This window comes from Enhydra lutris, unplaced genomic scaffold, assembly GCF_002288905.1.
Source record: "Enhydra lutris kenyoni isolate GAN:26980312 unplaced genomic scaffold, ASM228890v2 scaffoldscaffold6, whole genome shotgun sequence".
NCBI lineage: Eukaryota > Metazoa > Chordata > Mammalia > Carnivora > Mustelidae > Enhydra > Enhydra lutris.
In genome coordinates, this window is record NW_019154090.1 from 11384193 (window position 1) to 11525006 (window position 140814).

The 140814-nt window shown below is 46.0% G+C and overlaps 1 protein-coding gene across 1 annotated transcript; it reads left to right on the forward strand.

Annotated features, from left to right (window-relative positions):
• Positions 1-38902: 38902 nt before the first annotated feature.
• On the forward strand, positions 38903-112338 carry LOC111141506 (beta-1,4-galactosyltransferase 5). The gene is made up of 9 exons (XM_022494110.1): positions 38903-39017; positions 94970-95104; positions 104678-104791; positions 105698-105822; positions 106795-106911; positions 107522-107709; positions 108412-108534; positions 110702-110803; positions 111719-112338. Exons 1-9 carry the CDS (start codon positions 38903-38905, stop codon positions 111864-111866), a joined length of 1167 nt encoding a protein of 388 aa, XP_022349818.1. The 3' UTR covers positions 111867-112338.
• The last annotated feature ends 28476 nt before the right edge of the window (positions 112339-140814 follow it).

Here is a 140814-nt window from a genome sequence, read left to right on the forward strand (position 1 = left end):
AGAGAGAGGGAGTGGGGAGAGGCAGAGGGAGAGAGAGAATCTTAAGCAGGCTCCACACCCAACACGGAGACTGATGTGGGCCTCCATCTCACAACCTGGAGATCATGACCTGAGCATAAACCAAGAGATCATGACCTAACCAGAAACCAAGAGTTGGACACTTAGCCAACTGAGCCACCCAGGTGCTCTAATTCTGCATGTATTTTAAAGGTGGTACCAAAAAGACAGGTTGGGCTGGATATGGGGGGTGAGGAGGAGTCCAGGATGGTGCACAGATTTTTGGTCTGGGCAAATAGGATGGAAGAGAAATGAACTAAGATGGGGCCGGTCGGGTGAGGCAAATGTCAGGTAGGGCAAATCTGGATTTGGGATATGTTCCTTTGGAGATAGCTGCTAGGTATCTAAGTGGAGACGTGGAAGAGGTAGATGGAAACCTGTTACTGAAGTTCAAGACAGAGGTGTTGGCTGAAGACATACATCTGGGATGTCAGTGTTGAGATGCTATTTCAAGCCAGGAGTCTGGCTGGGAGAAGCTGTCTGCGGACTGAGCTGTGGGGCACATCCAACATGATCAAGGTCAGAGAGACGAGGAGAAGCAGCAAAGGAACATGAGCAGGAGCAACCATCACTAAAATTATACTGGCCCATCGGTCTGAAAATAAAAGCTGACCTTGGAATAGATTGTATCCAGATGGGATGCACTCCAAGATACACCTTTACAAGAAAACAAGACAAATGTATATATTTCTATGACCAGAAAATATATGTTTTTTAAAAAATTTTGTTTATTTATTTATTTGCTTGAGATAGAGAGCATGTACGAGTGGGGAGAAGGGCAGAGGCACAAGCTGACTTCCCACTGAACATGGAGCCCAATGCAGAGCTTGATCCCAGGACCCTGAGATCATAATCCGAGCTGAAGGCAGATGCTTAATGACTGAGCCACCCGTGTGCCCTCAAAAAAAAAAAAAAAAAAAATATATATATATATATATATATATATATATACATAGACCATCACAGACTGATTCAGGCAAAAATTAACAGTGAAAGCTTTGGGGCACCTGGGTGGCTCAGTGGGTTAAAGCCTCTGCCTTCAGCTCAGGTCATGATCTTGGGGTCCTGGGATGGAGCCCGGCATCAGGCTCCCCGCTCAGTGGGGTGTCTGCTTTTCCCTCTACCCCTCCTCTGGTTCACGCTAGTGCTCTCAATCTCTCGCTTTCTCTCGCTCTCTCTCTAATAAATGAATAAAATCTATGTTTTCTTAAAGTTAATGTCATAAAAGACAAAGAAGCTGAGGAATCATTCCCGATTAAGGAAAACTAGAGACATAATAACTAAGTGCAAAACATGGCCTTGAGCTGGATCCTGTCCTAGAGAGAAACAGTGATTAAAGGACATTATTGCAACAGTTGACACAGTTGGAATATGCGTGGTAGTTTACAGTGTTGTATCAAGGTAAATTTCCTGAATATGGTAACCATGCTTAGTTATATAAAATAATATCCTTTTCTTAGGAAGTGTATGCTGAAATTTAAAGGGTAAATGGTACATGGTGTATATAATCTATTCTCAAATGGTTCAGAAAAATAATTATGTTTTTTAAAGATTTTATTTGAGAGAGAGATAGAACGAGTGGGGGAGAGGAGCAGAGGGAGAGGAATAAACAGACTCCGTGCCTAGCACAGAGCCTGTTGTGGGGCTCAACCCCACCACCCTGAGAACACAACTTGTGCTGAAATCAATAATCAGATGCTTAACTGACTGAGCCACCCAGGTGCCCCCAGAAAAATAAACATTAATAATGAATACATATATTCACATGAAAGAGAGGGTGATAAAAACAAACATGGCAAAATATTTTGAAAATTGGTGAATCTGGATAATAGGGATACTGCAATTCTTAGAATTATTCTTGAACATTTCTACAAATTTGAAACTATTTTGGGACCCACAGCTGTGGTGTGTCTGGAGGAGGGGTAGGTGGCGAAAAGAACAAGAAAGAAGAGAGATTGACTTTTCACCTTTTGTACTTTTTACAGGTATGATCTAGCCCAATAAATAAGTACAAAGTGAAAAATAACGGAAGTTCATGTATTAGGCACATATTCTAGGTGTTGCGTGAAGTCACTTACACACGTGAGAGGATTCTCCTTTATTCCTTTTAATCACACCCATTGCATGGAGGAGGAAACTGAGGCTCAGAGAAGGGAGGTGATAGGACCAGAAACAGAACTTAACGCAGGTCAGTCTCATTTCAGAGGCCTTAAAATCATTTGGGCAGGATCTTTGCCCTCAAGGAGAGGAGATTTCTCAAAACTTTCTTCATTGTTTAAGAAATAAAAAAGCATGACTTTGGTTCTGTGGGTGTGCATTGTCTGCTATGAATATTATTAACTTGCGGTGTAGCTATTTGCCCAATTAGTCATTCAGCAGACATTTATTGAAAATCTTTAGTGGGTCCAACGGCAGGTTTACCATGATTTACCAGTCTTGGTAGGTACTAGGAGTTCTAGAGTGTTCTGGAGTCAGCAAAGGGCAGCTAGGGTACTATCGGGAGGCATTTCTATATAAATTGCTCAAAGAGATCTCAGGAAAAAGGGTCCCAACTCACCAAACATCCAATAATGTGAGATGAGCCATTTTTTTCTTTGTCAATAAACACTTTTGTACCTATTTAATATTTACAGCTTTGTATTTTTTTTCTAAAATTGCATCAACTTCAGAACCCATAACCATCAAGAGTCAGAGAGGGAGCTCCGTGAAGCTCTGCTGGGGGAAGTAGAGGCATCGTGGACGGATGGTTCCTGAGCCAGTCACCCAGGGAGACCCAGGGCCCGTCTCTTCCTCTTTCTTCACGGTTTGACTGATGATTGATATTATTATTATCTGTTTTCTTGCTGTCTCCAAAGTGACATGGGGAACGAGATCGCTCAGCAGCACACGTGTGATCATAGTAGATCATGTAACGACTGCTCATGGTGGGCTAGACATCCCTCCACACACTTCACCAATGGAACAGTCCCACGGGGGACATAGGACTGTTATTGTGATCTGCATAAAACAGAGGTTTGGGGGGGTAGTAAAGAATGGAAAGGTTTAGCACTTTGCCGAGGTCACAGAGCAAGCGAGTGGAGGAAGCAGGAGTCAAACCTGGGCAGTAGGTCCACGGTTCCTCAATACCATGGGCATCTATGGCTTGCACCTGCTCAGAATCCTGGTTAACTTTTGGGGACCCACTTGTCCCCACTTCTGACCACACGATTTGGTGGGAGCTGACCATACTTCTTTGACTCTAGGGTGGCTCATGTCACCCAGTCCTGAACCATCAGAGCAACAAATTGTTCTGGCCACAGTGAGTAGTGTAAGGGTGATCCAGGCCAGGTCAATGAGAACCCTCCTCCAAGCCTTTATTGATACTATGCAGAACTCCCCAGAGTGGTGGGGGTGTTTAAGAGTGAGGCAGCTTGGAGTGGCCAAGGTCATCTTTGTCACCTGCTTGAAAAGACAACACAGGCAAATCTGAGCTTGACAAAACCCATTGACATCTCTGAAGCTCCTGGATCCAGCCATGCCTGAAACATCCGTGAGCTTTTCCATTCTTCTTCCCTCCCTTTTGTTGTCTCAGGCTAGTTAAGCACAGAGTAGCAGATATTCAGGCCATTCTCTTACTTTTTTTTTTTTCTTTTGACTTGTGACTTTAACAGCTTTATGGAGATACAATTCACATACGATATAATTTACCCATTTCAAGTGTACGATTCAATGGTTTTTCACATATTCACAGCCGTGCAGCCATCACCCTAAGAAGAATATTTTCATCATTCTGAAGAGAAACCACGTACCCATGATCAGTCACTCCCTGTTTCCCTTCCACCCCTGACCCCATCCCAGTCCCTGGCACTCACTAATTTACTTTCTGTCTCTATAGATTTGCCCATCCTGAACATTTCATATCCATGGGATCATAGAATATGTGTTTCTTTGGGGCTTTCCTTCACTTTGCCTGTGTTTGGGATCCATCTTGTGTCACAGTTTCATTCCTTTTCGTGGCAGAATAAGACCCCATTGTACAAATAGAACACTTTTTTTTTTTTTTAACCCATTCATCAGTTGCTGAACATTTGGGTTGTTTCTACTTTGGGCTATAATCAATAATGTCACTATAAATCTACTTGGGCGTGTTTTTGTGTGGACACGCGTTTTCCATTCTTGGGGTTATTCCCGAGAGTGGAATTGCTAGGTGCTATGGTCGGTAATGCTATGTTTAACCTTTGGAGGAAATGCCAGACTGTTTTCCAAAGAGGCTGCACCATGTCCCCTTCCCACACAGCAACAGACTCTTGCCATGTGACTCACTTTTGCTGTGTGACTCTGGTAAGTTGTGTCAATTCTCTGGGCTTTGGTTTCCCCATTTTTGAAACAGGGATGCTCTGTAGCGAGGATGAAAAAGATGTGAGGTTTGGAGCAAGTCTCCTCAATCCTGGGCCTCGGTTCCTCACCCCAGTGTGACACGCGGAGAGCCAACGCATTTCCCTCCTGGGGTTCTTCTCAGGAGGAAAGGAGACTCATCTGCTAGGGACAGGACACAATCAATAAAAGGTGGTCGTAGACCTGGTTATAATGGGATTCCCCTCTTTCCAATTGAACAAAACTGGCCTGAACATCTGTGGACTATATGCCCAGCTTGTCTCATAAGTATTAATGCTCCCTTGATTCTCAAGTTGGAATTCCTTTGCCTTGTGAAACTCTGGAAGAGTTCTTGTCCAATCTGTGACCATCAGCTGACATTCAGGAACCCACAGAGTGGATCAGTAGGGTGACATGGTCTGCTGATGAATGACACATTTGCTGAGATACAGAAACTGTGCCAGGCTTGAAGCCAGAGAGTGTGAAAACCCCATGACTGAGTCATGATCTTGGGACAGGGATGCCGGTGGGGAGGTGGGGGGAGGGGCTTGGGGCGGGGCCTGGCTAAAATTGCAATTCCCTAAAGGCCTCCGGCCTTTCTCCCTGACCTCATCACTTCCGCTCCCTCCCCACACAGTACCCATGGGTCAGACTAAATCATTCACATTTTCCCGAACAAGCAATGTTCTCCAGACCTTTGGACATTCCGTTCCCTCTGCCAGGTGTACCCTTTCTGCCCCTTTTCTCCCTGTCACCTGGCATAATCCAGCTCATTCCTGATTTTTCAGCTTAGAGGTCAATGTCTCCAGGGAGCTTTCTATAGCAGGGGATCTTTTATCTTGCTTGTACAGCATTGGTTTTTGCTGGATCAGAAAACAGCCTCTCTTTAATTTCCTGTTGGGGAACCACTCCCTCCCCCACGCTTATCCATGGGGTTCAAGGAGGAGTCCCTGGTTCTATGAGTGAGCCTGGCCCATGAGCATAGCCTCCACCACCCACAGTGATTGGTTTGTCGCTGGCCGTCTTCGCCAACAGGTTCAGGAAGCCTGTCTGAAAGTAAATTCCAAACAGAGAAAAGCAGAGCACAGAGATGGAGAGAGAGAACGAGAGAGAGGAAAGAGAAGAGACGGAGAGATGTATATGTATTTTTTTTTCCAAAGACTTTATTTATTTATTTATTTGACAGAGAGATCACAAGTAGGCAGAGAGGCAGGCAGAGAGAGAGGAGGAAGCAGGCTCGCTGCTGAGCAGAGAGCCCGATGCGGGGCTTGATCCCAGGACCCCAAGATCACGACCCGAGCCGAAGGCAGAGGCCTAACCCACTGAGCCACCCAGGTGCCCCGAGAGATGTATATTTTCACATCATTTGAGCCCCTGGATCCAGTCACACGTGAAGGCAGTCTTATGTCATGATTTCTCATAAACCAATGAATCCCTCCCCCAATTTGTTTCGCTACTTAGTGGGTATTCTGTCACTCAAGACCTACATACACCTGACTAGTACTCCCTGGCCCCCCATAACCCCTGGGATGGAGTAGGTACACTTTCGTCTTTTCAAAACAGCCTGTCTCTCCATTTTCATTGCACTTAATAGATTGTGTCATCACGATCTCTTTGCTTGTAGCTCCTAGGACGCTCGAGGAGCAGGTGTCCCACATTACAGCTGTGTGGCTTGCACCTGGTCACACCTGGCAGGTAAGAGCATCTCAGTAAAATTGATTTTAATTCCTTTTTTAAAAATTGCAAACAGTTCATGATGGCATACATTCAAACACACACAAAACAATTCAAAACTTTTCTATGGACCTGCATGGATACATACCAAAGAAGTCTAGAAAGACACCACCCGTGAGTCCCAGTGTGAGTTACCTTTCATCAAGGAGACCGTGCTCATGTATCACTCATTATTAAAAATTAATTAAAAACAAAGCTGAACAAAGGAGCATGTACTGTTTGTAAAACTGAGTGCATACAATTCAAAAGAGTTACCTTGTCCCCCCAATAATATGTGTTGGATAAAGGAATAAAAGGCATAACTAGGGGCGCCTGGGTGGCTCAGTGGGTTAGGCCGCTGCCTTCGGCTCAGGTCATGATCTCAGGGTCCTGGGATCGAGTCCCGCATCGGGTTCTCTGCTCAGCGGGGAACCTGCTTCCCTCTCTCTCTCTCTCTCTCTGCCTGCCTCTCCATCTACTTGTTATCTCTCTCTGTCAAATAAATAAATAAATAAATAATAAAAACTTAAAAAAAAAAAAAAGGCATAACTATACAGAGTTGGTGAATAAATGATTGAATAGGAAAACAGCTCTGTCCAGACAGACTTCAGCTCAAGATGAACCCCCTCTTGCCCCCAGCCCAGTGGACCAGCTGGTTTCCCCGAAAGACTGGGCCTGAGGCCAATGTTTTATTTCTTTCTGGGATGGGCCCCTGTCTGGGAGTCCTTTTTCCCTGGAGCCTCGGAGAATGACTCACTGGGTTTTGCGTGGACAAGGAGTCTGCTAGTGACTAGAGGGTCACCTTCTGTTCCTTAAGCAGGTAGATTTTGAGTAGATGCTCTAGGGGATGGGTTGTCAAGGAAAGGGGGGCTCCTGTGTGTCTGCGTGGCCAGTGGCTGCTTGCTGTTCCCCAGGAAACAGTCTCCAGCAGACTCTCCGTCCCCAGTTGTAACAGTGGAGAGTCTGCTGGCCCAGACTGTGGGCTCAAGGTTCAATCTTGCCAATTAACTTGCTGTGGGGCCTTTCCCAGCTATAAAATGAGGGAGGTACGTGGCAGACACTGCTGGGTACCTACCTAATAACCATCCATTCCTTCTTTCTTGCTTATAGAACCTTAGTTTGAGGGTGGGGAGCACTGGATGGCCATGTGTTTAAGGGGAAGGCTGGGCCTGTCTTCAGCCCTAATTTTCTGTGTCTGGGTGCACACACCCATAAATCTTACACAGCCTAAGTGAATCACAATAACGCTATAACATCTACTTGCCAGTAATGGGTTTAGGCACATGATGACATTCTTCTCACTTCTATTCGGCTTTGGGCTTAATCTCACTTAAACTTTTTGGCCTCGGTTTCTCCTTTAAAATGGGAATCATTCTTACGTGCCAATGTTTGCTGTGGCCCTTAAAAATAACCCAGCTAAAAGACGCCAGGTACAGGAGAAGTTAGAGTAACAGTTCTTAGACACACTGTTGGCTTCCTTCTCTGTTTGAGGACACCTTGGATTTTTTTCCATAGGTACACAATGAGTGACAGTTATTAACACAGTCTGCCCGTCCAGCTAATTCCATCTGCAAAATGTATGAATTATTACAGTATAAGTAGATTTTGTTTGATAAGCAAAGTAATTTAAAAACATTGGGGGTATGTATGAGGTGAAAGCTGTAAGGACAAAAGACAGGAGCCGTGGAATGTGGAGAGCTGCTGGTGTCTGGAAATTGTTGCTATCTGGAAAGCCACCTTGTGGGGAATACACAGCTGCTGGCTCCATCCCGAAAGGTTCAGGCACGATGGGGCTGGGATGGAGCTGGGACCTCTGTTAACGAGGATTTAATCAGTTGGAGAGTTTGGGACTCTTTTTGAGTTTGGGACTGCTTTTGTGTTGTTTTTTTTAATTAAAGAAGATTTGTTTATTAATATATTATTTTAGAGGTGGGAGAGGGTCAGAGGGAGAGGGATAAAGAGAATCTCAAGCAGACTCCCAGTAGAGCACAGAGCCTGACATGGGGCTTGATCTCATGATCCTGAGCTCATGACCTGAGCTGAAATCCAGAGCCGGAAGCTTAGCTGACTGAGCCATCCAGGCACTTTGTCAATCACTTGGTTTTGACATTAACACTAATCCCTGACTTTGCCCTTTACCATTTAAACAAGTCCTCCTGTTTCCATACCCTGGTTTCCTTATCTGTAAGATGATGGTGATATTATCAGCCTTGGTGGCTTATAGGACAGATTAACAATGGTTCTCAACTGGGGTGATTTTGGACCCCAAGGGACATGCTGCAATGTCTGGAAACATTGTTGGTTGTCACAGTTGGGGGAGGGTGCTACTGACACCTGGTGGGTAACAGGCCAGGGACATTGCCAAACATCCTTCAGTGTGCAGGATGACCCCCCATGACAGAGAATTATCCAGCCCTAAGTATTAATAGGACCAAGGCCAAGAAACTCAGGGGAAATGTATTAATGTGCCATGAGGTTGGAGGCCAAGGAGACCATTCTATTGTTTTATCATAAACACAGTTGCCCATACATAAAGGCCTTTTCCAGTGCAGGGAGATAGAGTTAAGTTTGTGTGTGGAGAAGGTTGGAGAGCCAAAGAGAGCGCCATTGTTCTGTGTTGCAGGGTGAAGGGGGTGGGTTAGTGGCAGTGGTGCCAGAGTCTGTGTGTGACTCACTGGGAGAAGCCAGCGGGCTGGCAGGGGCTGCGGTATGTGTGTGATGAGCTTGAGTCCCTGTGTAAATGGTATCCACAGCTCCATGCCAATGGACAGAAGTTGCTTATTGCTATGCTTTATATAATACTAAGGAAACATCAGTGGTCTACCTCAGTGGTCCCAAACCAGGGGTCGTTTTATCTCCTAGGGGATATCTGGCAGTGCCAAAAACATTTGTGATTGTCACAACAGTGGGGGCCGCTGCTGGCATCAAGTGTGTAAGGGCCAAAGGATGCTGCTGAACATTCTACAGTGCAAAGGACAGGACCCACCCAATATGATTTGGCCTCAAATGTCAATAGTGTAGATGTTGAGAAACCCCAGTTTATACTAGGATACTGTTGCCATTGGGGTCTAAAACCACCCCCCAAGCTGTCAGGGGCTGATGGGGGACAGGTTTGGGGGATGGAAGTGATACCTTATGTTCAGACAGGTTAAGCAGTCCCTGAGATCATTTGGGAGCTAGAAGGGGGCCCTAAAGGTATTTCCCAGTGTTTCTTGAGACCACACGACATGACATGCCTTCCGCCCTCTGCTGACCACAAGGGCATATTAGAGGGAGTTCATCTCAGCTCTGAAGAAATGTCCAGTTAGCCAAATGACAGACACTAAGGATTCTGAGGGGTACAGAGTCCTGATTTTGATTCTGTGAGACCAGCAAGTGCCTTCTCTGTTCAGGTCCTTCATTTCTAGCTCCACAAGTCCTGGAATCCCAGGGCTAAGATGATCCAGAAACAAGGTGGTAGGGCATGCGGGATTCTGGAAGCAGGACAGAGGTTTTGGCATCACTGGGGTTACCAGTGGAGGACGGAGGAGGTCCAACAATGAGAACAGAGAGTAGGCAGAAGGCTTGGCTACCTTTTAGTCAAACAGGAAGTGATGAAGGGAAAGAGAAGCTTGTTTGGAGGAGGAGAGAGCACAGAGGTTACACTTCTCCAACTGGAGTTAGGGTCTCAAGTGACATGGGGATGGCGGCATTGACCAGAACCCTCTTGTCCCAAATGGGGATGGTCGGTCACCCTGCTCCAACTGCCCATTTCCAATCTCCTGACCTGGCCATTGTCAGAACCTTCCATGAACGCTGGCCTAGACGTCATCTCTTTGAGGACTTTCTTAGGTCTCCAGGGATCGGTTTGTTCTTGCACGCTTAAAATTATGGGCAATTAACGCTCCCGGGAGTAGCTGTCAGACAAGGACTAACAGGAGTTGGTAGTTAAGCCCCTCAGTGCCCTCGATTCTACAATGGGAAAGCTCCAAGATGCATGTTCTACACTGGCTCCCAGAGTTCCCTGATGGGATTAAGCTCCAATTGCCCACAGTGGTAACTTGTTCAAAAACATCTTGACCTCCTACCTTTCCCTATCCATTCCCTCAAGCCCCTAAGGGTGCTACCTGGGATCATCTTCCAAAGAATGTACTTGCACTTGAAATCCTTGTCCTGGGGTCTCCTTGTAGGGAAGCCCAAGCTAAGGGATGCAACGATCTTCCCTGTTCCCAGGTCTCCATCCCTATATGCTGGAAGTGAGACTGACCCCACCCGGCAACTCCAGAGTTGCAACTGCCCATTCACGTCACCATATGTCTTTGGCTACCGCGATTGGTTCACGGATCACTACGTGACCCCCACCCCAGGCCAATGGCAGCTTCTTCCTGGACTTCTGGTGAAACAATTGAGAACAAGAACATCTTTTGACTGTTCAATTACTGGCTTGGGGGTTGGTGTTCTCTGCCAATGAAGCCACCTCAGAGGACAGTGGTGCCAAGATGAGGAAGAGAAGTCAGATCCCGGTGGCCATCTGTACATCCCTGGTTCCAGCGCGGTGTAGACATAATTTTACATGTCATTTATTAGCGTGGGATGTCCTGAGCGCTCCTGTTGCCCCACAGACAGACCAATTTCCCGTTGCTACAGAGGCTTGCTCTCCCTATCTGGCCCCTCAAGTGACAAGGTATGCAGTCCCTGGGTTTGGCTGGGAAATAGTTCTTCCTGACTGTTCTGAGTTGCTTTAGCAACACTGTGGAGCAAGGGGTGTTACCAAAGCTTATGGTGGAATAACCTGATTGAGAAACTAACACTTTTCATTTCCTCCACTCCGGAGTCACTGGGAAAGAATGAAAGGTATTTCCCCTCCTCTTTGCCAAGAAGGTAGCTGGGCTTTGTCATCAAAAGGTCTGGATTTCTTTTACCCCTTGCTAGGATAACAGACCATCCTTCCCCAAGGTCCTAGAGGCTCCAATGGGGGTGGGCAGGACCACCTACGTTAGGGGACTTGGAGGAGCTGGTTCCAAAGTAGAGTTTCAGGCCCCAGCCCTAGGGGGACTCAGTCTTTGGGGACCAGACCAGGGAATTGACCTTTCAAACACACTTCTCCGAAGGTTGAGAAACTCGGGATTCTTTTACTTGTAAGTGATAGAAAACCCATTTGAAACTGGCTTTCCGCAAAAGAGGCAATGTATGGGCTTAAGGACCTGAAAAAGGACGGGCTGAAGCAGCCCGAGAGCTCTGGCTTTAGGGTTGTCTGGATCCATGAAATCAAATGGGGTCGCCCGACAGTCTCTTGCCATCTCTTGCCTTGGTGTCTTGCCATCTTGACATCTCTTGCCACCTCCAGTGACTTGGCTCCATCCTCAGACTCTACCTGACAAGATAGCAACCAGGAGCTCCAGGCCTGCATTCTGCCAGGTACAAGTCTGGTAGGGAAAAGGGGGTCATTTCCTGAAAACTCTGCTGTAGTTCCGGTACCCACTCTGATTGGACTAACTTAGGTCATGGCCTGTCTCTGAACCCATCACTGTCACACCAGGAAGGCAATGTTCTGATTGTCTAGGCTTGGTCACATGCCTGCTGAGGTAGAGATAGCCTCTCCCGAACTACAGGGACTGGACCTGTGGAGGGGACGTTCCCCAGAGAAAGACTGAGTGCTGTGGGCATACATGGGAGAATGAATGCTGGACAGGCAAGACAATGGTGTCCAATGTAGAGTCCCCGGTATAGGCCGTGTATCTCGAGGGCTCTGGGCTTCTTGGCACTCTTGTGGGTCTAAGTTATTCTTTGGTTCAGACCATGAGAGGAGAACCAAGACACCCACTCAGGAAACAACCAAAACCATGAAGTAGACTCTGTTGATGGCTTCATTCCCCTTCTTCCTTGCTATCAGAGCCTAATTTTGTTGGGGTGAGGAGCAACATGTAAGGCCCAGAGAATGAATATTTTAAAAGATTTTATTTATTTATTTGAAAGAGAGTGAGGTCACGAGCAGGGCCAAAGGGTAGAGGGAGAAGCAGACTTCCCACTGAGCAGGAAACCCAATGTGGGACTTGACCCCAGGATCCCAGGATCATGAACTAAGCCGAAGGCAGATGCTTAACCGACTGAGCCACCCAAGCGCCCCCAGAGAATGAATTTTGACTGGTCTAAGCCAACCATGGCAATCCTGTCTCCTTTTGTCCTAGTCTTGGGGTAAGCATGGGACCCAATTCTGGCCAATGAGGCAGCAAGGGTAGTTTGTGGAGGGTTTCCAGGCAGGATTCTCCTCCCTGTTAAGAGAGAGAGTTTTCTCCCCCAATCCCTTTTCTTTCTTATATACATTTTTCCATCCTTTGGACATTGTTGTGCTAGGATGTGACCTTTGGAGCTACAGCACTTACTCTGAGGCTATAAGGGAAAGGCAAAAGGGATCCTCAAGAAGGGGACCCATTGCCCTAACACTGAGAGGTTGAAATAGCCAAACCTGAAACATCTTATTCATTGATTTGTTGTTACCTGAGATAACAAAGATTGACCTTTAAGGCTGTCTTGATGGAGTGTCCAGTTACCTGCTGTCCAAAGTGCCCTAACTGGTCTCACTCTAGACTATAAAAATGGAAGGCCAGGGAAGGCAGAACAAAAAAGGCTACCACTTCTCTGAGATTATTCTGGTTCTAAAGCCAATCACACTTCTCTCATTTGGCTCTTTATTCCATTATGAAGCTCTTGTTGCTGATAAGCATTAATAATTCATCAGGACCCGACTATTCTGGACTGAATTTTGTCAACTCCCTCATAAGTCTAAAAGTTGCCTGAAGCCCTGTGCAAGTATTTACCACGGAGAGGGGAAGACTGGGCTGACCTAGGAGCTTGGCCTCTAACATTTTAATTTTTGTTTTGAATCTTTTAATTTGTGAATACTATTAAAGCTACAGAAGAGTTAGATGAATAAAAATGGGACAAAGAGCACCTCTATACCCTTCACCTCAATGTACCTATTGTTAACATTTTACTTTCTGTTTTTTATCATTTGTGTTCACTCTCTCTGTCTCTCGTGCTCTCTCTCTGTTGACACACGTTTTTGAACCGTTTGAGCATAAGTGAGGTATATCATGGTCCCTTACCATTAAGTACTTTTAGTGTATATTTGCTAAGAATGGAAAATTCCTTACAGGACCCCAGTAGTTATCAATCTTGGTACTTTTTTAAAAAAGGTTACATTCTTCACAGGGGAACGGTGCGTTCTTCCTGAAGCTGTGCCCCTCCAGGACTGTCCTAGTGTGTCCAGCATCTGGCCTGGCTATGCCCAAGGAAGTCATATGTGAGGTGACAAATCCATTTCTGCCCAGGGCTAGCATTGAGTTTGACAGAAAGGTTAGAAGAACAATGGAAAGATGAGGCTCAATTCAGAAATTGAGTTTCATTAAAACACACACACACACACACACACACACAAACAGGGGTGCCTGGGTGGCTCAGTGGTTAAGCCTCGGCCTTCAGCTCAGGTCATGGTCTCAGGGTCCTGGAATGGAGTCCAACATCGAGCTCTCTGCTCAGCGGGGAGCCTGCTTCCCCCTCTCTCTCTGCCTACCTCTCTGCCTGCTTATGATCCCTCTTTCTCTCTGTCAAATAAATAAATAAAGCTTAAAAAAAATCTTTTTCCCAGAGAATACTTTTATTATAGTAAAATTGGAAATTGCACCTTTGCAAAAAGAAGACAAAAATCAAATCATAATTCTTCCACCATCGATGAAAGACAATAACTGCCATTTGTAGAATGATAATCATGTACCAGGCACTGTGATGCACCATTCGTATTCATAACCTCATTTAAATCCCAGCTCTGCTGCGTTAATGAGTTACTTAGTCCCTCTATGCCTCAGTTTTCTCATCTGCCTTATGGGGAGATGCAATGGCATTGATCATGTGGGGTCGTTCTGTGGATTCAACGAAGTTAATCCATGGGAAGTGTCTGCAACATTGCCTCACTCGAATAAATGCTCAATAAATAAATATTAGTTATTATTTTCCTTACAAGCCCCCATTCCTTTATCTAGAATTCTGAAAATTTTTTGCAAAAGCTGCGAAAACCAACAGTTTCCCCAAAGTCTGGCACCAAAACTCATTTGGGAGCAAACCCTGACCTGCTCTGAGGTTATTTATAATCTTGTCAAGCCTTCTTCATGTGAATCTGCAGTCATGGGTTACAAATCAATGTGTTTGATTATGGGATGTTATAAAATATATGGCATGTAAACCACATTACTTTTCTAAAACCCAGAAATTACTATATTTTGAAACACTGGTCATCCTCGTGACAACTCTGTGAGATCGGTGCTATTAATATCTTCATTTTATTGATGAGGAAATTGAGGGTCCAAGGCATTATTTGCCCAGGGCCCGCAGCGAGGAGGTAGAAGCGTGAGGTTTTGGACCCAGGAAGACTGATTCCAGAGCTTCTGTTGGTTTTTTTGTTTTGTTTTGTTTTGGTTTTGTTTTTTTTTTAGGCAGTTTCCTTTACGGTAGGATTTTCCAGAGGCTTTCATCGGCTAACATGCTCTGTAAATCTCCAGTAAAGGACTCTAGAATGCAGCATTCTCCAAACTCATGGACTTTGAATGTCAAAGTCATTTTTTCAAGGCAATCCTCCCAGTACTAACACTGAGAATCTGGGAGGCCTCCAGGAGGAGATAAGGAACCCTGGGCAAATCAGGAGCATGAAGGGGCCAAACTAAATACACCCAGGCAGGCAGGGGAGTCCTTGTTACTCCCTTCCAGTCATCAGTTAGACTTTGTATGACCTTGAAAAAAAGAAATCCCACCTCCTGACTTCTAAAACAGATGGCAAAACCATCTCTGAGGTCCCTTCGCTTGTCAGCAACATTTTCTCTACTGTCTTCAAAGAGGAAGCAGGCTGATGCATTTGAAACAGTCATTCAAAAGAATGTCAAGGGGCTGTGGCTGGTGTTAGTTTCCTGGAAATCCTCTGGAACATCAGGCTGGGCCCACTAAGCTGCACAGTGGCGGGAAGTTCAGGCCGGAAAAATTCTGAATGTTTCTGGAACTTTGCGTGCTGGGTCCCAGATCACCTTCCGACCCCTGAGTAACTGAACTTGTCAACATTTCTTCTTTTGCCATCCTAACGGTTTCCCAGAGACTATTTCAGCAAGGGCCAGCCTTGTCAGATTAATTTTATTTATTTCATGCACATAAAAGAGATGTAAAACTCAATTGTTCCACTGACTTTTGAAGTTTTACTTTCTAGTTTTTGAAATGGGAAAAGCTGACTCAAGGTCAACAAAATTCGAGCAGAATAAAAATATCCAGAAAAAGTGAGTCTCCCTCTCATTGGCTTCTCACTGCCTCGCTGCCTCCCCTCCTTGTCCCAGGGGGCGTCCACCGATCCCACATCCCCTCCGGGTAAACCTCAGATGCACATAAGCATATATGTTGTATCTTTTGAGATCTTTTTGACTCTAAGTACAAAACAACAGCCAACCTACAAATGAATGCCTTACTTGTAAGATGTCTGGGTGTCGAACAGTTTCAGAGTTGGTTCATTTAGGAGAGCCATGATATCATCAAAGACCCAGATTCCTTCCCTCCGTCTTCCAGCCTCCTTAGCAGTATGACCTTTGTCTCTGTACCTTTGAGTCTATGTTAGGTGAGTCAGTATGGAGGCCATAGGAGGGTTCTGGAAGCCACTGCTATGCCAGGACAGCAGGCTGTGCCTTCACTGTGCTTGGAAGAGATGGACAGCTTCGTGATTACACCCACTAAGCCCCAACTGAACAGAGTCCCCAATTTAGCTTATCTTTAGCTGATCCCCCACGTCCCCATGGCTCCCTGATACCACCTGATGCCAAGGCAGGGATGCGGGGGAGTTGTTGAGACAGCAGACTTGTTGATTGCAGTTACAATACTTTACTTTTGCAGGTATAATGGAATCGTGTGGTCCTGTAGCCACATTGCAACACTGCCCAAATGAGGCACCCTGAACTCTTGTCTCCTTCACTTCATGGTACGTACACCTCTGGGCTTACAGGAAAGCCAGGCAGGACTGGATGTAACAAGTGAGTCAAAGAGAAATCAAGAGTGATTCTAATGAGCTTTTGGCTTTGAGCAAACACGGGCTTAGTAAGCGAGAAATAGATTTGGGGGGTTCAGAAATCAAAAGTTCGATTTTGACCACGTTAAATTTGAGATTTCTATTAGACATCAACAGGTAACAGATGGACACTTGAAACAGGTGTTTATTACCTCCAGACTTTTTGATAAGTAAATAGTACATTTTTGGTTTTGTTTTGGTTTTGGTGCTTATAGCCAAAAACATTCTTAATAGATATAATATATGCATATACATATATATGCATGTATATATATACATATGTACATATATATATATATACTATATAGGTATATAGGTATCTATCTTATCTAAAATTTACCTGGAAGGTGGGGTGCCTGGGTGGCTCAGTCAGTTAACCAAGTCTGGCTCTTGATTTTGGCTCAGGTCTTGACCTCAGGGTCATGAGATCAAGCCCTATGTCAGGTAGTGGGGAGTCTGCTTAGGAGTCTCTCCTCCTCTCTCCCTGCTCCTCTCCCTACTCACTCTCTAAAAATAAATAAATAAATCTTTAAAAAAGATAAATAAGGGGCGCCTGGTTGGCTCAGTGGGTTAAAGCCTCTGCCTTCGGCTCGGGTCAGGGTCCTGGGGTGCAGGGATCGAGCCCTGCATCGGGCTCTCTGCTTAGCAGGAAGCCTGCTTCCTCCTCTCTCTCTGCCTGCTTCTCTGCCTACTTGTGATCTCCGTCTGTCAAATAAATAAATAAAATCTTAAAAAAAAAGATAAATAAAATTTACCTGGAAGGTGATATATGAACCTAGTAATAGTGAGTGCATTCTGGGGGTGGAGGTACTGGGATCAGTGGGATGGGGGAGGGAGAGAGAATAATTCTGCTTGTAGGAGGAAACGGAGGCTCAAAGGTAACTTGCCTAAAGCTACACAATCTGTGAGTGACAGAGCTGCCATTTGAAACAGAGGTTGGGGGGGTGCCTGGATGGCTCAGTCATTAAGCGTCTGCCTTCGGCTCAGATCATGGTCCTGGGATCCTGGGATTAAGCCCTGCATGGGGCTCCCTCCTCGGCAGAAAGCCTGCTTCTCCCTCTCCCTCTGTTCTCTCTCTCTCTCTCTCTCAAATAAATAAAATCTTGGAAGGAAGGGAGGGAGGGAGAGAGGCAGGAAGGAAGGAAGGAAGGAAGGAAGGAAGGAAGGTTGGCCGGGCCCCAGAGTCCAAGCTTCTTCTATTCTGACAGACTCACTCCTAATGAGCCCCTCCAGGATAAAGCCTGGTCTTCTCACCGTCCTCTCCCTGGGCTGGCTTCTCTGTGTGTCTCCCTGTGGCATCTCCTATAGCTGAACATCTATAACTGCCTGAAAGGATTCCTGTCTGTGGCTGGGAAAGACTGCGTGCACTCTTCCCCCCTCTGTTATGGAAACCACAAATCCTGTGGCTACAGCTGCAAGTAAAAATCATCCTGGAAGGCCCCCACCCTACACACCTGCCCCCAGTGGGTGACTGTCTCTTTCCTTTCTTTACCTAAGAATTAGAGCTGCTTGGGATTCTGGCTGAAGAGGCCTGGGTTCTAATCTCTGTTCTACCACTGCTGATGGAGCTGTGTGTCCTTGGGCAAGTTACTTACTTTCTCTGTGTCTCACTTGCCTCATCTGCAAAAGTGATATTAAAGATCTCACAGAATTATTGTAAGGGTTCAATGAGTCAACATTGTACAGGTGTATATTGCTTGTTTCTCTGTCTGCCTGGCTCACCATTAGTCTACCTGCATTTGTCTTGCTTCACATACTCCCTCCCCCTACAGGGCCTTAGCACATGCTCTCCCCTCTATCTAGAATGCTGGTTCCCTTCTCTCTTTGTCTAATTAATGACTGTTGGTCCTTCAGACCCTCCGACCTTTGACTATAACCTTTGTGAAGGCAACATCATTTTTGCTCTCCCTGGTGGGCCCAACACCCAGCCCGAACACATCTGGCACACGGTGGGCATTCAGTAAATATTTGTTCAGGAAGTGAGTGAACATGGACAAATGAGTTAAGTGATCAGTTAAAGTTAAGTCATCCAACAAGTGTTCTGCAATGAGGATCCTAAGTACCTATTTCATTGTATCATTGTGAGGATTAAAAATGTTATGCAGTTAAGATATCTAAAGGGAAGCCTGGTAGTACCACGGAATAAGGATTACTATTAGTGCTCCTTTGTATTATTATGATGATCGATATTTCCTGCAGGTGTTTCGCGGCTTCCTGGTGGGAGACAGCTCTGCTGTCTGCTCTGGCTGGATGCTCCTCCAGGCCCAGCAGAGCCCTGCCCGACAGCTGGGTCCCCTTGCTCCTGAAAGCCGCCTCAGCCTTTCCCCGGAGGCAAGGCTTGGTCCTGTCCTGAGGAAACAAATTCCTGGCTTCTGGCAGTTTCTGCGATTTGGCTTCAGTCTCTTTGTAACTTACCTCATTCAGGTACAGAGTACTGGGGACACATTATGTGGGGTCTGGCCAGCCCATCGCAACCCCTGGTTTTGCAACAGGTGTGGACACCCTAGGAAGCCGTGCTTACGACTACACAATCCTGCCCTCCAGCCAGAGCTGACTGGATGAAGCTGGGGACCTGATTAAATGAGTCAACCGCATCCTCTCTCCTGAGATTGTGGGATTATGATCCAGTGATTTTTGTCAGCTGTTGTTTAAGGAAAAGGTTGCACGCTTAGGTGCTGTGAGGCAGCCATATTTGGTCGTGGGCTTGGGGAAGAAGAGCGAGAGAGAAGAACAGCAGAGATGAAGGAACCTGTGGGCTGAGTGATAAAGGGACACAGAATATGGATGCCATAATTCCAGGTGACTTTTCAGATGCTAGTTCCAGAAATGTCTGAAGCCAGTGCACTTCCTGCCCTTGTGTTTGCCATGATAACAGCGGTTCTCACAGGAAGACAGATGGGTGGGCTAGCAGACACCTACTGTCTTCGCTTTTCAGGCATCCTGGCTTCGGCATTCAGGGCCTGACCACTGGGCTGGAGCCTTCCCCGTGAGCTGTCTCCGTGCCTGAGACTCGCCCTGGGAATTCCCAAGCCTGTGGCCCATCTGCCCGGTTACGGCAAAGGCCGGTCCCGCGTGATAGACTGCAGTGTCTCCTCAGATGGCCTCACAGGGCACCTTGCCAGGCCCTTTTTTCCTCTGGAGCCTGGCCTAGCTCACACAGGCCGCTCTGTGAGGCTGTGGGCAGGAGGCCTCTCTTGCCAGAAGTGTTCAGTTACCCCAGTGACATTCAATTGTTCCAAGAGAAGAGGCCTGTATTTGGCAGCTCCTAGACCTGGATTCCAGGAAGCTCTGCCTGACTCCTTTCCTGTTTGTTTCCAATCAACCAGTCGGCCAGTATCACTTTCTACCAGGTTGCGTAAGTCCGCATGCTGCTCTCACTGTCTCTCCTGCTGTTGTCATACCACTCTGAGCTCACACCAGCCTGGGGGGAAGACACAGGGCATATCAGCAGGAGTTCGGTGCTGCCCAGATAGACCCAAAGAGGAGCTTGGCCCTGCCAAGTTTCCAGTTTCCAGGGATGTGTGACATACCCTAGAACAAGGATCCCAAGGTCTCAGCCCAGAAATGAGAGCCCTAGGCTGGCATTTCAGCCCTATAGGAAGGACCTAGGGCCGTGTCTGTCTCCATCCTCTGCAGAGTAGTTTGGCAAGAGCTAGGAAAGCTGAAATTGGACGTGCAACTCTGGAAGAAACTGCTTGAGAACTCAAATCCTGGCTCTGTCACTTACCAGCTATGTGACTTTGCGCAAATGACTCAACCTCTCTGTGCTCAGTTTCTGCATCTGCACTCTAGGGATGATAACAAAACCTCCCTTATCGGACTGTAGTAAGATGTAAGTCATTCAACACATGCAAAGGCCTCGGTACAATGTCTGGCACATAATAAAGTCTGAACGAGCCCAAGAGATTATTATTATAATTATAACAATAACTATTAATATTAATATTCATGAGAGAAAGGTCATATTTATGCCCAAGGAGATATGGATAGGAATATTCATTGCAGCACGATTTTTAATAATGACAGATTGAAAACCACCTGAGTATCTCCCAGTAGGGAATGGCTAAACCAATTATGGTACATCCTCACATCCCCACTATGGGTTTCTGTGCAGCAGTTGAGAAGAATGGGGCAGGGCTGTATGGCCTGATATGAAAGGACTTCCAAAATATAGTGTTCAGCCAAAAAAAGCAAGAAGCAGAAGGATACAAAGAGCATGAAAACTCATGTAAAACACAAAAATGCAAAGCAGTCTATCAGTAACATACATATGTAAATGCCCAGGAAAAAAAAAAAAAAACCATCCAGAACAGTACTGTCTGCTACAGTTGTCACCAGCCATATGTAGCTATTTACATTTAAATGTAAATTCGTTAAAATTAAATAAAACTTAAAATTCAGCTCCCCGGTGGTGTTAGCCACACTTCAGGTGCTCAGTGACCACATGTAGCCAGTGGCTGGCAGCTGGTATATTGGACTATCTCCAGATACATAGATGTAGACTGTCTCCATCACTGTAGTACATTCTGTTGAATGGTGCTGGTCTGGATGGTTTAAAAAAAAAAAAAAAAAAGCCAAATTGAGGGAAAACTCCTGCCTAAAATAAGTAACTTGGAATAAACAACAATAACAACAAGAGCCAAATTGATAATAATAATTCCTTTGCCATGGATGGAGGAAGGCTGGCAGAATATTATTTATTCCTTTTTTTTTTTTAAGATTTTATTTATTTATTTGACAGAGAAAGATACAGCTGAGAGAGGGAACACAAGCAGGGGGAGTGGGAGAGGGAGAAGCAGGCTCACTGCTGAGCAGGGAGCCCGATGCGGGGCTCGATCCCAGGACCCCAGGATCATGACCTGAGCCAAATGAAGGCAGACGCTTAATGACTGAACCACCCAGGTGCCCACTCATTTATTCTTTTCACAGGTGTTTATTGGGTGCTTGCTCTGTGCCAGGCACTCTCCTCACACTGGCACCTGGGCTGTGACTACAACAGACCCAACTCCCTGCCGTTTTGGAGTTGTTGTTCCAGTGGGTAGTACGTTTAGGGGAAATGGGGGCTTTGGTGGAAAACAGAGCAGAGGGTATGGATGAAGAATGCTGGCAGATGGCCCACGGTAATCATTAAAGACATTTTTTACACCTATCTGCATTTTTTTAAAAAAATGAGGAGTCTGCCTTATTTGTGTAATTAAACACTTACAAAAGGAAACAAAATTACCTCAGCCCTGCAGAGAGGAAACCTGGATTCCCGCCCCGGTTCTGTTCCTAACTCCCGCACTCCGTGCCTCGCAGCTTGGCCATTCCAGTCCTCCGTTTCTTTCCCTTGATGCACATTCGGCAAGGGCTCTGAGGCCCCACCAGCCCTCCATCCTGTAACTGAATGCCTCCCCCACCTTTGTGCACCTGTCCCAGATGCCCGTGGCCCACTGGATGGAGATATTTGGAAGTGTTAACAGGTAAAGACTCTGCAGGAAACTGTTGCGAGAATCACAACGAACTGGGGTGCCTGAGTGGCTCAGCCGGGTAAGCATCCAACACTTGCCTTTGGCTCACGTGATGATCTCGGGGTCTTGAGATCAAGCCCCACCTAGGGCTCTGAGCTCAGTGGGGAGTCTGCTTAAGATTCTTTCCCTCTCCTTCTCCCTCTGTCACTCCCCTCTGCTCGCCTGCTCTTTCTAAATAAATAAATAAGTGAAATCTTAAAAAGAAAAGAAAAGAATCATAAAAACTATGGATGGGAGAGGGGAGACTGGGGAGGGGGGAGGGGAGAGGAGAAGACCTGTAGCCAGCTTGAACCTCCATCAATCTCCCCTGAGGGTTGTCTCTGGGCACCCAGGTTAAATCAACACAGAGTTTCTGAGAAGTTCTTATTAGAGTTGTGCAGACAGACACTTTGTAATAATAGCTAATATTTACCGAGCACTGACCATGCTCTTGGCATCCTTCATGTGGATTAACTCATTTAATCCTCACAACTTTGTGGAGGTCAGTATAATTTATCAACCCCATTTGATGGGGGAAAAAAAAAAACCTGAGGTTCCAACAAACTAAATAATACTGGGTTATTAGGTGGGGAGGCTGGGCTTCAACCCAGGGGCCAGCCTCTACAGCCCTTGGTCTTAATCACTGTGCTTCTCACCTGCTTATAGATAACTAGAATATAAAACTGAAGAAATAAAGGCTTTTGCTTGTTTAAAGCAGTTCGTGCATGGGTTCTGGGTGCACAGACCAAGGGGGCATTGATTCTGATTGAGGCTGTTGGGTCTTCTTTCTTCTGCTCTCATCAGCCCCTCTCTAGAACGCAAAGGAATCCTAAGTCAGACTATGTCCCTCAGCTCAAAATGCTCATGGCTCCCATCTCATTTGGAGTAAAAGCCTTACTATGATTGATCAGGCCTTCTGTGATGGCATCCCCCCCTCCCTGCATTACCTCTGATCGCCTTCCTCCAGCTCTCCCCCAACTCCTCTCCTCCCTGCTGCCCCAACTCACCACCTTGGTCCCTCCCCTGGGCTCTGAAGCTTGCTGGTGGAGGTCAAGTCGGAGCTGAGCCTGGCAGGTGTGTAGGTGTGTGTGAGCCTAAGAGAGTGGGAAGGGCAGGGGAGGGTTTCAGGGAAACTGTGTGTTTGTGAGGGGGGTGGGAGATAGAGAGAGAGAAAGGCAGAGAGCAGGGAGAGAGAGAGAGAGTCAATGAAAGAGAGAGAGAAAGGAAATGGTTCATTCAAGCAACATAAAAGCAAACCACCAGTGAGATCCATGCTCCTGAAAAGAAACTGAGAGAAAGATAGAATCCAACTCCTGCAGAGCCTGGCAAACACAGGACATTTGAGTTTTCTCTTGAGGGCCATGGGGAGCTGTGGAAGTTTTGAGCAAAGGAAGGACATTTTTGGATTTGCTTTTCTCCAGCCCATTCAGTGTTTCCGGGGGTACCTTGCTAGCCTTGGCTTGCCATGTTTGGCTACAGGTGATCTTTAGTCTCATTTCCATCACTAACTCGCTCAATAATTTTTTTAAATTATGTCTTTTTCTGGGGCGCCTGGGTGGCTCAGTGGGTTAAGCCTCTGCCTTCGGCTCAGGTCATGATCTCAGGGTCCTGGGATCAAGCACCACTTTGGGCTCTCTGCTCGGCGGAAAGCCTGCTTCCTCCTTTCTCTCTCTGCCTGTACTTGTGATCTCTGTCAAATAAATAAATAAAATCTTTTAAAAAAAATTATGTCTTCTTCTGTCTTGGGGTATGTATGTGTAGTGTGCTCTTAAAATCTTTTTTTTTTTTTTTAAGATTTTATATTTATGTAATCTCTACACCTAATACGGGGCTCGAACTCACAACCCTGAGATCAAGCGTCGCATGCTCCCCTGACTGAGCCAGCCAGGTGCCCCAAGATCCTGTTTTTTAAGAGCAGTTTTGGGTTTACAGCGAAACTGAATGGGAGGTACAGAGACTTCCCATATGCGCCCTGCCCCCTCATACATAGCCTCTCCCATCATCAACATCACTCACCAGAACGGCACATTTTTGGGCAAGGAGCAATCTATGCTGACACATCATAGTCACCCAGCGTCCCCAGTTTACCTTAGAGTTGTACCTTCCCTCTTGGTGTTGGATAGTCTAGGGGTCTGGACAAAACTATGATGGCGTATATCCATCCTTAACATACAGAGTCATTCCTCCTCCCTAAAAAGCCTCTGTGCCTACCTCTTCACCTCCCCCACTCCTCGCCCCTAGCAGCCTCTAATCTTTATGTTGTCTCCATAGTTTTGCCTTTTCTGGAATGTCATATAAGTGGAATCATACAGCACATGGGCCTTTTCAGATTGGCTTTGTTCACTTAGTAATCTGCACTTGAGGTTTCCACTCTGGGGCCATTAGGACTCATGTTGCTGTGAACATCTGTGTACAGGTTTTCATGTGGACAGATACTTCCAGTCCTTTGGGGTATATACGTGCAAGTGAAATTTCTGGGTCATTTGGTAATTTGATGTTTAGTCATCAGAGGAACTGGGCTGCTTGAGTGGCTCAGCCAGTTAAGTGTCTGCCTTTGGCTCACGTCATGATCTCAGGGTCGTGGGATGGAGTCTTGTGTTGGGCCCCTTGCTCAGCGGGGAGCCTGCTTCTTTTTTTCCTGCTCCCCCTGCTTCTGCTCTCTCCCTCTCTCTCTATCAAATAAATAAATAAAAATCTTAAAAAAATTTTTTTTAAATAAACACACACACACACAGGCACACACACACAAAACCATCAGAGGCACTGCCACGCTCCTTTCCAAAGTAGCTACGCCGTTTTATGTCTCCACCGGCCACCTGCGAGGGTTCCAATTTCTGGATACCTTTTTATACCTTTTGGCTTTTTGTGACACACAACTGTGCGAGCATTTAGGTAGAAGGAGATGAAGAAAGGTGAGCACAGTGTGACAAGATGGGGTTGGAGGGGAAGGCAGAACCAGCACAGCTTCTAGGCCTCAGTCAAGTGTTGCGTTTTATTGTGATTTCAGGGGGCAGCTCTGGGAGGCTTTAAAAAAATAATTTTTTTAAGATTTTATTTATTTATTTATTTGACACAGAGAGAGAGAGAGAGAGAGAGAGAGCACATACAAGCAGGGAGAACAGCAGAAGGAGAGGAAGAAGCAGACTTTCTGCTGAGCGGGGAGCCCAATGTGGGGATTCGATCCTGGGACCCAGGGATCATGACCTGAGCTGACGGCAGGCAATTAACCGTTTGAGCCTCCCAGGTGCCCCTATGGGAGCCTTTTAAGCAGAGAAGAAACATGAACTTATTTACGTGTGTGTGTGTGTGTGTGTGTGTGTGTGTGTGTGTATAAGTGTGTAATATGTGTTTTCATTGTTTTTTGCATTTAATCCCTAAATGGGTAATGATTCCTATGTTTCCCTCCCCCTGCAAGAAGTAGCTTCTGTTTTACTTTCTTTTTTTTTTTTTTAAGATTTTATGTATTTATTTGACAGACAGAGATCACAAGTAGGCAGAGAGGCAGGCAGAGAGGGAGAAAGGAGGAAGCACACTCACTGCTGAGCAGAGAGCCCAATGTGGGACTTGATCCCAGTACCCTGAGATCATGACCCGAGCCGAAGGCAGAGGCTTTAACCCCCTGAGCCACCCAGGCGCCCCCTGTTTTAATTTCTTATGTGTTCATTTGAAGTTTCTTCTGGCATACATACGTAAATACGAACATATATTTTTGTTTTCCTACCGTTTTTTATACAAGGTGGGTACTATCAGGCTCGTTTTTTCACACGGCACTCAGTGTATCCTAAAGACTTCTCCGTTCCAATCTATAGAGAACACATCATTTTTTAAAAAAATATTTTTATTTATTTATTTGACAGAGAGCACATGTAGGTAGAGAGGCAGGCAGAGAGAGAGGGGGGAAAGCATGCTCCCCGCTGAGCAGAGAGCCTGATGAGGGGCTCAATCCCAGGACCCTGAGATCTTGACCGGAACCGAAGGCAGAGGCTTTAACCCACTGAGCCCCCCTGGCGCCCAACACTGTCATTCTTTTTCCTACTCTGCATAGTATTCTGTGATTTGATGGGTGACGTTTTATGCTACCAGTCTCCTCCTAATGGACAATGGGGTTGTTTTCCTTTGTTGTTGTTGTTTGTTTTGTTTTGTTATTACAACCCATGCTTTCCATAAATAATTGCATATAAATGTCATCTTACACTCATGCAGGACAAACTCGTGGAAATGGAATTGCTGCGTCAAAAAGGCCTATGCAAGTATTATTTTGATAGATTCTGCCAATTGCCCTTCAGAGCGGTTGGCCTAGTTTATAGGACACCGGTACCGGGAATCCTGAAGGTGCCCTATGGCCTCAAACTCTTATCAGGCTTCTGGAACTTTGCGTGAGAGATGGACCGCGGTGGTTTACATTTGCATTTCTTAGAATGAGAGCAGAGGAGCGGTTTTCCCGTCTGTTTAACAGCCATTTGAGTTTCCTTCTTTATGAACTGTCTGTTTGTTTCCTTTGTTCTGTTTTTTTCTATTAGGCTGTTGTCCATTTTTCTTATCTAAGAGCTCTTCTTATACAAAGGAGAATAGCTCTTTGTGGTATGAGCTGCAAGGATTTCTCCGTGGTTCGTCATGTGTGTTTTGACTTTGCATACAGTGGCTTTTTTCCTCTTACCCTGTTTTCGCCATAAAGGTTTTGTTTTGTTTTTTTTAACGTAGTCAAATTTACTAATGTTTTGTTTTATGGCTTCTGGATATTTTTTTTTTTTTAAGATTTTATTTATTTCATTTGAGAGAGCGTGAGAGAGAGAGAGAGAGCACAGGGAAGGGCAGAGGAAGAGGGGGAGGGAAAGACTCAGCAGACTTCTCACTGAGCACAGAGCGGAGGCGGGGCTCCATCCCGCCACTCTGAGACCAGGACCTGAACGGAAATCAAGACTCAGATGCCTAACCGACCCAGCCACCCAGGCACCCTTATAACTTCTGGACTTCTAATCATAGTTAGAAAGCCCTCTTTCCTATTTTCTTGTCATATTTTATAGTTCCATTGTTTATATGTTTTACAGTTCAGCCAAATGTTATCCTACTTCGTGTCTCCTTCTGTAGCTTGCTGTTTTCTCACCTTGATACATAGAGAAGCTTTAGTTCATTCATTGTCACCGCTGCATAGTATGTCATCCTGTGACCAGTAAAACCGTATTTCTTTTTTTTTTTTTTTGCTGTTCTGATTCTTTTTTTTTTTAACCGTATTTCATTAGCTTATTCCTCTAATAACAGAATTTAGTTTGCCTACAAATACGTTCACAGTTAGACTCAGTGCTGCAGTGAATACCCTGAATATATCTCCTTATTCTCACTTGCCGGAGTTTCTTTGGAGCACATACGTACAAGTAGAATTTCTGTCAATCTTTGGATGTAAAGCAGTATCTGATTCTGGATTTAATTTGCATTTCCCTGATTAATCTGGAGATGGAACATCTTTTCATATGTTTGTCATGCTCACAGAAATGCCTTTCAAATCCTTCCATCCTTTTTCATTGGGATGATTATCTTTTCTTTCTTATCAATCTATATGTGTTCTTTATAAATTCTGGGTTTAATTCCTTTGTTATAGTGGTTGCGAGTATCTTCTCCCAGCTTGTCACTCGATTTTCCCCTTTCTGAGGTCTCTTGCCATAGAGGAAATATTTCAATTTTGATGTACTCCTATATTAATCTTTTCCTTTACAGTCTGTACTTTTTGGGCCTGGTTGAGGAAATCGCTTTCTTTCCAAAGTCTATGTGTTCCTTTCATTGTTTTTAAAGTTTTTGAAGAGAAAACATTTTTTTTTTTAATAATCTAAAATGATGCCACAGGAGACTGAGATGCTTTTATGTTTGTTGAAATGGGGTATGGGTTAAGAAAACCGAGAAACAGAGCTATAACCTCTGCCCATCCTGTGGCCTCTAGCTCGGGACAATATTTCATTTGCTGTCCTGTGAGTTGATTGATGAGGGCCGGGCTCTGGGGTGTTAAGACCTTAGACTCAGATTTTCCCTCACTGTCTTTGATCAACACTCCTCTTTCCTTTCTTCGGCTCTGGGGCTTAGGTGTGGCCATAGCTCCTTGCTTTGGCCCTCATTACTCTGCTCCAAGTATTGCTGCTAGCTCAAAGCCCTCCCCCGAGACTCAGAGGATGTGTAGGGGGAGGAAGGTGGAGAAACAGAAACAGCTGTTTTTCCTTCCTGAGACCATGACAATATCTGATTCTTCCAGACACTTGCTACAATGCAATGTCCTTGGCTAATTGGCTTTCCCTGTTGCTGTCATGGCCCTTCCTTTCCCCTAATCAGTGGTGACATTTGGAGCCCTGTCCATTTCTTGGGAGATTCCCAGCTTTGGAATGTCAGTGTTCTGGTCAGGAGCCAGGCTGGACAGGGGCAGCAGGTGGCTTGGAGATAGGAGTCCTCTGACCTTCCCGCAGGAACTTTCCAGCACCTTCCCCATCTGGGGCCACTTTGGGATCTTGCTGGGCTTCTGGCATGACTTTTTAAGGCCCACCCATATCCTATTAAGGATAACAAAATGCACTCTCATGACCCATTAGATACAACTAGATGTAATCATGTGAATTCAGAAGCAGTTGACTAGTTGGCCTAATATTATATTTTGTAGACATTTTAATTAAGCTGATTAATTTCAATTTTTGCAGCTTCCTTTTTATATTCTGGAGTCAATATTGTTTTTAGGTCTAAAACATTGTTATGTTCACTTGAAATATGTGGAGCCTCTGGCCTCGGGTGACCATTGGTAAAACTGCCCAGTGCCCAGCTTTCCTTCATAAGGCCGGGTTTGCCAAGCCCACTACAGCCCACAAAATCCCCAAGCTTTTGCCAAGCACCCTCCTGTGTATTAAATCATGAACTGCTTCCAGATCATTTTATATGTAACACTGGAGGATACTCACAGAGATTCTGTGTCCTCTTCGTCGAATCAAGGAATATTTCCTGGACCCCCTTCATCTGTGTAATATCTTGGAATGCGTTCTGAACCTTCTCCTACATACCAAATCGTGAGTTATCTGCAGAATCCCATCTTGTACACAGTCATGGCCTCTATGCACTGCCTGCTCCCCTCCTCATGTGGAATTGAGAAATATTTACAGAATTCCCTCCTATCTGTAGCAACACTAACTTCGTACAGATTCCTATGTTTAGGACCATGGAATCTTTATAGAGCACACCTGTTCTAGGTAGAGTCTGGGGAGCAGATACTCTCCTCCATGTAGAATCATTCATTGTTTGCAGAACCCTCTCCAGGATCACCAACAGGTTGCAAAGCGCATCGGGAAATCAAGGAAGATCTACCTAGCCTTATTCTATCTATAGAATTACATAATATTTGTAGTCTCCTCCTAGGTGTAAAAATCCTAAAACGTTTACAGAGCATTCCCTGTATCTGGAATTTTAGGGTGTTTGGGTAACTTTTCTTTCCTGTATATAGAATTCTGAACTGTCTTTGAGGAACACCCTCATGTATACAGAGTCACGGAATGTTGGCAGAGCTTCTTCTTGTGGCTTGAATCGGATATGATTTATAGAACACCTGCCTCTACAAAATCACTGAGTGTTTGCAGAGCCTCTTTGCTTATCATTATGGAAAGTCTTTAGAGCTTCTTTGTCTGTATAGACATAAGGAATTTTAGCTGAACCCCTTCTTCTGTGTCAAATCATGGAATGTTGACTGAGCACACTACTGTGTAGAATCATAGAATGTTCCTAAGCACACTCCTTGCTATACAATTTCAGATGTTTTACATCCCCACTTACACATTGGAAAGAAGGAAGAGATACAAAGGATCACGATCACATCATGGAGGGTCTTAAAGGTCAAATGAAGATTAGGCTTTGTTCTATAAGCTATAGGGAGCCACCAAAGTTTTTGATTAGTAGAGTGACATGATGAAAATTATGTTCTCGGGGCACATGGGTGGCTCAGTCAGTTAAGCGTCTGCCTTCAGCTCAGGTCATGATCTTGGAGTCCTGGGATTGAACCCCACATCAGCAGGGAGCCTGCTTCTCCCTCTCTCACTGCCTGCCATCCCCTCTGCTTGTATTCTCTCTCTCTCTGTGTCAAAGAAAGAAAGAAAGGAAGAAAGAAAGAAAGAAAGAAAGAAAGAAAGAAAGAAGAAAGAAAAGAAAATTATGTTCTCTAACCTTAACATAGTGAAGGAAGTACATGAAATCAACTAAAGAGTAGTGGCTTAAGAATAATTTTTAAGGGGCACCTGGATGGCTCAGTCATTAGGCATCTGTCTTGGGCTCAGGTCGTGATCCCAAGATCCAGGGATGGAGCCCTTCAGTGGGCTCCCTGCTCAGCGGGAAGCCTGCTTCCCCCTCATCCACTCCCCCTACATGTGTGCTGTGTTTGTCAGATAAATAGATAAAATCTTTAAAAAAAAAAAAAAAAAGAGGAATAATTTTTTAAACTAGAGGTGCCTGGGTGGCTGCCTTTGGCTTGGGTCATGATCTCAGGGCCTGGGATGGAGCCCCACATCCAGATCCCTGCTCAGCGGGGTGTCCGCTCGCCCTCTGCCCCTCCCCTACCTTATGCGCATGGCCCTTTCTCTTCTCTCCCTCTCTCAAATAAACAAATGATAGTCTTTAAAACAAAGCAAAAATTAAGGTACTGATTGATTTTACTAACTGCAATTATCTGTAGTAAATACTCTGATAAAAATAAAGACTCATTCTCTACTGCAGGGATTAGCAAACTACAACCCAGAGGCCAAATCTGGCCCGTTACCTGTCTTTGAAAATGAACTTTAATTGGAATACAGCCACATGAGCTGTTGTACAATCGCAGAGTTAAGTGGTTGTGACAGAGCCTGCAAAACCAAAAACATCTGGCCCTTTACAAAAGAAGTTTGTTTTTCTGTGCCTTAGTGGGAGGAGAAACACCCTGACTTTTTTTTTTTTTTAATATTTGGATTTTTGAGGTTTTTAAAAATTTTCTCACAGCCAACTCAGTTGATTTCAAAAGTTTTCATTTACTGTTTCTTTAAAGGTTCTACTTGTGGCCAGGCTTTAATTGGGGCAGGGGGGGGGGGGGGGGGGGGGGGCAAAGGTAGAAAGGAGACAGCCCTTCCTTGCCCTCAAAGAAATGTATAATCTAGCCAGAGCTGTCACATAATTTATAAGATGCCAGCTGTGTGACCTTGGACCTTTTTAGATTTCAGTTTCCTCATCGGCAGTTGAGGACGATGATAGTACCTGCCTAGAGATGTTTTTGTAAGGGTTGAGTGAGTTACTGTGCATTAAGTGCTTAGAACAGTGCCTGACATTGAGTAAGTACTATTTAAGTGCTTCCTCAAATACGTGCACGCCCTTGAACAGACGTCCTTGTGTGTACCTACATGTAAAACAGTGTGACTAGTGCTGTGATAGAGCTGTGTAGAGTCACTCTACACAGGAGAGCTGTTCACTTGTGATATGTGTATGTCTGTATTTATGTTATACTTCAGTTCTAAACAAAACACAACAGGGGTGCCAGGTGCTCAGTGAGTTAAGTATCCGACTCTTGATTTTGGCTCAGATCATGATCTCAGGGTCATGCACTAATGTGGAGCCTGTTTAAGAATCTCTCCCTTCTCCCACTACCCTTCTCCCCTGCTCATGCATTCTCTCTCTAAAACAAAACAAAACAAAACAAAACAAAACAGGAAAATCTCAGTAAGTACAAAACCTGGGGGGTAAAATGATGGCCACCAGGGCTAACTGGATTCAGGATTCAAATTATGTCATCAGGATTCAATTTCTTGTTGTTTGCATCAGTCTCTTTCCATATGCCAGCTTCATTGCCAGGCTCCACATGTTGATAAAATGGCTGCCATTGCTCCAGCCTCACAACCTTTCATATTTAAGTCTAGCATGAAAGAGAAAGTTGATTTCTCTTTTAAATATATGGGAGTTGAATCTCATTGGCTCTGACCAGTCTGTCCAACCCCCAACTGATCACTATTACCAGAGGAATACAATGTTCTGACTGACCTAGCTGGCTCATTATCATAACAAGTCTGAAGGTGGAAATGGAGTCAGCAACCCCAGAGAACCACAAGCAAAAGAAGGTTGTTCTTTTGTGGACAAAAGCTGTTGTGGAAGGTGAATGAACATTAAGTAGCTAAAAACGTTTAACAAATGCCTGGTACCTAGCCCTCGTCCTCATCATTTCTGGTAGCATTTATAAAAATGCCTGGCACATAGTTTGGTACTTGATAAACATTTGCTGAATGAGAAAATTACTTTTTGGCACACCTGGGTGGCTCAGTATGTTGAACATTTGAGTCTTCATCTTGGCTCAGGTCTTGTTCTCAGGGTTGTAAGTTCAAGCCCCTCACTGGGCTCCATACTGGGCATGGAGCCTACTTCAAAACAAAACAAAACAAAACAAACAAAACAAAGCAAAACAAAACAAAAAAAGAAAATTAGTTCTATCAGCTAATACTTCCCAGGAGCAACCCTTATGCCTTAGGCCTTCCTGTCCAGGACAGAAAAGACAGTGGCAGAATTTTTAAAAGGGGTATAAATCAGTCTTTGATGGCAAAGACATAGCCCTCTCTAGAATCAACATTCTTGGAAGACTTTTGCTGACTCTTTTATACCAGTTCCTCATATCTTTCTCTCTATAGAGGAGTTTCACGGCAGAAGAACAGAGCCTTGGAAAAGTCGGATCATAGCAACTGTGGGTGAGGCAGGAAGTCACAGGAACCCTCATTCACTGCTGCGGGGAGTGTAAATTGGTACACCCATTTTGAAAACCAATTTGGAAATAGTTTAGCAGAAGATGTGCAAACCCTATTGCTCAGCAAATCCAGTCTCATATGTACATGCTCTGGAGAAACTCTTGTGCACATGCACAGGATATGTATAGAAGGGTAATATCACTGTAGAACAAACCACTCTAAGCTTAGTGTGTAAACAAGAACTATTTTATTATGCTCATGGATGTGGAAAGGGCACAGTGGGGACAGCATATCTGGGGCTTTAGCTGGGAAGACGGGTCTAGGGTGACTTCACAGCTAGGGCCTGGAATATCTAAAGAGTCGTTCTCTCTCATGTCTTGGGATTGATGCTGACTATTGATCAGAGCACCCATCTGTGGCCACGTCTTTTTATTGGCTTGTAAGTGATTCATAATCCCACCCAGATTCAAAGAAAGGGGAATTAAAGAAAGTTCTAGAAGCACATGGAGATGGGAAATATTGCTGAGACCATCTTTGGAAAACACACCCCACCACAGAGGCCCGTAGCAGCAGTGTTTGCATTAGGCCACAGGCCTTTATCCAAATCCCACGGGGCCAGATGCGCTTTGAAATTGTGAAGGTCACAGAATTTTGAAAGGTTATACAGTACATATACTGAATATTTATATAACACCCCTTGAGAGGGATAGGTCAGTCTGTAAACAAAAAAATCTACGTATTTCCTCAGTGAAACGTATGAATATTCACAGTGAGATAAAGATTATAGATAGCTTTCTGTCTATTGAGGTCGAGTTTCACCACTGAAGATGTTTAGGCTGGGTCAGGTCTGGCTGCCGGATAAATTATGAAAAGCCTTTTAGGTCTTAGTTTTTTTTGGATTTTGTATTTTAGCAAAGGACTGATGGGCCCGTAATAGTAAAAAAGGAAACAACCTGAACAGATATCATCATGGAGGAAGACTTGAAAAGTGTGGCCTTGTTATGCAGTGAAACGCCACCTACTAGGGCAAATGAGTAAAGTCAAGCTACCTGCTTCACTGTGGTTATAGCTCAAAAATAATGTTGAGAGAATGCATGTTGCAGAGAAGTATATTCATGATCAGTTAGGGTAAGCCACAATAAGCCACAGTAGTAAACAGCCCCTGTATCTCAGAGGCTTAAAACAAAGCTCTATGTCTTGATCATGATGCGTTTGGGGGTGTTTCCTCCTCACCCTGGAACTCAGCTGGTGGGGCATCAGCTCTGCAGAACATTGGTGGTTACTGTGGCAGAGGGAAAAGAGTGGCAAAGGAAGTACTGCCTGGCTGAAGCTTACCAGGGTGAGCCCCCCAAGTCAACGCCCAGTCAACGGGCATTCCTGGTGCAGGAAGCATTCAGTGCCAGGGTTCTCGGATACAGAGAGCAGTTACCCACGTGTCAATGATCTTTATCTGCTCATGCCTCTGGGAGTTTGAACTGAGATAGTCATTGCTCTACGATGTTATCGTACTACTAGTGATTAGTGTCGGTGGATTGAGCAATGGCTTCCTCAGGGCGGATTCCTGGAACCTCCAGTAGAGTCAGAGAGGGTAGGAAGGGCATGGATTCACTTGTGACCTTACTTTATGCTGTGGGTCCTTTTCTTTATGTGTTTGATTTGGGCAAGCCTGTTTACTGGGTGCTGACAAGCACACATGAGACCCAACTTGTGCTCTCTGGGGTTTCTCCAGAGACCTCCCTTTCTTTAGGTTACTCCCCTCCTCCAGAACCTTCAAGGGCTCCCTATGGCCCACAGGAAAGAGTGTGAGAACAGCAACAGTGACTGAGTACCTGCGGTGTGCCAGACGCTTTACAGATACTATCGTAAATCTTCCTCATAGAAACCTCTGGAGGAAGGAATGTGGAAATGGAGGCTCAGAGAGGTGGAATGACTTGTCCAGATCGCAGGGTGAGAACAAGGAAGGGGCAGGACTGGCTGGTCTCCAGATCTTTCTGACTCAGGGCCCCCTGCTGAGCCACAGGGGTCAAGTCACCTCCAGCCTCACCCCTTTTCTTTCCCTTGTCCTGGGGCTGACAGGCTGCTCCAACCAGGTGCAACTCCTCTCACTGCTCCTTGAGCCAGCCTGCCTCAACTCTCCTTCAAAGACCATCTGGAATCTCACGGAACGCCTCCCCCTGACTGTTGGCATGAGTCCTGTCCCTACCACCTTGTACCACAGTTACCCACTCTCCTGTCGGTCCTGCCACTTGGACTCCAAGAACCTCCTCTTGGGCCCCTGTGGACCCACCAAGGCCAACATGCTCAGAGCACACCTGTGATTTCTTCATTCCTCCAGCAATTATTGAGCACCTATTAGGTGCCTGGCACTAGGTGCTAGATGCAAGGATATAGCACAAAAGGAAACAAAATCCCTCACATCATGGAGCTTATATTCTGATACAGGACACAGAAAACAAATAAATAAACAGATACATGTATAATATCATGTCAGGGATGAAAAGTACTATGAAGATTAAAAAAAAAAAAAAAAAAAGCTAAGTAAGGGGAGAGAGAGTTCCAGCATGGAAAGGTATTTTGGAAGAAAGGTCTCTTAGGGGGGTACCACCTGAGCAGAGACCAGAATGCAGTGAACTTGTTTGACCGATGGCTGAATGGTAGAGGAGGGATGAACGAATGGACACATGTTTGAGCAAGCTGGAAACCTAACATGAGATGAAAAGGTAGAAAAAAAATCCCAATCTTTTTCAGTACCGTGTTATTTCTGATAGGACAGGAGTGGACATTGGTCATCAGTACCTAGTCCAGATGTAGGAAGGCTTCTCTGTCTCTTTTTATAGGGGAACAGCAGAATTCCATGCCCGCCTAGGCTAGGTTGGAGGCCAACGGTGAGGACATTTGCTTTGAGTCGGCTGCATCTCCACAACCCCCCTTCCTAACTGGAGCCCATTTTGGGAACTCCAGGGGGGCCAGACCCTCTTTTTCCTTGTGGGGTCAGAAGTGTAGAAGTCCCTGAAATATTTCCAGACCCCACCCCCCAGCCCCCATGCGCCAAAGAAGGCGATCCTAGGAGTGCCATTTTATAGATGGGGAAAGACGGAGTGCCAGATTCCAACAGAGCCATTCAGAGTCAGGTCAGCCTGCTCTCAAGGACGGAAGTACCTCTTCCCTTGGTTTCCAGAGCACTCAGTCTCCCAGCTTTGCCTCCTGCCTCTCCACCTGCTTGGCAGAGTCACACTTTCCTACTACTGTGCCGTTCAAAGAGGGACTTCCTCAAACCTTGGGGGCAGCTCTCCCTCTCTTCCTCAGAACCATGTCCCACAGATGGTATCAAGGTGTGCTTTTCCTTTGCATTTTCAGGAGATTGAAGCAGCTTTTCATTGGCTTATTGGCCATTTAGATACCTTTTATGAAATGCCTGGTCAAGTCTTTTTTTTTTTTTTTAACTTATTTGGTTGTCAGTCTTGTCTCTGTAAGTCGGTGGGTTTTTAAAAAAAACTCTGTATGCGTTCTTATAAGCTATGTATTTCTATTTCTTTTTACAGTGCTGCCTGTCATTTTCCTTACTGGTGCCTTTTGATGATGAGAAATTCTTATTTTAAACAGCCCTTTTTATCAAAATTTCCCCTCTGTTTGGTGTTTGTTCCTCTGACAAATCTCTGCCCACCCCAAAGACATGAAGATATTCTTCATCTAAAAGCTTTTTTGTGATCTTTTACATTCAGATTTACAATCCATCTTGAATTGATTTTGTGGATAGTATAAGGTAGGAGTGAACAGTCTCTTTTTTTTCCCCCCACGTGGAAATCTAATTGATCCAGCGCTGGTTCAGTTAAACAAAACATTGCATGGTGGTGTACAGCTGTTCATTGTATCATTTGTTCGACTTCTCCATAGGTTAAAAAAATGTTTTAAATAAAATGTTGGGAGAAATTATTTAAAAAAGGTACAGATGCTGTTGTAGGTAAGTAAATACTATGGAAATAAGTCCAAATGCAATGGATAAGTCTTAATCTGATATTGTTGAGAAAAACAGCTATAAAAGACATCCTTTAGGCAATTGGGGAAATTTGGGAATGCACTGGCTATTATGGCATATTATAGTGTGATCATTCATTCTCGTAGGTGTGATATTATTATTGTGGTTATGTAGGAGAACGTAATTTTTCTTAGGATTTTTGCTGAAGGATTTCTGCATGAAATACCACCAGCAAGGCAGCAACTTACTTTTAAATAATTTGGGGGTGGGGTGGGATCTGGACTTAGGAATATAGAGAGATAGATCTGGAAAAATGATAACACTTGTTGAATCCAGGTGGAGAGTGTACAGGTGCTCCTTGTACTGTTCTTTCAACTTTTCTGTATGTTTGAAAATGATTACTACAGACATGGCGGGGTGGGGGGTGGTGCCATGGTGTGGGTCCAACAAGAAGTAGTTGCTGGTCAGATTATTCCAGCTACTTCGACACTTCTGATGGAGGGCCTCAGCTCAGCTATCTCATTTACTCTAAATCATATGCCTGCGGCTGTGGGCAGCACTGGGTCCATTTTACAACCAATGAGTAGGATCTGAGGGGTAAGTGACTTAGCCTAAGGTCACACAGCCAGCTGAGACCAAGCAAAGATTTGAACCCCAATTTGAGTCAAAATTCTCTGCTTTTATTTTTTGTTGTTTATGCTTCTTCTGGCCCATCCCACTTCCTAAGGGTGTTGGTCAGGTGAGAGCCACGTGCATTTACCATGTGCTTGACTCTGTGTGTATTATGCAAATCCTCACAATGACCCCATGCAGTTATTACTAATAATAACCCCCACCTTACTGAGAGGCACAGAGAGGTTAAATAACTTGCCTAAAGTCACTCAGCTAAGAATGGAAGAGCTAGGAGTCGGGGTACCTAGACGGCTTGGTTCTAGAGCCCTTGCTTGAAGGGCCAAATACCGTAAAAAGTAGAAATCACTTAGGAATAGAAAGCAGGATTATTGTTGGTTCTCAAAGAATGCTGCAAAGTCCTCTCTCCTCCTGACAGCTTCTGCCATTCCAAGACAGCCTCTCCAGGTTTGAGATGTGCCTACACAGGGAATACTTTCCTCCCCATTCAGCTGGGAGCTTCCTGAAGCTGGGGCTAGTTTTTCTGGCCCTGTGAGTTTGTAGTGACTGCCTACTGTCTCTGGACGTCTTCTGGCCTGGGGCTGATCTTAAAGCATTGTTTTGGTTGTGCTCGCACACTATTCTATGGAGTAGGATGCCAATTTACCTGCAGGATGAGAATTAGGAGCCCCAGGGAATGCTGGACTAAATTACCACCTAGTGGTCGCAGGTCGGGCGGCCTTGGGAGACAGCTCAGTTTGGATGTGAGCCCTTATTGCTTCTCCGTCTAGAACAGGAATAAGAAGAGCACACATTTTAGGGCTGCTGGGGCAGTTTAATGAGATAACTGAAGACCCGCGTCTTTCAACCCAAGCCTTCACGTTGATAACTGTTATCATTACACTCCTTATGGTTCTGCGGGATGTGGACCTTGCCTTGCCTAGAGATCTAATCTCATTCGCGCCCGCTCTACTTTGCCTCACTAGATTTTATCTGTGCTGGCCTTGGATAAGCTGGGGACAGAGGAAGCTCTTTAACCTCAGGGCCTTTGTGCCTGCCCTTCTCCCTTTTACGTCTCATCTCAGGTCACCTGCTCATCGAGGCCTTCCTTGACCACGCTAGCCTGCCTCCAAGATATTCTCCTGTTTTATTGTGTTCATATCATTTATCAGTTCCCGATACTATGAATTGATTTGTCTCCTTTTCTCCTCCCATTTGAGTGTAAGTTCACGAGGACAGATTTTGTCTGTTTTGTTCTTTGTAGCATCCCCAGCACCAAGAACAGTGTCTGGTCTATGTCTGGCCTTCAATAAATGGTGAAATGAATGAATGAATGAATGAATGAATGAATGAATGAGTGAAGGTGTATGCACAGCCCCTATGCCTACAATCTCCGCTCCACTGTCGCAGCAGGCGACCAGCCGCGTCCGACATTGCAGACGGCCCCTTGGCTTTGAGGCTGGGGGCGCCCACGAGCGGAGCCGACCGGCATTTGAGCGACGCTCCCCGAAAGCCTGGGCGGTGGCTGCGCCAGAAGAGGGGCTGTCGCCATTTAGCGACGTTCCCTGAGGGCCGCCGCTCCGCCGCGGGAGCCGGACCGGGGGGTCGGGCCGGCAGCGCGCGCGCGCCGGTCTTTTGCGACGGTGCCCGGTGGCGCTGGTCCCGCCCCCGCCCCGCCTCCCGCGCCGTCCGCCCCGCCCCGTCTCTGCCGCCGCGTTCGCTCCGGGCCGCTCAGGCCCCCCGCCCGCTTCATGTGGCCCGGCCCGCGGCGGCCGGCGGCAGGGAGCGGTGAGGCGGCGGCTGGGAGCGGCGGCCGAAGAGGCCTGGGTGGTGGTGGCCAAGGCCCAGGCAGCGGCGGCGGCCCAGGAGGCGGCGGACGGGGAGCGGCGGGAGCAGGCCCGGCCCGGTTCGCCAGCGGCTGCCCGGCTGCAGCATGCGCGTCCGCCGGGGGCTGCTGCGGCTGCCGCGCCGCTCGCTGCTCGCCGCGCTCTTCTTCTTCTCGCTCTCGTCCTCGCTGCTCTACTTCGTCTATGTGGCGCCCGGCATAGGTAGGAAAGGGGCCTGGAGTCCTGGGTGGGGGCTGCCACTCCGGCCTCGGGGGGGGATCCTGGGAACCCCCCCGCCCCACCCTGACGGAACTCCGGCCGGAGCCTGGCCCTCAGAATACTGCGGGGATCCCGGCCCGGCCCTCGGGAGACCCCACGCCCGACCCTCGGGGGACGCCCGGACACTCCCGCTCTCTGCACCCCGACCGGCCCTGGAACCCACACTCGTCCCCCGCTAGCCTCCCACGCACCCCCGGTCCTCCTAACCCCATTCCCTGGCGAACCCGACGGTACCTCCACCCCCGCCCCCCGGGCCGGGACGCCCCCTTTCCCGCCCTTGCCTCGCTCGAGCCCCCCTTCCCGCTGCTAGGCTCGAGAACTCCCGTTCCTCCTCTCCCGGGGTCTCCCGACGCCCCGGTTCCCGGCATTCCGCGGACCCCTGAACCCCCTCGGCCCGCCTGCTAATCCTCGCCGAGCCCAGGGGCTCGGGTCTCGAGGTGCCCCACCTCCCCGGTTCCCATCCATCCTTCCCCTCTCTCCTCCCGGTTGAGTTCACCGTTTCCTGCTCCTCCTCCCTATCCTTTCTTCCCTCCACTTTCCTGTTACATCCACCTCCAGGTCCTCCTCCCCAGCATACACATTCCTCTCTTCTTGGCGGCCCCTTTCCTCACTGGGTGACACCCCCCCACCTTATGGAGGTCCACCCCCATTCAGTCTAACCCTTGAGCGACCCAGGCCGTCTCCCCTGCTCTGTCTCCTCCCCTCTCCCCCAAGGGCACACCCTTGTTGTTACCTCCGCCCCTGTACCTCTTTTCCTTCCCCAAATTCTCTGCACCTCCCCCCACCCCCCACCCCCGTTCCGGTCCTCGGTCACAGTTTCCTCCTTGAACGAAGACTTGGGAAAAGGTTTGTCTGGATGTTTCCACGCTTTTGCTGCTGCCCTCCCCTAGTCTCAAGGTAGAAGGTGGCCCTTTAGTATCCTACGGCTCCTGCTCAGGGACCGAGAGGACATGTAAATTGGCCCTAGAGGAGAATTTGTGATAAGAGCCTTGGGGAAATGGTGCCAGGTGGGAGGGAGGAGCATGGAGAAAAAATGGAATGGGAACTCATTCTTCTCGAAGGCATGTCCTTTAAAGGCAAGGCAGTCTCTGGGGAAACTGAACACTGCCCACAGATTTTGTAAGACCACCGAGCAGACATTTAGGACATGAAGAAAGAGATTGGAAGGAAATACAGCATGAGGGTTAAGGTCAGAGGACACTGAGGTCAGACTTGGATTCAAATCCCTGTCCTTTATGACCTTGGGCAAGTTAACAGGCCTCAGCTTTTCTCCTCTGTAAAATGGGAGTATTAATCTTAACCTCATAGGGTTTTAAGGAAGTAAATAAATTCCCTTTTAAAGCACTTACAGTGCATAGGGAGTGTTCGTGTATGTGTGTGTGTGTGTGTGTGTGTTTTAAAGCAGTTATATGTAACTTTTCAGAAAGACGGGAGTAGATAGAAGGTTTAAAGAAGGTATTTGTCTGACATGGTGTCACCACTGGCTCTGGAGAAAACTTCAGTTCAGGGTGAGGAATGACCAGAAGATGCTGTTGGAGCTGGGGCAAGGAGAGTGAATTCTGCTCTAAAAGGTCTGGGTCGTTTGGATGTTAGGAAAGGGTTGATGGTTTAACTATAGGGGAATGCCCTTTAGGATTGTAGTAATGCCCAGTGCCATTCTCTGTTGACCTGTCAACACTGAACTAGCTGAATAGAGAAATTTCCAGATAGAGCAGGAGATTCTCTCCTGATTTTTTTTTTTTTTTTTTAGAGCATATATTCACCTAATGGCGAATATTGGTGATCTGTACTGTAAACTAGATCTGGGAAGGTAGAAAAGCCAACATCAGATTGTCCTAACAGTTCATGAAGTATCTAAGGAAAAAGCATCCCTCTGGGAGAGTACAGTGTGTGGTCTGATGGATCAGATGAGGAGATAGGAATTTTGGCAGAACCAGAACAGGTGCATAATTAGTGGAACTAATTGAGAAAAGAGGTCATTAACATATTGGATCTCAGACTCAATAACAGTGGGTGTGAAATGATAGATTTGGACCTCGATGCAGTCATTCTTGGAGCCATAACCACTTCCAGCGATGGGGGTTATTTCTGTTGTTTGTACATAAATCAGTCATATCTACATGCAGAATAATCCCACTGGGATGGTGGTCACTCTTTAGATTAGAGAGGTTAGAAGCCAGATTCTCCAGCAGAAAGGGAACTTACCAATTTACTTAAAATTCCTCAAGGATAGATTTTTAGGTCAGTGGAACCCCAGTGTAAAGTAATGGGCACCTACTGTGCTTAGATTCTTGTATCACTGATAAGTGAAAAAGTTGCAAAGTACTTAAATTTTCACTAGTTTCTACTTAAATGGAAGTCTTCCAAAGGGCAGATCTACTTAAGATTCAGATTTTGTTAGTGGGAAAGGCGAGCCATAAAAAAGATGTGGAATGGCTTTAGGGCTCCTGCAAGCACAGTTACATTCAGTGGTTTGGTGGTTTGTTTTTTTTGTTTTTTTTTTTAAATCTTGGCTTTCTTGCTAATAGGCTTAATTTTTCAAATGACCAGCTTTGGACAGTGGGGTGGCAAATCTTTCCAAAGGTTAAGGCAATCTAGAGAAATACAAGATTTTATGTGCCTTGGGTTGTGAAGACCTTAATTTGAGACAATTATTAAAATAAGCTTAGAAAATAATATTAGGTTGAACCATATGAAATTTCCATTTTTGCAGGTCAAAAATGGTTTGTATAGTGGCAGCGTGATAGTAGTTCAACCTAATTCATTTCCAGAGAACGACAATTCTGACTTCTGGCATAATGGAAAGTGTTAGACTTACATTTCCTTCTGGGGTTAATTTTTTCCAGTCCTGCTTCTGATTTACTTTATATACCTTTTGACCGTGTTTTTTGCTCAAGGGTCTAAAGAGAAATAGTCCAAAGAGCGTGTTACAGTTGTATTCAGAAATAGGTAGACTTGAATTGAATTTGAGATAAGAGAAAAATCATGTCAGTTATAAATGTGTTTTTTTTTTAAAGATTTTATTTATTATTTATTTGACAGACAGAGATCACAAGTAGGCAGAGAGGCAGGCAGAGAGAGGAGGAAGCACACTCCCTGCTGAGCAGAGACCCCCCCCCCATGTGGGTCTCGATCCCAGGACCCTGGGATCATGACCTGAGCCAAAGGCAGAGGCTTTAACCCACTGAGCCACCCAGGCGCCCAGTTATAAATGTTTTAAAGTTGTTCATATATGATACAATCCAGTCCCAATGTCAGCCTACCCATTAACTTAGTATTTTTCGGATCTAATGCCAGCTTTTAATATTGGTGACCTATAGTCTGAGAGCAAAGGGAAATTTTCCTGGATTTGAGGGTCACCTGAAATGGGGCTAATGGTGCCATTTGACTTAGGAAATTGGATGTGAGGAGTGTTAACTAAATCTGACTGTAGTGTGTTTGTAACAGAGTGCTCTCAATTAACTTTAATATCCCTATCCAAATCCAGTTAGGGATTTCAAAGTACGGCTTCACTGGACATTACATTTTTGTTATGAATTCAGAAGTAGTGTCTTACATCAGTAGTTTGAAAGTAGGAACAAAAAGGATGGGACAGACATGTGGTGGGGGGTGCCTGGGTGGCTCCGTCAGTTAAGCACCTGACTCTCGATCTCAGTTCAGGAATTGATCTCAGGGTGGTGAATGCAAGCCCCGGATTGGGCTCTGTGCCCACTTTAAAGAAGAAAAAGAAAAAGAAGGAAAGAAAGAGAGATGGAGATGGTGGATAAGAGGAAGCCGAGGTGGTGATGAAGATGCGTTCACGCCTCCTCTCTTGCTCTCTCCCAGCCACAGCCTGATTGATTCTCATTTCCTGAGTCACTGTTTGACCTGTCCTGGTGAAATACCCTATGCATGTCAGAGTTCTGAAGAAAACTTTGAACATACTTATATGATGCTTTAACTTAAAAAAAAAAGAGAGAGAAAAAGAGATCTAACAGCTCAGAGTGTACCCATATTCCCATCTGACCAGGTCTTTTAGAAGATAAGTGAACTATTTATAGATATACATATGAAGTGCTGATTGGAAAACATATAATAAGTTTATGGTGCCCTCAGCTGGGAAGGCTGTAGAGAGGTTATTGACCTTCGCGAGTTGGTAAAACAGTTAACCAGTTTCGGGAGAGGTGCCTATTCCTGGTTAGAGGTACTGTACTAGTCTATTGATGAAATTTCATTGATTGAAGTTATGCTACTTAAACTGATTTTCCTTTGCCCTTTGATTATTGAGGAAAGGAAATAGGGAATGATTTTTCCCTTTTGGTCTGCTTAGTTCCAAGAAAAGTTTGATTTATGGCTGGCTTTTGTAGGGCAGGAACCAGTAATTCTAATTCTACCTGATTTGGCCAAATGACCTTGAGCAGGTCACTTGATTCTCCTATCTTACACTTGGGAAAAGCCCAAAACTGTTTGAAAAACTAGAAGTGCATCTTAGCCAAACTTTTTTTTGAAAGACTTATTTGAGATGGCGGGAGAGAGAGGGAGAGAGCATGTGAGTGCACAAGGTGTGGGGGAGGGGATGGAGGGAGAGGAGGAAGCTGGCACTCTGCCGAGCAGGGAGCCTGACATGGGGCTCAGTCCCAGAGCAGATGTTTAACTGACTGAGCCACCTAGGCACCCCTTAACCAAACTTTTATTTTTACTTATTTATTTATTTATTTTTTTAAAAAGATTTTATTTATTTATTTGAGAGAGGGAGAGAGAGAGCGCATGAGAGGAGAGAGGTCAGCGAGAGAAGCAGACTCCCCGCAGAGCAGGGAGCCCTATGTAGGACTCGGATCCCGGAACTCCAGGATCATGACCTGAGTGGAAGACAGTCGCTCAACCATCTGAGCCACACAGGCGCCCCTTAACCAGACTTTTAATGAGATGTTTTTATTTATTTATTTATTTATTTTTAAGATTTTTATTTATTTATTTGACAGAGAGAGATCACAAGTAGGCAGAGAGGCAGGCAGAGAGAGAGGAAGGGAAGCAGGCTCCGTGCTGAGCAGAGAGCCAGATGCGGGGCTCGATCCCAGGACCCTGGGACCATGACCTGAGCTGAAGGCAGAGGCTTAATCCACTGAGCCACCCAGGCGCCCCATGAGATGTTTTTATGTACAGAAAGTTGATAATTCATTCACATTCTGTATAAATATTAGACCTAAGATTTTAGATAAGATACATGTTTTATGCGGTGCCTGGGTGGCTCAGTGCTTTAAGCCACTGTCTTGGGCTTAAGTCATGATCTCAGGGTCCTGGGATCGAGCCCCCGCATTGGGCTCTCTGCTCAGCCGGTGGGAGCCTGCTTCCCCCTCTCTCTCTGCCTGCCTCTCTGCCTACTTGTGATCTCTCTCTCTCTGTCAAATAAATAAAATCTTTAAAAAAAGATACATGTTTTATGTAAACAAATGCAACCTTTTTTTTTAATTTATTTACTTGAGAAAGACAGAGACCGCTAGCAAGCGGGGAGGAGAGGGAGAAGCAGGCTCCCCACTGAGCAGGGAGCCCCATGCAGGGCTCAGTCCCAGAACCCTGGGACCATGACCCTGACTGAAGGAACCAGCTGAGCTACCTGGGTGACCTCGAATGCAACTTTCTCTAATAACCACAGGAAAATTTCAGATTCCCCACAGTTTAGTATGAGAACGGCCTTTTTTCTTTTTTCTTCTCACATGAAAATGTCCTCTAAATGCTAGTGCACATAGTTCTTGAGCTTTTGTGGAAGGATATACATGTGGTGGAATGTGTTATTGTAAAAAAGTAAAAAACCTCGTCCTGTTAAAGAACCCCACCTCCCACATGCCCATGAGCACTCACTCTCTCAAATATTTTCTGAGTTGTGTCATTCTAGAAGGAAACCATATTTAGGGAACAGGTTGAAGTTTTAAAACCTAACAGCACACTTTTGACCAGTACTTTGGTGATGTTTTACGGCTTCCTTGCAGAATTTTGCTACATTGGAAACAAGGTCTGGGTTTGGAGTCGAAATTTCTTTAACAGTGAAAGTATGCTAATCTTGGTCAGTCTTTAGAAGCAGTATCAGTTACAGTTCCAGACTGTCAGTGGTGTAGCCAGTAGATGATTCTGCTCTAATTCTGACATTTCTCCCCGCCCCCAACAGCTTGGCAGGCCAGTGGGAGCAGCATATATTAAATTACCAGGAAGAAGGGTCTCTGTGTTGCTATGATTCTTTAGAACTCTTCAGGAGAGAAGAAATTCCAAAGTTGTAAAAGCCAAAATGCTCTTGACTTGCCCAGTTTTGCAGCTTTTTTGATCATGGAAGATCTGTCGGACACATCTAACCATGTAAAGCAAGCAGAACTTGCAGAAGCAAGAAATAAGGGATGTGATGCTGCTGAGACCTGTCAAAGAAATAGAGAAAACTGGGGGTTAACACTGGCCAAGATAAAGGATAATCAGAAGCAAACAGATTGGGTGTGGCTTGGAAGAGGTTAATGGAGAGGTTTGGAGAGGAGAGGCAGGCCAGCATACGACTAGCATAAGGCCCTTATTCTTTAGGTTTCTAATAACACTAGCTGAGTAAGTGTGTGCCTGCCTTTGCACAATAGGCGCATTTTTGTGGAAAATTGTGAGAAAATGAATGTGAGATCTATGGGTCAATAATTAGTATTTGAATGTCTGCCTATTATGTTACCAGCTATGGGAGGGAAATGCATGAAAAAATTCTAGACTTCTGACTGCTTCTTTCGTTTTATAGATGATCACATAAGCCCACGTGGAGTCATTAACTCACCCAAAATTGAGAATGATAAGATATCCCTGAGGCATACAAAAAAATATGGTTGAAAAGACAAAATTAATCACGAGAAACAACTAGGGAAAAACAGGAGATAGTTTGTAGTTACTTGCTAAATTATATGACACTCGTTCTTAATGAGATGGGAGTTCAGGCAGGCATTCATTCCTTTCTTCAACCCGTCGTTCTTTTGAGTGTCTCCTCTTGTCTGATACGCTTTTGTGTATGGAGCAGTCTAGAAATGAATAAAGCAGAATGTTTCTGCAATCATGGTGGCTTTTACATCAGCTAGAGGGTTTTGCCCTTATAGTGCTTTTATTCTAATGGGAGGTGCAGCCAGTGCAGAGGACAGTTTCGGATAGTGGTGGGAGTGACTGAGTGTGTTTTAGATTGAGTGGTTAGGGAAAGCCTTGTTGAAAAGGTGATACTTGCCTTGACTGTCGCTAACACGTCTTGGGGTGGTGGGCAAGGTAGGGGTGGGGGGTACCCCGCACATGTAAAAGATGGACAAGGATGAGTTTGAGTGAAAGTTGACTGGATTTTTTCAATGATGGGAAGAGTGGTAAAAGATGAATTTGGAAAGGTGGGAGGGCTCAGGTCATGTAGGACTCTGGAGCCATGGGAAGGACTTGTAGGAGAGGGGTGAACATTAGCTTTGAAATCAGCCATACCTAGGTTTAAATCAACCCACTGAATGGGCAGATTTTTAAAAAAAATATTTTACTTCTTTTTAAGTAGGCTCTACACCCAGAGTGGGGCTAGAACTCACCACGCTGAGATTAAGAATCACCTGCTCTACTGCCTACCGCCAGGTCCCTCAGGCAAATTATTTTCAGTTTTCTTACCTACCGGGTAGAAGATACTATCTTTCACAAGGGCTGTTGTGAGAAATGAGTATACATGTAAAGGGGTTTACGCAGAGCTTGAAGCCCCACATTACAGTGATTATTTGTAATCCTCTCTGGCCTCATGCTAGTGCGACACAGAGCTGGAAGGACCCGGGCTCCAGTCCGGCTTTACCAATAACTAGATGGGAAGTGTTACCTCAGTTTTTTCTCCTCTGTAAATGGAGGACATGGGTGACAGTACAGATTCTAGGGTCTCTTTCAGATCTGAGGTTACATGAGTCTAAGCAAGTGTGGGTTGAACCTTCAAGTAGAAGAAGGTGTGACAACTTAGGTCAAGTTAAAGCACCCCATTTTTAAAAAAAATGCAGGTTCCCCCTCACTTGGTTTCCCATCTTTGATGAAGTGCTGAGCCGTGGCTTCTGTGGCACTGTTGGAGTGATGAGGTGTTTGCGTGAGTCTGCACACGGCCCGGTTTCACCCTTCAGGGTGATGGAAAAGTTTACACCCTACAGTCTCTTGTTTTTGGACACTTTCCCTAAAAAGAATTTTTGCACTGAAGCCTATATGTTTGAAATCACTATGACAAAAATTTGCATTGTCTTGGTCAAGGGAAAAACTAAAAAGAATTTTATGGCAATATCTTCAGGATGTTAAGACCATTTTCCCCCTTTTTTCTTTCCTTTCCTTTCTTCTTTTTTTTTTTCCCCCTTTCTTTTTTTTTTTTTTTTCTTTGTCCTTGGGGAAATCCTTTTAAGTTTTAATCTGCTAAATCTGTCCTTTCCCTAGTTTCACACATTTGCTTTTAAGCATGAGAGAGAGCCCTGGGACTCATTAGCTCCTGGCCCATCCTCCCTCTCCTAGGTAATTGATGTTAAGTGAAAATGAATATTACATTTTGACCCAGTAAATTCTTTTTTATATTGTGGCTTCATACAAAGAACACTCATGCCTCCCACTGATCCCCTGAATGCAGCGTTTTCCCAGGCACAGGAGTCCCACCGAATCTTTTAGAGTCCTGTCCCCCCTCCTTTTGTTAGTTTGAGTAAGCCGTTACTAGGCTCAGGTGTTGTTCCTCCTCCTTCCTAGGTTACAGATACCAGGTATTCTCTGCCGCGACTAGAAGGGAAGCTGGTCATTGTTTCTGAGTTGCCTTAGTTACTGTCATCAATTATGAACAGTTCTCAGAGGTGATTCCTGGCCTAATTATGGTGATGAAAATGCTGTGGGGTGTCAGATACAGGCAGGCGTGGATTGTAGGGAAGCTCAGTGTTGTGTTTTAAAACTTAAATTAATCTAGGCTGTGCTAGTGAGCATGACTGTTTATTATTTTTATTAAAGAGCTGTAAAACACATAGATATAAAGAGGGAACTGTGTTCTTCACCCTCCACATGGTCCTAAAGTATGATTAATAGACATTTAAACCTTTAGCTCAGTTCTCATTGTTGAACACCTGTGCGCTCAGAAAGATGGGAAAATAGGAATTTTTTTTTCCCTGGTAAAACTGCTCATTATCCCATTTTGAGGAGTTCTCCTTCTAGGCACCGTGTCTAAATTGTACTCAGGCTTGTGATGTTTATATTTTCTTTTCTCTCTTTTTAATATTTTATATATTTATCTGAGAGTGAAAGCGTGTGCGGGAGGAAGGGCAGAAGGGGAGGAAGAGCGAGAATCCGAAGCTGAGTCCCCGCAGAGCATCAGGCCTTATGCAGGGGCTTGATCCCACCACCCCGAGATCATGACCTGAGCCTAAACCAACTAGCCCAACTACAACTAAGCCCAACCAGCTGAGCCACCCAGACACCACTATGTTTTCTGATTGGTAGACCATTGTCCTCTGAAGCCAGAAAATAGTATTTTCCTAATTGCTGAGATGTGGTCACATTTGTGTATTTAAAAAAAAAAAAAAAATCCTTTATTCCAGGTTAGAAAATGACAAATTGGCAACTTAAGGAAGTTAAACCATGTGGACCAAAGATGGTAGTAGACTGGCGTTAGGATTTTTCATGTACTTTAAATAAAAGCATTTAATCTTTTAACTTAAGAAACACTCACTTTATCCGTATCCTCATAACCTATAGAGAGAGTAGTGATAGGAAAGTTTTCTGGGTTGTGATTGTGATTGTGATTTTTTCTTGTGCCAGGATAGTGCCTAGCACATTGTACGCACTTAAAATATTTAATGAAATGAATGAGGATGGCTGTCGTCGGGTCAGCCAGCCTCTTCATTGCTGGGATTGTATTTACTCTGGGGGAAGGATCACTGCTTCTGTTAATCCTGATTTTTTTTTTTTAAGATTTTATTTATTTATTTGACAGAGAGATCACAAGTAGGCAGAGAGGCAGTCAGAGAGAGAGAGGAGGAAGCAGGCTCCCTGCTGAGCAGAGAGCCCGATGCGGGCCTCGATCCCAGGACCCTGGGACCATGACCTGAGCTGAAGGCAGAGGCTTTAACCCACTGAGCCACCCAGGCGCCCATGTTAATCCTGATTTTGAAGTGACTTTGATTTCGTTTTGCCCCATGCTACTTTGGACTTGTTTTCCTTGCTGTTTCTTTGGGGTGAATACATACAATATGATGTTTGTTATGTATTTTGGTAATTTAAATGTGTAATTCTGTGGCTTTAATTATATTCATAGTGTTATGCGACCATCGCTGATGTTCCGCAAAATTTCATCACCCCAAGCAGAAACTCTGTTCCCACTAAGCAATAATTCCTCATTCCCCTTTCCTCAGCCCCTGTTACCATCTGATCTAATTTCTGTCAATATGAATTTGCCTTTTTCTAGGTGCTTCACATAAGTGGAATCATCATACAGTCCTTTTGTATCTAGCTTATTTCACTTTGCATCATGTTTTCAATTCTCATCCATGTGAAAGCATGTATCAGAACTTTGTTCTTTTTATGGCTGTGTAATACTCCCGTGTATGTGTCTGCCACCACACTTTGTTTATTCATCTGTTGATGAGCACGTGAATGGTTTCCACCTTTTGGGTATGTGAGTAAGTTCTGCTCTGAACTTTGGTGTTCAGATGTCTATTTGAGTCCCTGTTTTTAATTCTTTCGGGTATATATTTAAGATTGCAATTGCTAGGTAATGTAATTCTAGTTAATTTTTTTGGGGAACTGCCCAACTTTTCTACAGGGATTGCACACCATTTTACATTCCCAGCAGCAGAGGATGAGGGTTCCAGTTTCCCACATCCTGGGCACACTTGTTATTTTCCTTTTTTTTTTTTTTTTTTTTTTTGGTTTTGTGTCTTTGTTTTGTTTTTGTTTTTAAGGCATAGGCATCTTAGTAGGTGTGAAGTGATTGCTCATTGTGGTTTTGCTTTGCATTTTCTTAATGACGGATGATCAGCATCTTTTCATGTGTTTATTGGCCATTTGTGTATCTTATTTGGAGAAATGTCTGTTCTGGTCCTTTGCCCATTTTTAAAATTGGATTGTCTGTTGTTGAATTGTGAGAAGCTCTCTATATTTTCTGAATATTAAACCGTTACCACATGTATGGTTTGCAGATAACTCCTCCCATTCTGTGGGTTGTCTCTTCAGTCTCTCGACAGTGTCCTTTGATGTGCAAAAATTTTTAATTTTAATGAGGTTCAATTTATCTCTCTTTTTCTTTTGTTTGTACTTTTAAAAATGTACTAGTCTCTAAGTATCACTTAACTTTTGCTCCCTACAGCTTGCCTATTACTTCTTCTGCCTGTGAAGGTCTTACAGGCACTTCTAAATGATTTAAGTTACCAAAAGGCATTTCCTGCACAAGCTACTACTGATCTGATTTATTGAGGAAGCAGGCGTCAAGGGTTTGGGGTTTATCTTGCTCTTAACCTCTTTAAGTTTGATGCTGGTTGCTTGATTTCTCTTTGTCTTTAAAATGGTCACTCTTCAGGGCGCCTGGGGTGGCTCAGTCAGTTAAGTTGGGTTTCAGCTCAGGTCATGATCTCAGGACTGTGAGGGCTCTCTCTCAGGGCTCTCTCTGCCTGCCTCTCTGCCTACTTGTGATCTCTGACTGTTAGATAAATAAACAAAATCTTAAAAAAATAAAAAAAAATAAACATACCCTGTAGAAGAGAAATTTGGAAAATATTATAGATTGGTGAACATAGTTAGTGAAACAGTGGACTCATCATACAGAAATGAAAGGGGCTGCTGACTTTTAAGATAGGGAAAAGTAAGTTTTTCTTGGCTTTTTTTAAAACCCAAATCTCCATTAACCAGCCAGCACCTTTGTATTTTGTTATTTAGGAATGATGACATGGAGGTATGACTTTCTATTTGGTATCAAGCATGGGGTTTTGTTTGCTTGTTTCCTGTCTTCTGATTCGGTGAAAATCAGTTAATTCCTTATTCACCAGAATAAGGATGGGCATTCTGTTTCGCCATGCCTCCCAGTCATCGGCACAGGCACAGGGTGGCAGGTGGAGGTGAGGAACGGGCTGCGGGGACAGGCCCTGCATGACTGGGAGGTGTGTGATGCAAACCACAGGATTTCCCCCCCCCCCCGCCCCCAACCCTGTTTCCTTCATAAACATTATCAGAAAATAAACAGAGTGCTAAAGAATGAGGAGTATGGAAGAATCTAATTTGTAAAACCTGCTGAACTCCTATAACTCAAGGTAAAATACAGCAATTTTTATATTTTTGTCCTGGGTACCAGCTGAATTGCAAATATATTTACCTAAATGTGAATGATAATGGTAGCGATTAAAGACAGGTGGGTACTCAGAAAGGTTTATGCTGTGAGGCCTGTAATGAAAGAAAAAAATATATAAACTTGGTTTTTCATTTGCCTGATTTGGCTATTAGAGCTAACTTCATTAGCTTAATCTTTATGATGTACTACATCGCTACAGTGTGCTGGGGTTGGGGGTTCAGTGAGGAATGAAGCAGACACCATAGCTGTGTTACATTTTAAGTATTCAGCTAGGGAGTACAGCTTCCCCATAGTAAGAAATACTCAGTTTTGAGTGGTTTTCTACTCCTAGATGGGTGTGTTTAATTGAAGGTCGGTTCAGTCCAGTTCAACTACTGTTCAGTTGGTGTTAACATTCCTTAATTGCTAGACATACTAGTCAGTATGATTTAACTATAGGTATTTAAGACAGCAAAAAAGCTTTTAAGAAATTCTTTTTTCTTTTTAAGGTTTTATTTATTTACTTATTTATTTACTTATTTGACAGACAGAAAGTAGGCAGAGAGGCAGGCAGAGAGAGCAGGGGAAGCAGGCTTCCCACTCTGCAGAGAGCCTGATTCGGGGCTTGATCCCAGGACCCTGGGATCTTGACCTGAGCTGAATTCAGAGGCTTTAACCCACTGAGCCACCCAGGCATCCCGCTTTTAAGAAATTCTTGAAAACACATTTAATTTCCTACCCTATTGGCTCATTGGTTGTGCCAGTTTTTGGTGGTGGTCGTATTTACAAGGAATGTGTCTGCTGTTTATCTCCTGAGTGACCTGAAGTTTCTTTATAACACTAGTGCGCTCTGGACCAGTGGAGGACGCATGAATTTACATGCCAAGGCCTCTTCCCTTCTTCCTTGAAGAGTGTAGGTTTTAGAATACAAGTCTGGCACTGAGTAGGTGCTCAGGAGGGATTTGTCAGACATGATGAATTTGTCTCCTACCCCTCAGTGACTTTCATTACTCTTGGGATAGAGTTCAGACTCCTTGTTGTAACTTATAAGGCCTTTCATGATCTAGCTTCAGCCTACCTCTCCAGCTTCATTTATGCCACTCCTCTCCTATCCCTCCAGCATGGATGAGGTAGCTCTTTTCCTTTATCTTTTCAGTGGCCAACTCGTGTACTCCTGCCCATCCTCAGACTTCTAAGTCAGTGTTCAATGAGCAGGACTTATCTTTCTCGATCATTGTTGTATTCCTGTCTAGAACACTGTTTTGGCACACAGTAGGTGTTTAATCAGTGTTTATTTGTTAAGTCAGGGAAGTGAAGTAGAGGTGGACAGATCTGAGGTGCTGAAAAGTACAGTTAGCCAGTTCTCTGATTGTTCGGGTATGTTAACCAGGGCTGTGCTAACCGCTGAGATTTCAGGGTGAGGAACTAAAAGGATCAAATAAAAACACAATGATTTGTAGATATGTTCATTATAATTGAAAATGTGATTCATAGCGTACTTTAATTATGCCCCAGTGCAGTCAGATGTTTGGTGATGTGGAGGCCTGGTTTGTGGGCAGATGACAAGTAGAAGTTTCAAGTTTTGCCGGTTTTGTATTCAGCAAGGATTTGAACCCTTCCAAGTGCTTTGTGTCCTGCATACTGTGTGTATGGTAATGCTTTGCAATTGGAAGTCACAGATAAATTTATCAATGGTTTATCTTGTACCTAAACTTGACATTTAGATGAAAAAAAGGATAAACATAGGAAAACAGTGAGTCCAAATTTAGGATGAGGCAGCTAAAGTAATTTTCTTACATTGCTTGGGACATTGTTTCTAATTTTTAATGAGAAAGATATTTAGGTTAATGGCTTTGGTATTTTCAAATTTATAAAAGTATACCTTTATGCTGTGAATATGCTTGCCAATCTTTAATTTGAGAGGTAGTTTTTGCCTAGAACACGAGAAATTATTTTATATTTTATTTCATCCAGGGAGAGATGAAGATAAAACACTTTTCTGAAATTGGAAGTCCATGTGAATGGCTTGGAAAGTAAGACCATTGTTCATAATTAGTCTCTTGTGCTTCATGCTGCTGGATGGAAGATGGAAATGACCTTGCCTTGGTCACTAAGATTATATTTTCAATAAAAGCTTGAGCTGATTAGTGCTAGACCAACACCCATCAGTTTCTCTGGAAGGCACAACTAGAACCCTCCGTTGTGCTCTGTGTGTGTGTGTGTGAGAGAGAGAGAGAGAGAGAGAGGAAAGCAAATGTATATGAGAGGGGAAGTGAAATGTTTTGCTTTTGGTTTAATTGCCTATTTCATCATTGACTTGATTTGTCTGTCTTTTTCATTCTGGTTTTAAATATTGAGAAATATTAAGATTTGTGTGAGTTAGAAAATTTGGATTTATTTGAACTCTATTGAGAATTAACCTTAGGTAAGAGAGCTGCTTTTTTGGTTGGCTTTATGTTTGAGATAACTTTTTTCCTTAATTATTTTATTTTACTGCAGAAAATTTCAAACCTATGCAAAAGCAGAGTGAATAGTGAATACGAACAAAGGTAATTTTTTGATGTGGCCTTTGTATTTATGAAAGATATAAAGGTAAAAGGGCCCAAAGATTCCCCCTTCTAAAACAAAACAAAACAAAACAAAACATAAGGATAGGCTTACACTAATTAGTAACTGGATTTTTAAAGTTTTTAGGTAATTTGATAATTTGATTTCATTTTTGTTCAGAAAATAAGCAGTATATAAATGCAAGATTATTGCAACCATAAAGGAGAGAAATTATCACATGTTTGCAAGTCTTGATACTAGTTAGGTATTCACCAGTCCCCGTCCCCTCTCCCTTCCCCAGCCCCTTGATCACAGTGCTCAGTTGGAGGAGGGACAGGAAGGGAAAGTGGGAAATTTCCTGCTGGGATTACCAGCTCCCCTGAACGGGTGCATAGTAGACCAGAGCTGAAGCAGTTGATTGCAGCGAAGTTTCTGGAGGATTTAATTTTTTCTGTTACCCTGTTCTTCATTTGAAACCTCAGAATTCAGTGCAAGAACAAAGGTCAGCATGTTTGCAAAGGATAAGTCTTTCCATGCTGTGGTGTTACCTGGAAGGTTCTGCTGAGTTTGAGGAGCAGGTGCTGGGGCTAAGGATGCTGAAGCCTCAGGGGCCCTTGGGAGCAGACCATTACTGCTAATGTGTCTACACAGGTGGTAACGTGTGTTCTTTTGGTTTCCATGACCTTTTTTTCTGAGACTGTATTGCTAATTTCTATAGCTGTTTATGTCAGCCTTGACCAAAGCCAAGTACAAAGTTAGCAAAGGAAAGTGGAAAAAATACCTCTTTTAGGACTCGTTTTGGCATAGATTTTGTGGTGTGTGTTTAGTAACATCTCCCGAGATCCACAAATTAAACATTACCACCACTGATTTGATTTTAGTATTATTTGGTTAATTTAAGAGTTCTAAAATTAAAATAGTTAAACAGCATAGATTGAGGCTATAGTTTTAAATTGTATTGTATGTGTGAAAAATTGACTCTCTTCATTGTGCTATCCAAACAAACTTACCAGTAGATTATTTATGTAAGTTGGTGTCACCAGAAACATTCCGGAATGAATCATGTTTAATTATAATCTCACAAATGTTACCACCCTTGTTCTGTTGAACAATATTGTTAAACTATTAAATCAGCTTCAACAATGATAAAATTACAATTATTTATTCATAATCATGTTTTCCTCAAGTGTTTTCATTTCTTGGTTTCCTTCTGATCTTTATACACACTCAGATACTTGAAAATTTTGCACCTTAGGAATTGTTAGTCTGAGAGAGTTGATTTTGGAAGAGTGGTAGCGAGTTTTGTGCTGGATAACCTGTCGGAGTTTCTCTGCTGTAACATCTTTTCCTGGTTGGTTCTGTGTTTCCCTTACTATAACTAACCATAATGTCTTGCTAGAAGATTATTTCTGGCACGGGAATTCTTGAAAGCTATAAAGAAAACATACTTGTTCTGTTTACTGATATGCGAAAAACCTGATAGGAAATTGTAGTCCCTTTGGTGTCAAGTTGGTTTAATCTCATTTCTAAAGATGATTAGTAAAATTAAGTGGAAGAATTTAAAATTTCATGAAATCCTATACCAGTGTGACTAATTTAATGCGAAAGTATAATATTTGATCTAGTTCCTCCTTTGATTGGATTCAGCAAAGTAGAAATAAACACTTTCTCAGAAATCTTGTTGTACTTCGTGATTGTTTTTCTCTAGTCTGGTATTTTTTCTCTAGTTTGTCAGAAATAACTAAACTTTGACAGAGGAGTTTCTCAAAGGTAAGTCAGAGCAGATAAAACAAAGAGGGTCAGTTGGGCTGCTCTGGTCACTGCTGTTATTTCCCTGGTGTTTTCAAATGTAGCTGTGCGATACAGTGTGCCTTCTAAATCTGTAATTAAAGGAATTAAATACGTAGTTTATTTGTGGGCCCTCTCTAGGCTTTCTGGGCTTTTCTAGACTGTTGGAAGATCCCATCTGGAACTATGAGACAGGATGAAAATTCAGGATATTCCTTTGCTTCTGAGTTGCTGGAAATTTAGGTTGCAACTAAATGTTGTATTTTCTTTTTCCACCTCTTTCCTATAGCTAATACATACAGAATAGGGATATCATTGATAGCACGCAGGTTATTCTTTGTAAAGGTGGTTATACTAAATACAGTTAGTTTTGCTATAACATGACTAGAGCATTCCTAAAAATCCACATGCTCCACACAATTGTTGAACAAAAGCCATAGAGCTTATGGGAAAAATGAGTTTAGGTACACGACACTTAAGAACTTTATTAGTGACTCGTTTTTAAAAAAGAGACCTAATGAAAAAGGAAACTAATTAAAACAGAGCACAGGTTTACACCTATTAAATGGTTGAGAAATACCATAAAATAGAACAGCTGACTTTGAAAAGACCAGAAGTTTGCTCATGGATGTGGGCATCAGGCCAACCAATCCGTGAGTTATTACCTGGTGGTGGAAGGATTATCTGATGCAGAATCAAATGTCACGTTGGACGTGTATAGGACACCTGCTTGGTGAAGTCAGGTAGCTGGTAGATATTTGGGGTGTGTAAGTGCGTGTATGTCTGTTCAGCTGGGGATAGTTAGCTGGGTGTTCCTTATGGGTGAGATTACACATAAGCAAATGTGAAGTTTTTAGTTTTGCTCATTGTTGTCAAATATATCAGTTACCGTGGAACAAATGTGCACTCTCAAAATAAGCATCCTAGGGGAACTGTCTTTAAAGACAAAATGTGATGTAATTTGGATAAATGTGTGAGACTATTTAAAAATGATTTTTAAAAAAAGATTTTATTTATTTATTTGACAGAGATCACAAGTTGGCAGAGAGAGAGGCAGGCGGGGGGGGGGGGTGCGGGTGGGGAGCAGGCTCCCTGCTGAGCACAGCGCCAGATGCGGTGCTCAGTCCCAAGAAACTGAGATCATGACCTGAGCTGAAGGCAGAGGCTTAACCCACTGAGCCATCCAGGGGCCTGTAAAAATGATTTTTTTTTTTTAAAGTTTGAAATCAGGATTCTTGGGTGGCTCAGTTGTTAAGCATCTGCCTTTGGCTCAGCTCATGGATCCCAGGGTCCTGGGATCAAGCCCAGCATCGGGCTCCCTACTCTGCAGGGAACCTGCTTCTCCCTCTCCCACTCCCCCTGCTGTGTTCCCTCTCTCCCTGTGTCTCTCTCTGTCAAATAAAATCTTAAAAAGTTTGAAATCACAAACTGAACAGAAAAGGTGCAATTACAGTACATCAACTTTTTCTTGAACCATTTGGTGACGTGATTTCCTATCACCCCCAAATACTAGACTGTTTTTTTTTTTTTTTTTTCCAACAAACAAGGATATTCCAGCAAAGGACCATCCAACCATTGAAGTTAAGAAATTGACATTGATACGTTACGGTCTTCTAATCATTCAACCCCCATCAGAGTGCTGCCAGTTGCCCCAGTAATGTCTTCTATATCAAAAATAATTTGGGTCAGCATCACTGTTTTACTTTCTGCCATAACAACATGTTCTAGGCACTTTGTGCCTTCCTTACCCAAACCTGGAATCAGTTATTTCTCCAAAGAACTCTTGAGTCTTTCTAGCGGAGAATGGATATTTAGAAACCAAGATCCAGGTGTTGGGGGCACTCATTGCTGTTGGAGTGTTAAGGCTTCTTGCCTCTATGTATAAAGCTATGGGATACATATATGTATGTGTACATACATACGCACATTGACATCTATATATTTACATGCATGTGAATGGAAAATTGTGGAGTTCACATTAGTACCTGCAATTTAAATCCAGCGCTTCAGGGTTCATGCTAGTTTTCTCCCTTTCCATATTTATAACTTGGTTCTCTGATGGTGGAATCCTAGCTCCCATTTTCCTTAATATATTCCCTTAGTTGATCAATCCTTTGTATGTACCATGCTGCTTCATCCCCAATCCCTGTTTATATATCCTTTTCACCTGGAACAGTTCAGTTCCCTTTCCTGGGCTTTCCTCCCTCTTCACCCCCCCCCCCCCCCCCCCCTCCGCCCTTAAGCTCCCATACCCTGCACCAGCCCATCTGCCAGCATGGGTGTCCTCTGCACCCCACTTGGGCTCTGACACACTGGACCAGGCTGCCCCATCTCCCGCGGTAGACACTCCTCTCACCCCTGCTCGGCCTGTGGCACCCCACCCTGGCATTCCCCTCTTCCCTGGTGGGTGCCCTCCTCACCCTTCCAGGCTCTGACACTGCAGGGAGGACAGCCTGTTCCTGCTGTGCTCAGGCCTCCCTCTGTGGCCCTTTGTGTCTTCTCTTGACCCCTCAGCACAGACACCTCCCTAGGTGTGGCCCCATCTAATGGCTTTAGGACTGAATTGTTTTAGAAAAGAGGAAAGAGCCCAAATAAAACTTTATGATAAGTAAATTCACATTTTGGGGGGAAGAATTGCCTGGGCCACGTCACCTAGTTTTGCATTCTGAAAATATAGTCCCCATACCTTTCTGAAATTCTTTTTAGGTTATTTTCTATGTCTCTCAATACACAGGATATTCTTGATTACTTCCTGTAAGGCTGTACATCTTTAGCTAACCAGAGTGGGTGACAAAGTGAAACATTTAACCCACATAATCCTTATGAGTCTTTTTCCCCCTTCTTCGATCTTTCCTGTGGCATAGATAGGGGCTGTAATTTCTGAGAAAGCCTCCTTCCCAGAAGTGACTGTCTTGGTCAGTAGATGGCATTTCTGTCTCTCCCCTTCTAGCTCGGTGCCATCGTCCTGTGACCCAGCATGGCAGTGGCAGCAGACACGGTTTCCATTAGCTCAGTCTTTTCTGTAGGTGTTTTGCATGTATTATCCTATTAAAACACGCTACCTCTGTGAGACTTCGGTCTTTTACGGATGAGGAAACCAAGGCTGGGAGGGGTTAAATAATTTGTTCAAGGTCACATAACTTGTAGGAGGTTTGGAGATGTAATTTTAATCCAAGCTACTCCCCCCGCCCCCCCGAGAGCCTATCCTCTTGACTATGTCTATGCTGCCTCTGTATGATTAGGATACATTTGATGATACTGAGTTTTTTAGTTACAGTTTTTGTTTCCTTTTGATTTAGGAAAAGGAAACATAAGCTGTAGCGTTGGGAGAAGAATAGATGCTGTTAGCTGTCTGGAAACAGGGCCACTTAGGCATTCCTGGAATGGGCCCACAGAAGTGGTCGGCGGAGAGGCTGAATAAGCCCGTTTCTCCCTGTGATCTGAGCACAATTCCACTCTTCATACAGAAAGGGCACTTTGAAGTACAAGGATCAAAACTTCTGCCTGGAAGCTAATGTGAATCCGGAGGTCTTCCGTGAACTACATTTAAGCTGTCTGATGTTCCGCAAGGAAGAGCACTTTTGAGTTGACTCAGTTTATCAGCCCATCTCAGTCTTGTTTTTTCTCAGAATGGAATGATGTGGCTAATTGCTGTGTTGAAAGTGGGTACCCGTCATGTGGTTTTGAGTTATTTTCGAGGTGCAGAGATGAATTGTTTTGTGCCTCTGCCCCCCTTCACGACACCTCTCCCTCGTGACTAGTGTCCGGCTTCTGCGAGGTGGCAGAGGGGCACTAGGGAGCTTCCCCCAGGCGACTCCTAATGCCAAAAGCATCTTCATGCAGAGCTGCAGGCCTGCCCTGGAGTGGAGCTGGCACCGTGACCTCATTCGCGCGGCTCTCTGACCATGGAGCTGAGCTAATCGTATCTGAGAAGAAGTGTACTGTCAGCCAGGCTTTTGGAAAGTGGCTGAGAAAAGCAAGCTTGTTTCTTAATGATGTATAACCGTGAGAATAGTAAGGATATTTGTACTCAGGCCCTAGACTCCTCAAAACAGGTGTAGCAAGCTAGCTAGCTTGCTTTCTCTCTCTCTTCACTCTTCCAGTCTGTCTGTCACTCATCTGCCTTACAGACCTTTAGAAACACCCAAGTTAGACGTGTACCGTGTTTGCCTTTTTGTTCAGGACAGAGGAAGTGTGCCTGCCCATAGGAGGGAAAATACTGCATTGGGCTATGGAGCCGCACCTTCTGAGCTCATGTCCCAGCTCTCCAGTTTGTTGATTTTGTGACTTGGGGCAAATTACTGAACCATTCCGTTCCTGCTTCAGCTTTCTCATAGGGTGATAAAGTTCCTACTTCCTAGTGAAGTGCTTAGCGAGCCTCCTGGCAACGGTAAGCATGCTCAGTGAATGCTAGCTGCCCCTGTGACTGATACTCTGCCCTCTGGGAGATTATAATCTTGGATGTGTTTTCAGGACCTGGTTACATATACAGAATAGAACAGGCTCGAAAAATTACAGCATAAAAGAGTGGGAGAGGATATTCAAGAGTACTGGAACAACCTCTGTATTTTACAGGTGGGGAAATGGAATTTTAGAGATGGTGAAGGATTTACTCAGTCTTCGGGGCGGTGCCAAGACCAGAGCTTACGCTCAGTCTAGTTGTTAAACCAAGGGTTTTCATAAACTTCCCTTTGGATGATGATGATGATATGATGATACCAGGATTTTTTGTGGGTGGTGGTGAGGCAGAGAGAGGCTTGTGTATAAATAGAAAAAGCACACTCAACATACCTATTGTTTTTATAATGCAGACTACAGTGAATAAGTTAAAAAAAAAAAACTTGGCAGATGGGAATATACTGAAGGTAGTGAGAAAGCATGATTGTGGGGGCATAGGTTTAAAACAGTTCAAGTACAGTCTCCTGTCCTTACAGACGTGGGCTAAGTGGGAAAACCAGGTTATATGCATCTTTTGGGTGAGCAGCAAGGATAAAACAGGTACAAAGGGCATTGTAGCTCCATAATCATAGTGGGATAAGGATCATTACAAGTCAGTCACTGCTGGGGTTTTGGTTTTTTCCCCCAGTAGTTAATATTTATTTTGGATTATAAAAGTAATACATTAAAAGTATAAAATTTGGAAAATAACCAATAATGACCAATAAGCCAAGCATAAAGAAAATAAAGGCAGCATATAATCTCATAACCCAAAGATCATTTACTGTTAACATTTTGCTTTTTTTGTTTGTTTGTATTTTAGTATGTGTGTAATTTTTCAGAAACATAATTAAGCCCATTTTGTATGTGTGGTTTTATATATTAACTTAAAATGTACAGTCTAGAGCCAGTGTCAGGTTTTCAGTCCTCTGTGAAAGTGTGGACTTGATCATAGGCCATAGAAGCACATTCTTTGGAATGTGTTTTATATAGTACAAATGTCTAAATCAGGCTGATAGTGCTGTTCCTTTGTTTTTATCAGGATGACTCATATTTCCCTGTCTGTAGGCCATCTCAGAAATTAAAATAATAAATTAATCCTCGAGGAAGTTTTGCCTGACTCAACAAGTGGTGTTTTGATCACTTACAGCTCTTATCTGTTGTTAAATAATATTCTAGGAGCACAGCTCAGGCAGTCTGCTAATCTAACGTTAAATTAACCAGTTGCCCGATAAAGTGAGGTAACTATAGTTCACAGCAGACAGAACAATCCATTCTTGCCAAGAAAGATTCGGTTTGGTCATACGCAGAAAGGAAATGCAAGTATTCAAGGAATTTAAATTATGGATAAAATGGAAATCCATGGCTGAGGATTCGTCCTTCCCTAGAGTATTTTATGCTTCCATGAATTAATAAAAATAGAACTTCAGCAAACAAGAATAGTTGTTAAATATAGGATTCATATGTTGGGCATACCAATCAGTGTGCCTTCTGTGGGGCTGAATATTACGACATTAAAAGGTACTGGTAGCAAATTAACTGTTAGATTAATATCACTTAAAGGGGAATTTAAAGGAATTGTAGGAATTTAAAGGTGTCACTTTTTCCTAACTTCACATATATAAATTTAACTTCAGGAATGTGCTTTCATTTGATATATTATAATTAAAATGATCTCTTTAAACATTGCTTTTCTAAGATTGATTCCTCACACCATAGACTCGAATATTATTCAAAATGCGTTTCTGAAAAAGAGTGGGTTGGAAATGACACTTGTTCTGGGAGGGAGAGATGAGTGTTGGGATTGACCAGAAAGAGGCTGAGGAAACGTTAATATGGTAATGTTTCACGTCTTGATAGGGATTTGGGTCATGCAGGTGTGTAGTCATCAAAACTCAGCAAACGCATACTTTCATTTTATGAAACTTTATATCCGAAGGGAAAAATTATGCAAATATTGAACTCTTACTAATGATACGCTGAAGTATTTAGAGAGCAGTTTACTGATCTCTACAATTTACTTGGAAATGCATGAAAAAAATGAGATGAATGGGTGGATGGCTAGATGGATTATTTGTGATAAGAAAGTTAAGACTAGAATCAAGATTGTGAGTATATGGGTTTTCACTGCGAATTTCCTTTTTTTTTTTAAGATTTTATTTATTTGACACAGATCACAAGTAGGCAGAGAGGCAGGCCGGGCAGGGCTGGGGGTGGGGGGGAGATGGGGGGATAGGCAGGCTCCCTGCTGAGCAGAGAGCCAGATGCGGGACTCAATCCCAGGACCCTGAGACCCTGACCTGAGTCAAAGGCAGAGGCTTAACCCACTGAGCCACTCAGGTCCCCCTTCACTGCAAAATTCTTCCAACTTTGCTGTATGTTTGCAGTTTTTCATAATTTTAACTTTCAATTGATAGAGAACTAAGAATTGTTGGATTCTTGATCTTTACTATGTTAAGACTCTCGGGGCACGTGGGTGACGCAGTCAGTTAAGCATCCAACTCTTGGTTTCAGCTCGGATCTGCTCTCAGGGTCATGAGATCAAGCCCCATGTTGGGCTTCATGCTCAGCAGCTCAGAGCAGAGTCTGCTTGAGTTTCTCTCTCCCTTTGTCTCTGCCCCTGCCCCAAACTCTGCGTATATGCCTCCTCTCTCTCTCTCAAATAAATAAATCTTTTTTAAAAAGAGAAGAATCTCTCAGTGTCTTTCTCGCTGAGTCCTAGGATTATTGTTCTGATTATTTTACTTTTCCAGAAATGACCAAGTAACATAAACCCTGTATAATGGTCAGAGAGGTAGCACCTGTGTTCATTTCCACATACGATATCCAGTGGACACACAAACACTCTTTGCCAAGACACTTTCTAAGGCTGATACTCATCAGCCTTAGAAATAGAAATCTGTATTTTTCTGTTCTTCTCTCCGGACTTCAATGTGGATATTTTTTATTGCCCTGACATCAAGTTCCACTAATTCTCCTTTTTTGCTGTATCTAATCCAGTGTTAAACCCATCAATTAACTTCTTAATTTCAGTTACTGTATTTCTTGGTTCTACAGTGTTTACTTGGTACTTTTCTATAGTTTCCACTTTTATGATGAAATTCTCCATTTTTTCCTCATCTTTACTCTTTTTTTTTAATCAGTAAACACAGATTTTAAAAGGCACACTTTCATAGAGTTTCACAGTGCATCTTAGGAATGAAGCAAATTTTGACTCACTAGTACACAGTGACATTAATGTATTATAGTATGAATGCATTAATTAATGTACTAATTGTATTAAATATATTAATACATTAATGTATCACTGTGGGTCTTTTCCTGTTGTCTGGTTCTTCTTTTTGATATTCAGTCCTTTGGACCAGTCTCTTGGCATACTTGGCAATTTTGACTGAAAACTGAATGTTGTGTAAAAAAAGAAAAAATTACCGCGATCCTGTAGGATTTCATCCTCATCTGGAGTGGGCTTACTCCCTTTGCCAGGCAAATAGGGTGGGGACCTATCTATTCATCCTATCAGGGAGTGAGCCACCGAAGGAAGGGTGTGGCTGTGGTGAGGCTCCATTGACCTCTGGTGGCCTGTACTCTTAGGGAGTAGACCTGTGGGAGTTCTGAGAACCTGGGGTGTTCAGCAGAATGTGTCCTGGACTTCAGTCCTTGTCTCCTTAGCACATGGAATGGATGAACTCTTCTCTGTACTTCAGAGGCTTTCTGTTTGGTGTCTTGGCCTCCTAACCTGTGCGGCTGTGGGGTTCTGCAGATCTCCTAGGGGGGAAACTGGCTCAATTCTTTTCACTAGGATTCTGGTCCATTAAGTCTCTATTTTTGTTTCTCCAGACAAGGAGGTGTTGCCAAAGTTCTGCTGGTTTCTCTGCCTCTTAGTAGTGGCTCCAGTCCTGTGCCCAGACTGCCTGCTCCCTCAGCCTTATTCTTGGTACCCGTAATTGGCAAGTGCCCTGAATGATAAAACCCATTGCAGTAAGCTGGCTCACTTCTGAGGGCTTCGCCCTACTCCAGGATCTGCTGCCCTAAAGTCCTGGTTGCCTCAGCAGCTCTCCTCAGTCGTCATACCTTTTTTTTTTTTTTTATCTGGCTTTTCTAGTTCTCTGCGGGATCCCTGGTTTATAGCAAGCTACTCAGTCATAGTCAGAAGCAGAAGCTACTTTATATAATTCTTGTTCATGTGTTTTGTTTCTTATGTTGCAGAAAAGATTAGTCTGTGTTCCATTTATTTTTTATTTTTATTTTTTAAAGATTTTTTTATTTATTCATTTGACAGAGATCACAAGTAGGCAGAGAGGCAGGCAGAGAGAGAGGGGGGAAGCAGGCTTCCAGCTGAGCAGAGAGCCCGATGTGGGGTTCGATCCCAGGACCCTGAGATCATGACCTGAGCTGAAGACAGAGGCTTAACCCACTGAGCCACCCAGGCCCCCCCTGTGTTCCATTTATTAAAGAAGGCACATTTAGTTCAAAGGGAATTGAAAGAAATATGATGTTTATTAATTTAAAATGAACCACCATTATAAAGTTATTTGTACATTACTACTATGGTTTTTGTGTAACAGTTTAACAGCTAACTTAAAAGTAAGTTTCAACACAAAGTAAATGCAGAGTTTCTCAGTAACGGCCCTAGTGACTTTTGGGCTGGATAATGCTTTGCTCTTGGAGGCACACTGCAGAATTCTAGCGGCGTCCCTGGCCTTTCACCCACTAGATCCAGTAGCACCCTTCTCTCTGCGCTACAACAACCCACAACATCTCCAGGTGTTGCAGCATGTCTCCTGGGGAGCAAAATCACCTCTGGTTGAGAACCACTAGTCTAGGAGTAGGCTTAGTTTTCCTAATCTGGCCTGGTGCCAGAGACGTGGAATGAAGTCCGTGTTAAGCAGGTCCTTGTCTTCCATCATAGGGGGGCTTTCCAGCTTCATTCTTGCCTGATCTTTTGATGGTAGATACCATTAAGAGTACATGGATTCGTTCACCGTTCACTTGCCTGCTGTGAATGGGCAGTTGAAGTCACCTGTTCACTTGCCCTAGAGTTGAGAGGACAGATTTGATTTCTAGGTGATGGGAACTGTTGCCACCTGTGGGGTATCTCCTCGGGCTTCTGCAGAGCAGTGTTGTGCCAGTCTTTTCTCACTGTGATCTGACTCATGTACAGCCCTTAAGCTGACGGGAGCAAATGAACACACAGAAATCCTCTCGGAGAATGTAAATAATAAGCATTTGGAATTTCAGGTAGGAAGGACATAAAGAGACCCAAATTAGGCCCAAAACTAAGGGCTAAAAGAGAAAAAGACTGCTTAAGAAGAGAGATGACTTCAAGTGGACGTTTCTGAAGGTGTGACACTGCCGAAAGTGATTTAAGCTGCTTGCTCCTCTTTTTCTTACTCTGCAGAGATTTTCCTGTTTTCCAAATCATTCTGCTTTGATGCCAAGGCTCTTATTACTAATGCATGGCTTTTTTATGGTCCTCCCTTTTCCCATCGTGCCTTTTGGGTGCTGAGTCAGAGTAGATTGCAAAACAGGATCCCAGCTCTGGCGAAGAGGAGAGCTCCCTCTGTGGTGCCCAGATGCTGCTGGTTTTCTTGCACAGGCATCTTGTAGCAAGCGTTCCACATGAGTTACTCCGATGCCTTGATTCACATGATGCTTTCTTCCTACTCTTAAAAAATAAGGCTTTATAGGTAACCTGGCTAGCTCAGTCTGTTGAGCGTCCGACTCTTGATTTCAGCTTAGGTCATGATCTCAGGATTGTGAGATCAAGCCCCACACTGGGCTCTGTGCTCAGCCAGGAGTTTGCTTAAGATTCTCTCTCACCCTCTGCCCCTCCCCTTGCTTGCCCTCTCGACTTCTCTGTCTCCCAGATAAATTAATTAAGAAAAAAAAAAAAAGTACCTTAAAAAGAATGAGGCTTTAAAAACTTCCCAGAAATGTCGATACCCGGAGGTTTTTAGAGTTATTCAAAATGAGCCTGAAATAAGAAAAATGTTGGTCCAAATGTTAATGTGAATCATACTTAATTTCTGGAACGGTAACTTATTTTCCCGCTTTTCTAGCTGTTGTCTGGACATGTGTCTTCTGAGTCTCTAATTTCTATTTTGTAAAATGTAAAATGATATTTTTACATTGCCTTTATGATAGGCAGCTGCTAGGATTAAAACAGATACTAAGGAATGGGACTAATTGTTCAGTGTGTGCTCAGATCCCGGCTCACATCCCCCTTTTTCCCCCCATACCTTTGCCAGCCCACAGTGTTCTGGGGGACCACTCATAGCCTGACCTTTGAGAGCCCAGCAGCTATTATCCCTGCTGCTTTCAAATGCAGGCCTGTCTGGGCCACAGACTGTTTCATTTTCTGGTAGGTTAGGAAATACTGTGTTGTGCTGGGCCCTGCGGGGCGTACGCGGTGTTTTGAAGCCTCGAGGAGTTGCCTGCTGAAGCTCGTGTCAGAGATGGTAATGTGGAGAGGGTGTTGCTACGTCTGTGATGAGCATTGTAGCCTCCTCCTCACATCTGCCTTTAAACATACTGTACGAGACATCTAAACAAATCTGTTAAATTGCTTCTGCTGATGTGCTCTGGTGTGTTTCAGTGCTTCAAGTAGGATTTTCCCAGAGTGACAGTCTTTACCATTGTCCTGGGTCTTAAAAGTAGCTTAGAAAAAAGAAAGAAAAAAAAATAGCTTAGAAATCATTCCTCTGTCTTCACAACCTGAGTAACAATGTGGGTAAAAGTCATAATGGTATGGGAACTCTTTGTAATATAGCCACCGTTTTTCTGTAAATCTAAAATTATTCTAAAATCAAAGGCACATACAAAGAGTATAACTGTGACTTGCTAAAGGCCCACTCTATTCTAATTACTAACTCAGGGGTTTGACATTTGTTATTTCTAAGCCGCACAGGACTGAGAAGTTTAGTCATGAGCTCAGGACCACAGGATCCTGACTCAGACCTTCATCTGAGCTGACGGAAAGACGAATCGCACCCCATTCGGCTCCCTCTGTGCTTGCTGGGGAGTGGGGGTAGAAGTCTTGGCTCTTCATCGTGTGATTTAAGCTCGCATGTATGCCTCGGTTTCTTTCTATTATAGCACCAGTAACAGCGCGTGGCACTTAAGGGTGTGTACACTCCGGTCCCTGCCTTGTGGCCTCCGTCAGCTCAGGGACCAACTTTTTCTCTCTCTTTTTTTTTCCATTAATTTTTAAAAGAGTGTTTATTTAAATTCCAGTTAGTTAAAATACAGTGTAATGCTAGTTCAGGTGTACAATTTAGTGATTTCTTTCAATAAATTTTGAACTAACACATGAGTGTCAGCCACATACAAGGCTCTGATCTTTGAACTTTGCATGCATTGCTTATCTTCCGAGCCCGCTGAGATAGGTGTTGTTATTTGCTTCATGTTCTAGGTGAGGAAAGTGAGGTTCAGAGAGGCTAAGTAACATGACCGAGTCTACGCAGTCAGTGTATGGCAAAGCTTATGTTCAGGCCCAGGGCCTGCTCTTAACCACTAAGCTGTAGTCCCATTTTAGTGTCTCTGGGTCATCATTGTTTCATAGTAGACACTCCCATCTTGAAGGATGGTTAGTAGGGTGCCTCTCTGATTGGATGGGGGCCTGCAAATGCGGGGTGACTCAATCCGGGATCCCAGTGGCACAGGGGGTGAAAGGATTTGCCTGAGGCAGACTGAAGTTTATCGACTACATAGCAAGGAAGCAGCTGTCCGGCCGTATTTAAAGGAGGCAGGTGAGGAAGTATGGGGACATAGGGACTTTTCCCTTTTTTGGGAACTTGTGCCCAGGTGTAAGTAGCCCATTGGTCAGTTAGGGCCTGTGGCTCTTTGGAGGTGGGTCACGTAACGAGCTGGTTTGTACTCAGCTCAGTGGTCAATGTGGGGCCCTTCTGGTTTGATGATATTTACATTGCTCAAACACGTTGCCTAAAAGAGGCCTCTCTAGTTAGATTGATAATATAAAAGTAACTCCTTAGAGTGTAGAAAACAATGAAATTCTGATTTTATAAAAATATTTTCTTTCTTCAGTTTAGATCAGAGGGCATAAATGAGGGTTTAGGGTCAACTAAAAAGATTGTATTCTGTTAAAAGGAGATGGCCACTGGGCTACTCAACACCTGATGATTCCATCAAGGTGGCAAGGTGGAAATCTTAGGCTCGTTTTTGCTAGATCTTCCAATACTTGGAGAGACTCTAGAACCTGAATTTTTATATGAATGATAATAACAAGCATTTAAATAAATGTCCTTATTATGTTCTAGGCTTTCTTCTTGATGTTTTACAAATATTAACTCATTTAATCCTAAAGGAAGTACAAATATTGTTGTTCCTATTTTATGGATGAAGAAACTGAGGCACAGAATGGTTAAGTAATTTGCCTAAGATCATTCAGCCAACTATGATTTAACCTCAGGTAGTTTACCTCCGAAGTTGATAATTTTTTTAAAAAATATTTTTTTACTTTTCTTTATTTGAGAGAGAGCATGGAGCATGAGTGAGGGGAGAGGGAGATAGAGAAGCAGACTCCCCCCACCCTCCCAACCCCGCCCCAAGCAGGGAGCCTGACGTGGCTCAATTCCAGAACTCTGGGATGATGACCTGAGACGAAGGCAGGTGCTTAACCACTTAACTGACCAAGCCACCTAGATGCCCCCAAAATTGATGCTTTTAACTACCAAACTATTTACCTGGTAGTTAAGTCACAGTTTAAAGATAAAAGGGCCACCTGGGTGGCTCAGATGGTTAAGCATCTGCCTTCAGCTCAGGTCATGATCTCTAGGTGCTGGGATCGAGTCCCATGTTCAGGCTTCTGGCTCAGCGAGGAGTCTGCTTCTTCCTCTCCCTCTGCTTCTCCCCCTCCTTCTGCTTCTCCCTCTGCTTCTCTGCATTCCTCTGCTTCTCCCCCTGCTCTTCTCTCTGTTTCAAATGAATAAATAAAATATTAAAAAAATAAAGATAAAAGGAAACCAGAAGACACCTACTAGGCCAAACAAAACCTTTGTGAGTAGATACTTGGCAAATTCTCATCTGAGCATTAACTATTTGTGAGATCAAAACAGTTTATTTCTAACATAACTGCTTCATTAATCATTAGTTGGGAATTTTTTTTTTTTTTTTAATTTATTCAACAGAGATCACAAGTAGGCAGAGAGGCAGGCAGAGAGAGAGAGGAAGGGAAGCAGGCTCCCCACTGAGCAGAGAGCCCGATGTGGGGCTCGATCCCAGGACCCTGGGATCATGACCTGAGCTGAAGGCAGAGGCTTTAGCCCACTGAGCCACCCAGGTGCCCCTAGTTGGGAATTTTTATCTGCTGTATCTAAGCTTATTCACTCTTCTGTATCATTTCTATATTTTTCTTTTACAAAGGAATATGGAGTTATAGAAGATGAAAATGTTACGGAAATGTATAATCATAGAAGGTTAAAAGCCCTGCATAACCCCACCATTCCTCCAAGTAACTGCTGTTGAAGCACCCTGGTACATATGTCTCTAAGCTTTTTTCTAAACATTAATAATAGTTTTTGAGTTCATTTCAGGTATATTATTCTTGTTAAATGTCAAAGTTGTATTTATTAAGCTATCTCCCCTTAAGGCCAGTTTGTTAAAAATTTCCTTGATGTTCTTGATTGTGGGGCAAAGAATTTACTACCATTTGTCCATCTTTGACTTTCTTGCATAATACATTTTTCTTCTTTTGAATATTGCTTATAGAACCTAGAGTTACTGGGTGCCTGGGTGGCTCAGAGTCAGTTAAGTGTCTGCATTTGGCTCACGTCATGATCATGGGGTCCTGGGATTGAGCCCAGTGCAGGCTCCCTGCTTAGTGGGGTCTGCTTCTCCCTCTGCCCCTCCCCCTTCTTGTGCTTGCTCTCTCTCTCTCTCTCTCTCTCTCTCTGTCTCTTTCAAAGATAAATAAAATCTTGAAAACAAACTAGAGCTATCCATTTTCTCAGCCAAACCTTTTCTTTAGCCTTCTTCGAAGCAGGAGGGGTTTTTCCTCTTAGTTCTGGTCCTTTCGGCTAAGAAGGTGGAATGAAAAGCTGTATTAATGGAAAACTGGAATGGAATGATAGGTTATATATAAATTAAGATGTTGACTTTGAAGATTAAAAATAAATTCATTAGAATATGAATAAATTGGAAAGCTAGAGCTTGAAACAGGTTTCAGACTATAAGTACAGATGGTATTTATTACTTAATTGCAACTCTAGACCCGTGTTTGATTTTTTTAATTGAAAAATTTATCTTTAATTTTAGAGGTATTTGTCTATACTTGGAATGTGCCATAAGCCAAAATTGTATTTTTAGATCTTTTTAAGTATGGATCCTAATTTTTTCCATCTCTTCTGTTAATCATTTAACCCTTCCCCCCATTAGAATAGAAATCTTGAATTTTTGCCTTAGGCTTGCTAGCCATACCACACATTCTCTTTCAGCTCTAGGTAACATTTATTTATTGGGCTGCTACTGTATGCTAGCTACTGTACACTGGGCACTGGGATCAATGTATAGAAATCACAAAAGTCTGTCCTCTGGAGCTAATTTTCTATTAAGTGATCGGCACTTTGGAGAAGGATAAACAGGAGAATGGAAGGTGCGGGTATGTGTTTCTTTTGCTGGGCTAGGCTTGTAATGTTAAATACAGTGTGGTTAGGGAAGGTCTCACTGAAGGGACAACTGAATACTTTCAGGAGTTGAGCTGCCTTGCAGGTGCGAGGAGGAGGGAGCCCCTTAGGTGGTAGATGTGAGGTGGGAACTTGCTTAGGGTGTCCCGGAACAGCAGGAAGGCCATTGTGGCTGCTGCTGAGTGAGTGAGACTGAGAGAAGTTGTTGCTGCCCTTAGAGGGGGTGAAGACAAGGCACAGATCTTTCGGAGCTGCGGTGGGCAGACTGTGTGTGCAAAGGGCCAGCTGCACCTGTTGCCGGCGGTGCAGTCTCTGCCAGCAGCCTGTAGCCCCGAGCTGGAAGCAGCCATAGACAACACATGGGGCTGTGGCAGGGTTCCAGTAATATTTTGTTTACAAAAAAGGGGTGGGTACGATTTGCCCCCCCCCCCCCAGGTTTGCTGACTCCTGATTTAGGAGACAGCCATGGTCCAGAGTTTGACTTTTACTCCGAAGGAAATGAGAATTCGTTGGAAGTTTTTGAAAAGAGTGGACTGAGATCATCTGACTTCTGTTTAAAAGAATGCCTCGCAGTTCCTGGTTGAGAATGGCTGTTAAGGGGTGAGGTGACAGGGTAGGGTTGCACTTAAACCAAGACAGGAAGGCTGTAGGCGGGGCAGGTGGTGGGTGAGGACAGTGTTTTGGTTTAGCCAAGGTGGGTGTGAAGAGACTGTTAGACATCCAAGTGGGGATGTCAAGGATGCAATTGGCCTGCAGACCAGTGCATAGGAGAAGTTAAGGCAGGACTCAGTCAGGAGCCTTCAGTGTGCTCGTGACATTCAAGGTCATGAGACAGGATGAAGAAGAGTGGGAGCGACTGTAGCTTTGTCTGGACTGATTCCATACTTTGGGATTCTTTTCATTCTTTTTTTTTTTTTTTTTTTTTTTTTAAGTGGGGGAGAGGCAGAGGGAGAGAGAGTCTTAGGCAGGCTCCATGCCCAGCATGGAGCAGGACTCAGGGGCTCGATCTCATGACCCTGAGATCATGACCTGAGCTGAAATCAAGAGTCAGACACTTAACTGACTGAATCACCCAGCTGCCCTGATTCTTTTCACTCTTAAATGGATTTGAAGTACAAGAACCTTCACGCCCCTTGGGTTAGGCTTATTATTTACCACCTCTAATTTTACTGATTCTAGCTCTTACATACAGCCTTTTTAAAATTGTGGTAAAACTTTGGAAAACAGTGTGGAGGTTCCTTAAGAAATTAAAAATAGAGCTACCCTTTGACCCTGCAATTGCACTGCTGGGTATTTACCCCAAAGACATAGATGTAGTGAAAAGAAGGGCCATCTGTACCCCAGTGTTCATAGCAGCAATGACCACAGTCGCCAAACTGGAAAGAGCCAAGATGCCCTTCAACAGATGAATGGATAAAGAAGATATGGTCCATATACACAATGGAATGTTATTCCTCCATGAGAAAGGACGAATACCCAACTTCTGTATCAACATGGATGGGACTGGAGGAGATTATGCTGAGTGAAATAAATCAGGCAGAGAGAGTCAATTATCATATGATTTCACTTACTTGTGGAGCATAAGGAGAAGGAAAGGAAAAGTGAATTGGGGGAAATCGAAGGGGGAGACAAACCATGAGAGACTGGATTCTGAGAAACAAAGTGAGGGTTTGGGAGGGGAGGGGGGGAGGGGTGAGCTTGTGGTGGGTATTAAGGAGGGCACGGATTACATGGAGCACGGGGTGTGATGCATAAACAGTGAATCTTGGAACAACGAAAAAATAAAGTTTAAAAAAATTGTGGTAAAATATACATAACACCTAACATGAAAATGATCATTGTACACATTGTAAGTGTGCAGTGAAGCGGCATTAAGTTCACTGAGAATACTGTGCCGCCATCACATCACTCCTGCGCATTCCTGGAACTTCTGCTCATGTCAGACACAAACTCTGCACCTGTTGAACCACAACTCCCCAGTCCTGCTTTTTTCTGCTCCTTGGTAATCACACTTCTACTTTGTCTGTATGAATGTGCCTGTTACAGGTCATGTGGGATCATGTGGTATTTGTAGGTCTGTTTCTGGCTTATTTCACTTAGCATAACATCCTCAAGGTTCATCCATGTTGTAGCCTGTCAGTGCTTTCATTATGTTTTTTTTTTTAAACCTCTTTGAATAATTAATACAAACCGCTTATCTTGAGGCCTGTTTCGAAGAGGAGGTCCTTGCTTCTGAGAGGTCTCAGTGACTCAGCCTTGTGTTCCAGAACGTTCCTGGTCTGTGGATCTGAGAAGCTGTAAGAGCTTGAGGAACTGCTCCTTCAGCCCATGCAGCCCCCTTCTTTTTGTGTGACTAGTAAAATAGTGACAGTGATAATAAGTAGCCGGACGATTGCTTCTCTGACGTGATCTGATGGATTTTCTGCTGTTATATGGCATTTTAAAATCAGGACAAGGTGGTCTCATTTGAAATCAATAGGAAACCTGAAACAGGGACAGCTTATAGGTGGCAGGTGTGTCAGAATAGATCCTTCTGGAAATGGGATGAGAGGTATTTCTGGAGAGCATAATGTTACAGCTTGCTCGTTTGACAAATTGCTAAGGTTGGGAACGAGTCCTGCAACGTTTGCCTGTTGCTTCAAGGCATTCGTGGTGTTATTCGCCCTGTCTCCTTGACTCTGTGCTAGATAACAGCAGTATTTATGGCAGGGAGTGCATTGAGGGAGAACCTGGCCCTCCTTTCGGTTTCAGGAGTTAATAAGTTCACTGAACGCTCAGTTGACATGTGAACAAGGCATTGTTTGTTTAACCAACATTCAGTCTCCTAGGCAAGGCTCAGTAATGTTCTTTACTGTGGTGGCAGAGAATGGTGGAGAGTAGAACAAAAACGAATTTTTAGTTTCACTTGAAGACTGGCACTTGCAAAAAAAAAAAGTAGTTAAAAAATTTTCATTATTTTTTGAGAAGAAAATTAGAGGCAAGAAGTTGTTTTCAGGACGCAGCCCTGGGGTGGTGGCTTCCGGTGGAGCTTTCAGGTCACTTCCCAGAGCGCATTGAGTCGTCCCAGCAGTGCTAAAAACCGTCCACTGCAAAGAGTTGACAAGAAAGATCAAAGTATCCATTGTCTTCTCCTTTTCAACTGTGGTTAGTTTGGGGTCTGGCTCTAGGTTTTAAAATTTTTCTTTTTTTCTCTTTTTACGTAACCACCTAGTGGGCAAGGGATGGTATGTAACCACCTAGTGGGTAAGGGATGGAATGCACATATCTGGGAGATTGGAGGGGACTTTGCTTCGGGCTCCACGAACGCTGAGAACTTTTCCCTTTTGTGCATTAGCTGTAAGAGCAGCCGCAGCCTATACTGAGTGAGGTACTTCCGCAGGCCAAGGCTTACCAAGGTCTTAGTAGCAAGCTTGGTGAGAGCTTGTAGGCCACATCAAAGCAAGTGTTTGACTCTCCACTTGTTTTTCTATAAAATGGAAATAATGATACTTCATTGAAATTAAATGAAACCCCTTAATTTTCTTCTTGATTAAGGTTTGTGCAAGGAGGAAGTTTGAAAAGAATGTGGCCTTGTTATCTGTCAGCCTCACTTTGTCCCACCAAAGGCCCTGTGAGCCCCTGGATGGCTTCCAGGGCTCAGTGATCTGTATCTTCTCCTGCATACATTGCTAGGCTTTTTTCACGATCCCCTGGCCAGCTGATTAGAAGTCTTGCCCTGGGGGCACCTGGGTAGCTCAGATGGTTAAGCGTATACCTTTGGCTCAGGTCACTCAGGGTCCTGAGATCAAGCCCCATGTCAGGCTCCCTGCCTAGCAGGGAATCTGCCTCTCCCTCTCCCTCTGCTGCTCCCCTTGCTCCTACTCTCTCTAGCTCTCCCTCTCAAATGAATAAGTAAAATATTAAAAAAGAAGAAGAGGAAGAAGAAGTCTTGCCCTGCAGAGGGGGCATCCACACCATTGGGTATTTCAGCTTAAGGACTCATGGCTGGTGCCTGGCCCATGGCTAAATAGAAAGGCATCAACATTCTTTGAACGGTAGGGAAATCAGCTCAGGAAAGGGCCTAAACTCTTGTCCAGCCAAATTACTATCTACTTGTCAGGACTATAAATAATGCTATGACATGCATTTAATCCTATTTGAGTTCCAGGGTTGGTTCTGCTTTTCTATCTTGATTCCCTTGGGCTGTCTCTGGGAAATTAGTAACCAAGTTGACCTTCATCTTTTAATTTGGCTCAGGAGCCTTAGGCTGTATCTGATTGGTGTATCAGGAGGGATGAGATCTAGGCTCCCTTCCAATGTCCTTTGATTCTCTACCTTGCCATTTCCCTGTGCTCTGAAGAAATAAAATTTATTTATTCTGTGTCTTAAGGTGGAAAAAGCTCTTTTTAAAAAACTGTTACTTTTTAAAATTTTGTTTTTTTTAAAGTGCTCTACGTCCAGTGTGTGGCTTGAATTCACAATCCCAGCAGTAAGAATCGCATGCTCTTCCAACTGAGCCAACCAGGTGCCCCAAGATGGAAAATATCTTCTAGAACATGTGCTAACATATGACTTAAAAGATATTTCACCTATCACATTAGCCAAATCTTTGTGTAATTTTGCAGGACATGACTCTTATTTTGTATTGCATTCTGGTTACATTTAAATTTTGTCGTATCCATTCAGCTGGATAATAAAAAAGCAGTTTCTCCCATTTCCCTACAGAGACAGTTTACTTCAGAAATCAGAAATGGATCGAGTGAGAATCAAGGAAGCCTTACTTTAACATCATTGCCAAGAAGTGTTAGGGGTCATATTAGGGGTCAGAGATCGGTGTTCACAGTCTCAGTGGTGCGAAAGCGGATTAAAAAATAGGAATACTGGGGGTACCTGGGTGGCTCAGTTGGTTAAGCTTCTGCCTTCGGCTCAGGTCATGATCCCAGGGTCCTGGGGTCGAGCCCCCGCATCAGGCTCCCTGCTCAGCAGGGAGACCACTTCTCCCTCTCCCATTCCCTCTGCTTGTGCTCTCTCTCTGTGAAATAAATAAATAAAATATTTTTTAAAAATTAAAAAAAAATAGGAACACTAGTACAGATTAGCCCGAGTTGTCATAGATTAAAGAGCAGTGTGGTCCTAGAAGTGCTGCCTTGGGAAACTGCTTTTGGGTGCCATGCTGGGGTGGGGTGGGGTGGGGTGGGGTGGGGGGATGGTGCACGTTTTACCAGGCTCAGTGTCTGTGGTGTTATCTTAGGGCCTGGCTCTGGGGAGGGAGATTCGGACTCTCCTTCTCAGGAGGAACTTGTATTTTAGTTGAGCGTGGGTCATCTCTGCACAACGGCTCGTGTAGTTATGACCACCTTTGAAGTCCTGTGGTTCCTTTCTAGCCCATGCTCACCACATGACATCAGAAAGTTGTAGTGCTCTCTGACTAGCACTCTAAGCTTCTGAAAAGGCTGCACGCAGACAAGGAAGTCAGCAAAACTGTAGCGCCTCTTAGAAGATAGGCACACACACCTCCTGGGGTGGTATTCGAATGCCCCGGTCTCGTAATTTGGGGATGATTATGCCTTTATGTAGGTAGAGGAATACAGAAGTTCCTCTCCGCTTCTCAGAATGACTCCCCTTCATTATTACTCACCAGAAAGCAGCAGGCACTAGTCCTCTAAACATAGAGGATGAATGCCATTTAACCTTGTTCTTCTCAAGAGTGAGAACACTCAGTGTGTAGGGCTTGCTTTTCCTCCCCCAGTATGGATAGCTGCTCACTGTCTTGTATCCTGTTGTGCCTCTCCTCCCTTCAGCCAGCTTCTTAGTAGTTTTGCTGTGTCCTGCTGTAGTCCTGACACCACGTGGCCTTGACACACTTTGCAGTCAGTGAGCATCTGTCAAGTGCAAACAGTGGTGCCCGGAAGAGCAAGGGGACTTCTTCCAGAAGGAGGAGATCATTTGGCAGGTACATCTCTACTGGGTCTGGAAGGTACCCATTCATCCTTCTCTCGTCTCTGTTTGACAAGGTTAGCATCTTTAGTCAATAGCTTAACTTCATCTCTGCTTTTATTACCACCCCCAAGCATAAATTATTTAGCACAAATGCAGACATAATCTCATAAAATTACTCGGTGTTAATGACCTGCTGTGAGCATCATTTTCTTGAGTGTGTTGTACCGTAACCGCAAATTAGCAAAGATACTTAAAATCTTACCGTGGATCCATTTAGTTGGTGTTACCTGATCTTTTTTTAAGTAGGCTGCGCGCCCAGTGTGGAGCCCAACGTAGTGTTTGAACTTAAAACCTTGAGATCAAGAGTCAGATGCCTAACCAACTGAGCCATCCAGGCACTCCTACTTTTATTCTTATATAGTTCATAGCTTTCCTAGAACAATTTTTTTTTAAAAGATTTTATTTATTTATTTGACAGAGACATAGCAAGAGAGGGAACACAAGCAGGGGGGAGTGGGAGAGGGAGAAGCAGACTCCCCATGGAGCAGGGAGCCCCATGCGGGGCTCAGTCCTAGGACCCCAGGTTGTGACCTGAGCCGAAGGCAGACGCTTAACAACTGAGCCACCCAGTCGCCCCCTTTTTTTTTTGTTTCACTTTTAACCCCTCAGAAATTTCTCAGTTACCCCATCCATGGCCTGGTCATTTTATGAGTAGGGATCCAGAAAGTGCCAAGCTTTGGGGGGCTGGATTTGGAGGAGAGGGGAGGGAGTCTTTAACCAGAAAACTCTGGGCCTGTAGTCATTTAAGAATTGGGGTTTTTTTTAGGGTGGCCTTAAAGATAAAATCACTCATCCCCTTAATGATTTGCCAGATTGTTGAAGTAAAGTCTAGAGCTAAAAATTTTGCTCCCTTTTAACAGTGATCTAATTGTGAAAATCACAGATGGCTACTGATGGTTTATGAACGTGAGGCATTTGCTGATTTTCAAAATAACTGTGGGAAAGGAAAAGCCAAGGTGAGACGAGAAACTGAAAATCATATAGCCACATTATTGGACGTCGGGGTCTTCAGACAGCAGAAGAAGCGAAACAGAATACAGGCATAGGAAATTGGCTTCTGATTGTACTAAATTAAAGTCCGGCCTCCCTGTGCATGGAGCCCTTAGAGCATTGTTTGAAGCAGCTCATTGGTCAGGGGCCTCCGCCAACAAACCCACAGGGTCCTCCGGCAGCCTGGAAGCCTGGTGAGTCTAGGTGTTGGGCGTGGTGGGAAATGTTAATTGGCCTCTGGGCGAACTAGCTAAACTGTTAGGATTCTTATCCCTTGATAAACTTACTCCCTCTGGCGATCTTGTTAATATTTAAAAATAAAATGCTAAATCTATTACAAAGCACCGTAATTTAATTTTTGTGGCATTTCTGTGTTCTGTGGTTGTCAGCAGAGGGTCATTTTCATAAAGTTTTTAGGCACGCTGAGTTTTAACTCTTAACCTATCCAAGGTTGTTTTTGTTCTTGTTTTTTTTTGATTGTCGGGTGTGCAGTCCTAGGAATTTTTGTCTAAGAATAAGGTCGACCCGGGAATTTTTAGTCACTTTTCTTTCGGTAAACCTGCAAAGGTAATTTTGAAAGGGAGTGACAAAACAAGCCAAGCTGGGAATGTACTTTGAAAGAGAGAGGGAAGCACAGCTGGGTTTGGTGGTCACTGGCATCATCTCCATTCCCCCTCCCTTTTCATCCTTAGCACGTGCTTTTCCTTGTGATGGTTGATTTTTCCTGGAACTTTTTCCTTGACTTTGTCTCAGGTTTTTTCTCTTTAAGTTCCGGGTGGGAGAAGCAGTGTTGTCTGAGATCTTGGCTGGTGGCATGGAGTTGCTGCTGTTCAGGGAGGGTGGAACTGGGGAGTGGCAAGATAAGAAATTGCAGAGACAGACCAGGTTTTATGGACACTGGTGAGTCATGCTATGCAAGAGGAGTTTGATCTTGACCTTGACGGCAGTGGAAAGCCATTCAAATATAAACTGAGGGAGCAACAGGAAAATTTATTTGTAATTTCTCCACAGTTCGCCTGTAAAATTATATGAAAAGAGTATAGGCAGTTCTTGGTTTCAGAAACAAAAAAAAATTTTGTTGGCATAGGATAGCCACCAAATGCTTTAGCTTCTTATGCGAACATTACTTATGTATTTACTCCCCATATTATAATTTTTGATCCATTTACAGGATTCTTAATACGGTATTAATATACTTTAATTTAGATTTAGTTATAGTAATTTAGATAGCATCCAAAATCAAACTTTTCCCCTTCATTTTTATTATGAAAAAATTTAAGCCTGAGAAAAATTTAGAAGAGTAAACACAGTGTACATATTACCCTTTATCTGGGGTCAACAGTTATTACCATTGGTTTATTTTAAAATAAACTGGAAAGAGTACCCCCCCAGCCATGTGAAATTAAACTGTAGATACAGCAGACATTTAATGTCTAAATGCATCAGCACACATCTCTTAAAAATGTTAAGGATTGGGACGCCTGGTTGGCTCAATTGGTGGAATATGCAACTCTCGATTTTGAGGTTATGGGTTCAAGCCCCACCGTGGGTACAGAGATTGCTTAAAAATAAAATCTTTTAAAAAAATGATAAAGATGTTTTCCTGCATAACCACCATACTGTTAGTAAAATTAAGAAAATTAACAGTACTTTGAAAATACCTTCTGATGTCCAGACCATACCCAGATTTCCCAAAGGGTGCCCAAAGGGTTATTTATAGCCACCCTCCCCTCAGATCACACACATGCTATATTTGATTGAGTCTCTTCAGTCTCAGTCTATAGCCGCCTTCCCGCCCCTTCCCATACCCCTCATAATAGTAACTTTTCTAAGAGAATGTTCTATATTCTGGAATTGCTTGCTGTCATTTTGATGTGTTTTTAAAAAATTCCCCTGAGTTTTTGTAAACTGGGAGACAGTTCTGAAAGCTTGATTAGATTGAGGTTACAGGTTACTGGTAGAAATATTCTGAAGGTAATAGTAGCTTGTTCAGTGTTCGCGTGATCCCTTGGCCAAGGGATGTCCGTCTGAACTCTCCACTGTAAATGTGCGTTTTCCCCTTTGCAATCAAGTAATCTGGGGGAAGATTTTTTTTTTTTTTTTTTTTTTTTTAATGTTTCAGGATAGTCTTACCAGTTTTGACCATGCATTACGCTTTCCATCATTCTCTTGCTTGGCCTCTGTTTCTGTGGACTAGGTAGATCTTGCATTGCTTAAACAGGTGAACATCACTTAACTAAATAAAGAAATGCTAGTGTCTGATCATTCTGGGCCAAGTGAAAGACAAAGCAATACAATAGATGAGAGAAAATGAGTCCAGCGTTTTGCATGGCTCGGAGGACCCCTTTCTAGGACTATAGTTTCATGTCTGCTAAGCACAAACCATCTTGTCTAGAGGAAGGGTTCATACCTCTAGGGTGTCAAGGGAAGATCTTTCTTTGCTAAGCGTGTATGCCGAGAGTCAGGATGTTTTCAAGTGCTTTCTCTGGTAATTGTTGCCTTTCTCTGGAAATGATGGCTCTGATTTCATATGTCTAACAGTGTGTTAATGTCAGCTAGAATGATGCTTTTTGGAAACACTTGAATTCCTAAAGAGTAGATAACCCTATTAGTCTGTTACAGTCTTCTGGGCTAACAGTAATATGATTATAATATATTATCCCCATAGGACATGGAGAATAATCTCCTTTCCCAAAGAGGATCAGGAGGGCAGCCAAAGAACTGTCCGTGGACGGATACTTCGGGATCGTGGGCTAGGTAGAGGAAGCGTGCTTGGTGAGGTTTTAACTAGAAGGATCGGAAGTGCTAAGGTAATTATGAATCATTAGGGTGTAGGTGAAGGTGAAATAATGGTTTAGGATTGAGGAAATTATTTCGGTCTGGAGCAGTAAAGAGTGAAGAGCTACTAAGGCAGAAGCTTGGTTGTGTTTGTGTACTGCCTGTGACCCCGCCATTAAAATCATTAAAATGATTGTTTAAAAAATGAAGAGAAAGAGGGGTGCCTGGGTGGTTCAGTCGGTTAAGCATCTGACTCTTGGTTTTGGTTCAGGTCATGAGCTCAGGGTCAGAGATGGAGCCCTGCTTCAGCTCAGCTCGAGTTCAGCACAGGGCTTGCTTGATAGTCGCTCCCCCTCTCTGCCTCTCACCCCTCGAGCACATGTTCGCTTGCTCACTCCTTCTCTATCTCATAAAAATAATCTTCTAAAAAAAAGAAATGAAAGAAGAAGACCATGTTTGAAGACAGCATTCCTAGAGTGTGTTCATAGATACTCAGTGGGTGCTCTGTGAAAAAGGGATTCTCAGTAACTCTGGAAACTTCAAAATTTGGGGTCAGTTCAAACAGATGTGGTTACTGCAAGAACTTTCGCTGTTGGAACAGAGAACTTCTTCATTATGCAAGGATTTTTCTGATTGCCATGGAAATGCTGCATTGTAACAAAGAAAAGAAAGTGCAGAAACCCCATAATTCTAAGCAGAGATGCCACTGAACATTTGATGTACAAATTTTAAAACTTTTATGTGTATATTTTCCTCTGTGTCTTTTTCTTTAATTCGGATATGCTATACTATATACATTCTTCTACAGGATGATTTTTTTTAGATGAAGTAATGATTGCTTAGATTTCCATGGTGTGACTTTGCCTTAATTTTTATCCCTAGTCCCTTTTTTTGCACATGGAGGTGGGTTTGTGGTTTTGTCTTTGTAAATGGTACTGCGATAAACATCCTTGAACATACAAATTTATCCAGTTACTTCTTTAGGATGAAAAGCTGAAGTGGTAGCTGTTGGGTTAGAGTGTGAGCATTTCATTTTGACATGCATCTCCAGGTTGCCCTCTAAGGGTTGGTTATCCCAGTTTATGTTCCTTCCCTCAGGCATGAGATACCTATGTCCCCACATCCTCACCAGCATTTATTATTATCAGTCCCTTTCTATTTTTTTATTTTTTATTAAGTAGGCTCCATGCCCAGTCTGGAGCCCAACTCGGCGCCTGTCCTCTCCACCTTGAGATCAAGACCTGAGCTGAAAGGGAGAGTCGGAAGCCTAACTGACTGAACCCCCCAGACACCCCCATTATTATCAGTCTTTTGAAAATGGAAGCAACTTCTCTAGCTTCATCCTGAAATCTTGGGTTTCACATTTGCAAAAGGATAGAAGAAACTCAGCTGTAGGCAGATAGCATTTCATAGGTAAAGAGATTCAGCTCTTTGCTGTAGAATTGCATTCTTTTAAATCATCACTAAATCATAGTTTTTCACTATGATAAGAGGAAGGAAATACAGAGAATTAGAAGCCCTTTTATGACTCTTGTTACTGTAGGTAGCTTCAGTGTAATGTCCTGACGGGCTTGTTTGGAGAAGGAGGTGGCTCTGAGAATGTGCTTTCCCATCCATTCGGAGGCCCTCCAGTTTTATCAGGGGGCTGAGGCACCATTGTTACAAAAGTGAAGGCCAGCAGTGTAGGACAGTCAAACCCTAACCAGTTGTGGAAGGGAAGAGGAGAGAAGGCAGATGAATGTTCCAAAGTGAAGAAAGGAGAAAACAGCCTTAGAATTGTGAGATTTTGAATGTAAGGAGACTTGGCAGTTCAGTGATCCTCAACGACCCGAGGGAAGGGAGAAGAATCAGAATGTTTCCGTATTCTCTACTCTTATATTTTGAATGCATGCAGTGTAGTTCTATCTGCAGATCTCCTTTGTCTCAGTGATGGAGGTTGAGGCTTGGTTGGAAAGATTGAGAAAGCTGCACGCAGTTCAACATGAATGTTGTATAGATGGGGTGGCTGAGGCCCAGAAACCACAGAGCCAGCCAGGGATGGAACTCAACACTGGTATTGTTGACTTCCCCAGTCGAGGAGTTTCTTCTCCACCATCTTCCTTAGAAGGAAGATTTTTATGAAGAGTTTCTTACTCTTCCCATCATACCTATCATTTGTGCTGTATACATAATAATCCACTCCCGGAGAGACAGAAAACTAGAACTCCTTGTCAGTACGTAAATTCCTGGATCTTGTTGACATTTCTAGTTCTAAGAAGCTCTCCTGGGCTTCAAGGCGGGGAGGACTTGAGGAGTGGCTGTTTATCGACAGCCTTTCTAGAACAGAGTGTTGATGTGGAGATAATTCAAGTATGACAGCTGCATAAACCTTACCTACTTGCTGCTCCCCACACCCCCAGCCTAACAGCTAAAGAATGAAATCATGAATGTTCTGTTTATTAATGTCTATTGTCAGATAAATTCAGTCTGGCTGGAGGAATCCTTCATACATATATATATACACATACATACATACATATATATAAATTTTTTTTTAACTGTTGTGACGTTGTAGAAACAGGAGAAGGTCAACTCACATACTGTTAACAAGTAAGCCAATGGGTAACCTTGCCTCTAGCCTTCTTTTGCCTCATGCATATGCTTATTCTTTAGCACTAGTTACGATAATCTAACAGAACTTTGTTCATGTTAAGTATGGTAGTCTGTGCTAGGTATTCTACATTTGTTGTGTCTCTGAAGTTTCATAGCTTTTTAAAGCTGCATAAGATTCTGCGAATTGGGGGCGCCTGGGTGGCTCAGTGGGTTAAAGCCTCTACCTTCAGCTCGGGTCATGGTCCCAGGGTCCTGGGATCGAGCCCCACATCGGGCTCCCTGCTCGGCAGGGAGCCTGCTTCCTCCTCTCTCTCTCTCTGCCTGCCTCTCTGCCTACTTGTAATCTGTCTGTCAAACAAATAAAAAAATATGTATATTAAAAAAAAAAGATTCTGCTAATTGTATGTATCACAGTTAACTTATCTGTTACCTTTTTGTTGCTTTTGAGTTGTTTTCCAAGTTTTTGCTTTTAGAAATCATTTAATAAAAGACTTTGTGCAAAGAATGTCTGCATATTTGGAATAGTTTCCTTGAAATTGCTTGGTCAGAGGATATGAGCATTTTTATGGCTCTTTGTTGAATTTGCAAACAGTTTTTCCAAAGGGTTATACCAATTTACGCTTAACACCTGCAGTTAGTCAAGTGTAAGTTTCACTCTGTTTGCCCTTTTCTGGTTGAATCTTTGTGGTGTGGTTGCAGAAAAGCCAGTACTTCTAGCTTTCGAAAACAGGTCACCTCCACCAAACGGCCATAACAGCGTGCTGTGTGCTGAGCCGTAGTTCATTAATTTAATAAATTGCTAAGTGTCTACTATTAATCAGACATTATAGATGAAAAAAATAAAGAAGACAGTCCGTATTCTTACATCCTGCTGGAAGAGCCATGCTCAGATATCTGGGGTCATGGATAAGACTTTATGTGTCAGTGGGAAAAGAGCCAAAGTCATTCTAATCCTGAGGGGTGGGGTGATACCAGGAAAAGCTATGAAAGGGACCAGGACAGTTTAGTATGAACCAGGTTTCAGCAGAGTATTCACACAGAGGCGTGGTGGCCTCGCAATGGGGAGGTGAGGCCCAAGGGCTGGGCTGAGCCTTTGTTTGGAGCCGGCAGCAACAGTGTTATCACGGCCCTCCCTGAGACTTCACTCCCCAGGGCAGGGCCAGGGGGGCTGTAGGCGTTCAGTGTGAGCAGCGCCAGGAAGGTAATCTCTAGTTTTTTCTGACCCAGGGTTCCGTGCAGATTGCACAGTACAGGATTGGGGCATCCGTGTTGGCTAAGCCCCTCTTGTGGGTATGTACTTGAGGAGGTTGGGAATCATACTGTTAAGAATTTGGGGGGAAACCGCGAAAGCTGAAGTGACCGCCTTAGGCTGCTTGGCTAGTTAATACTTGTTCGGGCAGAATTTTCATTTTGAATCTCATGTACAGTTTAATAATTTAACAGATAATAGACTAACAGGTTGGTGGAAATGTTTACAGAGGATTTCGTAGTGTTAATTTTTACCACTTGGGTTTTTTTTTTTTTTTTTTTTTTTTTTTTTTAATAGCTGGGAATAATAACTAGGGAGGGTGGAAATCAGAACCTGCAATTGACTTGGTGGTTTTTCTGCTTCAGATGGGAAGAACCAGGAAAGAAAAAGACTTGGCGAGTGAAATTTTTCCCCCAAAATAGTTTTGGGGGTTCCTTACTCTCTTGATGTCTCCCCTGCCAACACCCAGTTTTCTTTAAATACTTCTTGTGTGAAAATTGCCAAACAGTTGCTCCTGAACATTAAAATAGATGTGCCAAAGGCTGTAAATTTGTTGTCAAAAAATTCCTTGCATCTTTTTTTTTTTTTTAAGAGCGCATGCACAAGTGTGGAGAAGAGGGGGAGCAGAGGGAGAGAGAGAGAGAATCTTAATTAAGCAGGCTCCACACCCAGTGTAGAGGCCCACACCAGGCTCCCATCTCACAATCCTGAGATCATGACCTGAGCCGAAATCAGGAGTTGGAGGCCTATTACCAGGTGCCCCGAAAAAATTCCTCGCGTCTTAAAAACAAAAACAGAACAGGTTTATTTTCTTTCTTAAATATGTGTCACTGTGCACCCACAACCTTGGATCTTTTTTTTTTTAAAGATTTTATTTATTTATTTGACAGAAATCACAAGTAGACAAAGAGGCAGGCGGAGAGGGAGAGAGGGAAGCAGGCTCCCCGCTGAGCAAAGAGCCCGATGTGGGACTTGATCCCAGGACCCTGAGATCATGACCCGAGCCGAAGGCAGCGGCCCAACCCACTGAGCCACCCAGGCGCCCACAACCTTGGATCTTAATATCTCTCAGTGTGTAGTATAAGCCTCCAACATTTAAGTAGATCTGAAATGCAAAAATTCAGGATTCACATTAGAGCTTCAAACTTACTACATTTTTGTAAAACTTCAAGTTTTAGGGACTCACCATACTGTATAGCATGAGCACTGGCATGGACTACTGAAATATGATATTGGGAGCCAATTGGGGATACGATATTGACAATGAAGATCCCGATAAAAGGAATCCGTAAGCAAAGTGCAGGAACACGAGCTGTGTGTTTAAGGGATTTCTAGGCATTTGAGAACCTAAGAAGATCATGGAACATAGTATTCATTAAAAACTTGGACTCTGTAAATTAAAAAAAATTAAATATGGAACATAGTATTCATTAAAAACTTGGATTCTGTAAATAAAAATTTTAAATAAAATTTTTAAATACTCGGACTCTGGAGACAAATCTTGGCTACAAACAGTCAAGTTACTTTTCCAGTCCTGAGGCCCCTCATCTATAAAATGAGGGTGGTAACCTACCCTGATTTAATGTAAAGAGGGAATGAGATGACACAGGTATTTGGGAAAGTGCTGGCACACAGGGGCTCAGGAAATGTATTCCTTCTCCCAGGAATCCTCTTTTTATAAGCAGAACACTAGTGAATGCATTCTTTATACACCTCTGTACAGAACAGTGAACATCGATGATCTCTGTTTTCGGTGGTGAGATCAGTTATTTTTTCTGGTTCTTATTTTTTTCAGAAAATATTGGTCAAAAAAGGTAGTGAAGGTTTTGCAGTACTCTCCCACGGCAAAATTCAAGTCCAAAACTCCTATGACACATCTCTGTTCTTTGTTTCCCCTACATTTGCATCTTATCTTTTGTCTCTTATATGTGGGGGAGGGGGGAGAAAGTAAGCAGCCTTCCCTTTTCCTCTAGTTCTTCCTTTTCTGCTTCTGTTCTCGTTACATTCTCTCTCTTTTCCGGCTCTTTATTTTGAGAGCGTGGACATCCGAATGGGGTATAATCCTGGTTCGTAAGATTTGTTGCAGGCATGTTTTCCTGCGTTGTATTTGACACTGTTATAAATCACACATTGCATGGTCTGTAGGGGTGGACAGAACAGAGATGCCTGGTGTGAGTGAACCCAGCGAAAGAACACGGAGTCTGGCAGCCCACTCGAATGCGAAGCGGCCCCTTGCCCACTCCAGAAGCCTGCCCTTCCCCCCCAGCCCTACCCCACTGTAGTTAGTATGAGTAGTCCCCAGGTTTCTATTTTTCACTCCATCTGCTGGCTCCAGGATTTGGCAGACAGAATGTTTCCTCCTGCTGCTTCACGTAGAGTGAAAATATGGCCTTCGGTAAGACTTGGACACCCAACTTTTATTTTTTATTTTTTATTTTTTTAAGATTTTATTTATTTATTTGTCAGAGAGAGGGAGGGAGAGAGAGCAAGCACAGGCAGACAGAATGGCAGGCAGAGGCAGAGGAAGAAGCAGGCTCCCTGATGAGCAAGGAGCCCAATGTGGGACTCGATCCCAGGACGCTGGGATCATGACCTGAGCCGAAGGCAGCTGCTTAACCAACTGAGCCACCCAGGCGTCCCAACACCCAACTTTTAATAACCAAGTGGGATTCTGCACACACAGGCTCAGTCAGCTCATCCAAACTTTCTTCCTTTGATTAAGGAACTTAGGTCTAGAGACTAAAAATATCAGTCCCTTATCTGCAGCCTATCTGAGTAGCTGTGAATTCACTTGTTTTGATTAATACCTGCTAGTCGGCCCACTGGAAATCGGATCCTGGACTATTTCTTCAATGTCAAGCCCCTAAATATAGCACATAAAGCCCTTTGTGATCTCACCGCCTCTGTCTTTCTAGCTTCCCGTTTTTGCAGTATATACCCTTCAGTCCAGCCCTACTGAACTGCTTTTTGATTCTCAAACACGTTTTCTCCCTTGATGCCCGTTCGTCCTCCTGGGTGCTCTTCTCCAGCCTATGCTGCACTCTTCTTTCCAGACCCGACCCTAGACTCAACCTCTTCTTTTTTTTCTTTCAAGATTTTATTTATTTATTTGACAGAGAGAGTGTGCACAAGCAGGGGGAGCGACAGGCAGAGGGAGAGGGAGAAGCCTCCCTGCTGAGCAGGGAGCCCAATGCGGGGCTCGATCCCAGAACCCTGGGATCATGACCTGAGCCAAAGGCAGACGCTTAACTGACTGAGCCACCCAGGTGCCTCTAGCCTCCACCTCCTTGAGAGTATTTTCCCGACCCCGCCTCACAGTATGATTAAGAGCCACTCTCCTGTCCCTTGGACACATGACCAGTTACAGGTTTCCTTGTCTGGGTGATGTACTAACAGATAATCACAAGGACTGTTCTATCTTATTTATAGTTAACTTTTTACCACAGAGCAGAGGGCAGTTCTTGGCACATAATAGGTGTATAAGGAGTGTTTTACCTGGTTTGCCTTTTGTATGTTTTTTTTTATAAAAATGTATGAGTGTATAAATTTCACCTCATTGCTAAAACAGCACACGTGTGTGTGTGCGCACACAATTAAGGCTTTTTGCTTTTTTTTTTTCATTTAACAAGATATCCTGGAATTCAGTTTACAGGTTTTCTTTACTCTTTTTGGGGGGGGGGCATAAATTTTATGGAAATATACTTACTATTCACAAATAAATGAACAGCTTGATGAATTTTTACAAAACGAGCACACCTTTGTGTGCCCAAGAAATAATAAAATTACCAGAAGCCCCCTTCAACCCCACCACCCATCCCAAGGATACGTATTCTCCTGACTTCTTAGGCTATACACTGGTTGTGCCTGTTTTCAGCTTTATTTACACGGAGTGACACCACGTGCTCCTTGGTATCTTTGTTCCACATGATGTGTGAGAGATCGGTCGGTATGGTTGCATATAGTTACGGTTGTTCGTTCTGGTCGCTGTCTAGTATTCCAAGATCCAGATAAGCTACAAATTTTTAATTTGTTCTACTGTAGAAGGACTTATGGGTTCTTTCCAGTTTGGGACTATTTTTAATGGTTCCTCTCTTTTCTTTATGGCCTCATAGTATTTCCTCCATTCATGTGAATGTACGAGAATTTATAGTTCTCCCTCCATCCATGTGAATGTACAAGAATTTATTCAACCAATCTTGTTTAGATAGACATTCAGGTTTTTCCTCAGTGTTTTTCTGTTACAGATAATGTTGTACAAGGTTTCATTTTGTTTTGTTTTTTTATGATGATTCATTTATTTAAGAGAGAGAGTATGCATGAGAGTGGGGAAAGAGACAGAGGGAGAGGGAGAATCTTCAACCAGAATCTTCCCTGCTGAATGGGGAGCCCAATGTGGGGCTTGACCTCATGACCCATGAGATCATGACCTGAGCTGAAAGCAAGAGTTGGATGATTAACTGACTGTGCCACCCAGGTGCCCCTTTTGTATAAGGTTTTGAATAAACTTGTGCATTATATTAAGAACATTGGGGGGGGCAGACAACTTTGGGAGGAGGGGAATACCTGAGAACATTTTTGGGGGGAAAACCTAATCTATTTGGCAGTTTTGCTCAATCAGTAAAAAGTAATTGCTGAATTTTTCTTAGGAACAGGTTAGTTCATGGAACAACATTTGGGGTTTCTCTTAAAGGAGAGGTAGCTAATATAAGAGAAGGGCTTGGAATCCCATATCTCTGCCTCCTTGGGCGCAGCCAAGTTCAGAAGACTCCATTGTTTAGTGTCCTGACTGGCTTATTCACATATTGGTTGTGCATCTTCTGGGTTCCAGACACACTGTTCTCGCCACCAGGGGTATAGCTCCTTGCCCTCATGGAGCTCACATTCTAGTGAGGGAGGTAGCAGTAGACAAGACAAATAAGAAAATGTGTAGTATATCAAATGGGAAGATAAAGCAGGGAAGGCAGATTGGGCTGTGTGTGTACGTGCATGTGTTCGTGTTGGGGTGTTTGCTTATTGGAGATAAGACACATCTTTAAGAGTAGTCAGGGGGCTGCCTGGGTGGCTCAGTGGATTAAGCCTCTGCCTTCAGCTCAGGTCATGATCTCAGGATCCTGGGATCGAGTCCCGCATCGGGCTCTCTGCTAGGCAGGGAGCCTGCTTCCTCCTCTCTCTCTCTCTCTCTCTACTTGTGATATCTCTCTCTGTCAAATAAATAATAAAAAATCTTAAAAAAAAAAAAAAGTAGTCAGGAAAAGAATGGCTTTCTTTTCATCCTTGTAGATTACCAAGCCAGATGTAACAAACACGAGGAATTACACATGTTTAGGATAACAAATTACGAGCTCTTTAAGTATATAGGATCTTGTAATGTTGTCTTTTCCTTGGATTATTTTGCTCCTCATCTGGAATGTCAGATCTCATTATCTTGTGAGGAATTTTTATTAGAGTCATTTATTAATGTGTGTGTTCAAGTGAAAATCATTTACCTGATTTCATATGGATATGGAGGCTGACCAGAATTCTAATGGAAGGGAAAGAGTGTGTCTTCCCATTAGGAGACCCAGTGCTTTGCTCCCCGAAACGCTCCAGTTAAAGTCATGGCCCAAGGCTACTTACATTGGCACCTGGATGGAAATTTCCAATTATGCAAACCTGAATGGGGCTTACTTTTCTCCATTGCATTATGGTCATAAGAGATCCTTCAACCTAGGTACTGGGCCTCGATAATAATAATGGTTTCTCGTGAAAGCGTAAAAAAGTTACTAGTAAGCCTGAATTTGTAGTAAATATTATTTTAGCATTTATCACCCTGCATGATAATTTCTTGTATGTGTCTGTACCTTACCCTGTACTGTCCTACGCATCCTTGGCTCCCTGTGGCCTAGTACTGCCTGTAAAAAGTACCCAGGAAAGCAGGTGCTCCATAGATAATTTGTTGACACCATGGAGGCTAGAACCACTGTGTGCCAGTTTAAATTAGGTTTTTTAGCTGTGATTCAGTCACCATTGATCAAGACCATATTATTGGAAACTACTGTTTTCCCCAAAGCTCATCAAAATCTTAGGGAACACCTGATTTCACCTCTCGGGTTTTTGACTTTGCTGACCTTGTGACCTTGGATAAATGACTTCTGGAGGACTTGACTTCCTTATTTAAAATTAAAAAATCGTGATGATATCTACCTCACAAAGATGTGATTTAAATGAGATAATTTAGATTGAAAGCAATGTGTGTGTGCCTATGTACTTTCTAGCTCAGGCCAGAGCCACACACAAATTTAGTAACAGTACTTTAATGGGAACATTTGTAAGGTCCTCTAGTTTGATCTGTATAACCACCTGCATGAGCACAAAAGAGGCAAGGGGCAGCGGTAGCCCGTATCTAAAAAGATAGAGGATTTTTGACTCCAGCAAGCTTCATATGAATCAGTAATGTGGTGTGGCTGCTGTTATCAGTGACAATCAGCAATTATCAGTTGATTACCTACAGGTAATGGGAAATTCTAAATTCTGTTAATAAAACAGAATTTCCCAGAGTTCTGCAGAGAATCACTTGATGTTGTTAGTTATCATGCGGAGGAAATGGGGCTGATTTGGGAAGTGGCCAGTTTTAAATAATTGAACATCTCTGTTGCAGAATTTCTTTGGCCTCGTGTTATCCTGCATTGTGACTCTCCCAAGAGGCGCTTAAGTAGACCAGTTTGTAACAGCTGGAACAGGTGGCAGTCCTGCTCGTTTCTGGGCCCATCAGACCGCTCCCGGCGGCTCCGTCAGCATGGCGCCACCCTTCGTCAAGTGTAGACGGCTGGGCCTCCATCCAGAGGCCAGCAGCCAGGATGCAGAGGGGCGCACAAAGGAAGTGGGGCTGCCTAGCCTTGTGGGGCAGGAGAGGTTAGGTGGGTTGAGGTGAGGGTGGAGGGAAATAGAAAGTACTGCCCTCGGCTATGGGGGAGGGCGGGGGGGGGGGGGAGGGATTTGACTGTGGAATGAGAACCAGTGGGTAAAGTGATGGGGAAACGTTTTGGACTAAACCCAAAGTAGGATTTTCTTCGAAGATAGCTGTGGCTCACATACTGACTCAGTCTTCCTGGAAGGCACAGTTTTGGGTTTGGTGTGGAAGCATTAAATGGTGCCGACAAGTGTTCTTCACAATCCCATCCAGTCCTGAGACTGTGAATTTGTGATTATTTTCTTTTGTTTGGCAGAATTTATTTCCTCGGCCTTTTATTTTTTTCAGCGTTGTGCTAATTCCTATAGATAATCAGCAAAAGCATTAATAGGTGGTTTGTGTACATTTGTTAGTTGAATGGCAAGACCAACATGTGAGACAGTTGCTAGCCAATTAGGACAAAATATAAACAAGGGGCCCAGTTTTGATCATCTGTTAACAGTAGCACAGAAATTCCAGAAGAAGACTGACGAAGTATGTAAACTGGGGGTTGAAGGATTAATGAGATTTGCATGGCAGACAGGAGAGCAGGAGCCCCCGGATGGAAGGCTTTTGAGCAGGAGCAGTGTGGATAAATCTGTAATTACAGAAAATCCATCTGGCAGCTTTGTGGAGAGGATAAAGGTTGGAGAGGCTGGCTCCTTAGTAATCGTGTAAGCCATGTGGGTTCCTGAAATCTTTGAGGGAGAGGCTGCGGCTAGAGCATGGATGAGCAGGGTCTTAAAGCTCAGTCCTTTGAGCATAGGTACACCTGGGGTGGGTCCGTTGGTGAAACTGCGTGGAGAAGCTGGAGCCTAGACATGGACTGTAAATTGAATAGTATTACTTGCCTCTTAGGATAATTATGGGAATTAAATGAGATAAAGAATTATGTAATTAAGTGCTCAGCAAATGTTACTCATGGTTTCTTCTGTAGCTGAAGTTCTCTAGAGCCATGGTTCTGGAAATGTCCTCAGACCCCCCACTTTGGTATCACTTGTGAGCTTGCTACAAGTGCAAGTTCATGGGCCCCACGTGGGATTCCAGATCAAAGAAAGGGAGAAGGGCGCCTGGGTGGCTCAGTTGGTTGAGCATCTGGCCCTTGGGGTCCTGGGATTGCGCCCCCAATTGCTGTCTGTGCTCAGTGGGGCATCTGCTTTTCTCCTTCTCTGTCTGCCCCTCCCCGCTGCTCTCTCAAAAAAAACCAAATCTTTTTAAAAAGGGGGGAGAATTTAAAAGAGGGGCCAACAACAGTGTCCTTTGTGGTACAGAAGATAAAAGTACCCCGGAAGACTGAAATTTAGGGGAAGGGAAGTAGTATGTTTCTACAGTGCCCAGCTAACAGCCTTACATGCAATGTTTAATAAATACCTGTATTCATATATTTTTTTAAGACTTTATTTATTTATTTATTTATTTGAAAGAAAGAGTACATGAACAGAGGGAGAAGGCACCCCTGCTGATCAGGGAACCCGATGTGGTGACTTGATCCCAGGACTCTGGGATCATGACGTGAGCTGAAGGCAGCCGCTTAACCGACTGAGCCACCCAGGTGCCCCACTGTTTTCATATTATTGAAGCAGCTTGCTTCGTATTATGTTGGGGATGGAAGGAAGGTTTTAGGGCAGTTATATATAATATGTATAATGTACATATTCTGTAGCCCAAATGATTAAAAAAAAATACCTTGAAACCACATTAGAAATTTGATATTGTATGGAGTTTAAATCTTCTGTTTAGGGATATTTCTAGAATCCTGTCTCCTGTGACCTGTGCTGTCTGCTGTAGATTAAAACTGGGATGTGACTCTTGCTTTCAGAGGCTTCGCAGAATTACACTTTTTTAAAGATTGAAGCTGGTCCTTTCCAATAACATCTCCGGCTGTAGAGAATAAATATTCTATCTGATCTCTCCTCTGCCCCTGTCAGAAGTGAATGTGTGGTTGTCTTCCCGTTGGTGCAAGGCCGACTTTGAAACCACCTCATTTCTGAAAGCATTACAAACGTTGACTTTTTTTAAATTATTTTATGGCTCAGGATATACCTTAGAGATCATTTAAATCCTTTGCAAGATTTTACGTCTCTGTTTAATGTGGGCCACCTTGGGTTTTCATGGACAAGTGTGCCAGTTGGTCTGTCCCCATCCCCACCCCTGTCTCCAGTCCAAGCACCAAACAGAGTAGCTTGAAATAAAGTAAATTGACGTCTACACTTCATTCACTTAGCCGTTATTTACTGCCCATTGTGTGCAGGACACTGTGGATAATAATGAAGTGGTGTCCATAAAACATGCCTAATGGAAGAGCCAGGACAGCCCGAGGCCTCGTGGATGAGTCTGGCGGAGTGGCCCAGGCCCCTGGTACCTTCCCTGCCAGGGGCCTGGTTGGAGGGCAGTTAGGTGCTCAGATGATCTCTCCAGCACACACCGGAGTTTGGATTTGTAAATGTGCCACCCCTGTAAGACACCCCCCTTGTACTGTGGTGAAGAGAAAAGTGGGTAGGTTAGAATGGCTGGTTAAGAAGTTGTGTTTTGAGGGGCGCCTGGGTGGTTCATTCGTTAAGCATCTGCCTCCAGCTCAGGTCATGATCCCAGCATCCTGGGATCCAGCCGGCATCAGGCTCCCTGCTGGCTGGGAAGCCTGCTTCTCCCTCTCCCTCTCCCCTTGCTTGTGTTCCTGTTCTCGCCCGTGCTCTCTCTCTCTCTCTGTCAAGTAAATAAATAAAATCCTCAAAAAAAGATTGTGTTTTGAAACCTTGTATTTCTTGAAAATGGATGACATGATGTTTGAGATTGCAAGGGAGCAAACAGGAACCATACTCGCTCGTCTTTGTGACTCCCTAGTTTCACATCTCAGAGACACTTCAAAAAAGCACAAGTGGAGATCATTCCCCAGGAATGACAATGGGATAGTTAATCTGAATAATTGTTAAGAATAACTATCTTGTTTTGTTTTGCTTTTATTGAAGTATAGTTGACAGATGGGTCACAGGTGTGCAATGTGATAGTTCAGTATTTGTAGTACGAAGGGAATATGTTTCACTTGACACTTGGATCAAGTTGCGGGTTCTTTGCCCATCGCTTTGGGCTTTCGGGCTGGGGCGGGTTGGTGGTCCGACTGATGACGGTCTTTCATTATCTTCTTGTCTCTCCAGATCCCCCAAAGAAAAGTTGTTGGAGCCTTAGTCCACCACTTTCAGAGATTGCCAGGACCATATCTGGACCTAAATGTTTCTAGTAGGCATAGTTTCTAGTAGGCATAGTGGTTTCCTTTCTCGGAGTATAGCTGTTGAGTGTCAAGAAGGTCAAGTTAAAGGGAGATGAGATCTTTTTTAAATGTTTTAATCCAATCCATAAAGGTTTCGGGTCATCACAGTGCCAGAATTCAGATTGGATATTTGAAGAGTAAATTTGGTGGAATATACTTTTTAAATTTATGGGTTTGTGGTTTTTTTTCCCCCTGAAACTGCTGAATATTGACAGAAATTCCCTTTAGTCCTACTGAGCTACCCAAGAAATGTTGGTATCCTGGAAACGTAGACCCCAGTATGGAAAATAAAGTTAAGGCATTTGGGGAGTTTTAGAGCTGAAGGAAGTTTAAAAAAGAAAGAAAGAAACCCCAAGTATTTGTGTTTGTTTTGTTTTGTTTTAATGATTATTTTTGAATTCAGCTCTTTTCCCTTTCCCTTCTGTTCTCTGCAGTGAACACCTACCTCTTCATGATGCAAGCTCAAGGCATTTTGATCCGGGACAACATGAGAACAATTGGCGCTCAGGTCTATGAGCAGGTGGTTCGGAGTGCTTATGCCAAGAGGAACAGCAGCGTGAATGACTCAGGTATATTTTTAGTAAAGCAGTGGTCTGATTAGAATGTCTTCTCCCAGGGCACCTGGGTGGCTCAGTGGGTTAAAGCCTCTGCCTTCAGCTCAGGTCATGATCCCAGGGTACTGGGATTGAGCCCCACATCGGACTCTCTGCTGGGGAGCCTGCTTCCTCCTCTCTGTCTGCCTGCCTCTCTGCCTACTTGTGATCTCTGTCAAATAAATAAATAAAATCTTAAAAAAAAAAAAAAAAGAATGTCTTCTCCCCACAGAGGTAAATTTGGTTCAAATAATTATTTTTGATGGGGAAAAGTACATTGTAAAAGAAGGTTTGGCTGCGTCTTCCCTGATTACAAAAAAAAAGAGACTCTTGCAAAATGAGTCCTTGTTCATTTTGCTAACAGTATATTAAGGGTGGCCGAAAGGAGGCATGTGTTTAGGACGCAAGCAAAAGAGGAGGACCCAAAGCTGTTTCTGGAAATACTTTTGATTACGAAAAATGCTCCACACGACCAGAGTTCCTTCACTTAATGATTGTATGGTTTAACACTTTGGGGTTGGTGGGCGTGTTTTGTTTTGTTTAGTTGCGTGTGGAGGTGGTAGTGGTGGTCCACAGTGTATTCAAAGCAGATCCGGCCAGGGCGGCCGCACTGAAGACTTGGTCCAGCTCTGTTCTTCCTGTTGCACTACACTCGAATTTGGTCAGTCCAGCAGGACTAGTTCACCTCTTTCTTTACCAATGCTTTGAGACTCCACAAATTCCCATTTCACAGTGCTCATGTAATCTGGGACAGTCTCCACGAATCAAAAAAGCGATTTCTGGAAGAAAAGTTTGATCGTTTACCTGGTTTACCTTTGTGGTCAGCCGTGGTTTTCATCTGTGGTTTAGTTCCGGCTACGTGACGGAGTTTCTCGGTGGTAATCTCAGCATCATCAGCTTTGCAGAAAGCATGCAGACTATTTAGCTAAAGATAGCAATCACAGACACAAGAGTGAACATTTCTGCCTTCTCAGTCTTTTACCTGTGGTTTTTATTATCTTATAAGCACTAATTATATAAAGAGGAAAAAAGAACACAGAGGTTAGATGGCTTGCCTAACATTATATTAAAAGAACTTGTTTCTGAATCATGATTTTGACTCTAACTATTTTTATAGAGGCTAAACATGGTAAGTTCCTCACCTTTGAAAGCTGTCTTTTTTGTCTCTCTTTTTAACTCTTCCAAAAATTGAACATAGAAAAGTATTTCCAGACGGTTAAATGGGACGGTCGTGCAGCTTCTCCTGTCTGGCCAGGGATGATTTTTATTTAAAAAATAGATTCTGAGATATTATTTTGCTAAGCATTGATGATTTGCCTTTTATGTCTTTAACTGAGAACTAGTGTGCTTTCCTGTGGCTCCTTAACCGATTTCACTCAAACCTAGTGCAGTATTATGAGTACAGTTTAAGAAATATTCTTTCCTTCAAATCAGCCCTCTTTTCTTCCATAGTAAGTTCTTCAGTTGTCCAGAGCTCACTGTGGAATGTGAAATCGCTTTGCAAACATTGCAGATGAGAATTCTGTGGTGCTTGGGGTCTCAGGAGAAAGCATTGCCTCTCAGAGGGAAATGAAATCCTTAAAAGAATTGACCACATCCTCATTTATCTTCACTCTGCCCTGCTGGCCAGCTTAGTAACAAAGGAGTATAGTTAGCAAACTGAAGCTTTAACACTTCCTTTCTTGTTGTTTGCAAAGAGCAAGTGATTGACTTCCCAGGGCTTTTCTGCCAAATTGTGGTTTCAGGGGACAGTTACCTGAGCTGTGGCCCAGACCTGGAAGAGGAACCTGTAGAGCGCCTCAAGCCATGGGAGAAGGCTGAGCGCACTTTTGTTTCCTAATTCATTGTGTGTGGCATTAGGTTTTGCAAATAATCCCCTCTCACATTGTCTCCCTCAACTCCAGCATGGCCCTGTGGGTAGGCAGGATTTTAGGTGACTTCCATTTCTTCCGTAATACAAATAATCTTGGTTTTGGAGTGGCTGGGTCATGTGACTTTCCCTGAACCCTGCCTCAAACCTGCTTGTCGTCGGGTGATGAAAGTTGGGAGTCCTAAAAAAATCCAAACAGAGGGGCGCCTGGGTGGCTCAGTGGGTTAAGCCTCTGCCTTTGGCTCAGGTCGTGATCTCAGGATCCTGGGCTCGAGCCCCGCATCAGGCTCTCTGCTCAGTGGGGAGTCTGCTTCCTCCTCTCTCTCTATCTGCCTCTCTGCCTACTTGTGATCTCTGTCTGTCAAATAAATAAATAAATAATCTTAAAAAGAAAGTAGGGAGTCTCTGACTGCTTCTCCAGAGCTCTTTCTCCTGAGGAATCAGGAAAAAGGAACGTTTATGCCACTGGGACATTTATCCTGTCCGAGTGTTCATGCCTCTCCGAGGTCACATGACCGGTGGGACTTCCATCTGGGCCTTTGGCGAAGTAGTCTGCTCTCTCTCAGAAGTTAGAGGGGCACAAGCAGGGCACAAAGTCTCACTAACTCCTCCGGGGTGGCTGACCTTGAAAACTAAGCACCAACCGAGTTGTACCTTGGAAGGCTTATCTAGGGACCTGGTATTATTTGACATGGCATGTGTTTATTCTCAAATTATCATACACTGAAATAATTTTTCTCAGCATCCCTCTGGTTGAAATAATCATTCATTTTGTGTTCATGGTGTCTGTTTCCCTTATAGATTGGAAGTCTTTGCTCTCAGGGGCCGTCTTACTGTGTGCTAGACACTTGACTTGCTTTGCCTCATGGACTTGTGAGGAACTCAGTAGCGTATCTGCCGTGTCCCCACTTTAGGGATGAGAGGCTGGAAGCAGCCAGGAGTTACGGACTTCATGTGGCTGCGGGGTTGGGCCTGCTGACCTCTGGGTCCGCGCGGTGCCTTCATAGCCTCTCCCATCCGTGTAGCCCCAGCGCGCTGTGCACTGCCTAGCACATAGGCCCTCAGGATGCGGTTTTTGAGTGCATGAGTGAATAGATTTAACAAGAAAACATTTAAGTGTTGTAACCTAATTTCAAGATTATCATCCTAATTGGCTTCTGTGTTATTGGCACATCCAGGGAAGGGAGTGGGTATTAAAGAGGAAATACTAGTTCACGGGAAGTGTATCGAGTGAAAACGCACTGTTTTTATTCATTTCAAATCAGTTCTCTGCCTGGCACCGTCGGAGAGGGCACCCTGCACTTGAAGCTTCCAAGACCGTTGGGGGGACTGTCGTTTCTGACCCGACCACTCTGGCCAGGAGCCACCAGGGGCTTGACAAGGGTAGCAGCAGGACTGAGGTGGTCCCTGACCTCTGCTGCCCAACCCTGGACACAGTGCTGGGGACTCACACCCACATTCAGTAGCCTTCGTGAGGTTGAGGGTAGCTGAAAAGTTTCATGCGACATTTAGGTAATGCTAGCTTTCTTTTCCCTTGAACGCTAAAGTGGTGATCGTCTAATAAGAATGCACTGTAAGGGATGAGGACGGTGAGCCAGGAAATACACTTGATGTGATAACCTGGAGAAGTTTCTTGCTGTTACTGAAAGCCTTGTGTGTATGAGATCAGGAATCCTACAGAACTTCCTGTGAGCAGAGGGGGAGATACTCAAAAGAACATTGGCTTCAGAAGAAAATTCCCACTTAGGGCTTTTTTTGTTTGTTCGTTTAAAGTTCATTTATGTTTTTTAGTAATCTCTACCCCTTCCCTGGGACTCAAACCCACCACCCTGAGATCAAGAGTCACACACTTCTCTGACTGAGCCAGCCAGGCACCACCACCACCTCTGCCACTTAGTTTTATAGATAAGGCGAGTGGTTGGGTGACCTGTCCTTTCTTGTCCTTAAATAGGAGTTGGCAGGTGCCCTTCTACCTGTGACTTTCATCCAGAGGGAGATTTCTTACCTCTCTACACACATGCGTACACACATGCGTGCAAACCTTCCCACACCTCTGGCCCCAAGCCCCTTGTAATCACACACTCAGAAAAATGTTTTCTTGCCCACATTCTTGGAAGCAGGACTGTTGCCAGAGGCGAATAAAGTGAATCAAGTCATTGCTGGGGCGCTTTGTAATCTGTTCAGTGAGCTAGATATTCTTCCCCTCGTTCTCCGTGGTTTTTAGGCATTTAGTTTATAGTCTTCCTTATTTGTACTCACCCAGCAGGTGCAGGGGTCATCCTTAGGCATGTGAAAAATGCTAATTCTTTCATTTTACAGATACTGGTTCTGATGGCATGATTCTAGTATATACAAATGTCCACATTTTTCGAGCAGAGGGGCAAGTGTTCGGTCTTTTCTCAAACGGAAGGGGAAGTTGGTGGTTCTTTAGAAATTTGTTGGTCAGCATTTCCCAGTCCCTGCTCAACTGGATATGGTAAGATAAAGGAAAAGGCAGATTTTAGCCACCCCTGTGTATTGGGGTAGCCCTGTCGACCCCAGTGCACATGGAAACCCCCCCCAACAAGGTGGGGCTTTAAAAAATACCAATGTCTGCACCCCACCCCCAGAGGTTCTTATTTCATTAGTCTGGGAAATAGCCTGGGCATTATTAGGATTTTTAAAAGCCTCGTAGATGATCTAATGTGCAGGCGTGGCTGCCGAACCACCAGTGTGAAGCAGAGTTGAATCATGATACCATCTGAATTTGTAGGTAGGAAGGATGTCTGTTGTTTTTCCACTTTATAAATGTAGAAGCAGTGCCTTCTTTGCCCTTCTACCTCCCTTGCTGGGAGAACATGTCCTGATTTAAAATAGATTACAGTTAAATTAAAAAATAAAGCCATGGCCAGAGAGGTTCAGCAGGCTTGCTCTATCCTCGAAGCCGCTCCCTCACGCAGTAGGGACGCACAGAGGAAGAGGAAGGGGCACCTGGCTGGTTCAGTGGGAGGAGCCTGTGACTCTTGATCTCCTGGTTGTGAGTTTGAGCCCCATGCTGGGTGTAGGATTACTTTAAAAATAAAATTTAAAAAAAAAGGAAGAAGAAGAAGAGGAAGGAGCTGTCATTTGGACATACCCATTTCTGGGCAAGCTGGCACCCCACAGTAACCAAGCAGCTTTATCAGGTCACAAGCAGTTAATTTCCTCTACCTCTTCCACTTCTTTAGAAGGTTTCTACTGGTGAGGGGCGCCTGGGTGACTCAGTTGATGAAGCAGCTGCCTTCAGCCCAGGCCATGATCCTATGGTCCTGGGATCGAGCCCTATATCAGGCTCCCTCTCCCACTCCCCCTGCTTGTGTTCCCTCTCTCGCTGTCTTTCTCTGTCAAATAAATAAAATCTTAAAAAAAAAAAAAAAAATTCTACTAGTGAGAAAGATTTCAATTACATTTTTATGTAAAAAATTTTAAATTAGAAATGAGGAAATGGAGGTTTTTGTGGGGGGTTTTCCCCCTCAGGGTGTAGGGCAAGGCGACTGCCACTTAGAAGTTGTGTATTTGTGGGGTCTTTAAAAAAATGACTTCATTGGGACGCCTGGGTGGCTCAATTGGTTAAGTGGCTGCCTTCGGTTCAGGTCATGATCCCAGCGTCCTGGGATCGAGTCCCATATCGGGCTCCTTGCGTGGCAGGGAACCTGCCTCTCCCTCGGTCTCTGCCTGCCTCTCTGCCTACTTGTGATCTCTCTCTCTTTCTGACAAATAAATAAAATCTTTAAAAAAAAAAAATGACTTCATTAATTTGGCAATCAGAAGAAAAAAAATAAGTGGTGCTGATTTTGTCTTGTTTTGTTTCATGCTGGTTGCTACTAGGCTTATTAGTGTTTGACGGGAGTAGAAGGGCTTTATCTGTGTCTTCACGCAAACCCCCAAAGGTAGGATCATTAAGGCTAGAAAGTGTCTTAGCCCTTCTGCACGCTAGTTTTTTGTTTTTGTTTTTACGTCTTATTTCTTGTTTAGGTTGTAGTTCTAAGGCTTGGTTCTGTCATTGCCCAGAATTACTATTCTCTACTTCTGTGTTTTATATTTTTAATTTGCTTATGAAAATGCTATTATAATGCCTCTGGGAATTTCTTCTCCTTCAGAGGCAAATATAATTACTGTGGTGCTGTTTGCAACAGCTGCTCCCTCTGCACGTGTGCATATCACAAAATACACCTTTTCTAGCACCCATGAAAACTTTTCTTAAAGAGAATCATTTATATATTTAAACACACACACACACACACACACACACACACGTAATTAAGAAGCAAAATCACAATTATCCAGAATAATGATTAGTACTGGAGATTCTTGACATAGGTCTTCGAAGTGTCAGTACTTTCAGAAAGGATCGATTTAGGACACGTTTGCATGTACAAACTGAGGACTTTGGGGCTGATTTCTGTAATTTCTGTAAAAAACAAAAATGTAATCTTGCTGTTAGGGTTCATGCCGATGCTGTTCATGTCTGTAAATGCAGGCTTGGTGTTTTTGTCAGGAAAGCTACTACTGAAAAGGACAGAAAGCATTGTGTTCCTCTCTTTCCCTCTTAAGAGACTTCGTTCTCTTGCAGTGGACTCTCAGAGTTGTGTCCGGTGGACACTTGCACAGTGGACAGCCTGTGCCCCTGTGAAAGGATTCCCTGTATTTATTAGCCGTAGATTCTTGGAAACCCTCTCAGTGTTGCTTGAAAAATATCTGAGTTGAAGGTTGTAGAATTCTCCAGTGCAAAAGCGAGTTTGAATAGGAAGTTTTAATTTTCATAGAATCTGCATGAATCCCAAAGGGGGTTGGCGAGAGGGATTTTCATACTCTGAAAAAACAGTGCAGCGCACTGGAGAGATCACTAACCCAGACCTTAGTCGGGTCTCTGTTGTAGTTGTACCAGTGGTGTATGTGATGCCTTGGTTTCCTTACCTGAAAAAAAAAAAAGTTGGAGGGCCCCTTCATACAGACTCCCTAGGAAAAAGGCACCCACTTCACGCTCTCAAGGCCCCACTAACATGACAGTAAAGAGGGGGTGTGCGTGTGCACATGTGTGTGGTTCAGTGGCACAAACCCCAAAGAATGAAGAGAACAAGCAGTTGGAAGTCGGAAAGCAGGCAGGCCAGCGATACAGGGCCCAGCAGACCCAGGAAAATGGGACTGCTGATGTGGCCGCGGGGATAGCCGCTACCCCCTAGAACCCTCCAGAAGCTCGGGAAGTAGCAGTATCAGGTACTTCTGCAGATGAGAATGAAAGTGACAGCTAAGATAAAAATTGGGTGAAAGGTACTTAAAAAGCAGTCGGATACCCAGGTTCTTTTCCCATCCTGGCAGAGGACTAGAGACCTGATCGCCCTCAGGGATGGTGAAACAGGGGCCCCTCAGCTTGGGGGCTCCTGGCTGGGCCTGAGTGCTTCCAACCCCTTTCTCTTCTCCTGTCGCAGTGTGCTTGTATTGTAGCGAGGACTGCAGCCTTCTGGCAGGAGGTTAAGACTAGAGTGCTCTGGGGACACCTGGCTGGCTCAGTCAGAGAGTGTGCGACTTGATCTAAGGGTTGTGAGTTCAAGCCCCACACTGGGGGGAGGGATTACTTTAAAAAAAAAAAAAGAAAAAGAAAAAAATAGCGTTCTCTGGGGAATCTGATTGGACCAAGAAGGAACCTAAGATACTGGTGCTGGAGGCTCCCAAACCAGACTTCTGGCCAGAACACTCTGCAGTGGAAAACCTCAGGCCAAGCCCTTGCAGTTAGTGCCCCACTCTTAAATGTGAGCAGTGAAAGGAGCACTGTGCAGGGATCAGACCAAACAAGGCTCAGCAGATGGAGAGACACAGGCAATGCTGGGAGAAGAAGAATGCAAAACAGCTGTCACACGTTCTCAAGGGTGAGGGGAAAAGGATTGCAAACGTGGAAAAAAAGAGTATATTGTAAGAAATGAACACTCAGGAAATAATGAATGAATCCCAAAGGGAATAAAAATGACTTTTTAAAATAAAAAAATAGCAGAAATGAAAAGTAAAAGAAGGGCTGGGGGGCCTGGGTGGCTCCGTTGGTTAAGTGCCTGCCTTCCGCTCAGGTCGTGATCCTGGGGTCCTGGGATGGAGCCCTGAGTTCAGCTCCCTGCTCACTAAAGAGTCCACGTCTCCTTCTCCCTCTGCCCCTCCCTCCACTCGTGCGCGTGCTCACTCTCAAATAAATAAAATCTTTAAAAAAAAAAGGATTGAGGAAGCAGGCTCCTCCCTGAGCAGAGAGCCCTATGCGGGGCTCGATCCCAGGACCCTGGGATCACAACCTGAGTCGAAGGCAGGGGCCTTAACCCACTGAGCCACCCAGGCACCCCCCAAAAAAGACTGAGAAGATGAGAAAATCAGAGGACCAGGAGGTCCGACATCTAACTCGTGTTTTCTGTTCTCCAGAAAGAGAGTGCGGAATACAGAAGGGAGGGAATCATCACCACAGTGATAACCTCTAGTCTTGCCCCCAAATTCTAGAACAGGAGCATACGAGTTTCTAGACTGTAAAGGTCAAACGGTCAACACAGTGGGCGAGCATAGAACTCGGAATAGAAATGTGACATTTCCTGAACCAAGACAAAGTTCCTCACACTTCCAGAAAGAAATTCGCAGTCACCTTCACAAAGAGCCGGATTGGAATGGCTTCCAATTTAACAGGTGTAGGTGGATTCTAGAAGGCAGTGGGGAGCACTCGCACAATCCTCAGGGAGAATTGTTTCCAGCCGAGCATTCTGTAAACCCCGGCACCCTGTGAATCAAGTGAGAACAAAAACAGTCAGATGTGGAAGGTTTCAAACACTTCCATCCCCCCTGCTTAGGAAGCTACTTGCAAGAAGTTTTCTAGCGAGAAAAAGGGAGAAATTGAAGCCAGGCAGAGTAAGGTCTCACACTGGTGAGAATTGAAGGGAGTCTCTAGGACACCAAGGAGGGGAGACCTCAGGACGGCATCTGCGCAGCGGGCACGGGGAGAGCCAGTCAGGATTGGAAGGCGCAGGACTGTCTCTGGGAAGACAGTGGAGAGAATGTCTCATGCTGGTGGACATCCTAAGAGGGGCCGTGGGTGGCAGAGGGCATGGCGTTAGTCATGATGCCATATAAAACTAAGCAAACAGAAACAAAACAGTCACTCTCGGAAAAAAAAAAACAACCAAATTATGCAGGAAAAGAAATCATTACTTGGCACATTTCTCAGCTATGAATAGTATTTACGGAGTGAAGACTTCAGGGTAAATACTGAAGATGGGCCCCACAGTGGAAGTCCGTGGGTAAGGCGACAGAAGCATCTGGAACAGCTGTATGGGAAGTACATACTAAAGTAATTGGCTGGAAAGAATGAAATTAGTTCCTATAGAGAGTAAGACATGGGGGGAGGCGGGTGCTGGTTGGTTTTTGTTTGTTTTTAATTACGTTGTTGAGTTCTGCAGCTGGACAGTGAGTACATATAAAGCTGTAAGACCAGTAAGAACAGAGACACTGGTTTAAACAGTATCATCTGGTTAACCTTTTTATTGATGGGTTCAAATTTTTAGCTGCAGCAAAGAGCTAGTCCAGAATCCTGATTCTGCAGAAGATGATAGCTAAGAAAAATGCTTTGATAGGCCTCTGAGAATTGCAGAATTGATGACCTGTGCTGGTCTGAGCTGCCTTTTCTCTTCCCTGTCTAGATTATCCTCTTGACTTGAACCACAGTGAAACCTTCCTACAAACCACAACGTTTCTTCCTGAAGACTTCACCTACTTTGCAAACCATACCTGCCCCGAGAGGCTCCCTTCCATGAGTGAGTACAGTGCCCCTGCTTTTCAGACTGAAGTGTCTGGTTTTGTTTTGTTTTGTTTTATTAAAATGAAAGAGAGAGTGTTCTCGATCTCTCAGGATGCCTCCCCTATGTGGAGAATAGAATGCCTTCCTGCCGTTGGAAACAGGGATTACAAAAGCTACTTGTGTCCTGACCCTTCTTCAGCCCTTCTGCAAGGTTGCCTCTGTTCCTGGTGTCATTTTCTACCATATTTCTCAGTCTTCCCTTTGCATGTACCCCCTCCTTGATGACTTGGGGCCTGTTAGGATGTCCTCGAGAAAGTACAGGCAACCAGCTTTATCTTTTAGTATAAATCCCGTGCTGATTATACCTTGTTTGGTAATGTGGATGAACGTGACTTTCTCCAAGCATTGGTTCAGGATTCTGTGGTCTTGTCCTTTCATTCTTGCCGTCTCCTGTATAATCTAAAGCAACGGCAGTAAGTCCTTCTATATTTTCCGTGCCTTTGGGCTTTTTACACAGGCCCCCTTCGCTTAAGTCAGTGATGACGAGTATTTGGGGTCAGGGCCGCATCACTCGGGATCATTGAGTGAATCAGGGCCCTGTGTCTGTTTTTACCTCTGGAGCACACAGAGAGGCTCCAAGTTCAGCCACACTCTTTCCTCCTTCCTCTTTGAGAAGTTCAGCTGCCGTTCTACGGAGTCTTAATTTCTCAACTTGCTGCTTTACGCAGCGCTAGTGATGAGCTGAAATGCAGGGAGTTGGCAAGCAGGGGAAGGGCTTCCCATCGCGGTGAAGAACACAGTCAGCTGGACAAAAGCACTGACCCTCCCTAGAGAGTGAAACCTTGGTCATACGGGGAAAATGTGCTGTCACTTTCTGGCCTCTTAATTCTTTTTCTCCCCCCCCCAACCACTCTCTGTTTAGAGGGCCCAATAGACATAAACATGAGCGAAATCGCAATGGATGACATCCATGAAATCTTCTCTAAAGACCCAGCCATCAAGCTTGGAGGTCACTGGAAGCCTTCAGATTGCATGCCTCGATGGAAGGTAGGGTGTGGGGCCGTGCCCGAGGTGCTGGGAGGCCCGCCCAGCCTTGCAGTCCTTCCAAGCCACCATGGGATTCACAGACTGTGATAATTCGTAATTTGCACCCTATGACCTGTTGCAAAGTATCTGCATTTGATGGCAACACTTCGGAGGCATGGGTTTCCCTAAGGACACTGTAGCCCCAGAAACGTGCATCGTTCCTATGACTGTGCAGGGCCCTTTTGTCTTTATAGGAATACTGGCTAAGCGAGGGGGAGGGTTGGTAGGTCTCTTGGGCCACATTGGTAAAAGTCGTCTTCACAAACTCACTGCTTCGCGCCTCGTCCGGCATTGTTGCTCTGAGTTCAGTGCAACAGAGAGCGGAGCTCCCCAGCCCAGCATTGACAGTTGCTTAGTGGTTTTCTGCATGACGGTGGTCAGGAGGCCTCAGTGTGGACCTGGCCCCTGACACTGGCCTGCGTCCGTCCATTCTGGTAACAACTATTTGTTCAAGTGCGGCTTCTGTGCCCGTCGTGCAGTGAGCAAGGCAGATCTGGACTAGATGGGCATTTCCAGCCCATCACTGGGATGTAATATCTACTTAATGACCAGCATTTTTTTAAAAAAGTATATATATAAAAGATATATGTCAAAGTGTACTGCATGTTGTAAGGGAAGTACTGTCTTGTGGAGTCCATTTTAGTTGTGTGCTCATATCTGTGGGCACGTGTGTGCGGGTCATGGTGTAGAATGAGTGTGTGCGTCTGGGTTCTGGTTAGAGTGACTCATTCAGCGGGCCGAAGGTGTACGCAGTGTGGTGCGTGCTTACAAGGGTCCGCCTGCCGGCATAGCTCTCCATGTAGTGGAGGTCGCGGATAAGGCAGCCTTCCAGAACACCCCAGGAGCTAGCTGGTCACCGATTCTGTGGCAGGGTCCTGCCGCAAAGCTGATGTTGTGGGCATTAACGGCCTGTTGTGCGGTGACCCTCTCCAGGTGGCGATCCTCATCCCTTTCCGCAACCGCCACGAGCACCTCCCGGTCCTGCTCAGGCACCTAATCCCCATGCTTCAGCGGCAGCGCCTGCGGTTCGCGTTCTACGTGGTCGAGCAGGTGAGTGGCCCGTCCTGCTCTTTCTGAGACAGCGGTTCAGGGTGGTTTCGGCCAATCCGCCTTGGCGGATAGAGCCGGTGAAACTGAACTCTTGGGACTGAGTCCCCCCAGAGGTGAAAGGGGAGCAGAGAGCAGCTCCGGGCTTCTGGCTGGGGTATTACTCAGCACCTGCAGACTTGATTGAATCCAGGATGGAACTTTGTTTACCCTCGAACAAAGGCCCCTTGTAAAGTGGTTTAGCCAGAGGTGCGTGGGTGGTATCTTGGGTCTCCAGACCCAGGAAATTTCCCTTAAGATAAGGAGCTGTGGGGAGAAATGGCCGTATTGTTCTTTATGGGGCCAGATACTCCAAAGGCCCAAGAGGTTGAATGCCTGCTCTTACAACAGCGTGGGAGAGAGGAGCCTGGGCCCGTTACCCTTCTTATTTCTAAGGAAATTGAGGCCAGATGTCAAGTGGCTTACGAGGCAGTGATGAGCCTGCGGGCCAGGCCCCGCTCTGGCCAGGTCATCTGTCCCAGTCGGGTTCACGAAGCTCTCCTTTAGGCTGTGCTGAGGCAGTGAAGATGTTGCTCCATGAGTCCTTTTAAAAAGACAGTTCTGCTTCTTTTAGGTTGGCACCCAGCCCTTTAATCGAGCCATGCTTTTCAACGTCGGTTTTCAAGAAGCAATGAAGGATCTGGACTGGGACTGTCTTATTTTTCATGACGTGGATCACATACCAGAAAGCGATCGGAACTACTATGGATGCGGGCAGATGCCCAGGCACTTTGCAACGAAGTTGGACAAGTATATGTATCTGTGAGTATCATTTCCTCCGGAAGAGGTTGACTCTAAAGGTGCTGCGAGACGCAAAGATGGCAAAATCTTGTTAGCTCTGCCCCAGCGTGCGGCGGCTGGCGGGTGGACGAAGGAGATGGAACACAGCCCTGGCGCGGGGCACTGTCAGGCAGGTAGAAGGGATGGAGCCCTGCTCCGTGTGGCCAGAGAGATGAACCTTGAAAGTGCGGCTGTGTGAAAGAAGCCAGTCACCAGAAGCCACATGTCGCATGATTGTGCTCCCGTGACTTGCCCAGAATAGGCAAATCCGTAGAAACAGAAAGAACAGCGGTTGCATCGGGTTGTGGGGAGGAGGGGGAATGAGGAGTGACCGCTAATGGGTACAAGGCTTCTTTTGAAGGTGATGAAAGGTATTAAAATGGATTGGTGTTCATGGTTGCACAACTCCACAAATATCCTAAAAACAATGGAATTGCATGCTTTTTAAATGGGTGAATCGTTTGGAATGTACAGTTATGTTTCAGTAAAGCTGTTATGAAACAAATCAGTTAGAGAAAGATGCATTTAGCCACCAAGGTCGATGTGTTTCAGCGCGAGGGAGCGTGGCGGGTGGTTGAGGGGGGTAGGCTCTGTGTCATATAGGAAGCAGTTGTCCAGTGCGGTGGTGGCCCCTGAAACCATCCTTCAATTCCCAGATGATTCAGGCTGTATGTCTCCTTTTAGGCTTCCTTACACCGAGTTCTTTGGTGGAGTGAGCGGCTTAACAGTGGAACAGTTTCGGAAGATCAATGGCTTTCCGAACGCTTTCTGGGGTTGGGGTGGAGAAGATGACGACCTGTGGAACAGGTACTCCCCTCTTCCGGTTTCCAGGGCCTTCTAGAAATGCTGCCTTAGGCTCCCCAGACAGCACCACCCAGATAGGATAGGGCGCAAGCCATGTCGGTAATGTGAAATGTTCTGGTAGCCATGTTTAAAAAGGTTAAAAAAAGAACTTTGAGATGAAATTCATTTTAACGTATTAATAAAACATGCCAATAGTGTATTTATCACACTATATCAAAAATAATATCCACCCAACATATAATCAGTATGAAATATTAATGAGGTATATACTTCACATTTATTTTTTCGCTTACTATACCTTTGAGATCTGGTATATATTTTACAGTGAAAGCACATTTCAATGAAACCTTCCCAAACCAGAGATGACGTATTAGTGACAGGAATATGCCGATTTATCTGTTCTGTTGGACAGGGCCTATATTATACAAGTCTGTGAGAATGATACTGTATTTGAGTAGTATAAACTCAACTTTTTACAGAATAAGTAAATAGTAACCTAATAAGGAACAAGTAAGCAAAACAATATCCATCTTGTACCTGTTGACTTTTTCGGTGGGCTTTAAAAAATGGAAGTTACTTGTTGCTTTAATTACAAAGTAATACTTGGCTGGTAAAATTCAGATAATAAAAGTGCATAAACCAAAGAGTATAATTCTTAATCCCTATCGCTGTGCTGTCTCGTTCCCAGGAAGCAGCTGTTTTAACGGGGCTGTTCTTTCTCTACTTCTTTGTATTCAAACACAAACAACCCAGACCTATCCCTTCTCTTCCAACCCTGTTAACATGGAGAGAACCGCTTCGTTATCTTTAACAATTGCACGGCATTCCTTTATGGAGATGCACGATATTTTATTTTAACCCTTTCCTGTTAATGAGCATTGTTTATAGTTTCAAACATCCTTGTTCATGTGTGCAAATATTTCTTCAGAATTAATTCCTAGCTGTGGAACTACAAAGTCAAGTAAATGCTCTTTTACATTAAAATAGTTACCAGAATTTCCCTCCAAAAGTGATCACAGAAAGATTCCAAGCAGCCGTGCGTCAACATTCCCGCTTTCTCACATTACTGCCCACGTTGGTTATAGACAAGCTTTTATGTTTTGCCACATTTCAGCCCTTGGCTGCTGTACTGGACAAAAGAGCTCCAGATAATTCTTTCTCAATATGAGAGGTAAAAATGGCATCTCATCCCCTTAATTTGGGTTTCTTAGGAACCTAGTAAAGATGAACAGCTTTTCCATAAACGTAACTGGTTTGACCGGTTGAACTCCCCCCAGGACATCTGTCATAATTCTCCACTCGTGCTCTCCCCAGCTCAGCAGGAGCCCCCAGGCGCAGGAACGGGGGAGCTGGTTCTCCCCAGTGCCCTGCACCCTCTAGACCTCTATGTATTTACCAAACCGGAGAGAGAACACATTTCCCAAAACAAAAGGAGAGTATTAATTTGGAGTCAAAAGGAGGATGTTGAAATGATACTCTGCCAAGTTTTAAAATAGTGATGACGACCATGGATTCCGTGTTGATATCCAGAGTCTGCCTCCATGTGCTACTTCTTACAGCCCTGTCAAAGTGTCCAGCAAATCCAGCTTGTGAAATCCTGTCTTTATCACATGAAGGATAAGTAACCGGACACCTCCTTAAGTTCTGCTTTCCTCCTAGTGTTGTGAAGTTTTACATGGAGATCAGAGGATGTCATACAAATTAGTTCGTCTCCCTGACGATGGGGGAGTAGACAATCATTAAAGTTCATAAGCAGGGACAACACAGTGCAACTCGGACTTCACTGACTTGCTTTGTGGTAGGCTGTGGACAGGAAAGGTGCTGCCCGCCAGGGAGAAAAGCACTTTTGCTAGGACCCAGACAAGCCGGCAGAGGGAGCGTACGTGTGTACTCACCTGCGGGGGAATGTTCACTGTTGCCCCGGCCCTGAGAGCCTGTGTCACACCTTACTCCCAAGAATTTTGAATTCCTTTTGCCTTTTAAAACGTTTTGGTATCGTAGACCTCTTTTCTAAAACTGTGAACTTACCCAGGGTGGCTGGGCGATTGAACATTCAGATGGAGAAGAAGTTCTGCTGTTCAGCCTGGGGTTTTTCAACCTTGGCATGGGTGTGGTGGTCTGGGGTACTTGAACATGGAATCTGAAAGACCAATGTCTTTGTCTGGGGCAGAGTACAGAATGCAGGCTACTCTGTGAGCCGGCCAGAAGGTGACACCGGGAAGTACAAGTCTATTCCTCATCACCACCGAGGAGAAGTCCAATTTCTTGGAAGGTTGGTGCAGTTTGTTTGTTGTTCTTGCACGTAATCCTCTATACTTCGCATTTGCAGGTGTCCCAGAGCATATCGTACTCAACCCTCATCTTACTCCCCACCTTCTCTCCATGGTCCTGGTCGGGCTGCGTTGCAGTTTCTAGATAGGTTTTCGTGTACCTATGAGGCGGGCATTTGTGTGAAAGCAGATTATCGGTTAACAGGTAGATCACAGATCTTGGAAGGAAATCACTCATTTGGCCTCTTAAGCTTCATCGTCTCCTCTGTAGCCTTCAGGGAGTTGGAGGAAGATCCACTCAGTTAAAGTTCCGTGTAGCTACACTGACAAGGCAAAGCAGAGTTGGCTCCCCTTTCCGTGGGCTCCAGTTCGGGAAGGGTACCCCTGAGCTTCTGTTCATGTGCGCGCGCTTGATCAGGAAGTTCCATTCTGGACTCACTGGGGCATGTGGATGGAGAGACAGCTCTGTGTTGAGTGAGTGCCTTTGTGTCTTGCTCACGGGGAGGAGGACTGCTCTCCGGACCACCGGTTCTGATTGCACGAACTCTGTTGTCAGGGGAGTGAGAGGGCACCGAATGCAGACCTGACCTTGCTCACCTGGTGTATTTTTAATATCTTACCTCCCGCTTCCCCGTTCATGACCTTACCTTGGGCCAACCATTGAACAACAGAAGCCTTGGTTTCCTTGTTTGCTTAAGGAGCGGTGCATTAAATGAAATGAGGTCATAAATAAAGCCCCTGGCATGAAATAGGAGGGGTCTCTAATAATAGCCTTCAGCAGGGGGCAGTTGGGAGGGGTGGGCTTGTCCCCGGCCGTGTGATGCCGGAGAGCTGCCCTGGGGCTGTCCTGCTCTGTCCTCCGCCCTGAGGGCGTTGGGCCCTCACTCAGAGCCGCCCTCTCTTCTCTGCTCAAACAGGTACGCTCTGCTGCGCAAGTCCAAAGAACGGCAAGGGCTGGACGGCCTCAACAACTTGAACTACTTTGCAAACATCACATACGACGCCTTGTATAAAAACATTACTGTCAACTTGACACCCGAGCTGGCTCAGGTGACCGAGTACTGAGATGAGGAGAGAACCTACGTTTGCTTTACCCACCGCCACCAAGAAAGCAGCCTGGGGAGAGGTCTTGGGGCTCTGCACAGGAAGAGAATAGAAATACAGCGTCTGGTGAAGGGTCACAGGGTTCGAGGAGAAAATGTGAACAGAGTACACGCACACAACGCCTTCGCTGTGGCTGGGACCATCCTTCATCAGGACTGGCTTTCTGTTTTCACAAGGCGGACGTCGGTCCCGCTGCTCTTCTCCCCCGGTCTAGAACCCCAGCGTCCCGTCCCTGCCAGGATCTCCAGGATAGGAACCGACATCCGCCGGGGTCCCCGCGCCGAGCCTGTTGCTACGAATGGCCTTTGGAGCTTCTCGGCCTTCAGAGCAAAGAGGCAACCCCACCACAGGGCAGCTGTGTTTTAGGAAGAGCAAGTGAAACTCCACACACCATTCTTCTCCATCTCTGGTGTTCTCTTTGGTTTCAATTTTCTTTCTTTTTTTTTTTTTTTAATTACCTGCTTTGGGTGGGGATTGAGGGTGGGGGGAGGGAGTGGGGAAGATAAATAGACCTATAACAATCACTTCTTGAAGAAGTATAATTGTAAATAAGCCATGTAAAATGCCTTTTTTAAATTTAATTTTCTAGCTGGCTCCAATTCAAACAGGATTTATATATTAGATCACTCACTTGGTTGGCAAATGCAGGGACTCAGTTAAAATGCAGTAGAAGGCTGTCACCTCCCAGATTTCTATCACTTTGGAGGGGAGTGGGTATAGGGCATGTCACAAACAGATGGGGACAGTCCAGTCTGTCACTGGTCACTGACTCCTGTCCCCTCCCTCCCTCTTCCAGAAGTCTTGCTCTTGACTTTGCTGTGGACTCTGTCTTCCCTGTTGGGCACATATGCTCTCATCCCAGTCTTCTGCTACACAGGACCTCTCCCTGCTCAAAGCAGACCCCTTCAGGGGGCCTCCTGTGCACACACCCCTGGATCTCTGGACTTTTTTGTCCTTTCATCACCGAGAGTGGTGGGGTCAGGTGGGTGGGTTTTCTGCCTCTTCTCCCCCCCCCCTTTTTTTTTGCTCTTATGGAACTTGGCCGCAATTCCTGAAATCTGTGCCTAAATTATCAACTAGCTTCAGTGATTCCTCTGAATTTTTCCCTTTTTGGTTTCTGGGAAGATTCTTCGTCAACATTGTGAACTAGTTCATAGAACTGATGAGCGATGGACTGAAGAAGGCAGCCAGGGAACAGGTGACACTTGTGTGCTGTGGCTCAGCTGGGGGCCGGGGGAGCCCGGTCAGAGCTGTGTGGGTAGACAGACAGAGCTCCCGGATGCCAGGACCCAAGCCTGAGTGCTGGGTTCACACCTCATGCACTTCTTGAAGTTAGATTCTAAATTGCCCTTGAAGTTGTGCCTCTCTGTTTTTCCCTGAGCCACATCCCTCCATCCATAGTCCCTCTTGGTTTCTGTAGGATTCTGAAAAATGCCAGTCTTTTCCTCTCCTTTTCCATAAAGCATATTTATATATTGTGATTAGGAGTACTTTCTGAAAAGTACTTCATATTTTTTTTAATTGCCTTGTTTGCCTTCAACTTCCTTAATTTTCATGGTTTACATGGATGTGTGTGTAGGGATATATTTGTGTATATACGTGTGGGTTGGGGTTTTCACCGTTGCATGTGTTGGTTCCGTGGACATATGATCCCCACAGGCTGTGGGAGTGATTGGCCAGGCCTTGTTTTTTGTTCATGCTTTTGTTCTTTTGAAGAATAGAGCGGTGTTGTAGAAAACCAGCTGCATTACAAAGCTCTTATCGGCTCTTATGAGAGAGCAGGCTGCTGCCCTTGAAGATGCTGGTAAGTCGTATCACGTGTTTTAAAAGAACGTTGAGCATCTCATGCTATAAAAGACCTTCATGAGGGAACAGTACACACAGGAGCTCACTTGGTTTTCCTTTGAAGTCTGATGCCCAGAGCAATAAAGATTTCTTTCCCCTTTTCTCCCACCTCCCCTCAGGCCTGTGTGCTGGCCTCGACTCTGCCCCTCCTCCTGTCCTCTCTCAGCCCCGAAGGCCATGAGCGGCTTTCAGTGGGACACAGCCATGATGTCATTTGGAAGAATTTGCCAGCACGGAGCGATCCTTGGTTAAGGATGCCGTGTGTGTACACGGCCGTGTAGTAAAATGGTCTTGTTCGAAGCTTTTCACGAACATACCAAGAACAAAACGTTGGCAAAACGCCACCCAGCTGATTTTAAAAAGAAAACGCCGATTTGAGGCCAAAAGGAAGGTGTCTTTTCAATCCTTGAGGTAGGGTCACTGAAATTACTTTGCGATCAAGTGTGAGTTTGTCTTATTAGTGGAGACACCCTCCTGTGCACCGCCCCGTCGTTCACCCGCCAAGCTGTCGTGTGGGAAACGTGGAAGTTACAGACAGCCAGGCCCGTGAGCTGTTAGTGGTGTGAGATTCTCATGTTTAACAAAAAAAAAAAAAAAAAGAAAAGGATAATAAGAACCAAATGTGACCTTGTGCGTATTTTGGCAGCTGAAATTCTTTCAAGGCTACTGATGGGTGACCTGTTCCGTCAGTCCCGTCTCAGCTGCGTGCAGGGAAACGTTTGTCCTTTCACGCCGTTTTTCTGAGCGAGGAGTTAACTGCAAAAATACTCCTTTTGACGTGACAGGGGCTCCTGTTGGAGCTCCTCTGTTTACCACAGTCACGAGTAGCTGAGCGACAGCCACCTGTCCCGATTGTGCCCGCTCTCCGTGGACGATGGCATTGAACGTAGCTAGCTTCCTTCCGTCACGATGTTCTTTTTGAGCTTGCTCTTATGTTTTAAGAGGTGCCAGGGGTACATTTTTGCACTGAAATCTAAAGATGTTTTAAAAACACTTTTCACAGAAATAGTCCTTTGTCATTACATTATTTACTCATGTGTTTGTACATTTTTGTATGTTAATTTATGGATGATTTTTTCAGTAAAAAATACATATTCAAGAACCAAACCTTGGTGGTCCTCTTTCTTTGCCTAGAACAGTCTGGCTTCTAGGAGGCCTTTCCCCTCCTTTTCTCACGGAGTTCAGCGTCTATGTGGTCCTTCAAGCAGCTTGCGGCTTCCACGTGGCTCGCTGGCCCCAGGGTGCTTCCGAGAAAGACTGCCCGCCTGAGCCCGGCCACCAGACCAGCTGACGGACAGCCTCAGCCGTTGGAGCAAAAGCACTAAACCCCACCGTGTGACCCAGGCGTCCTCCCACACTTGGGTTTTCTTTCCAGAAGGGGCCCAGGAGATGCCCATCGAGTCAAACAAGACACCTGGGCAGGGAGAGGATGAGAGGAGTTGGGAGTTTGGATCCAGAAGTTCCTCTGGGGTCTGTCCAGGGTTTGCTGTTGCCTGGTTCCACTTGGAGACTATGATCAAAGCTTCTGTTCGTTGAATGTTTACCACTCACTGGTATTTACTGAATGTAAAGTTTTGTGTCCAGGTGCTAGGAATATAATGATTAGCAAAAAGGACAGGGTCAGTGGCCTCATAGAACTTACTGTCCTCTTTCCCCACAGCCCCAGTGAAGGGTATGATTAAAATTACAACTGGGGCGCCTGGGTGGCACAGCTGGTTAAGCGTCCGACTCTTAATTTTGGCTTGCGTCACGGTCTCAGGGTTCTGGGATCAAGCCCTCCATCTTGGGCTCCCCAGTGTCCCTCCCCACTCCCCAGAAAAGAAAAATACAATCTTTTTTTTTTTTTAATTAACAACCACAAAGAGTGCTGCAAAGGACATGGCTGCTGACCACAGGCATATGGCGTGGAAGGGGTCCCTGGCGGGAGGTCAGTGAACGGTGGGGTTGTGGGACCAGCAGGTTACCAGGCGAGCTGCAGGACAGAATACTGCTGGGCCAGTGCAAGGGATGAAGGGCTGCCCCGGCAGCAAGGTGGATGAGGCAGAATGCCTGGTGGGGCCCGTGTGCCAGGGTAAGGAGGTTGGGTTTTATCCTTAGAGCAGTGTGACCTCGAGAGTTGCCACCAGCAGGGGCTGTGTGATGTCACTAAACGTAATCTTACTGGATGGCTCGGGCTGCAGAGAAGCAAAGGAGAAGGAGGGGGACCAGGTTAAGGGCACACAGTCACGTGGGCAAAGTATGGAGCCGGGGCTGGGGGGATGCTGAGGGAACAGGTTGCTGTTGAGATGGAGCAACCCACCTAGCTTCTGGCTTCCTCACTTGGGTTCATGGCAAGGCCATTCTGGGATGAGGGCCCTGGAATCGGACCAGGTTCCTGCGGAAGACCACAAGATCGGTTGTGAGCGTGTTGAGTTTGGGGGTTCTGAGGCCACCAAGCAGAGAGGGCAAACAGACAGTTGGGACGTACTCCAGTTGGGGACTCCACAAACAGTGGGGACCGGCGTGGATGGTGTCTGATGGCCTGGGAGACGAGCCCAGATTCAGGAGTGGATGCTGACGCCCTGGAGCGGAGTAGAGCAGCTCCCTCCAGAGAGAAGGTGGCCTTGGCCCCAGGCTGGAAGAGCTCCACTGGTAACAGCTGAGAAGCAGAGGGGGCAGGAGCAGGGCAGACAGAGGGGTAGGAGGAAGCAGCAGTGGGCAGGACAGGAAAGGGAAGGGAAGGGAAGGGAAGGGAAGGGTTCGAGGGGAGGGAGGGGTCCACAGTGCTGAGTGCAGGGAAAACATGAGGAAGGTGAGGCTCGAAACTATGGGGGCATGGGGAGGAGGGCATGGGAGAGGGCTCCACGTGGTGGGGCAGGCCACAGGGGAGGGGGCTGAGCAGGGAGGCGGTGAAGCCGTGGTGAGGGCAGCCGCCTCTCCAATCCCATGTGAAGGGGCCAGAAGAGAAGGCTGGGAGCTCAGGGAGGGTTTGGATCCCGATTCTCCTACAAGAGAAACCTGAGTGGCTTGAGCCATAGGGAGTTGGGGACCAGAGAGCGAGAGCTGAATATCCAAGAGACAGGGGCTAATTTAGCAGGAATGTTCCTGAACCACTGACAGTGGATGAGACTAAACAAAACCCGGAAGGAATTAGGAGCCCTTCCTACATCAGTTCATTTTTTTTTTTTTAAAGATTTTATTTATTTGTCAGAGAGAGAGCACGAGCGCACCAGCAGGCAGAGTGGCAGGCAGAGGCAGAGAGAGAAGCAGGCTCCCTGCCAAGCAGAGAGCCCAATGTGGGGCTTGATCCCAGGACCCTGAGATCATGACCTGAGCCGAAGGCAGAGGCTTAACCTTCTGAGCCACCCAGGCGCCCCCCCACGTCAGTTCTGATCGGCAGACACAAATAGCCCGCGAAGACCCGTGTGGCTGTTTAAAGAATCAAGGATCCCTTTCAGTAAGAAGTCACCAGAATTGATTCCTGGCATTACCACTTCATCCCCACTCAAAAAAACCAAAAACAAAAAATTAATTTGGGGGAAGTACAGTCCTAAAAATAGTAGTTCCCATTTGTTGGGGTTTGTGCCACAGGCTGTGCCAATTAGTCTTCAGCCCTGTGAGGAAGACATTGCCCCGATTTCTAGAACAAGGGTGCTTAACCCTCAGCTCTTAACATCTGGGGCCGGATCATTCTCTGTACAGGGAATGGGGGGTGGATAGCTGGACCCTTGGCATCCACCCTCTACAGACCAGTAGCAGCGCTCCTCCCTCCTCAGTCGTGACAACCAAAATTGTCACCAGACAATTGCCAAATGACCCTGGGGAGAGCAAAATCCCCTGGTGACAGCTGCAGCTCGAGAGCTGGGGAGTGAAAGCCACCAAAGCCACTGTCCGCTGGAGGTCCCAAGACCAGCGCACAGAGACAGCCGGGGTCTGCCCCGACGTGAATGCTCGGAACCCTAAGCTCCTTTGTGTGTGTGTGTGTGTGTGTGTGTGTGTGTATGTGTGTGCTCTTAAATGCCTTCTGTTTACAGACAGTTGATAAGTATTTTTATGGATAAAAAAAAAACACATGAGAACAGCCTCGCTGAGAAAGTTCGAGATCCCTCACCCTCGAATTGTGGGATTGGGTTCGTCTTGATGCCCGTCTACCTGCACACGCATATGGGGAGACGAAGACACATTTACGTTAAAGAACAACAGAAATCGTCTTGTAATTACTTGTGTTTTTTTATCCTAATATTCCGCGGAGATGGCTTCCCTGTGGCTTCTCAAAGCAAGCTTGGGGTCCCCTCGGAGAGGCATCACGGGAGCGGCACGCTAACATGCGGCATCCCCGGGCCTCCTTTACTTTGTTCCACAAGATTTCCGACTCTGAATCCTGTATTTTTACGGGTTCTTTGTTCGTCGGCTGTCAACCCCACTTAAATGTCGTCTCCATGAAGGCAGAGACCACTTTGTCCTTGCTCTTTCCCCAGTGCCAAGAACTGGCCCCAGCACGTAGTAGGTCCTCAGGAATCTCTGTTGAACGAAAACTGCCTTCTTCCTCTGAACGGTCGCGTTTATTTAACACCTTCCCTCCTGATGGACGTGGAAGTTTTCTCGGTTTTCCCCTTTTTCCACGGTCCCATCACATGCCCCACAGTGAACACCACTGTGTGTAAATCCGTGGGCCCGGATGTCACTAGGTCAACTTGAGTCTCAGAAGGGACAGGGAGTGGAGTGGTGCTGGCCAACGATAGTGCAGTTCCATTTTTGCAGGACGAAGAAGTTTTGGGGATGGGTTGCAAAATTCTGTGACTATACCCAGCGATCCGGAGCTGGGCATGTAAGAATGGTTACGATTCCACTTTCACGTGATGCATATTTTTACCACAATCTTAAAAACAATAAAATTCTGCTTATGAAGGGCATGTGGGTGGCTTGGTCAGTTGAGCATCTGGCTCTTGATTTCAGCTCAGGTCATGATCTCAGGGTCATGAGATCGAGCCCCATGTGGGGCCCTGCTCTCAGCGGGGAGTCTGCTTGAGATTCTCTGTCCCTCCCGCCCATGTGCCCACGTGCACTCTCTCTCTCTAAAACAAAAAATCTTTTAAAAAAGTAAGAATTCTACTTATTAACCTCATCCAGTAGGAACGTCCATGCTCTCCACTTGAAGCCTTGGTACCCCCAACATAGCAGGCCCTTATCAAATATCTGTTGAATTAATCTGTAAATTTTTTAAGAATCTGTTTTGACTGTATGCTGTCTTTGGTCACCCATTCGGGCAGAATGACAGACGCAAAAACCTCAGGTCCCGCGTTGCCCTCCGTCACCAGGAACTCTCTCTGCAGCCTCGACAAGGATCCAAGAATACAGGAGGGTTCAGTGTTGTGTCCTTCCTCCACTTGTCAGCCCGGCTCGTCTGTGTTTCCGTGTAATCTGTCACTCCTCACTGTAATGTCACCTTTGAGCCGACAGAGCCTCAATTGTCTTTTCTTCCATTGCTGGCCCGTTCAGGTTCCTTCCACGTCACTGCTAGTCCGTGTTCTGTGGTGATGAACCAGCCGGTACACCTTGTTGGTTTCATTTTCCTGGACTCCTTCCTTGTTCTGTGGTCCCTCCTTCTCCATTCATAATTCTCTTATATTTTAGCCTAACGCCAGGCTTAGCAAGCTGTGGCCAGCCAGCTGCCCGTCTCTGCAAATAAAATTTCACTGAAACACGGCCATGCCATCTGTTTACGTGTGGCCCACGGCAGAGCTGAGCAGTCGTGACAGACTCCGTGTGGCTCCCCAGATCGAAACTGTTTACTCTCCGGCCCTTGACGGGAAATGTTTGCCAGCCTCTGGCTCCCCAATTCATTTCCTATACCAAAGGTTACATTTTGTCTTTGGGCCTGGGCACTTCGCGTAGTAAGTGAATAATTGGAATGCATTTAAAGCTGACGCTGGGGACATTAGCCTCAGGGGGGTTTTCCCTTGCTTCTCCCTGTGCTGGGGACACTTCGGTTTCAGAGGGTACATGTCTTCCCTGAACACCCAGTCGGAAGCAGCCGACTGTCCCAGTCCCGTGTGATTTTTCTTCACAGCGGATCACTAGGTGATCTCCTTGTTCATTTAGTTGTTCCCTGGTGTGTGAGCTGTCTGCCCCTCCCCCCCAGCACTGGAAACTTCGGAAGGCAAAGAATCTCAACTCTCCACCGTCCACAGTGGCCCGTGGCAGGAGATGGTGTTAAGATATTTGTTGAAAGTAAGAGAAACAGAGAGAGACAGGAGGGGTGTGTGAGTGTGTGGAGGGGGGAAGGTGTATCTACCCAGGCTCCTAGGCTTCTCGATTTGTCCTTCTATGGGTCACCCCTGGTTTCATCTAATTTCTCTTTATCTGACAGCGAAGGAAGTGGAGTCCGGAGAAGGGAAGTGACTTCCCCAGGCGGCCGAGCCCTGGTTGCAGAAGTGGGATCCGGCCATCGAGCATCTTCCCACATCCCCGCTCTTTCTAGAATTAAGAGTAGATTTACTCCCTGACTTCCTCTCCTCCTTACCCCTAGGCTCCCCACAAAGCAGAGACCTCTTTCCTATTTGGCTCCTTCAGCCACCCACTGTTGTTCTGGAAATAAATCGCACCACTTCTGTGGTGCGCGCCCTGGTGAGCAGTCGTGAGGCGCAGAGGGACCTGGGCGGGCGGCAGAGAGGACTGAGAGGAAAGGTCTGCCTTTGGGGGTGACAGAGAAGGCTGGAGAGCTGTGCTCGTAAGGGAGCTGCTTGGCTCATACCCTCCCCGGCAAGTTTTCTGCCAGGGACAAGCAGAAATCATTGCGTAAGTGGTAGCTGTTTGTCCTCACAGCGAATTCGCATGTGATGGTGAGTATGAATCATTATTCAGCAATCATGGTTATGGGGGACAGCGCAGCCCCACTCTACTGTAGCATTATGGGTGCCAGGTTTGGAGTGAGCAATTATGTCTGCCACATAGCGGGAGCCTCATAGCAGGCCTGGAGGCCCTCCTTCTCCTGATGATTGGTGGTAGCATCAAGGGTGGCTCAGGGCTGTAGGGAGGGGACATTTCAGATGAAACGTAAAAGACAGAGAATCAGCCATGGGCGATTTGAAGGAAGGAGTGTTAGGCAGAGGGAACAGCAAGTGCAAAGGTCCTGGGGTAGAACAGCTTCCTTCAGAAAAAGAGAAGGCTGTGGGTTGGCACAACATGGAGGAGGGAGACAGGGGTTATAGGCAGAGGTGGGGCTCAAGAGGCAGGGTCTTGTGGACTGTGGCGAAGAATTGGGATTTTAGTTTGAGTGTCTCCAGAGGCCGCTGGAGGGCTTTAAGTACCAGAGTGAGGAGGTCTGATGGATGCATTGGGAGAGCTCCTCTGGCTTCAGGTCACTGGTGATGGAGTTGGTGTTGGGGGAGGGAAAAGAGCGGGAGCTGGGACACCAGTGGGGAGCCTATGACAGCCGTCCAGCAGATGGTGGTTGGCTCCAGGTGGTGAAGGTGCAGAGAAGCGGACCACAGTCCGCATCCACACTGTGGAATGCCACCCCGCTCCCCGTGGAGGACCAAGTCAGCCCTCTCCAGGACTCGCTCAGCCTGCAGCCACGTCCCCTCCACAGGGGCACCTGTAACCAATGTCTGGTTGACGCAGAGATCCAAAGACCCCGTCCTCTTGCCCTGTTGGGGGCAGAAGAGCTGTCCCAGCTTCAGAGCTCAGCTGCAGCCTCTGTTGCGGCCACATCACAGCCCAGTGTCTCCCTGGGCCCCTTGTCGCTGCCCTCACTCCCTCGCCGGTAAGGCCCCAACTAAGTGGCCTGTGTGACAACCTATCTGAGTCTGCTTTCCAGTGACCCCAGCGAGGGGTAGGGACTGATCTGAAGAGCCGTAGAAACAGGCTGTACTGCTCTGCGGGGGCAGGTCCCTTCTCCAGAGCCGGTGACTCAGGAGTGGGCCCCACCCATGGTCACACAGCCACCTCACCTCCACCACCGAGTGGCTCCCATCCCACCTGCGGAACAAGAGAGTCCAGTTTGAAAGGCTTAGACTGGAAGTGGGCCCGCAAGACCTTCTAGAAGCCCCGAGAACCTTCGCTCCTGATGCTGTGTGTCTTTGAGGCTTTCGCTGAGATTGCACAGGAGCGTGTTTTTACTAACTTGCCGCCACAGGGCTCTTCTAATCAGAGAACCGAGTCGTTATTCAAATCATCCCCTCCTCAGAGACACTGCCAGCCTCATTTCTGGCAGACTTCAAAGTTTCCCCGTCGCCACACTTTCCAGCTTGATACACTTGGAAACTCTGACCAGGAGCAGTCACCTGAAACAGCAGAACGACTCCCATCTTCTAAATTTGAAAAGGTCCGCGGTTTGGGTGTGATGCGTTTGCTGCCAAGCCTTCCTGCTTACTGGCTGCTCGGGCCACAGCTTTCCCTCGCTCACTCAGTCACTCACGAATCCTTGCATTTCTTCTCCCAGGCTCTCTGCTGCTGCTGACCAGTCACAGAGCTAACTGGCCAGCCCACTTCCTAATGGCTTAGCACGAATGATGTGTGTATCTGCCGGGAGTGCTGTCACCATCCTATCTGGAACCGGTTCAGAATGCTCTGAAGGCCCAAAGAGCTTGCTGTCTATTCTACAGGCAGTGGGGAGCCAAGGAAGGTTCTGGAGTGGGAGAGTGGCATGATGGAAGTCATAGTTTGAGTTCGTTTATCTGGTTGCCCAGCCATCCATCCATGCAGCCGTCCTGTCAGCCCACAGATATTTACTGAGCATCTACTATGTGCCAGACACTGCATTCCCGGTTTCCATCTCTGGCGGTGAACAAGACAGACCCAAATCCCTGCCTTCACGAAACCAACATCCCGGGGAGGCTAGCAGGATAGAGAGAGGATAGAGAGGTAGAGACATAATACAAAATAAGTAAGTGGGTTCCAGACGAGCTAAGAGCAATAAAGGAATTGAACAGGGTAATGGCACTGAGAGTCACCAGGGACAGGGTCAGGCTCTTTTGGTTGTTGGATGGCCAGGGAGGAGACCTCTAGGGAGGTCATGATTTAGCTGATGGTTAAAAGAAACAAGGCAGTTATGAAGAGAACAGGGATAAGAGTTACAGAACGAGGAAGGGCAAAATGCAAAGGCCCGGAGGCAGCAAAGAATTTAGCTTGCTGGAGCAAGTGAAAGGAAGCCAGTCTGGCTGAAAGGGAGGGGAGGAGGCCAGAGTAGGGTCCCGGAGGCCCTGGGGAGAGCTTTGGAACTTGGGGGAGAGCAGCCAGAGACCAGTGCAAAGTTTCAGCAGGGGAGTGACCTGTTTTGGCTGCCCTTGGGAGCAAATGTGGCAGCAGAGAAACCAGCAAGAAAGCCACAGGCGAGCATGGAGGTGGCTCGGACGAGGGTGGTGGCAGTGGAGCTGGACAGAAGTAAAAGAAAAGCCAAGACTGAGGGTTCTGGGTGGGCTTGGAGGGGGTACATGTTTGGGGAAATGAAGATGTCTTTTTAGGGTTTCAAGTCTAGAGCCCAGGAGAGAGATCAGGTGCTGATGGGAATCCGAGGTTATTCACCAGGCGCGCGCACACACACACACACACGTTTATTTAAAGCAGCAGGATGGGGGAGGTCACCGAGGACAGGGACCTGCCAGGATGGGGGGCCGGTGGTAACAGCACCCAAAGACAGAGCTCCACAAGAACGTTGCTGAGAGGCGACCATGAGCGGGGGGGTGCCACCATTGGACTTGGCAACAAGAATTGTGACGTCAAGAGCCATTTGGTGGCACAGAGGGTGGAAACCTGTTTGTAGGGCACTGAGGAGGGGGTAGAGTGAGAAGTGGGTCAGGCCGTGTGGACACCGCTCCCCAGAAACCTGATGCGAGAAGGATGGGAGGGATGGGGCAGCCAGATTCTGGCACAGAAGCCTCCTTCCTCTGGGGTCTTGTTATCTGGGGGGGCTGAGCCTCCGCTGCTCCCACAGGCATCTGGGCTGCCTTTATCTGCCCGCCCTTCTGCCCTGAGCCTGTACCAGTAGCCGCAGTGGGCCAGACTCATAGGACAAAGGGACAGGCCCTGTGCTCTGGGGTTGGACCAGGAAACCGATATCCAGTAGCAGGCCCAGAGGAGGTGCCCAGTGGGGCACTTCCTCAAGACCACAGAGCAAAAGCAGGAGGCCACATCAGGTGGCAGCTTGTACTCTGTCTCCCACAAGGCAGCCAGCCCAGGTGCCGGTGACCAGAACTGCCCAGAGACTAAAAGGTGTGGATGCGCCCTGGGGCAGTCCCCGGAGACATGGTGAGGGGCACCTCCCCAGGGCACTTGCTGGCTGCTAGAGGTGACCTCCAGGCCCAGCCTGCTGGCTCAGGAGACCCGTGTTGGGTCCAGCAGGCAGGCTCAATCCTTTCCAGCCCGGCAGACCCCAGAGACGGACAGGCTGGGGCTGGATCCCAGCTTTGCTTCTTAGTAGCTGTGGCGCCTAAGATAAATCATTAAAACTCTGGAGCCTTGGCTTTTTCATCTGTAAAATGGGGATAACAGTGATTAAGCCCTTTGAAAGGAGGACTTAAGACGCAAATAAGACCAAGCCATTCTCAAAACCTTCCAGAAGTGCCCTCCTATCTTCTCACCCCACAGGCCTTGCAGGACCTGGGCCCCTCTCCCCTGGTTTTCTCTGCCCCGGCCTCCCTGGCCTCTTGGCCGCTCCTGTGTCTCATGGAGCCCATTCCCACCTCAGGACCTTGGCCTGTGCCAGGCTCTCTGCCTGGTATGCCCTTCCCTCAGCTATTTCTCCGGCTGTTCCTTCCACCGTCTCCTCAGATCTCCCTCCTTCCTCCCTCACACGCCCATCCCGCTTCCTCCCTAGCACCAACAGCTGAAAGAATCCTGTTTGTTGGTTTCCCTGGCCCTCACCTGTCACTGAAATGTGAGCTGGGACTAGCTCTGCTTCGTTCCTGGCTCAAGCCCTTACCTAGGACATCGCAGATGCACAATGAACAAGGCTTCACAAATCGTAGCTATTTCTGAGTCCCCGGCGCTGTATGGGTAAAGAAGGGCCAGCGAAGGCCCAGCTTTCTTTCTTTCTTTTTTTAAGATTTTATTTATTTATTTGACAGATAGAGTTCACAAGCAGGCAGAGAGGCAGGCAGAGGAATAGGGAGAAGCAGGCTCTCTGCTGAGCAGAGAGCCCGATGCAGGGCTCGATCCCAGGACCCTGGGCTCATGACCTGAGCCAAAGGCAGAGGCTTTAACCCACTGAGCCACCCCGGCACCCCAAGGCCCAGCTTTCTGTGGCTGATTTGTCACTCCCCCATTCATTCACAGATTCATTCAAAACCGACTCTCACCAGCTGCGTGGCCGCCCTGAGCTGGGTGCTGGGGGCAAAGCCACAGAGCGTGGTGTCCTCACTGTGCCAATGCTTGAGGGCACGATGGCGTGGCCCTCAATTCCCAAACCTTACGAACCTCCCCATTGCCCCAGGCCTAAGTGCACCACCCAGGTCTGCCGTCCCCAGTCTGGGGCCAGCCAGCTTTTCTAGCAGGATCTCTCAAGACGCCCATGGCCGCGGTGGCTGCTGTGTGGCTTTCCATTCCCAGGGTCTCTTCTCTAACTGTTCCCCTGAGTCTGCAATGTGCCCAACCACCCTAACGTGTGGTTGAGCTTGTGAATGTGCTCGCACGAATGTACAGGGATCACCCACCTGCCTCGAGGCCCTGCTCACATCCTCCTTCCCCTCCCGGCTCCAGTGTGCCTTGACGCCTTCTCTGTTCTCAGTCATCAGACTGAACCCTCAGCCTGTCAGCCATGCTGGCTCCTTCACAGTCCTCTCCCCCTGGAAGGCTCTTGTTAGCCCTGGCTTACAGTCGGGGAAACTGAGGACTGGCCTGGGGAGATCCCACCTGCCTCCAGCCAGAAAGCAGGAAACCTGAGCCAAACCCAGGTTTGTCTGAACCAGAAACCCCAGCCGTGCTCCCCTGCGGGTCTTCATGCTTTGTACCAGCAGACACCACGGCCGACCACCTGCTGTCACCACTTGCCGGGTCACGTCTGGTCCCCCTTGCTCTCAGACATGGCCTCCCCCATCCTTGTAGTGTTGGTCCTGTTTTTCACCCCGTTTTAGGGGTGAGCTGAAACCCAATGAGTTGATGTGGCCAAGGACAATTCAGTCAGCCGGGGGGGGCTAGATTTAGAAGGAGGCTGTGGGACCTCGGAGCCCTCACACCCCTGCTCTGCGTGCACAGGTGCCTGCATCTCTCTCCCCTACCCTGGGAAACAGGAGTCTCTGAGAAGCTCCAGGCTTTCAACTGTTCCTGCCAGAGCTTCCTGGGAGCTGGCAAGAGGGAGCCACTGCTTGGGCCACCTCGGCCCTTCCTGTCTGGCTGTCAATGGGCCTTTGTGTGGCCAGGTCTGGCCCAGCCCCCGGCCACACTCTACAGTTTCCTGATGACTTCAGGGCACTCAGCCAGCAGCTGGGCATGGCCTGGGAAAACCACTACCCAAATGAGCAGGGCCTGCCTACACAGGCAGGATGGAACAGCCCCCGGGCCTTTGCACTTTCTATTCTGTCTGTCAGAAAAAACCTTTGCTCAGTTTTTCCCACGACCAGTCACTTCTCATCCTTGAAGTCACAACTCAAATGTCACCATTTTCAAGAGGCTCCTCCTGACCTTGAGCTCCAAGAGGGAAGGGGTTTGTCTTTTGTGTGTGTGTGGTGGGGGGAGACTAATGATAAAGAAGTTATCAGTCCAATAAAATCCTTTCTGCTCGTGATCTGTATGGTAAAAATAATCAGATGATGGATAGACAGCATCTGGGCAGGGGGCTGCTCCGAGGCAGTGACACTTGAGCAGAGACTTGGATGAAAGGAAGAAGCCACCTGAATATCTGGGGGGAAGAAATTTCCAGACAGAAGGAACAGCAAGTACAAAGGTCCTGAGGCAGGAGTACGCTGATGTGTGTGAGGTTCAGCAAGGAGGCCAGTGTGTCTGGCGCAGAGTGACTGAGAGGAGAATGGTGGGAGACGAGGTCAGGGAGATGAACTTCGTGGGAGAGGGGGTAGATCCCACGGGGCCATACAGGTCACAGGGAGAAATTGCCTTTATCTCTGAGAAGAGTTCCAAGGGACATGACCTGAGGTGGGTTTCCGCAGGCTCCCCTAAGCTGCCTTGTTGAGAATGGACTAGATGGGGCAAAAATGGAAGAAGGGAACTCATTCGTCCAACCAGCTGGAGCCCCATACTGTGTGCCAGGCCTGGCCCCAGAGATACAGCAGCCAACCTCTGCCCTCAGGGAGCTCGCATGCGACAGGGAAGCCTGATGATAAACCAGAGAAGTGAGTATAATGATTAGTATGTCAGGTGATGGAGTGGAGAAAGGGGAGGCAGGGAAGCATCCCGGAGTGTCGGGGAGCGTGCTAGCACGTGCAGATTCCACACTGCATCCAAGTCTGTGAGCTCACGCAGGGGGACCGTGGTCTCCCCGTGGCTGGATCCCAGACTCCAGCAAGGGGCTTGGCTCTGAAATGGACTCCCATTTCATTCTATCTGTGGGGAAATTCAGAGAGCCACCAGGACTTGCCCAAAATCACCGAGCTAATAACTGGTGAAACCTGGATGGAACCCAGGGCTCCTCTAGCCCATGGAGGGGGCCAGAGATGAACGTGACCCTTGGTGTTCCACTGTCTTAAATGCTTAACTGGCCCCTGGAGGCCAGCCGTGTCTGGGCATCAGCTCTGCTAGCAGCAGGGCTTCTGGGCTCCGAGCCCCAGCTGAGCCCAGGCTCCAGCACACAGAGGACACGCAGTAAATGAACACAGGGGAGCAGGGACCAAGGCAGGGGCTCTGACTGCTTCCGAGCAATTTTTCCCTGCAGGGGATACTTGGCAGTGTCTGAAGATGGTTTAGGTTGTCACCCTGGGGAAGAGGGTGCATGCTGCCGACCTCGAGTGAGTGGAGGCCAGAGATGCTGCTATAGGACCCACAGTGCACAGGACAGCCACCACCACAGAGGGACCGTCCAAACCCAGCTAGCTGGGAGGGACGGGCCCGCCCGCTGTGCGCTGGCGCCACCTGGTGGCCCCATGGGACAATGCAGCAGCCCAGGGAAGAGTCTAGACGGAGAAGCCATCCCTCCAGGGTTCCGGTAATATTAATACCCACGGCAGGGGTAGGAGCGATCCCGGCTGGCCCTTGGCTCACGGTGCGCCTGCCAGGTTCATGCGAAGTGTTTTCTTCGGATTAGCCCAACCACATGCACACTAACCGGCCGAATGGACACGTGTGTCTGAAATGGAACCCTCAACCTTCGCCTGCTCAAAGGCAGCTCCTTTGAGCTGATGCTCAGGGAGTCGTCCCAGTCCTCTCTGTCATCCCCGTGTCCCCCTGCTCAGAACCACCCCCCCCACCGTGGCTCCCACCTCATTCATGGGGAGAGCCAAAATCCCAAAGAGCCCACAAGGCCCCGCTCCACTATTTAAAATGGAAACACACTCCAGCCTGCCTCCTCCCCGCCCCTCTCTATTTTTTATGTACAACGGGAATCGCCAATGACATGTTTTACTTATTTATCTCCCTTCCTGCTAATCTCTTCCGGGGAGAACAACTCCCTGGGGGGTGTGTCCGCGGGGTCACTGCGCTCTCCCCGGCATCCAGCACTGGCTTTGGGAGCAGCAGGTGCTCCACGAACATGTCCTGAATTGGATAGGCAGATGGGTCCTCGTACCCCCCACCCCAGCCTGGCACAGAGCTTCGTGGGTTCTAGTCTTGCTTCCACCACCGAGGCTGTGCCACCTGGGACAAGCTAGTTGGCGCCTCTGGCCCTCAGCTCCCTAACAGCACTAAAAATAATCCCCACCTCATTGTCTTCTGACAGTATCTGCAAATGTTTAGGACCCCGTGTGGCACTGAGTGCCTGCTCAACACCGACTGTTCCTTACTTCAGTCACCGCTCCTGGACTTCTTCCCCCTTCTCTTCCAGGCCCTAAGTCCCCAGAGGGGAAGGCTTATGTCTCAGTCGTGTTCTTTACTCCAGGGCACAAGAGTAGGTGCTCATTAAATACTGGCGTTGTGAGAAGGGAAGGACATAAATGTTTGAGGCGTGCCTTGTATTTGTCAATCACCTGAAGCAGGCTCTCCTAGTTTATGGGGGAAGAAACTGAGGCTCCCACAGGACAGAGGCAGGACCTGTCCCTCCAAGCTGGTGGGGTTGAGGGTCCGAGACCCACGGGAGCAGAAGGAAGAGCTGTCATTCTACAGAGCGGCCGGCAGGGGGCGAGCGGTGACCTGGAACAACTGTGGCTCCCGCGACCAGAGCTGCCTCCGGAGGGAGCGCCTCCCTTAACCTTTGCACCCTTGGCAGGTCACTTGCCTCTCCATAGCCCGGACCCTGGTCTCAGAGGCTCTGTCCTACCAGGAGATGCCTTTCTCCTGCTCTGCGTCGAGCGCTTGTGCTCTCCAAGGAGCTGTGGTCAGGGATTCCTTGCATATATTAACCCATGTAGCCTTCAGGACAACCAAAACGAGGGGGGCACGGTTATTGCCCCATTAGTCAGAGGGGCCAACTGAGGCTGGGCTTGTGAGGTCACTAGCCGGAGGTAATGCTCTTCCACACTGCACGTAGGGTGTACGGAGGCAGAGCTCCCGCCTCTGGTTGGATAAACGCCCTGACTGCCTTAGACATTTGCATGGTCTCCTGGCTGAGTGAGTTGGCTTGCTGACGAAGGGGCGGGAGGCAGACAGCTGTGCCCAGGAGGGAGAATAGCAGAGCCTAATCTTTTGTTTAAAACATTTGTTGGACCCTCCCTATCAGGGAATCAGGAAAGTCGGAGATGGGGATGCTTCAGGGAAAGGGGAGGGGGCCCACTGGACTTTTCAGGAAGGAACAGTAGTTCCCCATGTGGAAGTGGTAGGACATTCCAGGCTGAGGGGACAGTGAGTACAAAAGCCCTGGGGCAATTCAAGGAACCCTAATAACTGAGTCTGTAAAAATGACAAAAAAAGATGGAGAAAGACAAGATGAAGGCAGAGGGGTGTGGGGCAGGGGCACACCGAGAGGCAGGGGCACATCCCTGGGTCAGACCCAGGACGCACAGTGAGCCGGGGGAGGGGGGCAGAAAATCGCCCTCCCCCTCAAAGGGCTAGCAGCACCCTCCTTTTTACAGACGGGGAAGCTGGGGCTCAGCCAGGTGGGAGCAGCTTGCCCAGATGAGCAGAATTTAAGCCCAGGCCCTCAGGCTCTGGAGTCTTAACCATGGCACCGGAGCCTTCCAATCTCCAGTCCCCTGAGTTTTGTGCTAACTGTGCTCTGCCTTCCCAATGTAGATTTTAAAGATTTTTAAAAGATTTTTAAAAGATTTTATTTATTTATTTGACAGAGATCACAAGTAGGCAGAGAGGCAGGCGGGGGTTGGGGGGCGGGGAGCACGCTCTCCACCGAGGAAAGAGCCCGACGTGGGGCTCGATCTCAGGACCCCAGAACCACGACCCAAGCCGAAGGCAGAGGCTTTAACCCACTGAGCCACCCAGGCGCCCCATCCAATGTAAATTTTAAATGGACTCCCCACCCACATTTTTTTTTTTAGCTGAATCTGTTTCTGTACAAAGGAAACTATATACCATTAGCAGAAATGGAAAACCCATGTCATTTATCACCAATCAAAGATGATGGTGCAAATAAATACAAAAAGAGCTAAACAATGTCATTCCATTCTTGCCAGATCCTCTTGTTGGCCAGGCCGGGAGGCAGAGCCCAGTTGTGGCTTCTTTAAAACGGACACAAGAGAGAGTCAGCCAGGTGCTGAGGGACATGCTGGCAGCAAGGGAGCCTTTTCCCTTGAGATGCTCAGAGCAGCTTCGAGAGAATCCCTGTAGGGAAAACTGCCTCTCCCGGACCTGATGCTGGAGCAATCCAGAACAATCCAGAACAATCCGAGTCTCCCAGTGGAGCTAAACCAAGCCACCCCACCCCAGGCCAGATGCTTCTCCTCAGCTCCTTCTGACGCTCCCAGGCCTCGCTCCCACAGACCCTGAGTCCGTGCCCAGGTCGGGGTTGGGGGGGGGGGATCCTGGCGGCAGAGCCCTGACCGTCCCTCTCACCTTCTGCTTCTCCCTGGCAGGTTATACAGCCGGTGCTCCGCTGGACCTCTCCAGGGTCTGAGCTCCAGAGACCCAGCGTTTGGTCGTTGGGCTTATTTTTCTGTTTTTAATAGAAAAAAATGTTCCCTGTACCATTAAGTCTTTCCTGGGAAGGGTTTGGAAACCATTTCCAGATGAGAAATAATTTTAGGGGAGAGGAAAAGCCAAAATTATGGGCCATTCTGCCACCAGCTCCCCCTGGGATGGGCCAGCAGTGGGGGGGGGGCAGGACTGTGTGGGGGGCTCCTGAGACTGGATGCCTCCCCTGGCCGAGCTGCGGCCAGCCACGCGGGCACCCCAGATGGTCTCGGAGGCGTCTGTGTCTGGGGGCTGCCCTCCCAAGCCAGTCACTCCCCACACATCCTCATTCCTTGCCAATACCCGGCTCAGGCCTCTGGAGGCAGCTGCCATTTTGCAGGAAAGACCGAAGTTAGGCACGTAGAACAGACCCCCAACCCGCTGCAGCCCCCCCACCCCCCACACCCCCAGGGAGTCTGCAGGTCAGAGCTCACAGAGTCTGCGGCAGACAGACTGAGAGGAAGAGCGCAGATCCAGCAGGAAACAGAAAGGGAAAGAGACTTAAATGAAATGGAGATTAAAAAACAATGGGCAGGGGCGCCTGGGTGGCTCAGTGGGTTAAAGCCTCTGCCTTCAGCTCCGGTCCTGATGGAGCCCCGCATCAGGCTCTCTGCTCAGCGGGGAGCTTGCTTCCTCCTCTCTCTCTGCCTGCCCATCTGCCTACTTGTGATCTCTGTCTGTCAAACAAATAAATTTTAAAAAATCTTAAAAAAAATAAAATAAATAAAAACAATGGGCAAGCATCCAGTCTAGGGACCCCCGTGGAGGTGATAAAATGAGAAAAAAACAGCAGCGATAACCCATGACCCTGGAAATCAAGGCAGCTGGGGAGCTGGCTGAGTTCTACTGGGCACCTGGAGGGGGTCAAAAGACAGTGTGTGTGTGTGTGTGTGTGTGTGTGTGTTTACCATAGTTATTAAGATATCTCTTTGTGCCACGTGGTTTTCTGTACCTGGGTTTTATTTTTAAAAAGAAAAAAGATTAAAAAAACAAACAAACCAGATGTATCATCCATGCTGCTGGAGAAGGGGAGGCTCAGCTGAGTAAAGAGGCTTTCCTATGGGTGAGCACAGAACTACAATTTGAGGGATACCTGGGTGGCTTAGTGGGTTAAAGCCTCTGCTTTCTGCTCAGGTCATGATCTCAGGGTCCTGGGATCGAGCCCCACGTCGGGCTCTCTGCTCAGCGGGGAGCCTGCTTCCTCCTCTCTCTCTGCCTGCTGCTCTGCCTACTTGTGATCTCTGTCTGTCGAATAAATAAATGAAATCTTAAAAAAAAAAAAGAACTACAATTTGAACCCAGTCTGTAACCCCCGTGGCTTGTTTATTCATTCATCAAATATTTCCAGAGCCCGGGGTCTGCCCCCCAACCCCCAGGGCTACAGCAGCGCAAGGGAGACCCATTCCTGCCCTCAGGGAGCCCGGAGGCTGGGCTTTGGGACCGGACAGAGAACTGGGAAACCTTCCTGCCAGGACACCAAGGGATTCTGGGTAAAACATGGCAAGTAAGTAGCCTTGTAAATGCACGACACAGACTTTAAGGGAAATCTGCAGGGGTTCAAGCAAAGAAGAGCAGAAAATTGCAGCCCAGGCTAATGCCATGAGAGGGATCCTAGGGACTTTCGAAGAGACTTTTAATTCTGAAATAAGTAAAAGTTGCAAGAACTACATAATTCTACCTGGATTTACTAGTTGTCCACACTTTGTTGCGTTTTTTCAATCATTCCTTCTCTCTCTCCTCCTGGAAATATCGTTTCCCCCCCGGAATCATTTGGGAATACACTGCAGATGTGATGCTCCTTTACCCCTAAATATTTTTCATGTGCATTTCCTGAGAGTCATGATGTTCTCTTGCACAACCACATAGCTACCAAATCCAGCAGATATGATCTAAAATCCGTAAATGTTTTGCCAATTGCCCCAGTAAAGTCCTTCATAGCGATTTTTTTTTTTCTCAATCCGGGATCTAATGGGGCCATGATGTCTCTCCTGTCTCTCTGAATCAGAGAGATTCCGTTCTCGATCTTGATATTCTTTGAGGAGTACAGGTCAGTTTCTAGAAGATACCTCCTTTTGGGGTCAGCCTGACGTGTCCTGATGACTCAGGTTGCATACTTTTGTTGGGAGCCGCAGAAAGGATGTTGTAACCTTCTGGGTGCAACGTATCAGGATACTAGTTATTAGTAATCATTATTGATGATTATTACTATAATTTACTGGTGATGTTCATGTTGATCTCTCAGCTAAGCCAAGCAAAAATTTTCCTGTAATTTACTGTTTCCCTTTGTAATTAATCATTATGTGGGGGCTCTATTTTCATATCTCCTGCAGGGAGTGAAGACTGAGCTTTAGGGAATTAGAGCTAAGAATCATGAACTGGGAACCTTGAGAGCCTCAGTTAAAGGGCAATTAGAAAAAAAAAAAAGAATCTAACTTCTAAGTAAGAAGTTGAGCTCTAGATTGGAAAAAGTATCCCTTGATACTATGTAGCCTCAGGCCCGCTTTCGCTTGCTTTGAATTTTAATTTATAACTAGGTAAGGAAAAGGGGATCCAGGTTGATGGTGGTGCCCAGCCCTAGGTCCAGGCCTGGCCTGGTCTGGCCAATCAGAACTTAGTATCCTGTAGCCCTAGCAATTGGCAACACCTGGAAAATGACCCAAGCCAAGCCAATGAGTCTCTTTCCTGGGACTTCTTTAGGTGAAGAGGAAGAGCCTGCCTTAGTTTAGGAGAGCTGCTAGCCTCGTGCCTGGATCAAGAGTCAACAGGGACTCGCTGTGGGACACGGGGGCGTGTTCCTTACTGGTGAGTGCCCAGTGAATACAGAGGGAGGTCTGGAGAGCCACCTCCACCTCCTCTCTACCCCATCCCCAACCCAGCACAGCACAGGTTCTCAGGGAGCCTGGGGGAGGGGTGACAGCAGCAGAAGACATTCAGGTTTCCCCAGCACAACCTTGGAAGCCTGCTCTTTCCTTCCTGGTGCTTCTGTCAGAAGGGGACAGAGAACCCAGGGCTAAGTGATGGAGAGGAGAGGGCTGAGGCAGGCAGGTTGGGTGGTGGTGGGGAGGACGAGCCTGACAACGACTGCAGAGACAAAGAAGCTTCTCCTGACTTTATCCTGACCTCCATCCCCCGCTGAATTGAAGACTCTGCCCCCAGAAGCCCTTTCTGTGCTGGGAGAGAAAGTCACCTGTGGGTCTCTCCGGCCGTGGTGACTGAGCCTGCTGTGAGCAGACCCTGTGCAGGACCCAGGGAGGCAGACAGAGTTCAGAGGGCTTTGGGACTCGTGCTCTGCAAGGTCCCCAGGGAACAGATCCCATGCACCTGAGACATGCATGAGATTAATGATATTAATTAATGAGAGGTGCATGAGATTAATCCTGAGATTAATTCTGGCTGGGAAAGCCAGTGGGGCTTCAAGGGGGAGGTGTCCAGTGAGGAACACTTGGTCACTGAACGGCATTTTGTCAGGGGAAAGGTGGACTGGTGGTGGGGACAGCCTGAGTGAAGGCCCAGAGGTGGGAAGAATGTGGGAGATTCAGGGTACAGTGGCTGGAATAGAGGAGGGGCAGGGGAGCGGAGATTAAGGCCAGCAGGTTTGGATCAGGAATTCCAAGACCTGCTCGGGACTTTGGACATTTCTAGAAGGCCATGGGGAGCCACCGCAGGCCGACGAGGTCAAGGCCCAGGGCCTGTGAGAGGCCTCAGATGAGAACTGTACTCGCCGTCAGGGCTGGGCAGGCTCAGGGTCTCACCTGGGAACGAGGGTCTCCCAACATTATGTGCCCTGAACTTTACCTCACCTGAGTCCCTGGCCCTGCCAGGTGCCAGGGACGGTGCGATGTGAACTTTAGAAACATCTTTCTGGTTGCTGAGTTGAGAAGGGGCTGTTGGGGGGTGAGCACAGAAGCCGGGCAGCTGAGACCGAGGCCCGGGCTGTTGCAATTGTCCATGTGTGGAGGCCAGGGGAGGGAGAGGGAGTGAGGAAGGTTGGATGTGGGACTCTGGGGTGAAGGGACCTCCTTTTCACTCGGCGGTGTGCCCTGAGTGGAGTCCACGTCACCTAAGCTGTGTGACCTTAGACAAGTTGCTTTACCTCTCTGTGCCTCTGTGTTCTCATCTGTGAAATGGGATGACAGCACCTATCTAGGGAATGGTTGTGGGGGTTAAAGCACTTGGCTTCTAGTTGGCACTACAAAGTGTGGGCCACCGTTATTGTTATTGGTGATATTAATGTCAGCACTGTCTCCCTCCAGACCTCATGGCAGTTTGGAGTAACTGAGTACATTAACCACTAATCTTGCTCTGAACTTAAGAGTCCCAGACTCTAATATCCAGAACTCTGGTACCTCTTCCTGGTGCCCCCAGGGCCCCCAACACAGAGTTTCTGGCCCAGACTCCAATCTCCCCTGTCTGGGCCCCTATCAGGGCTCCGTGCACTCATCCCTCTCCTGACCATGACAGAGACACATGCCCAGTGCAGACCTGGACCCGGGAGCTGTGGTGCCCCTTCCCTTCTGCCTCCACCTGCCTGTCCCTGATGCTCGTCTCCCAAAACCCACCCTTTCTTGGTCCAGATCACCATCTCTGCTCACCTTTGCAGCTACAACAACCTTCTTGCTCATTCTGACTTAACCAGAAAAAGGTTTTATGTGTAATTTTAGATCATGCATCCTGTCCAAGTTCAAACAGCACAGATGCATGCCAACATTTCAGATCATTTATGCAATCTGGAAAGCTGTTGATAGTAGTGGTTTCAGGGGAGGGGAGAGAGACTGTTGGTTTCCTGTTATTTGCATTTCATTAAATTTGGAGGAGAAATGAGTTTGCTTTTCTATTTTTTAAAATTTTGCTCAAAATCTTGGCAAGACATGTAAGTGGCAAAGAAAAAAAAATTCAGATGGCACAAAAAGGTATGCAGTGAGGATGAAATCTTTCCCCCACCCCTGACCCCCAGCTTTGCTGGCCCCCCTTCCCACAGCAACCCCATGCCTGGTGTCCCGTGGGCTCTCACAGAGAAAGTGTACGTGACCACAGACGCTCTTTAGTTACACAGATAGAGGCACGACATACGCAATGTCTTATATCTTGCTTGTTCTCACTTGACATATCTTGTTGATCTTCATTTGGCTCGTGAGTGCTGCCACCATCCCTTTTCTTAGCTGTGTAATATTCTACCATGGGGCTGGCCCATGTTCCCCTTAGTCATTCCCTGGCTGTTGGACCATTAGGTTATTTCCAGCTTTTCATCATTTGCAAGCAATGTTAGAGTCATCGTCGTTCTTAATACCATTGTGCTGTGTGTGTGAGTAGATCTGTGCAAAAAATCCCTGCGATCAGATCTTACGAAGGACTTGTGCGTTTTACCTTTGGATCCATAGGACCGAACTGCACTTTGGAGACGTTGTAGCAATTTCTTCCCCCACCGACACAAACGTGTGAGCGTGCCTGTTTGCCCAGAAGCCTGGCGACACTGTATGCAATGAACTTCTGGATTTTTGTTGCTCTATAGGTGGAAGCAGGGATCTCAGGCTAAACTTTGGTTCTTTAATTGAGAGCCAAGCAGAGCGTCTTTTGGTTTTTGTGTCAAATCTGCCATCATTGATCTGTGTGCCACTGTTTTGTTTGTTTTTTAATGATTTTATTTATTTACTTCATAGGCAGAGATCACAAGCAGGCAGAGACAGAGGAGGAAGCAGACTCCCTGCTGAGTAGGGAGCCCGGTGGGGGGCTCGATCCCAGGACCAGGGGATCATGACCTGAGCCGAACGCAGAGGCTTTAACCCACTGAGCCACCCAGGTGCCCCTGCGCCACTGTTTTTAATTGAAGTTTATTTTATTTTATTTTTCCCTTCATCCTTGATGCCCAGGCCCACAACATATGCCTTGGGTGTATATGTGTTTTTGTAAAACAAGTAGTAGTATTTTTTTTTTAATTTATCTGAGAGAGAGAGAGAAAAATAGTGCACAAGCAGGAGGAGCCGCAGAGGGAGAGGGAAAATCTCAAGCAGACTCCGAGCTGAGCACAGAGCCGGACGTGGGGCTTGATCTCGTGACCCTGAGATCATGACCTGAGCTGACACCAAGAGTCGGATCTTTAACCGGCTGAGCCAGCCAGGTACCCCACAAGCAGTAGTATTTTATGCATGAGTGTTTTTAATTTACACTCATGTAAAGAAGGTTCTCCTTCTCTTTCTTACTTCTTTCACTCAACATTCTGTTTCCACAATGGCCACGTGGGGCCGGATGTGGCTGAGCCGCTCCCACCGCACTGAGAAGCCGAACGTTTCTGCTGCCTTTCCCGAGGGCCGTTGGTTCATGTCCTTTGGGGCAGAACATTTTTTTGGCATGAGCCAACCTGGGCCCGAGCCCGTCTCCTGCGAAGTCAGAAAGACGCAGGGCCGGGAGGGAGAGATTTCCAACAGCTACATGACGGATGCTGGGTCCTGCTGGCCCCACCTTGTGGGCTGTCAAGCCTCAGGCTTCTCCCCGGGGCACTCGCACACGGCCTGTGGCCTGTCGGAGGACGAGAAGCTCAGTTCCTCCCTGGAATGGGCAGAGCTACGCGCTGAGGGAGTGAAAGACCCACGTCCACCCTCGACGGGCACAGCATGATGGCCTGGGCGTGCTCTGGCCGGTGTAGCGAGGTTGGGGCTAAGCTGTAGCTCCCCAGTCTTCGGCCTGTTGGGTCTTTCTGAGTCAAGGTCCGCATGTGCATCCGATAGGGGTGATTTTGGGGGTGTCCGAATCACCTCTTGCCTCCCTTTCCTTCAGCTGCCACAGTGTATCCACCTACCCGTGCCTCACCAAATATTTATTTATTTTTTATATTTTATTTTTATTTTTTTAAAAGATTTTATTTATTTATTTATTTGACAGAGAGAGACAGAGACAGCAAGAGAGGGAACAGAAGCAAGGGGAGTGGGAGAGGGAGACGCAGGCTTCCCACCAAGCAGGGAGCCCGATCCAGGGCTCGATGCCGGGACCCTGGAACCATGACCTGAGCCGATGGCAGCCGCCCAACAACTGAGCCCCCCAGGGGCCCCCACACCAAACATTTATTGAGCACCCACGGAGCACCAGGCACTGGGCTTCACAGTAGACCAGATGGATAATAATCTGTGCATTCCTGAGCTGGTTTTGTTGGGGCGGGGGAGGCAGAATAACGTGAACTCTGACCCCACAACGTCCACATCCTAATCCCTAGGATCTGCGAATAGTTTACATGGCAAGGGGGAATCAAGGATGCTCTTCAACGGACCTTGAGCTGGGGAGACGATTGCGGACTATCCAGTGGGCCCAGTGGAATCCCAAGGCTCCTACTAAGTGCAAGAGGGAGGCAGGAGGGGCAGAGCCAGAGGGACGCAGCACAAGAGAGACCAGACTCGCCTCTGGAGGCTGGAGGCTGGAGCCGAGGAAGGCAGGTGGCCTGCAGCCGCTGACAAGGCAAAGAAACAGATTCTGTCTTTGAATCTCTAGAAGAAATCCAGCCTGACCCCTGGAGTTTCCCCTAATGAGACCCAGGTTGAACTTCTGATCTCCACAACTAGGAGATAAGCTTGCATTGCTGTAAACTACCGAGCTGTAGGGATTTGTTACAGCAGCAACAGGAAACTAACATACAAATCAACAAACGTAATGTATTAATAGGTGAGGTGGTGAGAGGTGTTGTGGGGAACATAAAGCCAGATGGGGGATGGGGAAATTAGCTTGGTTTGTTATTTCAAACAGGGTGAACAGGCTGGGAGGGCCTCACTGAGACGGTCACATTTAACAGAAGCCTGAAGGTGGTGAGGACATGAGCCATATGGATAATGGCGGGAAGTGTACCAGGTGGCGGGAACAGCAAGAGCAAAGGCCCTGAGGTGGGGGCATGTCTGGACAGGCACTGTGACTGGGGCAGAGGTGGGGGAGATGAGAGAAGGAGGTCAGGGTGGTTATGGGGGTCAAATGGGCTCCGGTGAGAGGGGCCTGGCACACAGACACTCAACAAGATCTGGAAGGTGGTGCTGGGCCTGGGGTCCAGGTCTCAGAAGCAGAGCATGCTTCTCCAAGCAGGCACTGAACCAAGATCCATCCGTTTCCCAGCTCTGCCCAGGCCTGGCGAAGTGAGGAAGGAATGTGCCCACCTCTCACCCCACCCCACCTCTGGCTTCTCAGGCCAGCCCGTTGCTTAGCATTATTCTCTGGATCTCTGGTGCCTGATACCGCCTGGTCTAGGTGGGGTGGGCAGAGATTTTTAACTTCCCTCTTGTCCTAGAACTGCCAGGCCTGGGTGCAGGGAGAAAGATGGCCATTTTCCCTCTAGTTCCTGCACTCCATGACCTGGGCCAGGTGGCTCCCCTATCCCTGGGCCTCAGTCTCCAAATCTGTGCCACAGTGGTTAGATTCTTGAGGGTCTCAGACCCACAGACCTACATGCTGCTCACAGATATGTTTAAATGTTTTACATCAGCGGCTGCCACTGAAAAGTTGGGAAACTTCCCGTAAAGCTATATTTATAAGGCTACTCTTGAGAATCAGAAGGTTGGGCAATGGGTGATTGGAGCTGGGTAGTGGCGACCACAGTCCCCACCCAGCCCACTTGACCATTTCTGACTCTTATCCTGCCGTGTCAGGGTGACTGAGTTCTCAGCCCTGGACTCACACGGCCCCTCCGGCTCTGAGTTCATTCATTCATCCAAAAGCTAGTCTGTGGGGCGCCTGGGGGGCTCAGTCAGTTGAGTGTCTGCCTTTGGCTGAGGTCAGGATCTCAGGGGTCCTGGGATTGACCCCTACATTGGGCTCCCTGCTTGGCAGGGAATCTGCTTCTCCCTCTCCCTCTGCCTGCCTCTCCCCTCCCCAGCTTGTGCTCTCTCTCTCTAGTAAATAAATAAAATCTTAAAAAAACAAGCCCCCAAAACTAGTCTTTGAGTGTTCACACATGTAGGACCTAAGATCTAAACCGTCTAATGAAGGGGGGCTCTGCGAGGGGACGTGGTTTGCCAGGGTCCCGGAGTCCCCAGTGGGGGCTGCCTCTGAGCCACAGTGGACTGACCAATTGACAATTGACCAAAATTTATTGAATACTGACCATAGGCCCTATACTTCCGAGGTGTGCCTGACCCTAAGGCACAGCAGAGGACAGGATGGTCACCGGGCCGTCCTCTGGAGCAGCTGGTCAGGTGAGGAGATGAACAGGGACACAGACAATCCCCACACAGAGAAGCCAGGGCTGGGATGGGGAAGGAAGTCCAGGGGCTGTGTGTGTGGGGGGGGGACGACACGGCGGGGGGGCAGGGACCGGACCTACCCCTGGAGAGGGATTAAAGGTGAGCTTCCTGGGGGAGGAAGAGGAGCGGGGGAGGGGACTGAGGGTTGTCCAGGCAGAGGGTACAGCCTGGACAAAGCCCTGAAGGCCAGGGAGAGATGGGGGCCTGGTCAGTAAGCTGCCATAGTGGGAGGGAATTGGGGTGAGAGGAGGTCTAGGAGGGGCCAAGTCACAAGCTGGGGTGAGGGGAGGGCAGGCTTGTCCTGAGGGCCGTGGGGTCCTGAGAGGCCTGAGACCAGGAGGGACAGGAGCCAGTGCCCCTGCCTCACAATCTACAGAGGCTCACCTCTCCTCCTTCTCCCCTCCTCCGTCCCCCACTCTCCCACTTCTTTTTCTACGTCTGTCTGTCCTTTTTTTTTTTAAATATATTTATTTATTTATTTGACAGACAGAGATCACAAGTAGGCAGAGAGGCAGGCAGAGAGAGAAGGAGGGGAAACAGGCTCCCTGCTGAGCAGAGAGCCCGATGTGGGGCTCGATCCCAGGACCCTGGGATCATGACCTGAGCTGAAGGCAGAGGCTTTAACCCACTGAGCCACCCAGGTGCCCCTCTGTCTGTCCGTTTGAGTCTGTCTTTCTCTGACCATCTTTTTTTTTTTTTTTTTTTTTTTTTTTTTT

What these genes read in the sequence shown, in the direction of transcription:
- LOC111141506 (XM_022494110.1), top strand. Translation starts at nt 38,903, where the DNA reads ATGCGCGTCCGCCGGGGGCTGCTGCGGCTGCCGCGCCGCTCGCTGCTC. An exon ending in TTGGACAAGTATATGTATCT is followed by an intron (nt 107,710 to 108,411) that starts GTGAGTATCATT and finishes GTCTCCTTTTAG; the next exon opens with GCTTCCTTACACCGAGTTCT. An exon ending in GATGACGACCTGTGGAACAG is followed by an intron (nt 108,535 to 110,701) that starts GTACTCCCCTCT and finishes TGTCTGGGGCAG; the next exon opens with AGTACAGAATGCAGGCTACT.